General features: G+C 38.9%; 3 protein-coding genes across 16 annotated transcripts; 1 reads left to right on the top strand and 2 right to left on the bottom strand.

The window, feature by feature from the left end:
* Positions 1 to 50,629: 50,629 nt before the first annotated feature.
* HELQ (helicase, POLQ like) lies at positions 50,630 to 91,038 on the bottom strand. Of its 10 annotated transcripts, XM_033410016.2 has the most exons (18): positions 90,840 to 91,038; positions 89,105 to 89,822; positions 85,293 to 85,471; positions 84,532 to 84,732; positions 83,595 to 83,667; positions 81,564 to 81,661; positions 80,330 to 80,428; positions 78,881 to 79,026; positions 75,628 to 75,867; positions 72,284 to 72,425; positions 71,796 to 71,900; positions 63,942 to 64,200; positions 62,910 to 63,067; positions 61,742 to 61,840; positions 58,785 to 58,958; positions 55,808 to 55,921; positions 54,823 to 54,957; positions 50,630 to 50,848 (listed from the first exon to the last, which is right to left on the bottom strand). In XM_033410016.2, exons 1-18 carry the CDS (start codon positions 91,029 to 91,031, stop codon positions 50,750 to 50,752), a joined length of 3,231 nt encoding a protein of 1,076 aa, XP_033265907.1. In that variant the 5' UTR covers positions 91,032 to 91,038; the 3' UTR covers positions 50,630 to 50,749. The 10 variants fall into 10 exon arrangements, 8 of the variants coding, with proteins under 8 accessions (XP_033265907.1, XP_033265911.1, XP_049565319.1 ...); XM_033410020.2 differs by lacking the exon at positions 90,840 to 91,038 and having other exon boundaries at positions 89,151 to 89,253; XM_049709362.1 differs by lacking the exons at positions 89,105 to 89,822; positions 90,840 to 91,038 and adding an exon at positions 87,986 to 88,098.
* Positions 91,039 to 91,420: 382 nt separating this feature from the next.
* MRPS18C (mitochondrial ribosomal protein S18C) lies at positions 91,421 to 96,237 on the top strand. Of its 4 annotated transcripts, none has more exons than XM_033410027.2 (6): positions 91,421 to 91,552; positions 92,314 to 92,345; positions 94,253 to 94,336; positions 95,371 to 95,428; positions 95,970 to 96,029; positions 96,114 to 96,237. In XM_033410027.2, exons 1-6 carry the CDS (start codon positions 91,453 to 91,455, stop codon positions 96,188 to 96,190), a joined length of 411 nt encoding a protein of 136 aa, XP_033265918.1. In that variant the 5' UTR covers positions 91,421 to 91,452; the 3' UTR covers positions 96,191 to 96,237. The 4 variants fall into 4 exon arrangements, with proteins under 4 accessions (XP_033265918.1, XP_004282205.1, XP_033265921.1 ...); XM_004282157.4 differs by having other exon boundaries at positions 92,314 to 92,366; XM_033410030.1 differs by lacking the exon at positions 95,371 to 95,428.
* ABRAXAS1 (abraxas 1, BRCA1 A complex subunit) lies at positions 93,162 to 116,593 on the bottom strand. Of its 2 annotated transcripts, XM_049709398.1 has the most exons (10): positions 116,396 to 116,593; positions 114,226 to 114,316; positions 109,732 to 109,768; positions 105,948 to 106,014; positions 103,807 to 104,000; positions 102,762 to 102,881; positions 101,695 to 101,779; positions 98,952 to 99,066; positions 98,040 to 98,573; positions 93,162 to 93,740 (listed from the first exon to the last, which is right to left on the bottom strand). In XM_049709398.1, the coding sequence occupies exons 1-9, from the start codon at positions 116,480 to 116,482 to the stop codon at positions 98,137 to 98,139; spliced, it is 1,233 nt and encodes a 410-aa protein (XP_049565355.1). In that variant the 5' UTR covers positions 116,483 to 116,593; the 3' UTR covers positions 93,162 to 93,740; positions 98,040 to 98,136. The 2 variants fall into 2 exon arrangements, with proteins under 2 accessions (XP_049565355.1, XP_033265916.1); XM_033410025.2 differs by lacking the exons at positions 93,162 to 93,740; positions 102,762 to 102,881 and having other exon boundaries at positions 95,369 to 98,573; positions 116,396 to 116,551.
* Positions 116,594 to 143,958: the final 27,365 nt, after the last annotated feature.

Here is a 143,958-nt window from a genome sequence, read left to right as displayed (position 1 = left end):
TGCTTTACCTTGTATTCTCTTTCACTCCCACAGCGCTGACAAGTGGGCATTATCCTCATTTTACAGGTGAGGACCCAAGCTCTGAGACATTAACATGTCCAAGGGTCAGAATTGGGATGGGAATGCATTTACACAACCCGGAGCAGATGGCAGTCTGTCTCAGCTGAAACGTAACTTCCTCAAAGACACTTTGCCTGAATCTCCAGACAGCTGAATTCTCCCCATGACACACTCTTACAGCATCCTGAACTTGCTAGAACTTACCACATTTGTTAGTATTGTATTGTTCCACGTTGGCCTCACCTCCTGGATTATAAACTCTGTGAAAGCAGAGATGGGGTTTGTCTTGTCTCGAAGCTCACAGCACCGTGCTTGGCACTTAGTAGGCATCCAGTCAATATTGAGTAAGCAAATGACACCAAAACCCTTAGATTTTTCTGCTTAGATTGTACCACCAATAAAGTAATAAATAAAAATGGATTGTTTTGAGATTTATGTCTAATTTTCATAGATCTGTCTATTCTTAAGCAATTTAAAAGATTTTCCCCCGTGCTGCGTGGCTCGTGTGATCTTAGGTCCCCCAAAGTCCCCCAAAGTCCCTGACTAGAGATCGAACCCGGGTCCCGGCAGTGAAAGTGCTGAGTCCTAACCACTGCAGAATTCCAGAGAATTCCCATTAAAAGTTAAATGTATAGTTAATTGAGAAGGTTACAGTTTGGAGATTTTGTGTGTATGTATCCATTACTTAGCAACTGTGCAATCTGAATCAGGTTTCTAGCCTACAATTACACATAAGAAAAAAATTCATATATAAACACCAAGCTACCAGGGGATCATATGGCCACAGACATGAAGATGGAAAAGCAGATGCCTGGGCTCCTTTTCTGCCTTTGTTCATACAACCTACCCCACTCCACCCATGCCCCTGTTGTCATGGGGCAAATCACACCAATTTCTTTGGAATATTTGGGCGATTTTGAAAACTGATATGGCAAGTTTTCTAAATAGTAAATCCTTGTGACATGGTGAGATGTGGGTCAGTGCGGTCCCCATGTGAGTTACTAATATGGAAACTGAGAAAACATAAATGAGGAAGTGAAGAAAAGCGACTTGCATAAATGATGGCTGAGATCAGATGAGTTCCCAGCTCCTGGATCTAAGCTGGTTTGATTCACTGCGCCAGATAAGAATATACAGGCACATAGAAGGGAGGCTATGTGGTAATATTAAAAGAACTTGTCATTTCAGAGAGACTTTATAATTAGATACCTTATATTTTTATGGCAAGTCCAGCTTACACACATCCTAGCTAGAGCCCTTTTACATGCATCTGAGGCCTGCAGCTTGGAAGGGTGTGGAAGCTTGGGCCAGTTTTTCAACTTCCCAGAGCCTCAGCTTCCTCATTTGGAAACTGGGTGTAATAATACATATTTCACAGTGCTTCTTTTAAGACTCATTTAACCTAATATATGTAACACATCTAGCTCCATATGCAGTATGAAGTACGTGTTCAACAGATGAGTTATTATTATTACTCATTTAATCTTCATAATAATCTTGTAAAGTAGATTTGGACCCAGCTTTCTGATTCTAGGTCCAGAGGTTTTCCACTATTATCTCCCAGATTTAGTGACTCACAAATTATGTGACGATAATGATTTAGAAGTAAAAACCTTTAAATGAACTATGACCAGTGCATGCGAATCATTTAATAGTTATGATGTAGCATCATTTCCATGTGGCCTTGGATTGACTTTCAGTAGTGGCATCGAACTAAAAGCCTAAAAGGGACTCACAGAAAGTTTACCAGGTCAACGACTACAAACACTTGTAAGACAACAGCTGACTGCAGGGCGTCTTCAGAAAATAATAATCTTTTCACTTGTCTGTCTAGAAAATTAAGATTTTCCTAATGTAGAAATCCCTTAGTGATGGCAATCTCTCAGGCATTTGTGGCTCCCTTCAGACTGTGTAAATAGTACACAGATAATATGTTGTTTTCAGTTATTGGGTTAAGACTTACTAAAGTTTTACTTTTAATTTTTCGACGATCAAACTATACTCTAAAACAAGGGGAAACTAAAAGCAAATATATGCTAGAGACTGGAAAGAAGGAAGTTAACATGCACTGAGCATATGTTACTCTTCAAGGTGCTTTCACATATTTGTTTATTCATCTAATCATTCAAAAATGTATTGGGTGCCTATCATGTGTCAAGCAGTGGGCTGGGCAGCAGGAAGTAGCCAGCAGGAGGGGTCCCTGCACTCTGCAGCTCTCAGTCTCCCTGGGGAGGCAGATGGTATTAAAACATAAAAATCACACAGAAGTGAAATTGCAAGTGTGACAGATGTTTCAAAGATGATCATGGTGGTTTACACGGGTATGTTGGAAGATTTGAATTTGTGTGGGTGGGAGAGTTCCAATGGAGATAAAACAAGTCGAGAGCTGAAAGATGAGTAAACAACTTGGCAAAGTTGGGGGCTGGGAAGCATTCAAGGCCAAGGGGATGGCATGTGCAAGGATGAGGGAGCCAGGAAGGAAGAGGTTAAGAGAAGTCTAGGGAAGCTGGACAGAGAGAGCGAGGGGACTGGCATTGCAGGGTCTTGCAATATCCTTGCAGTGATGGGGTTGAAGCTCTGGAAGGGCTTCAAGCTTTCAGCAGGCAGAGAGGGGATGTGATATGATCAGATTTATATTTCATTTTATTTTTTTATTAAAAAATTTTTTTGGCCACGTTGGGTCTTCGTTGCTGTGTGTGGGCTTTCTCTAGTTGCGGCGAGTGGGGGCCACTCTTCGTTGTGGTGTGCGGGCTTATCATTCCGGTAGTTTCTCTTGTTGTGGAGCACGGGCTCTAGGCGCACGGGTTCAGTAGTTGTGGCTCGCGGGCTCTAGAGCGCAGGCTCAGTAGTTGTGGTGCACAGGCTTAGTTGCTCCATAGCATGTGGGATCTTCCCGGACCAGGGCTTGAACCCATGTCCCCTGCATTGGCAGGTGGATTCCCAACCACTGCACCATCAGGGAAGTCCCAGATTTATATTTTAAAAAGTAAACTATAGATGTTCTGTTTCCTCTCTTGTGTGTATGTCTGTTCATAGAACATGGATGTGCATTTCTCTATAGCTCTAGACTGGGTTCCCAGTTTTTTTCTATTAAGTTTATGTCTATGTATACCTTATAAATATGTATTTCACTCTGTGTCTGTAGGAAAGTAGGTACTTGGGGCCAGGAAGTGAGCCTAGGGGTGTCAGAGAAAGCAGGAAGTGTCCCTAGAATAAGGATTTATAAGTCCCAATGGTCACACACAGTAACCAGGTAGGTTACTGTGGTGTAGGCTGAAGGATTATTCAAAGATCCCCAGAGGAAAGCTGACAGCCCAATTTTGGTCACCTGTCTCTGGGATGGTGAAGGCCCTGGAAGACCCTGTTAATTATACTTATGCCAAAAAAAGCACAATGAAGTGAGTGAAGTGGACATTATTTATTATTATCTCCAGGTTCTATAAACAGTATAAACAATACAAATATGGGCGAAGAAGGAAATTTCCAGCAAATGCATTGGAAATAAGTAAATGGTTGGGAGATAGGGAGGAGGTGTCCTACCCCCATACTATATGTAAGACAGACTCTCTACTATGTTCTTGACTTGGGTCCAGGCTTCAGGTAGTTTGGGGCCCTCTCAAGAAATAAGTGCTATGAAGTGGGGTGAAAGTATTTCCTGCTTTGTTGACTCCAGATAAACAGTTAATAAGGAAGGTGGCCTGTGTAGGAAACTGTCCTTGTGATGGAACTGATTTAGTGCTGGTGACTTAGGCATTGTAATGGCTACTGTTTGCGTCCAGATTGTGGCCAAAGTGCATGTTGGAATGCTCCATGAGCTGGGCGGGCAATGGCTTCTACAACTTCCATTGAATAGTTGGTTCGGGCATGATTGTGCAATTATTTGAATATTGCATTAGATTTTGTCATTATTTCATAAAAAGAATAGAAAATGGAAAATACTATTGCTGAGAAGCATGCATCTCATTAACTTACTTCATTTGCAACCAGGTGGGAAATCGTTAGGTGTGCTGATAGAGAAAAATCTTTTTTTTTTTTTGCATTTTTTAAACTGAAGTATAGTTGATTTACAATGTTGTGTTAATTACTGATGTACAACAAAGTGATTCAGTAATGCATATATATTTATATAGTTTCTTTTTTTTAATATATTCTTTTCCATTATGGTTTATCATAGGATATTGGATATAGTTCTCTGTGCTATACAGTAGGACCTTGTTATTTATCCATTCTGTATATAAAAGCTTACATCTGCTAACCCCACCCTCCTACTCCATCCCTCCCCCAACCCCCTCCCCTTTGGCAAGTACCAGTCTGTTCCCTATGTCCACAATTCTGTTTCTGTTTCATATATAGGTTCATTTCTGTCATATTTTAGATTCCACATATGAGTGATATTATATGGTATTTGTCTTTCTCTTTCTGACTTACTTCACTTAGTATGATAATCTCTAGTTGTATCCATGTTGCTACAAATGGTATTACTTTGTTCTTTTTTATGGCTGAGTAGTGTTCCATTGTGTATATGTACCACATCTTCTTTATCCATGCATCTGTTGATGGACATTTAAGTTGTTTCCATGTTTTGGCTATTGTGAATAGTGCTGCTATGAACATAGGGGTGCATGTATCTTTTTGAATTATAGTTTTGTCTGGATATATGCCCAGGAGTGGGATTGCTGGATCATATGGTAATTCTATTTCTAGTTTTCTGAGGAATCCCCACACTGTGTCCCACAGGGGCTGCACCTAGATACAAATTTTTATCCTCAATCTGAAGCTCTTCAGACATACTCAGGCCAAATGTGCATTCAGTTCTGAAGGAAAAATTTATATTAAAGACTCTATTCAAAAAATGCTAGAAATAACCTGATTCCAATCCCAACTCAAACAAACAAACTTTGTTTTAAAAAATTTATGAGGCAACTAGGGAAACACAGACTGAATATTTAATGATACAAGACAAGTTATTGTTAATTTTTTTAAGGTGGGATAATGGCATTGTGGCTGTTTTTCAAGAATCTTTATGTTTTAGAGATATACACTGAAGATGTTTATGGGTACAGTGATATGATGTTTGGGATTTGCTTCAAAATAAACTCAGCAGGAGGAGGGAAGTGGGTTTGGGTATGGATGAAACAAGAGTGATGGGACTTCCCTGGTGGTTCAGTGGGTAAGACTCTGCACTCCCAATGCAGGGGACCCAGGGTCAGGGATCTAGATCCCGCATGCATGCCACAACTAAGAGTTCGCATGTTGCAACTATGAACCTGCGTGCCACAATTAAGACCCAGCACAGGCAAAATAAATAAATAAATATTTTAAAAAATAAGATAAAATCAAGGACAAAGAATAATAAAAAAAAAAGATTGACTGTGAGTGAATGATTATTGATGCTGGGTGATGGGTATGTGATTTTATTTTCTAAATATGGAAGTAACAGTATTTCCCAAACCACATATCCTTCTGTAATTTGACCTATCCAACCTCCCATAGAAAGGTGGGGATCTATGTTTCTTCCCTTTGAAAATTAGGCAGGCTTATAATGACTTTGATCAATATGGCATAAGAGGAATGACACAAGGTGACTTCAAAGACTAGGTCATAAAAGCCACATGGCTCCCACCTGATTCCCTTGGTACACTTGCTCTCCAGACACTCCGTCTCAGGATGTTCCATCTGGAAACCCAGTTGCCATATTATGAGGAGCCCAAGTCAAATGGAGAGGCCATGTACAGATGCTCCAGTCGACAACCTCACCTAAATTCAGCCTCGAAGTCACCCCAGCACCTGGACGGATCTGTGAGTGAAGAAACCTCCAGATGATTCCATCCTTGGTGATTCAAATCACACCAACCATTCTGTTCTTTTCACTTGAGGCACCAGACATTGTGAAGCAGAAATAAGCCATCTCTGCTCTGTGCTGTCCAAATTCCTGACCTTTAGAATCCATGAACATGGTAAAATGGTTCTTGATTTCTATCATAAAATTTGGGGTTATGCAGCAACAGAGAAATGAAATAGAGGGGCATTTAGTTCTTTATCTTTTGTATATATTTGAAATTGTCCATAATAAAAAGCTTTGAAAAGGTTTGTATGGACATTTAAAAAAAGAATGCTAGAAATACACCATCAGGTTGTCTAAAAGGTGAGGTGCAATGAAGGATTTTACAATGGTTTTAGCTCTCTGGGGACAGCATCCCCCTTATGGTACGGTAAACTCTCAGACCCCTTGATCATACACGTGCAGCCTGTGAGAAAGTCAGAGACGGTCTAGATGAGATTTCTTGTATTAAATTGGAGAGGAGAGAGTGTGGGGGAGATAGTGGGAAAGGTAGACTCCTGTATTCAGAGTGAAAGGTCAAATTAGAGTAAATTGCAGGTTCTAGGTAGATTTCTTTTTTTTTTAAGATTTTCTTTTTTTGATGTGGACTATTTTTAAAGTCTTTATTGAATTTGTTACAATATTGTTTTTATGTTTTGGCTTTTTGGCAGCGAGGCATGTGGGATCTTAGTTCCTCGACCAGGGATCAAACCCACACCCCCTGCACTGGAAGGCGAAGTCTTAACCACTGGACCGCCTGGGAAATCCTAAGCTTCTAGGTAGATTTCTATATTTTATGTGTCAAGAAGCTGTCTAAGCCCTTATTTCTTCTTCTTGAATATTGAGATTGTGAAGTAAAGTTCATATTTTATGGAAAGACAAGAAAAATTTAAATATAAAAAATGTTCTCTGCCCTTTGCCCTCTTCTCTCCCCGCACTGTGCACGGTGTATCTGCATTATGCAGTGAGCAAACCTCTCCCGTAGGCAGAAATACCTGCTCAACCATAAAAGAGCAACATCCTCCCAGCACCAATAAGACAACACCTTAAAAGACAACATTCCTTCTTGATCATGTAAGGGGTCACGATGACGCTTAGATCTGGACTGTGTGAACTGTCAATAATATGTCATTTGATGTACAGCCCTTGGTCTCAAAAAATTAATGTAACTCTGCCTTGACTTCTAAAGTTCTCAGAGCTTTCTGAGATGTTTTTCCTGAGTTATAATCCTCAAATTTGACTCAAATAAAATATTCCATTTCTTGCTTAGATCGACTGCTTAATTTTTCATTGACAAGATTATGGACAATCTTTTCTTTTCCTTCATAGTTGACTAAATTCCCAGGAGTCTTGCACAATAGGCTGATCAGCTAAGTTAAAGACCTTTATACCTCCCTTTCCTTCTCTTTGTTACCTGTGCTTTTTGAGGGAGAATGTGTTGTCTTTTTCCAAAATGGATATAGCCTTATTTTATTTCTATTTATAAAGTGAATTCATGTTCTTTAAAAAATTAGTATGTTTAGAAGCAACTCAAATGTCTATTAGTGAATAAATATGTAAACAAATGTGGTATATACATACAATAAAATGTTATTGTCTTAAAAAGGAAGGAAATCCTGTCACATGCTATAACATAGATGAACCTAAGTGATATTATGCTATGTAAAATAAGCCAATCACGGACACAAAAACCAAATATTCTATAATTCCACTTTTATGAGGTTCCTAAATTAGTCAGATTCATAGGAACAGGAAGTAGAATGGTGGTTGCCAGTGTCTGGGGGCTGGGGGGAACAGGGAGTTTTTGTTTATTGAGTATAGAGTTTCAGATTTGCAAGGTGTAAAATATCTAGAGGTCTGGTTCACAGCAATGTGAATATACTTAGCACTACTGGACTGTACACTTGAAGAGGTTGAAATGGTGAATTGTATGTTATGTGTTTTTTACCACAGTAAAATGTTTCAAATTAGTATATAAAGAAAAGGAATAAAGAAAATAAATATCTTCATAATCTTATAACCTAGAAATAATTAGCATTAATAGACATGTATCCTTCCATACATTTTTCCCTATGGGTATACACACACACACACACACACACATTTATTTTAATTAAATATGGGATCACACCATACCCATTTAACAATAAAGAAGATATCTTTTCATTCAATAGATATGTTTCCATGCTCCATTTCAGTGGTTGCAGAGTTTTCTGCCATACTAGATGTGTGGCAGAATGAAACTTTGGAAGTGGTACTCAAAGTTTTTGCTCATAGGAACCCTTTACACAATTATAAATTATTGGGGCCTCCCCGCCACGTCTGCCTCCCTCTCCCTCCTACGTGGGCATTGCTGTATCTCCCGTAGAACAATGAAGGGCTACCAAGTTTGCTAAGACTCCCAGGCACATTCTTTGGACTTCTGTGATAGTCTTCAAAATGTTTTGCCACTGACTTTTACAAGAAGCTGTTTTTTTAAAAGCCCTTCCCTTCATGGATTGCTTTGTCTGAAGATTACTCAGGGTGACCATGGCTCAGCACTTTATCCTCAGAAGGCAGCTAATCAGGAGTGTTTTTGTGTGTGTCTATCTGTTGAGACTTAGGAAACTAGCCACAAATGTTGGTCTCAACAAATTCTCTTTGGGCAAAATTGAAAATCTGACTGAGGCTATTCAGTATCTAGTGCCCAAAATGCAGCATCTGGGAGCAAAGTTTCACACTCGGAACTCTGGTCTGAAGTACCTGGTGGAGGCCTCTGCATGCAGCACCCTATGAGCAAGTGAAACTAGATGAAGCACAAAGGAAAACAAACAAACAAAAAAAAGATCTAAGGAAACCAGAGGCTGGAGATATGGAGTAATTGTCCCAGCTCTTAAGGTGATAGAGTGAACATAAGTGTTTGTATTTCCTGACTCATGCTCTTCTGGGTATTGTCAGAGCCTAAGAGCTGGACTTAGAAGAGGCAGCAGTTCAAACCCTAGTAACACCACTTCCAAGCTGGGAGACTGGTCTTTGTGCTCTGGCCCAGTGGCAGGCCTGAGCCTCTGAGATGGGAGAGCCAAGTTCAGCACATTGGTCCACCAGAGATCTCCCAGCCCCTCATAATATCAATCAGTAAGAGCTCTCCCAGAGACCTCCATCTCAATGCTAACACCCAGCTCACTCAACGACCAGCAAGCACCAGTGGTGGACTCCCCATGCCGAACAACTACCAAGACAGGAACACAAACCCACCCACTAGCAGAGGCTGTCTAAAATCATAATAAGTTCACAGACACCCCAAAACACACCACCAGATGCGGTCCTGCCCACCAGAAAGACAAGATCCAGCCTCATCCACCAGAACACAGGCACCAGTCCCCTCCACCAGGAAGCCTACACAACACATGAACCAAACTTGTGCACTGGGGGCAGACACCAAAAAAAAAAAAGTAAACTATGAACCTGCAGCCTGTGAAAAGGAGACCCCAAACACAGTAAGTTAAGAAAAGTAAGAAGACAGAGAAATACACAGCAGATGAAGGAGCAAGGTAAAAACCCACCAGACCAAACAAATGAAGAGGAAATACGCAGTCTACCTGAAAAAGCATCCAGAGTAATGATAGTAAACATGATCCAAAATCTTGGAAATAGAATGGAGAAAATGCAAGAAATGTTTAACAAGGACCTAGAAGAATTAAAGAGCAAACAATGATGAAAAACGAAATAAATGAAATTAAAAATTCTCTGGAGGGGGGCTTCCCTTGTGGCGCAGTGGTTGAGAGTCTGCCTGCCGATGCAGGGAACATGGGTTCGTGCCCCAGTCTGGGAGGATCCCACATGCCGCGGAGCAGCTAGACCCGTGAGCCATGGCTGCTGAGCCTGCACATCCGGAGCCTGTGCTCTGCAATGGGAGAGGCCACAACAGTGAGAGGCCCGCAAACCACCAAAAAAAAAAAAAAAATTCTCTAGAGGGAATCAATAGTAGAATAACTGAGGCAGAAGAACGGATAAGTGACCTGGAAGACAAAATGGTGGAAATAACTACTGCAGAGCAGAATAAAGAAAACAGAATGAAAAGAATTGAGGACAGTCTCAGAGACCTCTGGGACAACATTAAATGCACCAACATTCAAATTATAGGGGTCCCAGAAGAAGAGAAAAAGAAAGGAACTGAGAAAATATTTGAAGAGATTATAGTTGAAAAATTCCCTAACGTGGAAAAAGAAATAGTCAGTCAAGTCCAGGAAGTGCAGAGAGTCTCATACAGGATAAATCCAAGGAGAAACACACCAAGACATATATTAATCAAACTATCAAAAATTAAATTCAAAGAAAAAATATTAAAAGCAGCAAGGGAAAAGCAACAAATAATATACAACGGAATCCACATAAGGTAAACAGCTGACCTTTCAGCAGAAACTCTGCAAGCCAGAAGGGAGTGGAAGGATATATTTAAAGTGATGAAAGGGAAAAACCTAAAATCAAGATTACTCTACCCAGCAAGGATCTCATTCAGATTCAACAGAGAAATTAAAACTTTTACAGACAAGCAAAAGCTAAGAGAATTCAGCACCACCAAACCAGTTTTACAACAAATGCTAAAGGAAATTCTCTAGACAGAAAACACAAGAAAAGGAAAAGACCTATAATAACAAACCCTAATGATTAAGAAAATGGTAATAGGAACATACATATTGATAATTACCTTAAATGTAAATGGATTAAATGCTCCAACCAAAAGACATAGACTGGCTGAATAGATACAAAAACAAGACCCATATATATGCTGTCTAAAGAGATCCACTTCAGACCTAGGGACACATACAGATTGAAAGTGGGGGGATGAAAAAAGATATTCCATGCAAATGGAAATCTAAAGAAAGCTGGAGTAGCTATACTCATATCAGATAAAATAGACTTTAAAATAAAGACTATTACAAGAGACAAAGAAGGACACTACATAATGATCAAGGGATCAATCCAAGAAGAAGATATAACAATTATAAATATATATGCACCCAAATTAGGAGCACCTCAATACATAAGGCAAATGCTAACAGCCATAAAAGGGGAAATCAACAGTAACACAATCATAGTAGGGGACTTTTAACACCCCACTTTCACCAATGGACAGATCATCTAAAATGAAAATAAATAAGGAAACACAAGCTTTAAATGACACATTAAACAAGATGGACTTAATTGATATTTATAGGACATTCCACCCAAAAACAACAGAATACACTTTCTTAAGTACTCATGGAACATTTTCCAGGATAGATCATATCTTGGGTCACAAATCAAGCCTTGGTAAATATAAGAAAACTGAAATTGTATCAAGTATCTTTTCTGACCACAACGCTATGAGACTAGATATCAATTACAGGAAAAAAACTGTAATAAATACAAACACATGGAGGCTAAACAATACGCTACTAAACAACCAAGAGATCACTGAAGAAATCAAAGAGAAAACCAAAAAATACCTAGAAACAAATGACAATGAAAACACGACCACCCAAAATCTATGGGATGCAGCAAAAGCAGTTCTAAGAAGAAAGTTTATAGCAATACAATCCTACCTCAAGAAACAAGAAACAGGGCTTCCCTGGTGGTGCAGTGGTTGAGAGTCCACCTGCCAATGCAGGGGACACGGGTTTGTGCCCTGGTCCAGGAGGTTCCCACACACCGCGGAGTGGCTGGGCCCGTGAGCCATGGCCGCTGAACCTGCGTATCAGGAGCCTGTGCTCTGCAACGGGAGAGGCCACAACAGTGAGAGGCCCATGTACCGCAAAAAAAAAAAAAAAAGAAAAAAAGAAACAAGAAACATCTCAAATAAACAACCTAACCTTACACATAGAGCAATTCCAAATAAGAAAAGAAGTAAAACTGTCACTGTTTGCAGATGACATGATACTATACAAAGATAATCCTAAAGATTCTACCAGAAAACTACTAGAGCTAATCAATGAATTTGGTAAAGTAGTGGGATACAAACTTAATGCACAGAAATCTCTTGCATTCTTCTACACTAATGATGAAAAATCTGAAAGAGAAATTAAGGAAACACTCCCATTTACCACTGCAACAAAAAGAATAAAATACCTAGAAATAAACCTACCTTAGGAGACAAAAGTCCTGCATGCAGAAAACTGTAAGACACTGATGAAAGAAATTAAAGATGATAAAAACAGATGGAGAGATATACTATGTTCTTGGATTGGAAGAATAAACATTGTGAAAAGGACTATATTACCCAAAGCAATCTACAGATTTGGTGCAATCTCTATCAAACTACCAATGACATTTTTCACAGAACTAGAACAAAATATTTCATAATTTGTATGGAAACACAAAAGATCCCGAATAGCCAAAGCAATCTTGAGAATGAAAAACAGAGCTGGAGGAATCAGGCTCCCTGACTTCAGACTATACTACAAGTCTACAGTAATCAAAACAGTATGGTATGGGCACAAAAACAGGAATAGAGATCAATAGAACAGAATAGAAAGCCCAGGGATAAACCCACGCACCTATGGTCAACTAATCTATGACAAAGGAGGCAAGAATATATAATGGAGAAAAGACAGCCTCTTCAGTAAGTGGTGCTGGGAAAACTGAACAGCTACATGTAAAAGAATGAACTTAGAACACTCCTTAACACTGTACACAAAAATAAACTCAAAATAGATAAAAGACCTAAATATAAGGCCAGACATTATAAAACTCTTAGAGAAAAAAAAAGACAGAACATTCTATGACATAAATCACAGCAAGATCCTTTTTGACCCACCTCCTAGAGAAATGGAAATAAAAACAAAAATAAACAAATGGGACCTAATTAAACTTCAAAGCTTTTGCACAACAAAGGAAACCATAAACAAGACCAAAAGACAACCATCAGAATGGGAAAAAATATTTGCAAATGAAGCAACTGACAAAGGATTAATCTCCAAAATATACAAGCAGCTCATGCAGCTCAATATCAAAAAACAAACAACCCAATCCAAAAATGGGCAGAAGACCTAAATAGACATTTCTCCAAAGAAGATATACAGATTGCCAGCAAACACATGAAAAGATGCTCAACATCACTAATCATTAGAGAAATGCAAATCAAAACTACAATGAGGTATCACCTCACACTGGTCAGAATGGCCATCATCAAAAAATCTATAGACAATAAATGCTGGAGAGGGTGTGGAGAAAAGGGAACCCTCTTGCACTGTTGGTGGGAATGTAAATTGATACAGCCACTATGGAGAACAGTATGGAGTTTCCTTAAAAAACTAAAAATAGAACTACCATATGACCCAGCAATCCCACTACTGGGCTCATACCCTGAGAAAACCATAATTCAAAAAGAGTCATGTACCACAATGTTCATTGCAGCACTATTTACAACAGCCAGGACATGGAAGCAACCTAAGTTTCCATTGACAGATGAATGGATAAAGAAGATGTGGCACATATATACAATGGAATATTACTCAGCCATAAAAAGAAACAAAATTGAGTTATTTGTAGTGAGGTGGATGGGCATGGAGTCCGTCATACAGAGTGAAATAAGTCAGAAGGAGAAAAACAAATACCGTATGCTAACACATATATATGGAATCTAAAAGAAAAAGAAAAAAATGTTTCTGAAGAACCTAGGGCTAGGACAGGAATAAAGGCGCAGACGTAGAGAATGGGCTTGAGGATATGGGGAGGGGGAAGGGTAAGCTGGGACGAAGTGAGAGAGTGGCATGGACATATATACACTACCAAATGTAAAATAGATAGCTAGTGGGAAGCAGCCACATAGCACAGAGAGATCAGCTCGGTGCTTTGTGTCCACATAGAGGGGTGGGATAGGGAGGGTGGGAGGAAGACACAAGAGGGAGGGGATATGGGGATATATGTATACATATAGGTGATTCACTTTGTTATGCAGCAGAAACTAATGCAACAGTGTAACGCAATTATACTCCAATAAAGATGTCAAAAAAAATTATTAGGATCCCAAATAATTTTTTTGTAGTTATATCTGTGATATATGATGTACTAGATATTAAAACTGAAGAAGTTAAAATATCTATTCATTTAAAAATAACTATAATAAACACATTTTAAATTAATATAAATAACATTATTGTGAAAAATAACTATATTTTCTAAAACAACAATTAGTGAAAAAGGTGGCATTGTTTTACATTTCTGCAAATCCCTTTCATGTCTGGCTTAATAGAAGATGCTGGATTCTCATATCAACTTCTGCAGTCAATCTGTTAGCATATCACATATGTAGCTTCTGGAAAACTGCACTGTTCTCTCATGAGAGAATGAAAATGAAAAGAGCAAATAACATTTTAGTATTGTTATGAAAAGTGCTTTGATCTCACAGACCCTCTGCATGGGTGCCTGAGACCCTTTATGGACTGTGGACTACATTTCAAGAACAGTCTTTTTATACAATAGATATTACCATATGTCCAGTTCAAAAATTTTTTGAAAATTTCAGCTTTATTGAAGTACTATTGCCAAAATTTTAAGACATTTAACGTGTACATGGGGACTTCCCTGGTGGCACAGTGGTAAAGAATCCACCTGCCAATGCAGGGGACACGGGTTCAAGCCCTGGTCTGGGAAGATCCCACATGCCGCGGAGCAACTAAGCCCGTGTGCCACAACTACTGATCCTGTGCTCTAGAGCTCGCGAGCCACAACTACTGAGTCCCTGAGTACCACAGCTATTGAGGCCTGCGTGCCTAGAGCCTGTGCTCTGCAACAAAAACAAGCCTCCACTATGAGAAGCCCGCGCACCGCAATGAAGAGCAACCTCCGGCTCACCGCAACTAGAGAAAGCCCATGCACAACAACAAAGACCCAACACAGCCAAAACAATAAATAAATAAATAAATAAATAAATAATATTAAAAAAAATAAAGTGTATGTCATGGGAATTCCTTGGTTGTCCAGTGGTTAGGATTCCGCGCTTTCACTGCCGAGGGTGTGGGTTCAATCCCTGGTTGGGGAACTAAGATCCCGCAAGCTGCGCAGCGTGGCCAGAAGTAAAGTGTACATCATAGTGATTTGATACATGTTTGCACTGTGAAAGGATTTCCCACTCTAGTTAATTAATACCTCTATCACCTCAGGTATTTATTTTGTGTGTGTGAGAGAGAAAACATTTAATTTCCACTCTCTAAGCAAATTTCAAGTATACCCTACAGTGTTATCAACTATAATCACCACTATAGATCCTCAGACTTTATTCATCTTATAGTTGAAAGTTTGTACCCTTTTACCACCCTCTATATGTTTTGTTTTGTTTTTTCTTTCTAGTCTTCCCTTTAGAACAAGTAACCAGGCAGGCTCTTTGCCCCATGGTAGGGATGTGACAAGGCAAAAAAAAAAAAAAGAAGAAAGAAAAAAAGCTTTCATTTCTAAAAGCATATGCCTAAATCCTCTAAGGAGCTTATATGATGTGCATCAGAGGTAACATGTCACCGTAGTGCAGCTGCCCAACCTCGTACTTGTTTTGACATACACAGGAAACTACAGCATTTGTAGGGCACTCTAGGGAAAGCTAGTGCTTTGGAGGGAGTCTATATATACTTGGTGAAAAATCATTCCATTTTGTATATTATATAATTATGATAAGAAAAGTAAAATACAGAGCATATGCTTCTTAAATATTTGATTTGTACACAACTTCCAAATACTGTCTCTTCCATTTTCTTAACAAAAGACTTGAGCTTGATTCCATGAACAGAAATTTTTAACATCCAATGTTGTGCTTGAAATGGCTGACCACCATCTTGGTCAAAAGCTTTAAATGGTGATCTCTTCAAATTCTTGAGAAAAACTTTACTCACACAGTATATAATAAAAAAAAAATTTTTTTTACTAGTTGTAATTCTATTACGAGAATCTTACAGCAATTCCTTTTCTTTCATGACAAAGATAATGTTGAAATTTCCTGTGATAAAGTGAATAGATTTTTAGATATAATTTAACTTTTCATAGTAAGTATTTCAAAATACTGATGAGCCTGTAATTGTCAGAAAGGGCTTGCTGATGACCAAGAGGCAGATGGGCCAGTAGACGTTCCAGCTGACACCAGAGTGGACGGACGCCCAGAACCTCAGTCCCATCCATCACTTGCCTGCTCCCTCCAAATACCACACCTTGGCACTGTGCAAGCATCCCCAAACTCAGAATAATCCTACAGAAGAGGGAAAATTCTTTTTTTATTTTTCTTTTCCATTATGGTTTATTACAAGATTTTGAATATAGTTCCCTCTGCTATACAATAGGACCTTGCTGTTTATCCATTCTCTATATAATAGTCTGCATCTGCTCACCCCAAACTCCCTCCCCTCACCCCACCCCACCCTACCAACCTCAAGTCTGTTTCCTGTGTCTGTGAGTCTGTTTCTGTTTCATAGATATGTTCATTCATGTCATATTTTAGATTCCATGGATAAGTGATATCATATCATATTTGTCTTCCTCTTTCTGACTTGCTTTGCTTAGTATGATGATCTCTAGGTCCATCCATGTAGCTGCAAATGGCATTATTTCATTCTTTTTATGGCTGAGTAATATTCCACTGTACCACATCTTTTTTAAAAAATGCCATTTATTCTATGAGTATTATTTTTTTGTTTTGTTTTTTGGCCACGTGGCATGTGGGATATTAGTTCCCTACCAGGGATCAAAACTGCACTCCCTGCATTGGAAGCACGAGTCTTAACCACTGGACCACTTGGGATGTCCCACCACATCTTTATCCATTCATCTGTCAGTGGACATTTAGGTTGCTTCCACATCTTGGCTGTTGTAAATAGTGCTGCTATGAACATAGGGGTGCATGTATTTTTTGAATTATAGTTTTGTTTGGATATATGCACAGGAGTGGGATTGCTGGATCATATGGTAACTCTATTTTTAGTTTTTCGAGGAATCTCCATACTGTTCTCCATAGCTGCTGCACCAATTTACATTCCCACCAACAGTGTAGGAGGATTCTCTTTTCTCCACACCTGAAGAGGGAAAGTTCTTAATTGACTGAGATTGTGTCTACCCTTCCTATGGAATGGGCTCAAAACAAAAATTAAGTTGTCATAGAAAATGTGTTTAAAGTTTTTTGTGTTTTTTTTAAGGTGGAACTCTATTCTCCCATGTTCTTTTTTTTAAATCTTTATTGGGGTATAATTGCTTTACAATGTTGTGTTATTTTCTGATGTATAACAAAGTGAATCAACTATATGTATGCATATATCCCCATATCCCTCCCTCTTGAGCCTCCCTCCCACCCTCCCTATCCCACCCCTCTAGGTCATCACAAAGCATCGAGCTGATCTCCCTGTGCTATGCAGCAGCTTCCCACTAGCCATCCATTTTACATTTGGTAGTGTATGTATGTCAGTACTATGTTTAAAGTTTTATACTTAAGGCACACCTCAGTTTGTGCTCTGAGATTCATTTCTGTCACAGTATTTGTTTAGGATATTTCCAAGTGTTTTGCTATGATAAACAACACTTTGGGAAACTTCTTTCCACATACATTTTTTTCAGTTAAGATATGATTATTTCCTTAGATTAAGTTGCTGAACAGACTTGCTGGGTCTAAGGTTTGTGGTATCTATCTATCACCTATCATCTATTTATACTCTGTTTTTTTATTTTTTAAAATGTCCTTGATATATGTTGGTAAAATCATCTTAAAAGTTGAATAAATTGATCATTCGGGGTTTTTTTCATCATTTTGTTATAAAAGCTGCAAATATAAAGAAAAGTTGAAAGAATCATACAGTGAACACTCATAGCCACCACCTAAATTCTACTATTAACATTTTGCTATGTTTGTTCTATCGCGTGTCTATCCATCTAACCATCCCTCTATCCCATCCATCAATCCATTTTATTTTTCTCACTGAGGTACAATTCTCATATTATAAATTCACGCTTTTAAAGTGTACAATTCAGTGGTTTTTAATATATTCACAATGTTGTGCAACCATCATCACTATCTAATTCCAAAACATTTTCATCACCCCTAAAAGAAATCTTATACCCATGAAGCAGTCACTCTATGTTGCTATCTACTTCCTGTCTCTATGGATTTGCCTATTCTGGACATTTCATACAAAAGGAATCACAATCTGTGGCCTTTTGAGACTGGCTCCTTTCACTTAGCACGGTGTTTCCAAGGTTCTTCATTGTTGTTGCATGACTCAGTATGTTGTTCTTTTTATGGCTGAATGATATTCCATTGTATGGATATATACCACCTGTATTTATCCATTTATTGGTTGACAGACATTTATGTTTTTTCCATTTTTTGGCTATTATGTATAGTGCTCCTGTGAACATTCATGTACAAGTTTTTGTATGGACATATGTTTTCAATTTTCTTAAGTATATACCTTAGGAGTGGAATTGCTGAGTCGTATGATAACTCTGTGTTTAATATTTTGAAGAATGTTTTTCCATGGTGACTGTACCACATTACATTTCCAACAGCAATACATGAGGGTTCTAATTTTTCCACATACTTGCAAATACTTGTTATTGTCTGTCTTTTTTTTTTATTATACTTATCCTAGGAGGTGTGAAGTGATATTTTATCGTGGTTTTCATTTGCATTTCCCTATTGAAAAATGATGCTGAACATCTTTTCATGTTCTTATTAGGCACTTGTATATTTTCTTTGAAGAAAAGTCTACTTAAATTCTTTGTCCGTCATCTTATTTTTTTGATATTGCAATGTAAGCTGCAGATAGTATACTTTAAAGACTTCAATATGCATATTATTACCTATAGTTCAATATTTGTTTATGGCTTTTTCATTTTTAGGAAAAATTTACATACAATATGTTAAAAACAACAGTCCTCAAATGGAGTCATTTAGGCTAAAACCCATGTCACTAAACCGAGATAGATATAGTTTCAGCATCTCCCAGAAACGGAATCTTCAACCAGTCAATCAGGAATCACTTGATCAGCACTAGTTAGGTAATCAGCCTGCTAGACCCCTGCCATCCCCTAAAGAAAAGTGATCTTGCAGTAACCAACCTGCTTTTTTGCCTAGTATAACTTCCTTGTTCCCATTCCCTTCTGCCTATGAAAGTCTTTCATTTTGTACAGCTCCTCGGAGCTCCTTTCTGTCTGCTAGATTGGATGCTGCCTGATTCATGAATCATTGAATAAAGCCAATAAGATCTTTAAAATTTACTCAGTTGAATTTTGTTTTTTAACAGGTGAAATGCACTAATTCTAAGTGTAACATTTGATGAGTTTTGACAATGCATGAACCCAAATCTCTATCACTCCAGAAAGTTCCTTCAAACTCTTCCCCCGTAAATCCCTTCTCCCATCCCCAAAGGCAATCACTGCTCTGACTATATTCATCAAATATTAGTTTAGCCTGCTCTAGAACTAAAAAAAGAATCACTAGAATCATACATTATATACTCTTGTGTAATACACCTTTCACTCAGCATAATGTTTTTTAAATTAATTCAGGTTGTTGCATGTATCAGAATTTATTCTTTTTTTTTTTCTAAGCAGTTTCTTTTTTTTTCTTCTTTTCTGTATGCGGGCATCTCAGTGTTGTGGCCTCTCCCATTGCGGAGCACAGGCTCCGGACGCGCAGGCTCAGCGGCCATGGCTCACGGGCCTAGCCGCTCCGCGGCATGTGGGATCCTCCCGGACCGGGGCACGAACCCACGTCCCCTGCATCGGCAGGCGGACTCTCAATTACTGCGCCACCAGGGAAGCCCTAAGCAGTTTCTACTGTGTGAATATACCACAGCTTGTTTATCCATTTTTCTATTGATGGGCATTTTAGGTTGTTGCCTATTTGGGGCTATTATGAGTAAAGCTGCTTAGGACATTATCTTAGTCTTTTTGTGGACATATATTTGCATTTCTCTAGGGTACATAGCCAGGAGTGAAATTGTTGGGTCATAGGGTCATTATGAAACTGCCAAAACTTTTTTCCCAAGAGACTGTACCATTTCACACTCCCTTAAACAATGTTTGGGAGTCCTGGTTGTTCCATGCCCTCACCAACATTTAGTGTTGTCAATTTAAAAAATTGTACCCATTATATGCCCATACAGGGCGTATAATCCCATCTCCCTGTGGTTTCAATTTTCATTTCTCTGATGACTAATTATGTTATTTATGTGCTTATTTGCCATTTGAATAGCTTCCTTTATGAAATGATTGCCCAAAAGTTTGTTAACTGTATAGCGTTTTAATATATGTAAGGGTTGTATGCCCTTCAAGGTAGTAAAATTTTAAAAAGAACACAGAATTCTGAGAATTCAGACACATATATCTGAAGAGCCAAGGAAATGCAAAATGCATTTGGCATGAGGGGCCCATCTAGGTGGGATGTCAGAGTTCTGCAGATTGATTTAAGAATTAGGTCCTGATAGAACTCACACACAGGGAAGTGTGCTAAGTGACTAGAGTGCCATTATGACTTCATAGACTCTGGGCACTTTTGCCTTTATGGAAAAAAGATATTAAAATTTGTATTTTACTACTGCATTGGAATAAAGATGAATATAATCCACGCTTGATTTGATATATATTCATTACTGTTATACTAATATTTTTCTTCTGATTTTAAAAGATATTAAAATTAGAATATATTTGTGGGCACCTAAAATTATTGTAGGTCCTAGACACTGTGCCACTCAGCTTAATGGATAATTCAGCCCTGTTGTTCATCGCCCCTTCCTTAAATTATGGCATAAAACACCACAGTGATTACAGATGGGAACTCAGCCTAGGCTGGGATTGTAAGAAAAGCTGGTCAGGTTGCAACTTCTGGTTGTTCTGCAACCTCTCAAGCATCTGAGAAGATAATTCCCTAAGAGTGTGGAATGACATCTTCTTTTCCTTGGTGGGTAAGCACCTCTCAAGCTCAGAAAGCATTAAGTATAGGAGTTTAGGAAAATCACACCTATACATGAATATCTTTGGGTTAAAGAAATTGTACATATTTGATATTTAAGTGTTTAAGGGAATTTGGCCTCTTTTCTTAGTATTTTAGCTTTGTAACTCCCAGTTAAATGTATAACTGAGCAACTGATTTAGCTCCTGATTTTAAGTTGAGGTGTTATATAAATTTAATTTATTAGATTTTAACTCACCTAAGAACATAGGAAGGTTTTGTTTGTTTAAACAGTACGTGAAAGGTAAATCCAATATGTTAAAAGTATAAATATAGTTGGAAATATTTAAGGGAATCTACTCCCTTTAAAAATCCATCTTTAAGGTGAGTGTTAAAATTGTCTAGAAATATAAAGAGAATTATATGTTTTAAAAAAACTGTGACTTCTTGTGTGGTGAATCGGGAGATTGGGATTGACATATATACGCTAATATGTATAAAATGGATAACTAATAAGAACCTGCTGTATAAATAAATAAATAAAATTCAAAAACAAACTGTGACTTCTTAAAAGCTTAGGAAATAATCAGGTTTTAAATAAATGAGATACTAATTTTTTAAATGAAAATACCTTTCTGTGCACAGAAACTACCCATGAGGACATTAAAAAAAAAAAAACGTGTTGACAATATATATTGCCACAGTGGAGGAAACTTGCTTTAGATGAGTGGTGAGGAGAACAGGTTGTATAAAGTGGGGGATGCCGGGAACACAGTGAGAATAAGAGCCTGCTCCTTTTACCCAGATCTCAGACTTGCCATTCTGGGGGCTTAGTCCTAAGCTCAAACATGTATCTATGAAGGCATATGTGCTAGATAATGACACCCCAATATCAAAGCCTCGTATCAATCAATTTGTATGGTCACCCTCCCACAAAACACACTTTAAATCTTTCCATCATTACCCGATCTCTCAAATATGACTTCCACCTTGGCCCAGACTGTCTGCTTTTGCTTATTTTTCTGCTTATTAATCTAGCTATTTATTCTACCCAGATTCTTCTTTGTACTCCCTGGGTGCAAATTAGAGCTTTTGGAAGCAGCCTCAAATTTTTCAGTCACTAGGGTCCTATTTACCCTCACTTCTCAGAATAATAATTCCTCAAACGGTGCCCTGGTGGCCTGAATAAATGGAGGCCCCTTCCACATGGCCTAATTTGAGTCCTGAGCATGATTTAGCCACCCAGCAACATCTAGGATTCTGTTTCTATTTATCTCATTAGTTAACTTTCTACTTACTTTGATAACTATTCTCAGAGTAGCCATACCACACTGCTTGGATAAGAGAAATATTAAAGCCACAGAGCTAATCTGGGTCATTTTAAGTTGCCGTATGTGAATACACATTCATATGCAAAGAGTATCATTTTTTAAAAGTGAAGCATGATATTCCTATATGCGGGCAGTTTAAGAGTTACATCAATTCCACATTAAAGCTACAAAGTCCTTGTTCCCTGGGACATTGTCATGTACATACGACAGTGTGTTTACCTGCTCTCCATCCTCCAAGAGCTTCTCCTCCCACCCATCCACAGCGTTGATTCTGTGCAGTAAATTTGTCCTGTGTGATGGCCACTGTTTCCCGCCACAGTTGATTGACCAAGGATGGGAATGTAAACTAAACGTGGTCATTCTGGGAAATTAAGACTTAGAGAGCCAGGAAAGTGTCTACTGGTCTGCAGACGAGAGGTCCTAGGAACGAGGTTCTGAAGCTATGGCTGTGGGGCAACCATCCTGCACCACACATCTGTAGAGACCAAGGACTCTGTCTGCAGAGTGAGAGAGAGAGAGAGATGCAGAAGTGCTGAGCAAAGCAAAGGTAGATATGCGCTAGGCAGCATGGGAGAGACACAGAGCAGCTGTCTGATAGCTTTCTAGCCCCTGGTTCCGTCCCTTATGAACCTGAGGGCACATCCCGTCCTTGGAGTCTGTAAAGTGACCCTGCATTTTATAACAAATCCCCCCCCATTCACCCTACATTACTCTGCTTGGGTTTCTCTTACTTGTAACACAAAGAACTTTGACTAAGAAATAAAGGCCAGTTACTGGGACTTCCTTGGTGGCACAGTGGTTAAGAGTCCATCTGCCAATGCAGGGGACACGGGTTCGAGCCCTAGTGCCAGAAGATCACACATGCCGCGGAGCAACTAAACCCGTGCACCACAGCTACTGAGCCTATGCTCTAGAGCCCATGAGCCACAACTACTGAGCCCATGAGCCACAACTACTGAGCCTGCACTCTAGAGCCTGTGCTCCGGAACAAGAGAAGCCACCGCAATGAGAAGCCCGTGCACCGCAATGAAGAGTAGTCCCCGCTTGCCGCAACCAAGACCCAACGCAGCCAAAAATAAATAAATAAATAAATAAATAAATAAAAAAGAAAGAAAGAAAAGTCACTTACTAAATAGTAGTCACAGAATCTGAATATCATTGTAAAATTAACTTATTTGGTTAATTCAATCTTAAATGAAAGAGGTGTCACGGTTTCACCAGTTTAATTAGGTTCTACTGTGTAAGGATTTCCATTCTCAGCTTAAAGTAAATATGTGTGAATTCTGTAATACACCCTGTTCAACAGCTCAGTTCAGACCTTTAACAGACATTTGATGAGCATATAATAGATTGTGCCAATATTAGGGATACAAGATGAATAAGAATGGTCTTTTGCTTCTAGAGGAGTGTCCAACACAGAGGGACTGTCAATAAATATAAGTTCCCTTCCTTCCCCTTCTCTGCTGTAGGCTCCATGGGGAGGTGGGGCGTGATCAGCAACCCACCTTGGATCAGCTCCAACCATCCTTGGAGTCTGATCCAGCAGAAAAGCATTGAGCAGGACACCGGGTTTCAGGCTGGGCTTTACCCAAACTAACACAGCTCTGTGACACCTTCTCCTAAGCCAGTTTTCCTGTTCATTTTCACAACTGTAAATGGGAAAAGGGAGACTGAGAAAGGGGCTCCCGTGGGTAGATCACTCCAGATTCAGTTGTGGGAAACAGATGCCACTCCATGTACACTACGCTGGGCCTCTGCAATGAATCTCAAAAGCATGTTGCAGAATTGGCCCACCAGGGAATCAGAGGCTGAAGCAGGACCCATTGACTTCAAGGACACACTTCCCCTGCCTTGATCCATGACCAACTGCCTCAGGACACCTAGGAAGCTAATGATGGACACCAGACCCAGGCTGTAGAAAACCCAGGGCAGTACTTGGCAGAGAAAGTCAGTTACATAGCAGGAAGGTGGCCTGCACTGCACTTCCACCTTCAAAATAACCACCACAACAAAGATGATAATAGAGCTAACATTTATTGATACTATGTGCCAGACTAAGCAGTTTATAGGATTTAATTCACTAGTTCTCATAACAAACCTAGAGGTAGATGCTGTTATTTCTATTTTACAGACAAGGAAGCTGAGGTAGAGAGAGTAAGCATCTCCTGGTCACGCAGGTAGTAGTAACAGTAGAGGTGCGCATGCATTTTATGGTGTAACCTCTTTCATGTCTAGGACCCTAGTTGCAAAGAAGTCTAGGAAGCAAAGCATGGTTTTTGTTTTCCCACCTCTGGAGCTTTCACGATCACACTACAAGGCAGTCAGGCTATGCTGCGTCGATGTCCACGACATCCATGCCTCTGAGACAGCTGCAGACCCAGGGCTGAACTTGGTAAAAATGCTGCAGCAACAGTAATTCAGTGCAAATTGATTCAATACACCTAATCTCTTTGTCATCTGTTACCCTAAAATTATCTCACCACAAAACCCTAGCAAAGCAATACAGACAGCTTCTAGATTGTATCTGACCTGCATTCCTGTTTGAATAAGGCTTAAATTAGTGTGTTGCTTGTGTTTATTTCACTGATACAAAATTACAGCCTTAAGTTTGGTGCTTCAGATTTACACATTTTTTTGGCAAAATATGAAGTGTTTTTCTTTAAAAACAAGCAGACCAACTCTGAATAATGATTACAAGCTCATTGGGTGTCAACAATTCCCCTTTATTTTTCAGAACCAAAGTCAAAAGTCATCTCTTTTGTGAGGATTTCCATTCTGGCTTTGCATACTTTTATTAATTGTATTATTTTCTGTAAAATACCTGTACGTGTATGCGTTAGTTTGCTAGGGCTGTTGTAAAAAAGTACAACAGACTGGGTGGCTTAAACAACAGAAGTATATTTTCTCACTATTCTGGAGGCTAGAAGCCCAAGATCAAGGTGTTGACAGTGATGGTTTCTATTGAGGCCTCTCTCCTTGGCTTGTAGACCGCTGGCTGTCTTCTCCCTGTGCCTTCAGGTGTCCTTCCCTTTGTATGTCTGTGTCGTAATCTCCTCTTCTTATAAAAACACCACTCATGTTGGATGAAGGTCCATCCTAATGGCCTCATTTTACCTTAATTACCTTTTCAAAGACTCTATCTCCAAATACAGTCATATTCTGAGGAGGAGTTAGGGCTTCAACATTTGAGTTTAGCCGGACACAATTCAGTCCATAACAAATCCTTTGCCAACTAAACTATTTTGCTCTCAGCATTTTTCATACCAAATACATTTTTTTCCAAATCTAATTTTATTCTTCCTTGTAAGGGATAAAACATTTTATGTAGTCAAATATGCCCATCTTTCCTCCAATTCTTCAATTACAGTTTATTTTTTGTTCCGTTTATTTATATAACTTTAAAGTATCTTGAGCTTATTCAAGTGAGAACCTAGTTGTTATTCCTCTAAATTTTTAACTAATTATCCCACCATCACCTTCTGAATATGCCTTCCTTTACTCAGTTGAGTAATAATAACTAAATAAATAATAATAACAAATGAATAGTAAAATAAATAATAAATAAAGTTGTATTTTTATGTAACTCTGTTGTTTTGCACCCAAGACCTGTATATAGGTTCAAACCTTCACCAGAATGAATGGCAGAATGCTTCTTTATGTTTTCAGTCGGCACATCCCTCTGTCTGTCTGGAGGCAGCTGAGGATGGTCATTTGCAAGTGGCCCTACTTCCCTCCTTGCTCTGGTCTCCTCTGCTGCCCCCCTGGGGTCCAGACTCCACCTCACTTCACTGCTAGCTGCTTGGGGTTGGTGGAACCATTTGCTCTTGGCATCTGAGACAGGTAGGATGGATTTTTTTCCCCATTGTCCTGGAGGGCGATGCATCCTTACAACCGTCAGAGATCTGATGGGTACGGAGGCTTGAAATAGCCGTTCTGTTGAGTGCAAGAGGGAGTTGATCAGAGAAATGCAGTGTGATTTCTGGGCAGGGCTGAGACCATTTGAGGTTGGTGATCATGAATTTAGAGTGGAAACCAGCAACTCCATCCTGTGCATCTCTTCAGTGGGGACTGGAGAGCTTTGAATTCTTTTGTGTGGGGATTGAAAACAAGCGGAGTGGAGAGGTTGAAATCAGAGGAGAGATGGAGACAGTGGACAAGAGAGAAAATACTTCACCCTCTTTGAGGAGGGAGGAGAGGAAAGGGAGTGTGCATGTACATGTGTGTACGTTTGTGTGTGTGTGTGTGTGTGTGTGTGTGTGTGTCGGGCAGGGGGCATGTGCAGAAACTGAGGGAGTCCCTGCCTGACATGTCACAGTGCCCTCCTTCTGACAGGGGCAGCTGAAATGGGAGGATACCTCTCTCCCATCCCTTTGCAACCAGGACCAGGTCATATGTTCCAGGCTCCCTCCATCTGATGCTGACCTGGGACTTTGAATCTGGAACAAGCAGCTGTTCTTTGCAACTGCAGTGATGTTCTGCTGAGGTGGCAACAGTGTCTGGTGTCACAGTGTCTCTCCCAATTGTTGCGGCTAAAAGATGACTTTATATACTTTCTTTTTTGTTCCCCAGAGCTGCCTTGGTTCCAGCTAATTTTCCAAGTCTGGTCCTCAGGCCTGATGCCAATATCGTAACCCCCCACTATCCTTCTGTTATAATAGTCAGTGTCAGTTTCTGTTACCTGCAACCAAGAACCCTGACTGTTGCTTGGGGGTGGGCTTTGGAACTAAGCACAAGTTTTCATCTCAGCCCTGGTACTAGCTTTGCAGCCTTGAGCAAGACACTTAAGCATTCTAAGCCCCAATTTCTCTCATTTTGTAAAATAAGAATATGTATCTTACAGAGTTGTTGTTAGATCAAATGAAACAATAAGTGTAAAATAGCCTCAAAAATACCTACATTTCGGTAAGGCCTTGATGAAGAACAGTTGTTTTTTCACAACGTGCTTTTATGTGTGTAATCTCACATGACCTTCATACAAGGCACGGTAGAAATCCCCATTTCACAGATTTGGAAACTGAGTTTCAGAGGGGCAAGGTGACACCCTCGAGCTCACACAAGGAGTGAGTGAATCTGAGGTTTGAGTCCAGGTTTTCTGATTTGTGGACCAGCTGTCTAAGAGCCCTGGCAGCAGGCTTGTAGATGGATAGGAGAGTTTCATTGGGTGTTCATGGAGACCTTTGGGCAAAGGTAATTTGGGGCTAGGAATTTGGAACTTAGGACCAGCAAGAGGCATTGTAATCCTACGATTATAGTGAAGAGGGGGAGAGTGAGTTCTATCTGGTGTGCACCAGCTCAGAGGGTAAAAAGTCACAAATAGAAGGTATGGAGTAGCGCACAGAGAAAAGAATCGGCGTCTTTACAAAGCCTGAGAATAAATAAATAAGACAATGGGACTGCTTGACAGAATCAGGCATTTCAAAGAGGTCAAACAGAATGAGGACTGAGAACAGGCCATTTAACGCAGCTACCGAGACGTCACTGGTGTCCAAAGACTCCTCAATGTTCCCTAGTTTACTCACCAGACTTATCTATACCATCAGATCAACAAACGTTTTTTTAAATTGAAGTATAGGTGATTTACAATGTTTCCAGTGTACAGCAAAGTGATTCAGTCATACATGTATATTTACATATTCTTTTTAAACGGACATTTTAAAACATTTGTTTCATTCACAAAAGTAGACAGAAATAAATAGAATAACATCAGTGACATCTTTCATTAAATATACTGTATTATGGTTTTCATTAATTACCATTAATCTTCTAAATATTAATGTTCCCAGAAATGGAAGAATATAATAATAATAATTTCTAAAATCACTCCATTTGCTGATTTTCAGTACATTTTTCTATTGGTCCCTGGAAAAAAATGAATAGCTTTTCTGATACATGTAAGTGCACAATGAAAACATTTTAAAAAGCCAGCTATACAGGTAATGTAAATCTATCTCCTAGTATCTAGAAATAGGAAGTATGTAATACCAATGAGCAGTTTGGATTTTTTTTGCAAGGTTCAGGAATACAAATGAGCGCCGAGACTGACAGGTTCACTCAGCTCTAAAGTCATAAGTTAAAGACTGAGTGCAGTATTTGCAATTGAGTTTGGAGGTCAATCAACACAGACAAGCAAGAGGATGTTAAAAAAAAAACCCTTCTCTGGTGCTTCGCATTGTCTCCTCTATATCTTCTGGGGGTAATAATGACACTGGTTTCTCTTTATCACTATGAAAAAGACATTATTTGGAGAATATAGTGTTATTCTATTTTCTTTTGCTAGTTTTTGAAAATCTATTTTCAAATATATTTTAATATAAAATATAAATATATTTTTACGAGAATGTATTACTCCCATGTTTGCATCATCAAAATTTACTATCTTTGGGCTTTGTTTAAGGCCAAAAGAGACATTGGCTACTTTGACAGCCTTAGACTCCAGGAAAGCCATCAACATCGCGGCCTTTGAGACCAAACACAGCAACCTAACTTCTTCGTTTTCTTCAATACAGTTCAAGCAGCCATCACTGTTAGGTCTGGTAGAATTTGGCTGTTTGGCTTCAACCCTACTTTTCCCAGCACCTCCAAAGGGCCTGGCTTTCAGGGCTGTGCCAGACGGTTTTCTTGTACTGTTTACCGTGCCACTTCTGCTCCTGTGGGTGGCTCAGAGCTTCCTAGCAGTGGGAAGACTGCAACACTGGCCCATCCTGCCAGCACTGCAGGCCTGAGCAAAAAGGCGAGGTAACGCAGGCTCTTTTGTGAATTTGAGGGTAAATATTATAAACACTCAGAAAGAACAGAGAGGGCTTCCCTAGTGGCGCAGTGGTTAAGAATCCGCCTGCCAATGCAGGGGGCACGGGTTCGAGCCCTGGTCTGGGAAGATCCCACATGCCACAAAGCAACTAAGCCCGTGTGTCATAATTACCGAGGCTGCGCTCTAGAGCCTGTGCACCACAACGAAGAGTAGCCCCCGCTCACCTCAACTAGAGAAAGCCCGCGTGCAGCAACAAAGACGCAATGCAGCCAAAAATAAATACATAAATTTTAAAAGAAAAGGGATGGAGAAAAAGAAGAAAAGCCCAGGAAGGTTTAGTGTCCAAATGTGATCTTAGTGTGTGTGTGAGTTATCAATTTACTGCCCATCAGCTCGAAAGCTACAGTTACCTGTTCTGTGATAATGGGCTCGACCCTTGCATCACTTCTCGTTTGCAGAGTGCGCATTGTTAGGCTTTGTCAAGAAGACACACGGGAGGGACGCGCAGGAGGAAGGGGCTGCTCCTGGTTCTGGTTCTTCCATTTTATTTCCCCCAGTTACACATATTTGCTCACTCAGGCAGAAGCTGCCCGGACTGCAAAAGGCTTCCTGTGGTGGAGATGGCTGTGGGACCCAGATCCGCTTTGCCATCAGGTGCGCCCGCCCCCTGCTTGCTGGCAGTGGTGGCCGATAACACCCCACACTTGCTGCCTTCACCAGAGCATTGCCCTCGGCCACATAGGGCTGCCTCAGCCTGCCCAGGAGGCTCTGCTATCCTCTCACCTGCCCCTGAGCTGTCCAGTGACTGGCTGATGAAGGAGGGTACAAACGGCCTCAAAACGACGAATCCTGTGTTGCCATCTGTGCTCCCGAGCTGCTCTGTGGGATTAGACTGAGCTAGGCTCCAGTGGAGACCACATGCTTGCCTCGCTTTATTCCCCTCTCCTGCCTGGCTCCCCTCACTCTGCCTCTCCTGAGAGCGTTGCCCCCATACAGCAATTGTACGTGAATTCGCAACTGAGGTTCTGCTTCTGGAGAACCCTACAAAAGACCCACCTCCAAAGGGAGGTCAGCCCGATACCATTCACAGCCTGCAAGAGCTGAACAGGATGGAGGCTCCCTGAGGGCAGGATCATGCCAAAGAGGAAACTGAGAGAAGACAGATGTGGGATCCCAGCCCTGTTCCTTATGCCAAACTCAGCAGGGGGAAGAGTGAGTAAGGGGTGGAGAAGGCAGGAGTATTCAGGAATGTTAGAATTTCAGTGCTCCCTCCTTCCACGGGAAGAGGAGACCAGGTGTGAGGAAGAAGCATCAACACCAACGTCATCAAACTATTATTTATTATTATTATTATTATTGGCCTCGCCAGGCGGTTTGCGAGATTTTAATTCCCTGACCAGGGATTGAACCCCAGCGTGGCATTGAAAGCGCCGAGCCCTAACTGCTGGACCGCCAGGGAATCCCCAAACTATTATTTTTTAAATGTTACACTGTTGTATTCGTTTCCTAGGGCTGCTGTAACTGAGTACCCCAGACTGCATGGCTTAAACCACCATAAATTTATTCTCACAATTCTGGAGGCTAGAAGTCAGAACTCAAGGTGTAGCAGGGCAATCCTTGGATTTCAGACGCATCACTCCAACGCCTCTGTCACAGCGTTCTCCCCCTGTGTCGTCACATCATCTTCTTATGAGGACATCAGTGATACTGGACTTAGGGCCCAGCCTTCTCCACTATGACCTCGTCTTAACTAGTTACTTCTGCAATAACCTATTTCCAGATGAGGTCACATTCTGAGGTACTGCAGTTAGGACTTTAGCATATCTTTTTGGAGGACACAGTTCAACCCGTAACAACTGTATAGGTCAAATAAGATGCACATGAAGGCCAGATTCAGCCAGAAGGCTGTCAGCCAGCTGACAGGTACAGGTGTTCCTCCTCCGTGTTACTACAGCACCTGCCTGTGTGTGCAGGGTACCCGTCTCTAGCACAGCACCTGGTACACTGTACAATAATCTTCACTCTGCTTTGATTTCCTCTTACACTGCAATGCCTTGAAGGCAGGAATAATTTATTATTTGCATCCTCAGCACCAGTATGAAACCTGCCACATAGGATTCACTCACCAAATGTTTGTTGAATAGAAGAAGAATGGTTCTAAGACCTCTAATATTACACTTTGGCTCAGATCATTGGGCCCATTACTTAACTTCTCTTAGTCTCTAGTTTGCTATTTTGTAAAATGGGATTAATCAAATCCAACCGGGTAGAACTTCTGTGAGTAAAGAACCCAGCCCAGTGCCATGATTCAGAAAGGGTTGGCGTACATCCTTTTGCTGCTTTTCCATTTCTGAAGGTGTGGGGACCCACTCAGAATGCTCAGAGTCGTTCTAAAGATTATTTTAGGCTGAAGACATTTGAGATTTAACAGATGTAGAAAGAAGCCTTCTCCAAGCTTCCCCTTATCTGACTAAAAGAAGAAACTTCTGAGAAATGAGGCTGCCCTAAAATCTTTCTTTGGCTGCATAAACAAACAGCACAAACTTTCTTATCTCCCATTTGATTTTTCTCCTAAAAATCCATTTGTCTGTCCTAAAGAAATATATTTGTTCTTCCCATAGAATCTGTTAGATATACAAGCCTCTAACTTTAACCACTTAACTAGCCAGCTGCTTCTTTTATTGGCTTCTGTGTGTATACCAATAAACCTTTTTTCTCCTGTTAATTGTCTGTCAGTTTAATTCACAAGCCCCAGGCACTAAACATAAGAGGGTAGTGAAAAAAACTTTTTCTTTCCCTATAAAGGCTTTGGAAAAGAGCTATTTTTTCATTTGTGGCTGTGTGGCTTGACTATGTATAAATGCAAACATCCCAGCATATTATCTTAACAAGGATGGACGATTCTGCCAAAATAAGTGTGATCATTATTACTCTCATCAGCTTCTAGCAACTGCTAGATAATGTCTTTTTTTTAACATCTTTATTGGAGTATAATTGCTTTAAAATGGTGCGTTCGTTTCTACTTTATAACAAAGTGAATCAGCTATACATATATGTATATCCCCATATCTCCTCCCTCTTGCATCTCCCTCCCACCCTCCCTATCCCACCCCTCTAGGTGGTCGCAAAGCACGGAACTGATCTCCCTGTGCTATGCGGCTGCTTCCCACTAGCTATCTATTTTACATTTGGTAGTGTATATATGTCCATGCCACTCTCTCACTTCGTCCCAGCTTACCCTTCCCCCTCACCATGTCCTCAAGTCCATTCTCTACGTCTGCGTCTTTATTCCTGTCCTGCCCCTAGGTTCTTCAGAACCATTTTTTTTTCTTTTTCTTTTAGATTCCATATATATGTGTTAGCATACGGCATTTGTTTTTCCCTTTCTGACTTACTTCAGTCTGTATGACAGACACTAGGTCCATCCACCTCACTACAAATAACTCAATTTTGTTTCTTTTTATGGCTGAGTAATATTGCATTGTATATATGTGCCACATCTTCTTTATCCATTCATCTGTCGATGGACACTTAGGTTGCTTCCATGTCCTGGCCATTGTAAATAGAGCTGCAATGAACATTGTGGTACATGACTCTTTTTGCATTATGGTTTTTCTCAGGGTATATGCCCAGTAGTGGGACTGCTGGGTCGTATGGTAGTTCTATTTTTAGTTTTTTAAGGAAACTCCATACTGTTCTCCATAGTGGCTGTATCAATTTACATTCCCACCAACAGTGCAAGAGGGTTCCCTTTTCTCTACACCCTCTCCAGCATTTATTGTTTCTAGATTTTTTGATGATGGGCTGGACCATGTCTGAACCACAGATGTCCACAGTGACACCTCTCTCCTTTACACAGGACTAATAGGCAGCACATTCACTAACAGTGTTAAAATGTAGATGCTTGCAAGGGAAAAAGAAAAGAATACATACCAGCATGAGTTATTTCTGGATGAGACCATTTTTAAATTTCCTTTTTTGGGCTTTATTTTCTAAATTTTCAGCAATGAATATTAGTATTATAATTTTGAAAAGCTATTTTCTCCACAATAAATATTTAAAAAACAAAAGTAAGTGATCGGGACTTCCCTGGTGGGCCAGTGGTTAAGACTCTGTGATTCCACTGTAGGGGGCATGGGTTCGATCCCTGGTCAGGGAAATAAGATCCCACATGCTTCGTGATGCAGCCAAAAAAAAAAAAAAAATGATAGTAAAATTTATAAATAAATAAAAACAAAAATAAATGATTAAACATGTAAGATAGGCAATGTCCTCTAGATCACTCTTGTTTGCTGGTTTTTTGTTGTTGTTTTGTTTTGTTTTTGTTTTACCTTCTACCCAGATTTGACATTGTTTTTTAAGCATTTACTGCATATTCAGCACTCCTCACTCTTTGGATAGTTACATTAGTAGTAGAAGGTAAAGTCATTTCCTCTGGGATTTTGCAGTCTATGCAGAGGTTCAACATTTACCTCCCAAATCTGAAACTAGAGCTCATTTAACTTTATTTTATTTTTTTTTTGCAAAAAAATACGCCAGCTAATCACTACTTCTTTCTAGAGCTCAGCTATGGGAATTATTTTTATTAAGTATAGTTCCTATTAATAAAGAAAAGGCGAAATTTTAAAAAGAAATGAATAGAATGATTTCTTGGAAAGGAATATGAAACAGTAAAACTTCCTTTTGAAACAAAGGTGATTGTAAGACCACATATAAGTTATTTGAAAATAATACTAACATTATAATTCGGTTAAGGACAGCTTATAAGAACATTTAAACAACAGAGAACTTAATCTTGAATTGAATCAAGATGAAAAGAAAATCACAATGAATTGGTGTGAAATATCCTTATTAGAAAACCACGGAGAAATGTGTACGTCCACATGTCTGAGTTTTAAATAGTTTGCCCTTTAATCTCACTAATCAATTGGCATTTATTGGGGAAATATAATTAAAAACAAAATATCTTCACAGCCCAGAAAATCCGTCTACAAAGAAAAGGAAGAAAACAATTGTTATTATTGAATAAGCATCAACCAGAATGCGATTCACATGTCGGGCCATCCGCTAAGAGATGGAGACCGAAAGTCACCTCACATTCACAGCAGAGAGGGTGCAGCCCAGGGTGTTAGGTTGGGTTTGCAATTTGCAGTTGGGGACAGCTGACGTTAGGCCCACCTCCTCCTGGGAAAGTGGGAGATGGGGTGATATCTTCCTTGATGCAACTTTCTTAGATATGGCTCCCAGGTTCTTGGGAAATACTCCCGAGTTGTGAGACCAAGAAGAGGTTTATCTTAGCCATTAAAAGGATTTACATACAAAGTGTAGTGGAAAAACTGAGGACATGGAAAGGAGACGTGACCAATAGACCAGAACCCCTCTGCAAGGCAAGGGGCTGGCACCCCTTGGCAAACCGAGGGCGGGCGAATAAGCCAGGACTGCAGGCAGTCCTGGATACTTTGGGCACTGATCCATGAAATGACCTCAGTATAATCAGAATACAAGGAAACGTCCGTGTGCTACTTTAGTATAATCAGAATGATGGGAACACAAGGAGATGTCCTTGTGCTGCTTATGAGCTCAAGGACGAAGCACCGGCATGTCTTCAAGAAAGCCCATTGTTGCTTGTATAATAAATAAAAGCATATGTTGCTGCTTTGGCATTTCTGGAATGTTAAGAAAACTAAGTCTTAAGATGTAAACATAGATAATGCTTAAATAAAAGCTACCACTGCAGGACAGACGGCGCTGTTTTGCCTGAGCGAGCGGCAGCCCTCTACTGCTGTGCTTCGGCACAGTTCATCTCGAGTGATGAGCTTGCTTTCGGAAACCCTGTCATAAGATAAACTGCAACAACAAAGCAAGAAATTTTTAAAGAAAAGGGAAAAGTAGGGGGGTCTTTCCAGCAAGAATTAAGCCTCTTATTTGCCTTCACACATACTATGGGGTAATTTACCAACTCAATTTACATCCAGTAATGAGCAAAATTAAATAAATAAATAATTCAGTAATTCTGGTTTATAGTTTTTCCTTTCTTGGCAAAACAGAAGAAATACACTCTTTTCTGATTGCCCGGACCAGGGTTTTTAAAGTGTGGCACTATTAACATTTGGGGGGCCAGATAATTTTTTGTGGTAGGAACTGTCCTGTGCACTCTAGAATGTTTAGCAGCATCCATCCGTGGCCTCTACCCACTAGATGCCAGTAGGACATCCCCTCCCCCCAACCTATGACAACTAAAAATGTCTCCAGACAGTGGCAAATGTCCCAGGTGGCGTGGGGATGAAAACCATCCTCCATTGAAAAGTCCTGGCCTAGACAAATTATCAAGACACACAGCCCAGATAGTTGAGCCCAGACTGGGCTGGGATGCCAATTGAAGCCTTCTGCTCTCACTCCATGAGCCACACCTGTCTGATTCATGTTTCAGTAATGTTTGCTGTGGGCTGAGCACTGCAATTCTTAGAGGAACTTAGAGTCAGTCCTCTTAGTGGAAGACATCTCTGACCAGCCCAGAGTCAACCTCTTTTTTTTTTTTTAATTAAAGTAAAAACAACACCTTAATTGTCTTTCTCAGTTAGTCCAGGGAGGGGGGTTATGACCCAAACCATTGTAGCTTTAGGGGTTGTCTCGTATCCAAGGCCTAGTCAATTGCTTATCCTTCTAGCCACCATGAAAAAGTGTGAAAGAGGAATTCTTTTTCTTAGCTGTGAGGATGAGCCTGACTGAGAATGGAAGCAATTCAGGGGAAAGCAGAATTAAGATAAAAGGAGACAGTATCCTGGGGAGAAATTTTGAGTCCTGGATCTAGCCATGCCTGAAGGCATCTTCTGAATTGTTTGTTTATATGAGCCATCAAAGACATGGATTCAGTAAGCAGGTGGCACACAGCACTCACAGACTCTCCATGCTTTCCTCTTTTCCCAAATGAATCAGGGAGGTGGAGGTGGAAGAGCTTGGGTTCTTAACATCCTCTTCTAATCTAGCTCAGAAGTGTGCTTCTATCTCTGCTCTGAAGTTCCTCTCCTAATCACTTTTGTAATAGTTATTTACACGGATGGCTTCTCTCTGCTACTGAGCTACATGTTTCTTAAGGACAAGATCCTATCAGATTCACCTTTACATCCCCTGCAGCACACAGCTGCCCCTCAGTAGAAAGTACAGATTGTGTAAAGCAACTTCAGCAGGTACCAAACTCTGTGATCGACATGTCTCTTAAATTGATGGCCTTCTGGTTTCCACAGTAAGATTAGAGGGAAATTTTCAGCAGTGTTCAGATTCCGGAAGCTGGGCCTGTTTATTCCCCCTTAGCCCTCTGGACTCCATCTTTCCTTTCTGTCTGTCTTCCTTACTCATAGTTATGGACAGACACAATGGCCAAACAGCTCAGTTGTCACTTTCTTTGCCAGCCAGTCCATGTTTCTTTGCATTTGAGAGACCTCCGCCATGCATGAAAACTATCAATATAATTTTATGTTGGTTTATAAGTAACATCAAATTGACGTGCTTAAATAAAATACCCAAATAACACTTGGAAGCCTCTTAACTCACAGTATGGATGTGACAAGTGGCCCCAGAAAAAAGGAATAGAGCTCATTCTTTTCCAAACAATTTGAGTTACCTATGGAACTGTTACCAACCAGGGTTCTTGGCCTTCCCCAATCAATAGAAATTGATAAGAGGCTGGACAAGACATTCAGGCGAGGCTTTAGTGGGGCCCCTGCTGCAGCAGTGGGGAGCGAGAACAAACAACAGTTTCCCTTGCTTGCTAGCTCCCTGGGGGAGGGGTGAGGCAAGCTTGTTTCTTATATGGGGTGTGAGTAGGGGTGTGTCCAGGGGTCAGGCCAGAGGGGTGGCTTAGGTGTTTTACCCACCCCTTAGGTGGTGTGTGCAGGGGGCATGAGAAGTACCTTGCTTTTGCTCCCAACACCCTGTTTTTGCTCCAGGCTCTTCAAAAGCGGCAGTTGGGTTTTTTGGTCTCTTTGCATTTTTTGGGTCCAAAATTTGGCATGCATGCAGTTGCTTTTAGTCCCATAGAGTTTCTTTGTATTTTGTTGCTCAAGGAGAGGTGTGTCCAGGTCCAAGCACTGCAGCACTGCAGCAAAGGGCCCAGGTCCCAGGCTGTCTCAGAACAATTTCCCTACAGTTCCAGCAGAGGCCAGTCAGGGCACCTGTTTCCAGGAGTAGAATTCAAGCTTCTCATTCAACAGAGATCACTGAAGTTCACTGTGGAGGAGCAGAAATCTGGGATGGGATGCCTTGATCTTAGCCTGCTTGGTGGCCTGCCTCAGACACAGGAACCCAATTGACCACTGTGTATGAATGAAACCACTAGCCATTATGAATCAGGAACATGCCAAGTATGCATTTGGAATAAATAATGGGAAAGATGCTTTCTCTCTGCTGAATTGACAAGAAAGAGGTTTCAGCAGCATCTGCTAGAATCTGCTCATTTCGCAGGAAAAGATAACAAAAAGGTCACCACAAGTCAGCCTCCACCGGAAGTACGCAGTGCCCTTGGTAACAGAAGGGCAGACGCAGCCACAGCCGAGCTTGTTCTTCTGCATGTGGGACCATTTGGTGAGGCAGCACATCATGCTCACCTTTTTCTATGTGTGGATTCATGTCCTCCTTATGTGCTTCTCTCAAGAACTTTCAGCTTCTCCTGCAAGAACACGTGTTCCTCCAGTGAACATCTTGGCAAAGGTGAGTCTTTTTGGCAGCGGGGCCATTAACGATAGTAGGTGCCGGCGTAAATCTAGGAAGCCAGGGCACAGGGGAAGGCTATGACCCAATTACTGACAGCTGTTAGAGCCTCGTTTCTCTGCATTTTAGTTTCCCCAGCAGAGTGGCACAGACACCACCATCATTAACATTTAATTTTGATTTAGTACATCTGCACAGGCTGGAACAACTAAAGTGCAGCCTGTTGCCTATAAAAGTTCAAGCCCCCTTGAGGTCATTCTGGACCACAACTGCTCAAACCCAAGTGGTTGGCAGACAAAGCTTTTCAAGGTCGCTCCAGTTTCTGAAGGCTTCCTTCTGCTGCAGGAGTTCTGAAAGGTGAACTTAAGAGCTATGTGAAGAGCTGGAATAACTCATGCAAAACCCCCTTCCTACTCCTCTGTGATCACGCTGAGAAAAAGAACCAAGAACTAATATTAAAGACCAAGGTCTAGGTTTCATAACGTAGATTGAAGGAAACCAAATATCAATCTTAGTGATGGCATGTTTTAAAGTGAGCTAAGTGGTGCATGTGGAACAAACCTTGGAAAGTGACAAAGATTCTCTTCTTGACCAAACTTTAAACAGGCTCATCTGAGCCCTCTTTTCGACCAGGCCTTAACTCTGGCCTAGAAAAACTGAAGCCTCTCAGCACAAATGATTCCGTCCCCCCACTCCCCGCCCAGTCCCAAGCCCCCACTAAAAGATTTGAACAAACACTAACATAGCTCCTAACAGCTCAAGGCTGCACCCCTAGGATGACTCTACTCCCCCCTTAAACTGTCTGCCTGAGAAAACTGCCAGGAGGATTACTGTTTGTTCCAGCCCAAACCTGGTAATAGACAGGCCTCTGCACAGCCCCCATTCCCGTTTAGTAGGCTCTGGGGGGCTTGCTCTGACTTACACCACTACCTCCTGTCATACAGATACTAGAAGCTTGCTTCTCCTCTGGATAAGCACCAATCAATAAACCCAGTCTCTGCTGGAGGGCCCGCTCTTTCCCCTCCTGTCCCCCATTCTTCCTTGAAAACGCCCATCACCTCTGCACTTAGTACTGAATAAAGTCTATCCTTAACGCTTTACCTAGTGTCCAGCTTATGTTTGACAAAGCTCAGATCTACATTTTCTATCTGTCCTCGGCAGCGAGGACTAGACAGACAGATCACAGTGCTAACAAGGCCAAGCTTATGAACTTGATCTCCATATGGCTCTGTCCATATTGTGGTCACACGTGTCCACCCGTCAGGTGTTTCACCAGGGCCTTTCATTGATCACAAGGTGAACCAGATGAGCACATAGAGATGGCTCAGCACAAATCATTTGCTGCTGCTTTTTTGGTTCCTCATTACTGCTTTAAGAGTGCAAATATACAGATGGTGCTTGCAGCCTTCACTCTGTATAGCTCAGCTAGAAGAGAACCTTCCTGTTGTCGATCATGTTCTCCCCTCTCCCACCCACCCTTCTCCCTCTGTCTCAGACATTCCCATCACCTCCCACTTCTGTCTCTAGTGCCTATAAGCATTTATCTTTTGTACACTGTGCTTCACGATGTAACCATCAGTGGCTCATGGTTCATGTATTTATGCTTTACTGCTCCTAAAAGCAACAAGAACCAAATATTCCCTCTTGTTTTCCACCAGCGTCTAGCATCAGGCTAAGCACATCAAAACTATTCACTAAAATGCATGTAAATATTTTCATTGAGCTTTCAGATGACTTTGACAAATTTCAGCAAAATGATATTGAATTCCTTCATCATTTCTAGGATGGGCAGTAGACTCTCAAAGTGCTTACACATTTATAAAGTAAACTAGTGTTATTGTACTTCATGTAGAGTGAGTAGTCTTGTCTGTAGATTTTTTTCCAATTTTCTGTGTGATCATACAGTAATACTATATTTAACTACAAAGAAGGATCGTTTAGCATGCAGCATTACAATAGCTAGTTCTTTATACTTACATTGCAGTTAGCCTACATTTTCCTAGTTTTATACATATCTCTTTATCATGATAACATACTTTTATGCCCCTTTGAAGACAGAAAACAAGGTCTGGGGAAATATCATAGACTAGATGGCTCATAAAACTCCTCAGAAGTTAGGGATTCAAACTTCCAATCTCTGTGGTAATTGGATCTTTTTTGTTGTCATTTTGTTTTAGTCAACTAGGGATAGGACTTTTTTACTTAAGTTGTTGAAGGGAAAAATAAAAAGAAATCTTTTTACTGGAGAAAATGCAATTAATAAAAATGGTAGGGGTACTTCCCTGGTGGTGTAGTAGTTAAGAATCCACCTGCCAATGCAGGGGACACAGGTTCGAGCCCTGGTCCGGGAAGATCCCACATGCTGCGGAGCAGCTAAGCCCGTGTGCCACAACTACTGAGCCTGCACTCTAGAGCCCACGAGCCACAACTACTGAGCCTGAGCTCTAGAGCCTTCGTGCCACAACTACTGAAGCCTGCACACCTAGAGCCCGTGCTCTGCAACAAGAGAAGTCACCACAATGAGAAGCCCGTGCACCGCAACAAAGAGTAGCCCCTGCTCGCCGCAGCTAGAGAAAGCCTGCACACAGCACGGAAGACCCAACACAGCCAAAAATATACAACAAATATATTTATTAAAAAAAAATGTAGGCATTCACCACAGTTAATTTCTATAGTTTTCAGGAACACAAAATAATCCTGTCAATGGGCCTAACACATTTAACTGAGATTGCTCATATGCTAAGATCCAGAAGGGGTCCTGCAGAATGGTAGCTCCCCAATTGTGTTCCAGGCTATTTTCAGATGTGTTCGTTTCCTATTGCTGCTGTGACAAAGTACCACACATTTAGTGGTTAAAAGCAACACAAATTTATGTTACAGTTCTGGAGATCAGAAGTCTCAAAGGGTCTCAACGCGCTAACAGCTGGTGTCAGCAGAGCTGAGTTCCTTTCTGGAGGCTCTAGGAGAGAATCTGTTCCCTTGCCTTTCTCAGGTTCTAGAGGCTGCCTGCATGCCTTGGCTTGAGGCCCCTTCCATCAGTGTATTAACTTGTGCCGCCAGGTTCACATGTTTTAGCGCAGCCCTTAGACTAAAGCTTCTACTGCCCTCTCTGTGCATATGGATCATTTTGGGGAGGTTTAATCATCTAATACGTTTGGTTCAGCTGGAGCAAAATCACTCATTTCCTCTAAAGTGGTAGTTTTAATTCTAATAGCAAATTTTTTATACATTACAAAAATCCTGAAAGAGATGTATGTAATTCTCCTGAAAGAGAATTATCACATCTTAAGTTTTACTCCAAGTGACCACATATCACTTGGGAAACCACTTACTGAAGAAAAGGATCAAAAGACTATTTTAAAAATGAAAAATGAAGCATGCTAATTCATCACAGCAAATTTGTATTTTTAATCACTTCACAGGATTTTAGGCAGGACGAGGGGCTATTATATTGATACATGCTGTCTGCCATCTTGATCAACTCCTTTCCAAACACACATAGGGTAGCTTATAATGCAAATAAACACAATCAGAGAAAGAATTATCAGCATGACCTAGGTGTGACCTAGGCTCTGTCTCTTATTAATGGAGTGATCCTGGGCAAGCCACACTTTCTTCATTTGTAACATAGGGTAAAAAACATGTATCTCAGATGGCTGTAAGGAAAACAGTGTGGAATTAAAAAGCTGTAGTGATTCTTGTGTGGGAAGGTTCTTACAAATGGAAGCAGAAAGCCCAGGAGAGTCTTACATTAGTCCTTCCTGAAAGGACTGAAGAAATATCAGTTTTGATATTTGTTGAGAGGATAGCTGGGTTTGAAACACTTAAACTTGACCCAAAATTTGATGTACCCAATAGAAAAAAAAAAATCCTTTTTTCTTTTTTGGTGGTGGTTATTTAAGCTTATAATGCAAATCCAAAGAAGCCAGGACATTATAAAGATGTTGGTGAAATTAAACATTCTAGAAATGGGCAAGCTTGAAAAAAATACAAAAAGGAAAATTTTTTCCTTTTTCCTGGACTTGCTGAAATTTTAATGTCTTGAAGCTTGATACAAAGGAACTGTGGGTACACTCCTTGATGCTTCATGCAGTCAGATGATACCATCAAAAAGTCCACATTCAAATCTTTTCATTTACCTAGAATTTAACTTGGTTTAGGAACATAGGTAGAGATTCAGCTTAATATTTTCCTAAAACATGAGATAGCCACTGTTTGAATTCCATTCACTGAGTTATCCATCTTCTCCACTGTGACTCAAGTGTCACCTGTAGTAGCTACTGATTTCTCTGCCTATCATCCCTCCCCTCCAGCTTCTGAAAAAACTAACACAAAACAAAAACTCTACACCCTGGCCACAGAGGTGGGCAAAGGACCAATTAGACCAATGAGAATCCCTCCCAGCAGCTTCTCTACCTGGAATGGCAGCAGAGAGCTCATTTTGCTTTGATCTTGAAGCTCTTGAGTCAGTCTAGAGTTGCCTGACAAAGAAGAGGTGGCAAGTCCTGAGGTGCTGAGTCTCTGGCTCCAGTTGCTCCAAGGCCAGTTCTATGACTGCTATGGTTTGAGAATGTGGCTACTAAATTTTCTTTTTTGTTTAAGCTAGATATACCTGAGTTTCTATCAATCAAAACTGAAAAACCATGTTTATTATATATAAGTTCTTAAATGTTTTTGAATCTATTTTTACTCTCCACTCTGTTCCCACTAATCTACTTTTCTCTTCTTCTCTACAGCTGAACTGTTTCAATTTCTTTACGTTTTAATATCTTTCAGGGCTAATCGCCCATCATTACCCTTGGTTACAGCCTTTCAGTTGGATTGACCTAGAGAGACACTGATTGGGGGAGGGGGAGATGGTCCCAGACTGCAGGTACAGGTTTTCTAGTTTCCGTAAAGGTACCCCTCCAACTTGCCATCTCGAATCTTAAACTAATAAGTTGGGATTATTAATCAGTCTCTTACAAACTGGTTAGCAAGAATCAGGGCTCACTTAGAGACTTGCTCACTTGAGCAAACTAACCATACTGGGGTTTCTAGATTTTAAAACACCGAAGGCTTAACTATGGACCTCTGGGGCACACCTCAGTGGCTGTACCCAAGCAGCCAGTAGGTGGGCCAGCTGCTCTTTTACAATCTTTTTAGTTGCAATAAATGGAATATGTGCAGTACAGCCCAGGATTCTACCAGGACATTAGGATGCCATACTGTGCCTCATATGGAGGGGTGAGGTGTGACAATGTGATGTAATGCTAGGGACAAAATCAAGCAAGGTGAAAGGGACATTCAGGAAGGACAAAATGGGAAAAATTATACGAAAACAATACTGTATATTGGTTAAGTAAAGAGACTTTAGATTGGGATTGGCTGGGTCTGAATCCCTGCTCTGCCACTAACAGTACGTGACCTTGGGCAAGTTACTCTAATTTTATCGGCACCACTTTTCCAACAGCATTTGCTCACTTTGTGTCTTTATGTCACATTTTGGTAATTCTAACAATATTTCAAACTTTTTCATTATTATTATATTTGTTATGATGATCTGTGATCAGTGATCTTTGATGTTACTACTGCAAAAAGATTACAACTCACTAAAGGCTCAGATGACGGTTAGCACTTTTTAGCAATAAAGTATTTTTTATTAAGATATATACACTGTTTTATTTTAGACATAATGCTACTGCAGACCTAACAGACTACAGTAGAGTGTAAACATAACTTTATATGCATGGGAAAACCAAAAAATTCATGTGACTTGCTTTACTGCAATAATTGCTTTTTTGTGGTGGTCTGGAACCGAACCCACAGTATTTCTGAGGTGTGCCCATATCATAATGGTCTATAATGGTAAGGCACAAAGAACTTAGACTGTGGATCTATTTGCAAAGTTTCCAATGGATGTCTCTCAGATAGGTGAGGAAAACTTTAAACCAGTCCAGTACTTATAAATATTGCTAGTTATTACTTTTTTTCTAGTTTAACCAGTCATCTACATTTGAACTATTAATCTGAAAAGGGAGGGGGGAGAGCCAATATTTAAGTTGTGTTTAAAGAGAATCTTTAAATTATTAATTTGAGTAGAATTCCGTTTTCACAGAGGTTCTTACTTTGTGCGATAAACTGGGGTAGGTGCTGTGTGGATACAAAGATGGTAACAAAGGTCTTGGCCCTCCAGGAGATTTCAAACTAGTCACATTAAAAAAGACATGGGGAAGGAGGAACCAAGACGGTGGAGAAGGACGTGCTCTCACTCCCTCTTGCGAGAACACCAGAATCACAACTAGCTGCTGAACAATCATTGACAGGAAGACACTGGAACTCACCAGAAAAGATACCCCACATCCAAAGACAAAAGAGAAGCCACAATGAGACGGTAGGAGGGGTGCAATCACAGTAAAATCAAATCCCATAACTGGTGGGTGGGTGACCACAGACTGGAGAACACTTATACCACAGAAGTCCACACGCTGGAGTGAAGGTTCTGAGCCCCACGTCAGGCTTCCCAACCTGGGGGTCTGGCAATAGGAGGAGGAATTCCTAGAGAATCAGACTTTGAAGCCTAGTGGGAATTGATTGCAGGACTTCGACAGGACTGGGGGAAACAGAGACTCCACTCTTGGAGGGCACACACAAAGTAGTGTGCACATCAGGACCCGGGGGGAGGAGCAGTGACCCCAGGCGAGACTGAACCAGACCTACCTGCTAGTGTTGGAGGGTCTCTTGCAGAGGCAGGGGGTGGCTCTGTTTCACCGTGGGGACAAGGACACTGGCAGCAGAAGTTCTGGGAAGTACTCCTTGGTGTGAGCCCTCCCAGGGTCTGTCATTAGCCCCACCAAAGAGCCTAGGTAGGCTCCAGTGTTGGGTTGCCTCAGGCCAAACAACCAACAGGGAGAGAACCCAGCCCCACCCATCAACAGTAAAGTGGATTAAAGTTTTACTGAGTTCTGCCCACCAGAGCAACAGTCAGCTCCACCCACCACCAGTCCCTCCCATCAGGAAACTTGCACAAGCCTCACAGATAGCCTCATCCACCAGAGGGCACACAGCAGAAGCAAGAAGAACTACAATCCTGCAGCCTGTGGAACAAAAACCACATTCACAGAAAGACAGACAAGATGAAAAGGCAGAGCTATGTACCAGATGAAGGAACAAGATAAAACCCCAGAGAAACAACTAAATGAAGTGGAGATAGGCAACCTTCCAGAAAAAGAATTCAGAATAATGAGGGTGAAGATGATCCAGGACCTTGGAAAAAGAATGGAGGCAAAGATCGAGAAGATGCAAGAAATGTTTAACAAAGACCTAGAAGAATTAAAGAATAAACAAACAGAGATGAGCAATACAATAACTGAAATAAAAACTACACTAGAAGGAATCAATAGCAGAATAACTGAGGCAGAAGAAAGGATAAGTGACCGGGAAGACAGAATGGTGGAATTCACTGCTGCAGAACAGACTAAAGAAAAAAGAATGAAAAGAAATGAAGACAGCCTAAGAGACCTCTGGGAAAACATTAAGCACAACAACATTCGCATTATAGGGGTCCCAGAGTTGAAGAGAGAGAGAAAGGACCAGAGAAAATATTTGAAGAGATTATAGTTGAAAACTTAACTTAATGAAAACATGGGAAAGGAAATAGCCACCTAAGTCCAGGAAGAACAGCGAGTCCCATACAGGATAAACCCAAGGAGAAACATGCCGAGACACACAGTAATCAAATTGTCAAAAATTAAAGACAAAGAAAAATTATTGAAAGCAGCAAGGGAAAAATGACAAATAACATACAAGGGAACTCCCATAAGGTTAACAGCTGATTTCTCAGCAGAAACTCTACAAGACAGAAGGGAGTGGCATGATATACTTAAAGTGATGAAATGGCAGAAACTACCACCAAGATTACTCTACCCAGCAAAGATCTCATTCAGATTTGATGGAGAAATCAAAAGCTTTACAGACAAGCAAAAGCTAAGAGAATTCAGCACCACCAAACCAGCTCTACAACAAATGCTAAAGGAACTTCTCTAAGTGGGAAACATAAGAGAGGAAAACCCCCAAAAATTAAAGAAAATGGTCACAGGAACATACATATCGATAATTACCTTAAATGTGAATGGATTAAATGCTCCAACCAAAAGATACAGGCTTGCTGAATGGACACAAAAACAAGACCCATGTATATGCTGTCTACAAGAGACCCACTTCAGCCTTGGGGACACATACAGACTGAAAGTGAGGGGATGCAAAACGATATTCCATGCAAATGGAAATCAAAAGAAAGCTGGAGTAGCTATACTCATATCAGATAAAATAGACTTTTAAAAAAAAGAATGTTACAAGAAAAAAGGAAGGACACTACATAATGATCAAGGGATCATTCCAAGAAGATATAACAATTATAAATATATATGCACCCAACATAGGAGCACCTCAATACATAAGGCAACTGTTAACAGCTATAAAAGAGGAAATCTATAGTAACACAATAATAGTGGGGGACTTTAACACCTCACTTACACCAATGGACAGATCATCCAAAATGAAAATAAATAAGGAAACAGAAGCTTTAAATGACACAACAGACCAGATGGATTTAACTGATATTTATAGGACATTCCATCCCCAAACAGCAGATTACACTCCCTTCTCAAGTGCACACGGAACATTCTCCAGGATAGATTACATCTTGGGTCACAAATCAAGCCTCAGTAAATTTAAGAAAATTGAAATCATATCAAGCATCTTTTGTGACCACAACACTATGAGATTAGAAATGAATTACAGGGGAAAAAAACATAAAAAACACAAACATATTGCGGCTAAACCATATGTTACTAAATAACCAAGAGATCACTGAAGAAATCAAAGAGGAAATCAGAAAATACCTAGAGACAAATGAAAATGAAAACATGACAACACAAAACCTATGGGATGCAGCAAAAGCAGTTCTAAGAAGGAAGTTTATAGCTATACAAGCCTACCTCAAGAAACAAGAAGAATGTCAAATAAACCACCTAATCTTACACCTAAAGGAACTAGAGAAAGAAGAACAAACAAAACCCAAAGTTAGCAGAAGGAAAGAAATCATCAAGATCAGAGCAGAAATAAATGAAATAGAAACAAAGAAAACAATAGCAAAGAGCAATAAAACTAAAAGCTGGTTCTTTGAGAAGATAAACAAAATTGATAAACCATTAGCCAGACTCATCAAGAAAAAGAGAGGACTCAAATCAATAAAATTAGAAATGAAAAAGAAGTTACAACAGACACAGAATACAAAATAGAAATACAAAGAAATACAAAGAAATACACAGAAATACAAAGCATCCTAAGAGACTACTACAAGCAGCTCTATGCCAATAAAATGGACAACCTGGAAGAAACGGACACATTCTTAGAAAGGTATAACCTTCTAAGACTGAACCAGGAAGAAATAGAAAATATGAACAGACCAATCACAAGTCATGAAATTGAAACTGTGATTAAAAATCTTCCAAGAAACAAGAGTCCAGGACCAGATGACTTCACAGGTGAATTCTAGCAAACATTTAGAGAAGAGCTAACACCCATCCTTCTCAAACTCTTCCAAAAAATTGTAGAGGAAGGAACACTCCCAAACTCATTCTATGAGGCCACCATCACCCTGATACCAAAAGCAGACAAAGATACTACAAAAAAAGAAAATTACAGACCAATATCACTGATGAATATAAATGCAAAAATCCTCTACAAAATACTAGCAAACAGAATCCAATAACACATTAAAAGGATCATACACCACGATCAAGTGGGATTTACCCCAGGGATGCAAGAATTCTTCAATATATGCAAATCAATCAATGTGATACACCATATTAACAAACTGAAGAATAAAAACCATATGATGTTCTCAATAGATGCAGAAAAAGCTTTTGACAAAATTAAACACCCATTTATGATAAAAACTCTCCAGAAAGTTGGCAGAGAGGGAACCTACCTCAACAAAACAAAGGCCATATATGACAAACCCACAGCAAACATCATTCTCAATGCTGAAAAACTGAAAGCATTTCCTCTAAGATCAGGAACGAGACAAGGCTGTCCACTCTCACCACTATTATTCAACATAGTTTTGGAAGTCCTAGCCATGGCAATCAGAGAAGAAAAAGAAATACAAATTGGAAAAGAAGAAGTAAAACTGTCACTGTTTGCAGATGACATGATACTGTACACAGAGAATCCTGAAAATGCCACCAGAAAACTACTAGAGCTGATCAATGAATCTGGTAAAGTTGCAGGATACAAAATTAATGCACAGAAATCTCTTGCATTCCTATACATTAATGATGAAAAATATGAAAGAGAAATTATGGAAACACTCCCATTTACCATTACAACACAAGGAATAAAATACCTAGGAATAAATCTACCTAGGGAGACAAAAGACCTATATGCAGAAAACTATAAGATACTGATGAAAGAAATTAAAGATGATACCAACAGATGGAGAGATATACCATATTCTTGGATTGGAAGAATCAATACTGTGAAAATGACTATACTACCCAAAGCAATCTACAGATTCAATGCAATCCATATCAAATTATCAATGGCATTTTTTACGGAACTAGAACAAAAAATCTTAAAATCTGTATGGAGACACAAAAGACCCCGATTAGCCAAAGCAGTCTTGAGGGAAAAAAAATGGAGCTGGAGGAATCAGACTCCCTGACTTCAGACTATAGTACAAAGGTACAATAATCAAGACAATATGGTACTGGCACAAAAACAGAAACATAGATCAGTGGAACAAGATAGAAAGCCCAGAGATAAACCCACGCACCTATGGTCAACTAATCTATGACAAAGGAGGCAAAGATATACAATGGAGAAAAGACAGTCTCTTCAATAAGTGGTGCTGGGAAAACTGTACAGCTACATGTAAAAGAATGAAATTAGAACACTCCCTGTCACCATACACAAAAATAAACTCAGAATGGATTCGAGACCTAAATGTAAGACCAGACACCATAAAACTCTTAGAGGAAAACATAGGAAGAACACTCTTTGACATAAATCACAGCAAGATCTTTTTTGATCCACCTCCTAGAGTAATGGAAATAAAAACAAAAATAAACAAATGGGACCTAATGAAACTTCAAAGCTTTTGCACAGCAAAGGAAACCATAAACAAGACAAAAAGACAACCCTCAGAATGGGAGAAAATATTTGCAAATGAATCAACGGACAAAGAATTAATCTTCAAAATATATAAACAGCTCATGCAGCTCAATATTAAAGATACAAACAACCCAATCCAAAAATGGGCAGAAGACCTAAATAGACATTTCTCCAAAGAAGATATACAGATGGCCAAGAAGCACATGAAAAGCTGCTCAACGTCACTAATTATTAGAGAAATGCAAATTAAAACTACAATAAGGTATCACCTCACACCAGTTAGAATGGGCATCATCAGAAAATCTACAAACAACAAATGCTGGAGAGGGTGCGGAGAAAAGGGAACCCTCTGGTACTGTTGGTGGGAATGTAAATGGATACAGCCACTATGGAGAACAGTATGGAGTTCCTTAAAAATCTAAAAATAGAATTACCATATGATCCAGCAATCCCACTACTGGGCATATACCCAGGGAAAACCATAATTCAAAAAGACACATGCACCCCAATATTCACTGCAGCACTATTTACAATAGCCAGGTCATGGAAGCAACCTAAATGCCCATCGACAGATGAATGGATAAAGAAGTTGTGGTACATATATACAATGGAGTATTACTCAGCCATAAAAAGGAATGAAATTGAGTCATTTGTTGAGATGTGGATGGATCTAGAGACTGTCATACCTAGTGAAGTAAGTCAGAAAGAGAAAAATATCGTATATTAACGCATGTATGTGGAACCTAAAAAATGGTACAGATGAACTGATTTGCAGGGCAGAAGTTGATACACAGATGTAGAGAACAAACGTATGGACGCCAAGGGGGGAAAACCGTGGTGGGGTGGGGATGGTGGTGTGCTGAATTGGGCGATTGGGATTGACATGTATACACTGATGTGTATAAAACTGATGACTAATAAGAACCTGCACTATAAACAAACAAACAAAAAAACAACTAATACTAAACTTTTTTTGGGTTATTTGTATGGAAATATGTTAATATAAATGTTTCAGACAGTACATGAAATTTCTAAAAATCTTATATGTTCTGGTATAATAAGTCATAATTCTAGTTATTACTTTAAAACGTACATCTCAGAAATAACTAAATTTCCTTGTCAATTGCATTATCATGAACTTTCATCAAATCTTTAACCGTGGTCATTTTTAAGTCTTTTGTCATTTGCAGACAGTTCTGGGTGTACTCTGATGCTTTTGCAAATATATTCCTATAAAAGGGTTTCATGTTCAAGGAATTCATGGAAAAGACTCTAACAAGTACAGGTTTCTGGTAACTGACTATACTGCTGAGCTGAATGAATAAGCATTTTCAGAACTCTAATGGAAAGCTGATGAATTCATAAAAGTGCTAACAAAATATCAAGATGAAAAAAAATTAATTACATGGGACTGAGTGAACTGATGAGGATGATTATAATTTTTGTGACTTTCTGTTTGAATAAAAAAAATGGGGATTAAAAGAAAATAAAAATAAAAAAGACATGGGCATAAATGAGGGACTCACAATACTTATAGGAGGGTAAGAACCCATGATGTATGGGGTGGGGAGGAGGTTGAACTTGGACAATTTCTTAGAGGAGATAGTATTCTAGCATTCTTAGTTGAAACTTGAAGTATTTAGTACATTTTAAAGATAATTTCCCATGCATGGGGAATAGCATAAAGCAGTTAGGAAAGAGAGAGTTTGGAAATCCCAGGGAAAATTCTGGGATTTTAAATAGTCCAGTTTGATGAAAGAAATGGGTAAGAGGATAATGAAAGATCTGGCTACAAGGGTAGGCTGGGGATATGTTGAGAAAGTTGGATTTCATTTTGTGGTAAACCCCAGATTTTTGAGCAAAGAAATAATGCATAATTATGTATGCAATTATGGGTGACAGGAATATTCAAACATCATCCACAGTTCTTAATATATAATTAAAATATATTTTTTCACTCATAAATTACAGGGAATCTTTAATAAAACATATGTACAATAAATAATTCACACTTAAAAATGTTCATGTGACAGTTTCATGCCTTTTCAAACAGAAGAGGCCACAATACCAGGGAAATCAGAAGGCAGTCTCAATAACTCTTCTACTTCTTCTTGCAAAGCCTCTGCTTTTTCATGCAACAGCAACTACAATAAAAAATCAAGACATGAGGCAAAAACACCGATTTCTAGAGAACTGCTAACATTTTACCACCATCTGTTTGACACCTGAATCCTTACATACCACCAAACTAGACATTAAAACTAATAATGAGATTGAAAAATGGCCACTTAAGAACAAGTGATTACAATTAATGAAGCTAAGACATTTAGTTAAAGCCATTTTAGCTGATCACTGCATTTGGTATACCAAAAATAAGGGAGCTTTAATACTCTCAAAGATTTGTTTTATTGAAGACTCAGCCACTTAAAAATTAACTTTTAATCTATAAAATTTAAGACAATTTTGCAAAAATTTAATTAGTTCTTGAAAATGTTATCCTTTATATATGGATTTTACTATTCCTCAAAGTTTAGTATGCTATCTTTTAAAAGCTTATCAGTGTTTCAAAGAAAAGTTTTATTCAAGCTCCTAAAATTAATATGGCTAATTTCAAAAGAAGCATAATGAGCAAAGAAAGTATTTCTAAACCCAGCGCATAGTGGATGTCAATGAATATTTGCTGAATAACGATTTCTCCCCTTTCTTTAAAAAAGCCAGAAATAAAATATTCGTATTTGTTGCATCTGGGTTTTGAGTATATTGGTGTGAAATATTTGCACTATTTCTCTTATAACATTTTTATGATAAAAAGGTCAGCAAAATCACACAGAGGAAGAAAACCACTCTCTACCAATTTGATATAAAGCATAGCATTATTTAGCACTATATAAAGGAGTCTAAAATGTAATTAGGATGTATATGTATAACTGACACTTTGCTGTACAGCAGAAATGAATACATTGTAAATCAACTATACTCCAATAAAAATTAATTAAAAAAAGGAAATTTCAAATATAAAAAAAAATAAAGCAATGAAGTCAAGGAAAAAAAAATGTAATTAGGTAAGCTTTCCAGTAACTGAGGTAATGGTGACCCTGCAAAATGAATCTGCCAACATATCCTGTAAGCACTCTACAGATCACAAAGGACAATAAGTAAACCATACAAAACTCACATGTCAACATTACTAGAATACAGAGAACACCACCAACATCAAATGACTTGAAGTGTTCTGTTTACCCCTCAGAGGCCAACTAGTAACCTCTGTTACTAATTCTTTTTTTTTTTAATTTATTTTATTTTTATTTTTGGCTGTGTTGAGTCTTCATTGCTGACTAATTCTTTATATTAAGCTTTCCTGTTCAAATTACTGTGTGGTTTCTGTTCCTAATGATTAGACCCTGACAGATACAACCAGAAAGTAAGAAAGTACACCAATAATGATGGGGACACGCCAAAAAGACACAGGAGCCAGTCTGCAGGGGCTCTTCCTGGCCAACTCTGAGACCATTTGAGTATCAAAATAAGTATGAACCCATCATTCACTCTGATATAAATAAATGAATTAAAAGATAAATGAGGAAGGAATAGCTTTTCCTCATAGTAAAATGCCAATAAAAAATATAGAGGGAACAATGGAGCTAGAAAATCACCACTTGACAAACATCATAGAAATAACTGAGGCAAAAATCATCAATGAATGCTAAAACAAGTGTGTGAAAGTTTAATGAAGAATAGGATATCTACATAGTCTCAAAGTATCCACTCCAAAAATACTAATAAAAAGGGAAAAATAATAATTTTACAGTGGAAAAGCTTGCCAGATGACACCTCCTTAACCAAATGATCAAAGTCATTATCAGTAATGTGATAAAGTGACATCCTGTGGCTCCTGATCTGATGTACTAAGGACACACAACTTTTTTGTGGCATTCCTGCAAAAACCTGTTTAACCTCAGTATAATCCTAACTGTTTTCCTTACTTCCATCCCCTATTTGCAACCTCTAACCCACTCTTCTACTCAAAATCCTGCAAGGAATATCCATTTTACTCTTTCAAGCTTACTGGAAAAGCAGAAGGGATGGTGGGAAGGAGAGCGTGTACCTCAGTCCATAAGATGGAAGCTATATATTAAGACTGGCTGAGCAATGAGACAGGGGCAGTATGGGTCCTTGGACACACAACTGATTCCTCATATCAGCTGTGAACACTAATAAACCTTTAACATTTAAAGTCACTTATTTTGGCCATCGTTACCGCAGCTCCATTTGTATCCTTAATAACATATAGTGTAACTCTATAGTCCTGCTCTACTACTTACTGACTAGCTGTGTTTCCTTGGGTAAATCAATTTCTTTAAATCTTATTTATTTATTAATAGATTTAATTTATTTATTTTTTTATTTATTTATTTATTTTTGGTTGCGCTGGGTCTTCGTTGCTATGCACGGGCTTTCTCTAGTTGCTGAGAGCGGGCGCTACTCTTTGATGTGGTGCGAAGCCTTCTCATTGCGGTGGTTTCTCTTGTTGCCAAGCATGGGCACTAGGTATGCAGGCTTCAGTAGCTGTGGCTTGCGGGCTCAGTAGCTGTGGCTCGTGGGCTCTAGAGTGTAGGCTCAGTAGTTGTGGCGCACAGGCTTAGATGCTCTGCGGCATGCGGGATCTTCCCGGACCAGGGCTCAAACCCGTGTCCCCTGCATTGGCAGGCAGATTCTTAATGACTGCGCCACCAGGGAAGCCCCAATTTTATTTATTTATTTATTCAAATATTTGCTAAATATCTACTATAGGCTGAATACTGTGCTAGGTGCTACAGAAATGGAAATAACTATAACTTCATCCCTATCAACCCAAAGAACTCCTAATCTAATGGAACAAGTTTTAGTGTCTTCATTTGTAAATTGAATGTAACACCAACTCTGCCCACCTCAGAGGACTGTTGTAAAGATCAATCAAAGCAATACAAACAATGTGAGCACTATTCACAAAGTAAGATGGAAATTTACTTTTCAGCCATTTCTGATCTATATATGACAATAGTATAACGATGAAGTTAAAAAAACAAAAACAAAAAACTATGAGATTTCAGACCACAAGGACAGAATTATAGTTGAGATCAAGAAGGAAATAATCCCAAACTGTTGTGTAATGGATTTACCCACATGGAGCAGGAGGGTAATGACAAACTGGATTGCATCTAGCAAAGGGTAACCAGTATAGTGAATAGCCTAAAACTAGGTTATTTACTACAGGTGAAAGAAACAGAAAAGAGAAGCCCTTGGAGGCAAGAAGAGCCATTTTCAAGTATGTGAAAAGCTACCAAATGAACAAAGCAACAGTCTAGTTCCACAGGGTAGTACTCTATGATGCCATGGTAGACATTTTAACACAGCCTCATTATATTGGGATGCTCTTTGTAACACTAGGGGTCCAAAAATAGAACTACTTAATTTTTGAGGTTGTAGGCTCCTTGTCAGTGAAGGTGTTGGGGATGCTGAGGAAAGGACTTCTGTGTCAAGAGTAGCGGGAGGCAGAGTTCAGCGAGTTCCAGAGTTCCTCGTACTTCAATGAACTCTTGAAAGCGTCTTTATTTTTTAGGAGATCCTTTTCCTCCTTTTAGCAAACCTTGTATCATAACACGTGTATTATTTTTATCCAAATATTGTGAGTATAAACTTTTGCATATATAGTTAAACGTTTTTGCTTTTATATCTAAAGTATAAGGAGATTACACTACAAAATATCATAAAGATTGGGCTTCCCTGATGGCACAGTCGTTAAGAATCCGCCTGCCAATGCAGGCGACGCGGGTTTGAGCCCTGGTCCGTGAAGATCCCACATGCTGTGGGGCAACTAAGCCTGTGCGCCACAACTACTGAGCCTGCGCTCTAGAGCCCGCGAGCCACAACTACTGAAGCCCAGCGCCTAGACCCCGTGCTCCACAACAAGAGAAGCCACCGCAATGAGAAGCCCGCGCACCGCAAAGAAGAGTAGCTCCCACTCGCCGCAACTAGAGAAAGCCTGCGCACAGCAACAAAGACCCAACACAGCCAAAAATTAATTAATTACTTTAAAAAATATATATATATCATAAAGATTATAAAATAGTTTGCTTACCTTGGCTGATGAAACAATTTGCTTGGCCTGGCGTCTTGATAAATGATCAATTGTTTTTATCAGCACTTCAGGATTTGCATTAGCTAAGTGCATTAGACTTTTATAACCTGCATTGTATAACTGTCTTGCTCGACCCTGAAAAGTATTACAAAAATCATTAGGATCAGAATTTGGGATTAGGAAAAAGTAATTAAGTGTCTTACTGAAGGGAAAAAATTCACTTGCAGAGACAGTAATAAACTAAGATAATAAATATGAAGAGATAACACATCAGAATCCCGAGGAATTTTAAAAGACGCATTTGGGTGGTTCCAATCTGACTGCAAGATAGCTAGTTTTCTGTGTAGCTTAAGTGAGCTGATGTGTGCTGCAATCAGAAATAAGAAACCCATTAGGGCACTTAGGCTAGGGGCATCCCCAATCAAATGTTTTAGTCCAGTACCCCTAAAATGTTCTTACCATCTACTCAGGGGACCTGAGGTAGGGGTGTGTGTCTGCATTCCCAAACAGAACTCCTCTGATTTAAGAACTGAATAACAGAGGATAAACTGAAATCAAGGGTTGGTGAAAAATAGAAAGCTAAGAAACCAGCTGAGGATACTTTCTCCTCACTCCCTTAGAAAACGTAAATGACCCTCACTGCCACCAAGTCACCACCACCTTCAACAAGCACTGTTTAAACTGACAGAAGGTGATTCTTCACTGGAGTAGAGGAAGGAAGGGATGTTAAGAATGACACATATACTTGGGAAGAGTCACCCCATCCCTACTGTTATTTTTTCCCATGAACGTGATTTTTCATCAGAACTTTTTCCAGATTAACAGGGATTTCTGGGAGACCATGGCAGCAATTAATTAAAAAAAAAAAGATTCCCATGATAAATGAACAATAAGGCTATTGTCATTTACCCTGTGACATGACAGTAAAACCTGATTTTTCTGTTAGTTGAAATCATCTCAGGTGGGAAACTGGGAGGCTACTAACCTCTAAAACTCCAGTCACTTCCATGAGAGGGATTAGCTCTGCCTTTACACAGTAAGTCAACTTCTTGGTAAGTTCTACCAAAAGGGCTCTATAAACCCAGAACTCCTCAAGTTCCTGCAGAACACAAAGAAATATGCAGAATTTAAATCTGGTAAGTTATTTCAAAATCTAGTTTGCATGGTAGAGGGCTCAGAGAGGACGCTCCCTTCTGTAAATTCTGGAAGTTGGGTTAAGCCAGAGATGAACAATGACTCCAAGCAAAATTGTTACAAGGAAACATGGCAGAGACTGAGGAATTTGATGGAATGGTTTTAGGATGAGGAAAAAGATTGAAAATTGAAAAATAAACAACTATACCCCAATTAAAAAAGAAAAAGAAGTCAATAAGAAGAGTTCTATTCATTTTTATCAAAACATCAGCAAGTGATTGCATAGTTTTTCTTTCCCAAATGATTGAAAACAATTCCTACCTCTGGAAATTTATCCTGAAGACAAAATACTGAATATGGAAGGATTCAAATACAAGATGATGCTCAGTGCAGCAATATTTAAAATAGTATTAGAAACCATGAGTTGGTAATTCTTAAAGCTGGGTGGATAAATGGGTATTCATTACATTACCTTGTCTTTTTAAATATAGGGTTGAAATTTTCTGTAATAGTAGTTTGGTTTTTTCTTTTTTTTTTTTTTTTAAGTTTCCTTTCTAACCTTTGGGTATCACTGTGAGCATTTGTGATGCATGGAACAACATTAGCTAGCTACTTTGTGACCTACTACTTTCCTACTAGTAGGAAAGTAGTCAATGCACTAGTATGGCAGCAAAAAAAGAAGAAAAGAAAACCTTGAATAGAACTACTGAATCAATCAATCCTAAACCGCCTTAGCTCTGGCTTTCCTGCTACATAAGATATTCATTTTTCCTTATTGTTTAAATTTCTATGGAATTTTTCTGTTACTTGCAGTTAAAAGTATCTTAACTAATATGATCGGTGTACTATTTTATTCCACTTACATAACTTTTTTTGTTTTTATTTATTTATTTAATTTATTTATTTTTGGCTATGTTGGGTCTTTGTTGCTACACGTGGGTTTTCTCTAGTTGCAGCGAGCAGGGGCTACTCTTCACTACAGTGCATGGGCTTCTCAGTGTGGTGGCTTCTACTGTTGCAGAGCACAGGCTCTAGGCGCACGGGCTTCAGTATTTGCAGCACGCAGGCTCAGGAGTTGTGGCTTGTGGGCTCTAGAGCACAGGCTCAGTAGTTGTGGTACACAGGCTTAGTTGCTCCATGGCATGTGGGATCTTCCCAGACCAGGGATTGAACCCATGTCCCCTGCATTGGCAGGCAGATTCTCAACCACTGAGCCACCAGGGAAGTCCTACATAACTTTTTATAAAGAAAAAAATGCTTTAAAATATTGAAAATACATTCATGAGAGTTGTCGGGTAGACTGACCCTAGGATCAACCATCAAATTATAGTTGCTTTTGAAGTTCAACCTATAGATTCTTTCACTTGAACAATTCTGTAAGGCTCACATCCTTATAGTTCTAAGTAAAACAAAGGGATAGAATTATCATGGAACACCTTTTTAAATATGAAGAACAAACACAGTAAACTTAAGAAAATACATTTTAAAGGCCAGCTTCTCCTTATTATCCATAATGTTTGTGTACTGATTAGCTACCATGTAATTAGGGAATATACGCTAAAATTTAAAAATCAGCATAAATAAAAGGTATTTAAAAGGTAAATTTGCTAAAATAATTATCATTCAATCCAAAGCCAAGTAGTTTTGGATTATTTACTCCATTAGCATATATGATAGAACTAATTGCCCTATACACACACAGAATATGGAGGCTTAAGATAGGGCAAATGAAGTAGATTTTAAGTTTAAAAGTAGAATTCATTGTGGAAAAAATTAAAAAAAAATAAGTACAGAAAAAAAAAGTACAGAAACAAATATTACTATGCCACCCCAAAACAATAAATTTCAATGCAACAAAAATGGCTTATCTTATAAACTCATCAAAAACTGGGTAGAAAACTCTGGTAAGCTTTGTTGTGTTATTTAAGGAAATTCTGAAAGCTTCTTTTAGTAAAGTCTTAAATAAATCGATCTCAAATGCATATGGCCAAAATTAAGTTTTCTTCTTTATTTTATAAAACACACATTTGATGTAGAAACTGACGTAGCTGCTTGACACTGGAAGCAAAAATGGGAAATTACTGTGGTAATCAAAAGAACATGGTACTGAGTAGTCAGGTATCTGCTGGATATTGGTAACATACCAATCAAACACTTTACATAGTTACCACTCAGGAGAAAGACACTCACACAGAATCTACATCAATGGAGAAAAGTTATTTTAAGAGTTGATTCCAGGGACTTCCCTGGTGGTCCAGTGGTTGGGAATCCACCTTTCAATGCAGGCAACGCGGGTTTGATCCCTGATTGAAGAACTAAGATCTCACATGCCACAGGGCAACTAAGCCCTCATGCCGCAACTACTGAGCCCTCATGCCACAACTAGAGAGAAGCCTGTGTGCCACAACAAAGAGCCCACGTACTGAAATGAAAGATCCCTCATGGTGCAACTAAGACCCAATGCAACCAAAAATAAAGAAAGAAAGAAAAGAAAAAACAACAACAACAAAAAGAAAGAGTAGAAAAAAAAAGAGTTGATTCCAAATACTTGAAACTATTAATGATAGCTCTAAAAGTAGGGATAACTAAGGACTTCCTACTTGTTCATTATGTTTTAGTTGATTCTGTCATTCTGTAATACCTTTATTACATGCATGTGTATAGTATTTTTGTAAGTGGATAAAAACAAAGACATATTTTAAACAAATTTTGAGTGCTTTGTAATAACAGAAGAAACAAGAGAACATATTGACTAACTGGCTTTTGAGTTCAGTAACGGTTAAAACAGAAGATGCACACAGCATATATCATCTATTTAATGGAATTACCTCACAGAAGTGTAACACACAAGAGGAGAATGCGGCAGCTCCAGAGAGAAGGTTTTGTATATATCCTCGAGGCATATTGAATTTTTCAGACACACTCCAAATGTTGGTCTCTTTGAGCAAGGTATAAAGAACGAAAGACAGGTATAGTCTGTTGACAATATTCTTGTCCACTTTCTAGAAAGACACAAATAAGTTTATGTACTGGACCTGCTAAAAAATGTACATTACATTCAAAATGGACAAAAGGTAAAGAGCATGAAGTTGTACCACAGGAGAGCAAGGATAGAATGGTTCCACAGAAATAAATCTAAGTTCTAACAAACGTACTTTAGATGAGTTCAAATTACTGTTTTTCTGAGTGTAAAAAAAGAGATATGCCAAATTGTTCCCAATTTAAAGTTCCTTCTATAGGGAGTGTAGTGAGTTGAATTGTTCCCCAAAAAAGATATGCTCAAGTCTTAACCCCTGGTACCTTTGAATGTGACCTTGTTTGGAAATAGGATCTCTGCAGATGTAATTAGTTAAGGATCTTGAGATGAAATCATCCTGGATATACAGGGGGCCCTTAAGGGCCCATTATTCAATGACTGTCATCCCTTACAAGAGAGACGACACAGAATGACACAGAGTAGGCAATGTGAAAATGGAGGCAGACTTTGGAGGGATACATCTACAAGGATTGCCTGCAACCACCAAAAGCTAGGAGAGAGGCAAGATGGTTTCTTCCTCAGAGCCTCCAGGAGGAACAGCCCTGCCAGCATCTTGATTTCAGATCTCTGGCCTCCTGAACTGTGCCAGAATACACTTCTGTTGTTTTAAGACACCTGGTTTGTGCTAATTTGTTATGGTAGCCTTAGGAAAGAATACAGGAAGGAAAGGTATTGGGGAAACCTTTACATTTACTGTAATATTTATAGGTGGTATATATATGTGTGACTGTGATTATAAATTAGACAAACGCATTTGTTTAGATAAATATGTTAATAAATCTAAAAAGTAAACACTAGATTCTATGATTTCCACATGGTCATGGTAAATAATTAATGTTTCCAAAATTAAAACACTGAAAGAAAAATGCTTCCTGTAGTTGACTATTTCTATTCTGTTATGTGCTTTTGCCTGTGCTGCCTAGTGATTATTTTTTGGGTAAAGCATTTCATAGCTAATATTAAGCTAACTCAGAAACTGAGTAACTCATGCTTAAAATCAGAGGAAAAAAAAGATGAATTTTAAAGAGAAAAAGTAGGTTTAAAATATAAAATTATATCCTTTACTACAGTAAAAGAATGTTTAAGATGAGAACTTAGGGTGGCACATTGAAGGATATAAGAATTACAGATTCTGCATGTTGTACTGGATCACCCTTTTAAAAAGCATTAAGCTGAAAAGCATGATAGCTGAAAAACAAGTAGGAAAAGTTTACCTTTTAATTTCCCAATTTTAGTGCATCTTCATTATTAACTATAAATTGAGTCAATGTAGATTTTGCTTAGAATGTATTTTCTAAGCCAAGAAAAACGATGTGATTATATTACATGGCAAGATAAGCCACATCATGCCAATTTCAAGATTTTTACAAAAAATGTTTAAAGGTCTTTTTCAATGTGAAGACATCAATTAGATTCTAAGTAAACATCATGTTCTGCAGAAGTTTTTTAAAAAGATACTTCTAAAGCACTGAACTAGTAACTAACCCATTTGTAATTAAGACAAATCCATGCCCATACTATTTTAAATATTTAATTATCAATTGAACAAACATTTATTGACTATATTTCATAAAGTGTAACAAAAATAAATTTTGATTCAAGTTTTAAAAGATACATTATTCTAATAAGGTTTTATAAATGTTTATTATTTGGTAATGAGTTGCAAACTAATATGATTTTGTTTTTATTTTATATTTTAGAGTTTGATACAAAAGGCTTGTTTTAAGAAATATCTTTAGTCAACATTTTGAAGGCCTAAACAACATAGCCATTTCTGAGGTAAAAGACCCAATTTAAATATTGACAACATGAATACTGAAGTGATATATATTTATAATTTTATGATACATCAATACAGGGGACAGCTGCACAATTCAATTCAAATATAAGTAGACACCACCTTCCATTTTTCAAAATGAAATCAGTAAAATCTATAAAAATTTTAAAGATATAGGGGAAATGGTAGGTAAGATAATTACGTTTCAAGGAAGATTAGATTACCAAAGAAAATGAAAAATGAAAAAAAGTGTATTATGAGGTGGAAGATTATATGAACTTAAGGATTCTGAATGCATGTTTGCCACAGAATTATTTCCACTTCTCTTAAGGTTAGTGTGTACATTCAACACTTGCTTCATGTTTGTTGACTAAACTTTAAAACACAAAAATATAAGATCACACAAGAGTATTGGCTTTTCCACTTCAACCTTCTAAAATGCTTTATGTACTTCAAGTACATTGGGAGTTCTTTGGGACAACAGCAACAACAAAAACAAAAATCCCAAACTCGTCCTATCTTAGAATCCCTGATACCAAGTAGAATGCTTAATAAAAGGTTTCTAGAAGATTTTTTTCTCCCTTTAACTGCACTTATTTCAGGATTCCATAATACTGTGAAAACATTTTACAAATATTTTACAATTTATATAATTTAAGCCATAATAAGTAGCCTAAGAAAAATAGATAAAATAAGGTTTACCTTTTCCTATGATACTTACATGTGCATGACTATTTTAGAAATACAAAGGTACACAAAAAAAGGGCCATCACACCACCCAGAAATAAATACTGTTTAAAAAAAATACCTAAATTTCTGGTCCTCAGATGTTTTAAATAGTAAAATGGGAATTATATTAAAGAGAAAAAAAGTGAACCAAAAGGATCAAGTCAACAAAGGAGATGATACAACAGCATTAATTTTGTTTTATGAACTTAAGTTATTTAGGAAGGAAAAAAAGACTATGGTACCTTCCTGATAGCTTGACCTGATGCTTTCTTCCCAATAAAGTTCTCAGAGACTCCAACCAGAACAGCCACATTTTGTTCTGCTGGGCTGAGCTGGCTGAACTACAGAGAAAAAGAGCATAAATATATTGAAAAATTAAATTGTAACTTTAAAAAGTCTGCCATTAATCAAATCCAGTATTTAGTCATATCACACTTTCATTATTATAAAAGATATGAAAAAACCCACATATTTTGTTTACAAATATTGCAAGCTTAAAAGATACAGTATTAAAATATTTGGGTTGGCCAAAAAGTTCGTTCGGGTTTTCCCGTAAGCTGTTATAGAAAAACCCGAACGAACTTTTGGGCCAACCCAATATAACAAACTTTAGTAGAATGACTTAAAGACATGGCCACAAATACTGTGACCATGGACTATGATTTCCATGGACTATGGGCTCATGTTTAATATGGGAGATGTCTGTGGGAAGAGAGAAGAGGGAAAGCTTTTGAAAGTAACTGCATTGTATAATACCACTTAGAAAAACTTAGAGTAACAATTTTAAAAAACGACATTAAAAAGACAGTTAATTTCCTGCAATTAAAAGCTGCATATTGCTTCTGCCTAATATGTGTTCATGCATCTAGCCTGTTCACAGTAAAATCATAATAGACTGTACTCTACCACTTGGTTTTGTAACAAGTATGGCTAGTTCCACCTTGCTACTGTTGATAAAGATGATATTCCTTCTCAGGTATTAACATCACCGGGTTTGGTGTGACATGATGTGACATCACGTGTGACTGTAATAGAGCTTTCATGTAATTAAACTATCAATCATCAGGGATGGCTTTCATGGTTTTCTTTATATTCCAGGCATTATAAAATGTAGTGGTCACCAAATCATACGAGTAAACTACCTTTGGGGAAATGGGACCAGGGATGACCATTTTTTCTTTTCTGCACCTTTCTTTATTTTTTTGATAATGAACATGTTTATATTTAACAGAAAATATTTAAGTGAAACAAACAAAAAATGTTATTGCCATATTACTACTTTAAAAACTCAAAAACAAAGGGCCCAATTTCAAATATATTTTAATAAAGAAAAAATGTGAATAATCACTTGACAAAAATCAAATCCTGATCCATTATTGTAGCCTGTATTGCAGAATCTTATTGTCTCACCTGCCTGAAGTATATCATCCAATCAGGGTGACACTGAGAAGCCATATCATAGGGAGTTGTTAGGTAAATTAGATGAAGAAGGCTTTCAAGCACAAGTCCTTCAAGACCTTTCTTCAAGTCTCTGTAGAGACTGTCACAATAAGCCAAATCTATAGCTCCTAAAAGAAAGACACAAATAGTTCATCTTTCATAATCACCAAAGGGGGAAAGAGGTGACTTTAAAGTAAGTCTAGTTTAGGAGTTAACTACAAAAGTCTTTAAAATCTCTTACTATGTAACTTAACACAACTATTTTGGAGGTCATTTTGATAGTATCCATCAGCATTTAATAAGTACATACCTTCTGACCCAACCCCTCTAATCTTGGGAATCTAACCCAGAGAAACATTTCCACACAATTCCAAAAATACATGAGCAGAGATGCCCAAGCAGCCTTGTTTATAATGGAGAAAAATCAGGAACACAGTAAATGTCCATCAATAGGGGAGTGGTGAAATAAATTATGGTATCCATACTATGGATGACTATTGTAGTAAAAGAAAAATGAGGTAGATTTAAAGGGATGTGAAGATGCTCATGATATTTTATAAGTGAGAAAAGCAAGCTCTGTGTGTGTGTGTGTGTATATATACATATATATGTATATGTATATATATATACACATATACACGTACACATAAAAATGTTTGGAAGGATATATGTATCAAATTGTTATGAAATTTACAGATAATGTCTGCAAAAATATATACCAAATTGTTATTCTTGGTAAGATATTATGATTTTATGACTGCTGAGGGAGGGGAGCATGAAGGAGGGATGACCACCCTTTTCTCCATATACCTCTACAGTACTCTAAATTACTTGTTTCAAAACACTTTTCAACTTTTTAAAGTTGAAGTAGTCCAACAGTTTGTAAGATAAGATTAATATTATTAATATGAAATTACAAATCCAACTTAACATTACATAATAATTTCTATTTTTTCCAATGCATTTTCTCAGATTAGTAATGAGATTTAGGTAAACTCTTACCCTTAAAAGAAGCTCGTCCCAACTTTGTAATGTGAAAACTATATTGGAACTCTTCTTCCGACCCATGAATAGTGTCTTTTTGTAGAAGTCCTTTTTCTGTCAAAATAGTATCGTTTTGTAGGAGTCCTTTTTCTGTCAAGTATCTAAGTGATTCGACAGTTATTTCCCAGAGACTTCTTTCTTTCAACAAAATCTTCTGCTGAACACCAAAAAATGTACCACTCATAAAGTGATATATGTCACCGAGATTTGTTGCAATCTGAAACAATTCAGGACATCATTAGAGCATCTTCCCTAATTCAAGGTAACATTTTGAATGAATAATTAATCAAGATGATGACTCATTTCCATACCGCAAAGCTATTTAAATAAAAAACTATTATAAAATCTACATAGTTGCATAAAGGTAATTTTATAACAACATTTTAAAATCAAAAGAAGAAAACAATTTAAGGGAAAAGATAGTTATCATATTCCTACTTTTTTTTTTTTTTTTTTTAATTTGCGGTACGCGGGCCTCTCACTGCTGTGGCCTCTCCCGTTGCGGAGCACAGGCTCCGGACGCGCAGGCGCAGCGGCCATGGCTCACGGGCCCAGCCGCTCCGCGGCATGTGGGATCTTCCCGGACCGGGGCACAAACCCGTGTCCCCTGCATCGGCAGGTGGACTCTCAACCACTGCGCCACCAGGGAAGCCCCATATTCATACTTTTAATGAAAACATCTACACATTTCTCATTCAAAAACCCCTTAGGTTTTTGAATAATTTTTCACAATACCTCCAAAGCTGTGCTCTCTGTTTACTCCTCAATTATCACTAATTCCCACTTAGCCTCCTTCAGAAATCCTTCCTCCACCCCTTTCCAGCCACATGTGAAAACATTCTTTAGCTTTAAAAATTGTATTAAAAAAACAAACAAACATGGAAAACACAACTGAAAGCCTCCACTAAAACAGGATCAGGCAATACTTTCCCTGACATATTACCTAAAAATAGACAGCAGTTTTTTTACTGCTTTTTGTCTCTCTCATTCCCATCTCCTTTTCCTGTTCTTTTGCTGCCTTTTTTTCTCCCCACTTACTCACTATTTAAAACTTATAATGGCAATCATAAGTAATACTTAACTCACCACTTGGTATTCAGATGTAGAGCTGTCTCTGAATTAGAATAATTTATATTAGCCAATTTCAATGAAATCAACAAGTTATACTAAAATATCGTCAATCAATAAGCATATTTTTCTCTCTCACAACTCTGACGATATTTCAACTGGAAAACTTAACTAGTAATTTCATATTAAACCATTATAAGCGATAACAGAAAATAAAATGGAGCACAGACATTTCCTATTGTTTCTCCTTTTAATAAAAATCATTCTTAATATAGTATTCATTCAGGCCAAATTGTACTTTTAAGATACTCAGTTTGTAGATTATCAGCATACTTAGTTTCTATATTGTTTTTTGGTTGGCCGATTACAGTTAACCGTGGGAGTAAACAAACAAAATCCTTTACTTGATCCTTCTGGCGACCAACAGGTTACCTTTCTAGCCCTCTGAAAACTTATAGACATAGTGGTTTAAACCCACTGGTAGAGACTCTGCTTCTGGCTTCTCAAAGCTGGGTTCTTCACTGTTGCCCCAACCTGCAAGTTCAGCCATGACCAACTCCAAAGTCAACCCATTCATTAATTCAAGTGTTTACCAAGTGCCAACCACATGCCAGGCACTGTGCTAGTCACTGGGATTCAGTGATAAATGACAATACATGTGGATCCTGCTGTCACAGGGCTTACATTCCACTGGGGTAAAGTTATTAGCCAAATAATGGCACTAACAAGAATACGACTACAAACTGATAGGTGCTATTAAAGGAAAGAATGTGTTTCTACAAAGCATACAATAGACTGACTGGACTCAGTGGCAAAGAAAGGCTTCCCTGAGGAAGTGGTGGTGAAGTGAAAGTCTGACCGTTAAGTGGGAGTGGGTGAGGGTGAAACTGGAGACGGGGAGGTAAGAAGGGCGAGGCTTACAGAACACTGCAGTAGGAGCAAGTATAGAATGTTTGAGAAATGTAATAGAAGGCCAGTATGTCTGGAGTACAGAGTATACGAAGGCTGGTGAGAGATGAGGATGAAAAGACAGGCAGAGGCCAAATCTACCACAGTAGACCATGATAAGGAATTTGGGCTCAATCCTAACAGCAACGGGAAACAACCAGTGACAAATTTTAAGCAGAAGGGGGTGATACATTCGGATTTTATATTTTGTGAAGATCAGTCTATTGAAGAATTACTTGGAGGGGATGTGGGAAGGCAGGGCAGACAGAGTGAATGCAAAGAGACCAACTGGGAGACCATTACAGTGATCCAGGCAAGACCGCAGTAGTATGCACCAGCGTGTGCAAGCAGCCTACGTAACCTACCTTTTTGCCTTGGATTCTTTTTTTGTGAAAGCACAGTTATATTACTTTATTCAAAGGTATGCAAAGATCAGAGATAAAACATATAAAGTGTCTAGCAGAGCATCTGAAACATAGTTGTGAGAAACAATAATTGGAGGCTCCCTGTATCCCATGGCCCAACAACTGTTATGATCTCTTATTAATTCCTGGAGTTTCCATCTCTTCCACCAAACCCTGGACCTAGTCTCTCCAGGGATGCCCACCTCTACCTTCTGCCTCCTGACCTCACACTGCCCTTCTTGCCTCTCACCCCTATCCCACCTGGTTGTTCCTGTCCAGAGGACTTGACTTCTGCTTCAGTTCTAACTCTAAAGATTTTCCCACTTCTCCACCCGGTCTGTAATTCCGGCCTCTTTCCACAACTAGAGCCCTGTTGTGAAGCCTTACCCCAAGGAGTAGGAGGAACCCTGATGGCCTGTCCTCCTCAGGACGGGGCCCCGTAGTCTCCTATGGGCAGGCTTGAAACAACAGCTGCCTATAGGCTAATCTCCTGAGCTGACTCTGCCTGGACTTCTTGCTGCTGTACTTCAATTGTTAAAACAGAAAACAACGGTTGCATTGCCAGGCCCATAAAACCAGACTTTTGTGGCCAAGTCAGTTCCCCCAGGAGTCCTGTACCTGAGAGCACTGGTCTCAGTGCACAGGGAGTGCACTGAAGTCCCAATTCCCTCCTAATTCCACTGCCTTTTGTGGAGTCCTCACTCATGACATACTCATATTTGTCAGATGTATAAACATTTTCCTCCGCCTTTTCATTTGTTAAGCAGGGTCTTTTGAAGAGAATTTTAAAATAATGATGAAGCCTATTAAATTGATTTTTTTCTTTCATGGTTTACGGTTTTTGTTTCCCACGTAAGAACTCTTTGCCTACCCCAAGGTAACAAAATTTTTTTCCTAGATTTTCTTCTAGAAGTTTTATTTTAGCTTTTAGGTCTAGGTCTATGATCCATTTTGAGTTAATTTTTTTGGACAGTGGGAGGTAAGAGTTGGGGTTAATTTGTCTGTGGTTGTTCCATATTGGTATCTACTTGTTTCAGCACCATTTATTGAAAAAAAAATCCTTTCTCCATTTAAATACCTTGGCACCTTTGTTGAAAATGAATTGATCATATATGGGCCTAATTCTGGACTTACTGATCTATTGGTCTATATGTCAATCTTTGCACCAATATCACACTGTTTTTAATTATTGAAGCTTTACAGTAAGTCTTGAAGTCAAGTTCTTTTACAAAACTATTTTTGGCTATTCTATTCCTTTGCATTACCAAATAAATTCTAGTATCAGTGTGAAATTTCTACAAAAAAACCTGTTGAGATTTTGATTGGGATTGCACTGAATTTATAGGCCAATTTGGGAAGAAGTAACATCTGAACAAAAGTGAGTGTCCCAATTCATGAACATGCTATCTCTCTCCATTTATGTAGGCCTTCTTTAATTTCTCTAAGCAGTGTTTCATAGTTTTCAGTGTATAGGTCTGACACATATTAGTTAAATTTACCCCTAAGTATTTCATGTTTTTTTTGAATTTACTGTAAATGGAATTGTTTTTCCAATTATTTGCAGTAAGTATATAAAAATATAATTGAGTTTTGTACATTGACCTTGTATCCTGTGACACCACTAATTACACTCTGGTTTTTTGGACATTCCTTTGGATTTTTCTTGAATTCAATGCCATCAGCAAATAAGACAGTTTTACTCTTCCTTTCTAAACTGTTTGCTTTATTTTTTCTTCCTGTCTTATTGTATTGGGTACAAGTTCTGATATATGTTGATTAGTAGAGTGAGAGCAGATTTCTTTTCCTGATCTTAGGGGAAAAAACATTTAGTTTTTCACCATTAAGTGTGATGTTACCTGTAGTTTCTTTTTTTTTTTAAATAAACAACCTTTATCAGATTGAAGAAGTTCTTTTCTACTCCTAGTATGTTGAGCTTTTATCATGAATGTTGAGTTCTGTCAAATGGATAATTATCAATATACTGATGAACTTTGAATGTTAAACCAACTTTGCATTATTGGAATAAATTCTGATTGATCATGGTATATTGTTCTAATAATGTATTGTTGTATTACTAGTACTTTGATATGGTTTTTTTTTTTTTTTTTTTGCAGCACGTGGGCCTCTCACTGCTGTGGCCTCTCCTGCCGTGGAGCACAGGCTCCGGATGCGCAGGCCCAGCGGCCACGGCCCACGGGCCCAGCCACTCCGCGGCATGTGGGATCCTCCCGGACCGAGCCACGAACCCGCGCCCCCTGCATCGGCAGGCGGACTCTCAACCACTGCGCCACTAGGTAAGCCCTGATATGGGTTTTTATAGGTATGTTTACCAGAGACATTGGCTTGTAGTTTTCTCTTCTTGTAATATCTTCGTCTGGTTTTGGTATCAGCATAATGCTGGTCTCATAAGATAAGATGAGCAGTGTTCCATCTTCCTCTACTTTCTGAAAGAATGTGTGTATGACTGATATTATTTCTCCTTTAAATGTTTGTTAGAACTCACCAGTGAAGTCAGTTGGGCCTAGAGTTTTCTTTGTGGGAAAGTTCTAAATTATAAATTCAATTTCTTTAATAAATATAGGACTATTCAGATTTTTTATTTCTTCAGTCAATTTCGGGAATTGTGTCTTTCAAGAATTTTCCCCATTGGACTTCCCTGGTGTTGCAGTGGTTAAGAATCTGCCTGCCAATGCAGGTGACGTGGGTTCAAGCCCTGGTTCTGGGAAGATCCCACATGCTGTAGAGCAACTAAGCCCGTGCACCACAACTACTGAGCCTGTGCTCTAGAGCCCGCAAGCCACAACTACTGAACCCACATGCCACAAATACTGAAGCACGCATGCCTAGAGCCCGTGCTCCACAAGAGAAGCCACAGCAATTAGAAGCCTGAGCACCTCAATGAAGAGTAGCCTCTGCTCGCCGCAACTAGAGAAAGCCCACGCACAGCAACGAAGACCCAACACAGCCAAAATTAAATAAATAAAATAAGTAAATTAAAAAAAAAAAAGAATTTCCCCCATTTCATCCAAGTTGTTGAATTCATTTTTCAGTATTCAAGGATACAGCTATTCAAGGGTAATTCCTTACTACCTTTACTATCTCTGGGATATCCAGTGATGACCTTCCTTTCATTCCTGATATTGGTAATTTATGCGACTCTCTTTTCCTTCTGATCAATTCAATCAATAATCTTACTGATCTTTTCAAAGAACTAGCTTATGGTTTCATTAATATTTTCTCTTGTCTATTTTTTGTCATTGATTTCTGCTTTTATCTGTTATCATTTCCTTCCTTCTACTTACTTTGGGGCTTTTTGTTTTGTTTTGTTTTAGCTTCCTAAGGTGAAACTTAGATCACTGACTTTGGATCTTCCTTGAATTTTAATAAGCATTTAAAGCTATAAATGTCCCCTTAAGCACTTCTTTAGCTGCCTGCCACTAATTCTGATATATGTTTTCATCTTCATTCCATTCAAGATATTTTCTAATTTCCCTTGTGATTTCTACTTTGACCATAAAAGTATGCTGTTTAATTTCCAAATATTTGGGTATTTTCCTGATACCTTTCTATTATTTATTCATTTTTAAATACTTATTTATTTATTTGGCTGCATTGGGTCTCAGTTGCAGCGTGAGGGCTTAGCTGCCCCGAGGCATGTGGGATCTTAGTTTCCCGACCAGGGATCGAACCTGTGTCCCTTGCACTGGAAGGTGGATTCTTAACCACTGGACCACCAGAGAAATCCCTACCTTTCTATTATTGATGTATGCTATAATTTTGTTGTCATTAGATACCATTCTTTATATGATTTCAATCCTTTAACTTTACTGATACTTATTTTATGGCCCAGAATATGGCCTATTTTGGTGAGTTTTCAAGTGCACTTAGTGAATGTTCCACATTCACAATGGCATACTGGAAAGAGTACAGGCCAGCAAGGCAGGAACCTGAATTATAATCTCATCTAAACAGAACACACTGAATGACCTTAAACCAATCACGAATTCTCTGTTACCTTATTCAATATATAAATGTAATAAGACTCAATGATCTTCATGATCTCTTTCCCTTCTTTATTAATTCCTTGGCAACCCTCCAATTGCAGGTCTTTATTACATTATACATGGATTACTACAGTTGCTTCCAAACTAGCCTTGCAATACTTCTGCATACTATTATTCCCATTTTACAGATAAGACAACTGAGTGAGGTTTAAGAGAGCGTTAGTAATTTACACAGGATAACAAGAGACAGAGCTGTGACCCAGACACAGATATGTGTGATATCAGAGCCCCTGCTCGAAACGACCACAGAACACTTTGACTATTACTCCACTGATAAGTGACTGTGTCACAACTCTTGAGTCTATATTTAAGCACTCTCTCCTGTCTTCCCCAATCTACAGCACACACTCTGCCCCAACTTTTTCCACCCAACCTTCTACTCTTTGGTATCTTCAGCCCTACTCTACAGCTATAATATCTATTGACTGTTACCCCACATCATCTTAAAGTTTCTCATCTTTGATTCTATTTTAAGTACCTGGAATGGCTCATTCCTTCCCTCTGCTTATCTAAAACCTCTATCTCCTTCAATACCCAGCATTAATTCCTTTTCTTTCTTGTAGCCTTTCACTCTTGTAAATGGCCAGGGGATACTGCAACGTTACACCATTCATCCGCAAGGTAATCAAAACCTGTCTCATATCTTTTATTTATCAATTAAATTTTGGATTTTCCCTTAAACCATTCAGGTTGATGAAGAGAGACTACATGATAGGTTAAGAACATTGGTTTTATCATTAAAGAAAGCTGAATTCAAACCCTGGCTTTGCCACTTTCGGGCTGAGTGATTTGGGCACAAAGTTAAAATTTACTTAAGGATAACCCTAAAAAAAAGGTTTAGCTCAAGAGATATCCTAAAAAAGAGCGCCAATTTCTAATCTTAGGAAAAAAAGAGTGTTTTCCCATTATGCCCCACCCAACTATTTTTTTTATTTTAATTTTCTGCCTGATAAAGGCTATACTGATCTGACAAATGTTTATGGTCACAGGACTACAATGAACCTTATTCTTAACAGTGGCAGAGATGCAGGATTATCCCACATCAGGACCCATGTCTTTAGAGCTCCTTCTATCCCCCATAGTATACACCAAAGTTTCTTACTTGTAATGGATGCCCAGTTATGATTTGTTGATTTTTCACATTCTTTATAATTCAAAGGATTAAAAATGCACATATAAATCCAGACTCAGATTTATCATGTCACAGACTGTTCTTTTCCACATTAGATTAGAAGTTAACATTTTTTTCATACCTTGTAGTTTTCAAAACTTTTTAACTTCCATTATCTCAGGTAACAGCAATAAGATATAAAAATATTAAAAAATACCTTCAAACCAATCAAAGAGAGAAACAAAGTATGGATTCCCTTGGTGAATTCTTGAACAAGTTGGCTATAACAGTTTTCCAATGGTCTGCTTATTAACTCCAATACCTACAAGAGTTAAAGCATTATTATAAAAAATAAATTTATGTTTTGCATTACTATAAAAAATAAATGGTGTTCCATATAAATTTTATATTTTGCATAGATTGTGTGAAGGCTGGGGGAGATAAAAAACATAAAGACAAAAAAATAAGAATTTAGCAGGTGTTCTCATGAAAATGGAAGAAGATAAATAAGGAAAATACTTTTCATTGTTTGCCTGAAATAGAAAAGTATTTGAACTACTCTTTCTAATTCTTAATCATGGGAGAGAAGGAAACATTAGTTAAAGGAATATTAATAATTAATTTTTAAAAGACAATCTCATAAAAAGGCTAGACCAAAGTCCAAGAAAAGACAACAAAATGACCAACCATCCACCAGATTATTACCTGTTGCTTGTCTTTTTCTTGCAATATAAGAATACTCTCCCCAGTAGAATCTATTCCAGCACGGCCAGCCCTGCCAATCATCTGTTTATATTGATTCTTCTTTAAAAATTCTTTAGCAACATAGGGGGCTCTTAAAATAACTCTATGGAATTGATAAAATTAATTAAAAGTGGTATTCCATCTATAGCAATAGCTTCTATTTTTTAAAGTTTTCATTATATTTATGTGATATTAAATTTAGTAACATATTAACTCAAAATAATAGGCAACTACTGTTTACCAAGAATCTATGATGTCCTAGGCTCTTTATGTACATTATTTATAATCTTACAAAACTCTTGGTGATAACATTCTTTCTTACTTATTTATAAAGGAGTTAACTAAAGCATATATATACGTTAAGTCATTTAGCAAAACTCACAAAATTAGTAATTACCAGAACCATAACTTGAACTTAAGTCTGCTTAGCTGTAAAACATATGGTCAATCCACTAGAGCAATAATCTCAAAATAGTTTTGATTTGATACTCCATAAATGAAAAATCTGACCATGGACCACCAACATATGCATATTCATTTATGAGCTTACAATACTGTCAACATAAAATTGTAGATTTCATCTGATTTTGACCTACAAATATGGTGATTTCAATCCTGTTCACATATACAGAAGTTTGTAGCCAGCTTTCCTATTCAAAGGTGAGAGAAAACCTGTCATTTACCTAAAACAATCAGCCTACCTCTTTATTTATAAATCTCAATGGACAGCCAAGATTACCAAATACATGAAGAAAACCAATGACATAAAAGAAAAACAATGAGAGCATACAGAAAAAATGTCTGACAGAAGCAGATAATATGCAGAACAGAACAGAAAAGAACTTTAAAAAATTCTAATTAGTATCCACAGAAAATTCTAAAGGGTACTGTATTCACACTATGAGAGCAGACTCTTATAAAGAAAGGACAATAAAAGAGAGTTCTTAGAAATTAAAAAGAATTAATTAATTTAAACAATTTAATAGAACAACTGAATATGAATGAAACACAGTTAACGGAATACAATTAAAAACTGATTATGTTATATAGAAAGTAAAGATGGGCTTCCCTGGTGACGCAGTGGTTGGGAGTCCACCTGCCGATGCAGGGGACGCGGGTTTGTGTCCCGGTCCAGGAGGATCCCACATGCCGCGGAGCGGCTGGGCCCGTGGGCCATGGCCACTGGGCCTGTGCGTCCAGAGCCTGTGCTCTGCAGCGGGAGGGGCCGCAGCGGTGAGGGGCCCGCATACCGCAAAAAAAAAAAAAAAAAAGAAAGTAAAGGTGAAGAAATCACATAGCTCATATAGATTGAAAAATGTGTAAGAACAATTAAGAGATGCAAGCTCAATTTAAGAGGTTTCAACTGTCTAACTGAAGTTACAAAAGCAGACAACAGAGAAAACAGAAGAAAAGAAATAATAAAATAACTGAAAAAAATTACTCTAAGATGAATAAAGGCATAAAACTTTAGACTGAAAGCATGTACCAAAGGGCTAAGCCCTATGAATAAGAAGTAGCTAAACTGGGAGAGTTAGGATTGCAGAATTAGATTTCTCAGTTTCTTCAGTTTCAAACCTTGGCTTTGAAACTCATTTGTTGGCCGTGAAGTTGGGTAAGTTACTTCATTATTCAGTGCCTCAGTTTTCCCTTCTATAAAATGTGGATAATAAAATACGACCTTTCTCACAGAGCTGTTGTAAGGATCTATTAAGTCAACGCATGTAAAGCTGTTATGACATGAGTGAGGGCATGTAATAACTGTAATTATTATTATACACTATGACAAAATGTTAAGGTTAAAGAGAAAAGTCTAAAAGCTTCTGGAAAGGGAAAAACAGCACGCCTATGCAAAAACAAAAATGACCAACACTAGCGCCTAAAAGACATGGAAGAATACTACAAGGGCCCCAAAGAAAAAAAACTGAACCTAGAATTCTGCTCCTAGCAAGGTGTTCAAGTGTGAGGCTAAAATAAAGACATCTTCAGCTACGCAAAGATTCAAAAATTTTTACTCCCAATGCAGCATTTAAAAAATAATTACCCAAGGATGGCAAAATAAAAAATGGATCATAGAAGGAAGATGTGAGACACAAGAGGCAGTGGTAGGCACACACACACACACACAAAAAGTATAATTTACAGGTAAGTTTAAAGAACTATTGATTATAAGATGAAAGAAAATTTAAAATCTAGAACTAAAATTCCAGGTAAATGCAACAATACATGAGGCAGTGTAGAAAAACACACAAATGCTAAGACTCTTGTTATGTTCAAGCAGAGGATATAGTTATTGATTAATTCTAAAATGACAGAAAAACACAGTTGCGTTTTTTAACAGTTTTACAACTGTTAAAAAATTTAAGAGTAACCATTGAAACAAGAGAAATAGGATACATAACTTCCTTTTTTATTTCAACAATTGTCTGAAAAAATAGAAAACTTAACCAGTGACAGAGTTTGAAAATAAAAGAATAGAAAAAAATATACTTGGCAAAAAATGTAGTCCCAGCATTCAAAATAAAATCACTAAATGAGGAAAACAAGGATGTATTCTATTCATAAAAGGTATAATTCAGCAATAAGATATTTGCAGTAAACCTTTATATACCTAGTTTTGAAATACAAAGCAAGAACTTTTAAAAATGTAAAAAGGAGAAGTTGACAACTCCATCATTACAGTGGGAGACTCTGAAACTGACAAATCAAAGAATCACAAAGAAAAGGGAGGAGCTGATGACTAATAACTGTTATACATTGAGCTATATGAAACTACATACTCAACAGAAAATACATATTTTTTTAAATCTCATGGATGATTTATAAAAACTGACCATTTATTTGAAAAAATGTCACAAATGACAAAGAGTAGAAATCAATTATACTGGTAATAACCAAAAAGATCATCAAGGATCTACTCTTTAAAAAAAGATACTAGACTCAAAAGTCTTTCTGGATGAGTTCTCTAAAGTTTCAAGGAAATCTGTTAAATAAACTCTTTCAGATCATAAAACATGGTCAAAAGCTTGCCAACTGTTTCTACACAACCAGGATAATAAACCATAACATCAAAACCAGATAGGGAGAGTAACAAAGAAAGAAGGAATTCTAACAGCAAGAAATCTACTAGTGTTATTTTTCATTAAAATATTAAAGTAAATAAACCGAACAATCAACTAAGCAAATGCTGAAAAAAACATTTGATAAATTCTCACCCACTACTGAGAAAGAATAAAACAACAAAAAAACTGTTGGCAAGCTAGGAACTGGAAAGTTTTGAGACCGGCCAACAATGACTTATATCTTACCTTCGAGCTGGTAGGTTAACACCTGCTGCTAGGGTGGATGTGCAGGTAAAAAGGCAGAGAACTCCTGCGGAGTAGGCCTCTTCCAAGAGCTTCCTTTCATCACTCGTTAAACCACCATGGTGATAAGCAACTCCAAATGGGATGGTGTGCTTTAAAACAGGACACAGGTTGCCATTGCTGATATTCTTCAAGTTCTTAATCACCTCATGTTTTTCTTTCTCTTTGTGTTTCAGATATTCCCTGGGAAAAAGACGTTAGACGTGAACCCTTGATCTTATAGTGACAAAGTACCTAAAATTTTAATTTCAGTAGGTGCATGTAAACATTCTTTTTTTAAAAGAACTTATTACTTTTATTGATATAAATACATAGAATGTTCTTAGAATTTTGATTTGACTTCATTAGCTATTAGGCAGTTTCTCTGAACCTTTTTGTGGATCACAGAGCCCTGTGAAAATCTGCTTAAAACTAAGGAAAAAAATATTCACATAAACACAACACTTTGCATATAATTTCAAGGATTCATGGACTTCCTGAAGTTCAATCCTGTACCTCCTATGAATACATGAACTCCAGGTGTAGACCCCTGCTCTAGATGTTACAATTATTTTTTCACAAGAACATATATCTTTAGTGAAGATGATTTGTTTTAAGTCATAAATTTTCTTCTCTGAAGATGAAAACATATATTATTAAATCATATGAATTATATGTAAAACTGTCTAAACTCTAGCATTTTAGAAGCCTCAGTAATATCCTACAATGTCTTCTTACCTAGAAGCACCTATTATTTTCAATTCCCTTCTAGAAAAGAAAAAAAGGAAAGAAAGACTAAGTACAACTAACTACTAACTGACTACAAAGCAACAACTTCTGAATACCAGTAGCAAACAGATATAGTCCAAAATATAAATATAATACACACAGCCCTATGTTGTTTTAGCATGCTTCATGGAAAGCATAGAGAACTCTGGCTGGTGCTAACTGCACAAGGACAGTCATTTCACACGAAGTTGAGAAATGGGAGGCCAGGAGACAGTGAAGAATTGGGAAGAAAGTGGTCAAGATTCATCAGTGCAAGAACTAGAAGTGGCCGCTGAGTAGGGAGCAGCAGACTTTATGTTACTACTTTCCGGCCAGTGTTTGAGGTCCTGAAAGGGACAAATCCTTCTCAAGGAATTAAGACTTATGGATAATCACCTTATAATTTTAGAGAAGGGAGACATTATTTGTAACTGACCAGATAAGGCATAATTATATGGAGAAGGGTTTTGTGGGAGAAGTTGAGATGTGAGCTGGGCCTTGAAGACCAGGTGTTAGAGAGGCAGCAATGAGGGGGCAGGAAAGTGCAGTGTTGGCAGAGGGTAAAGCAGGATTGTAGGCATGGAAATGGGAAGTTCAAGAATAAACAAAGAAGACAAGTAGTTCAGTCTGGATGAAGTGCAGGGTGGATAAAGAAAGGAAGAAATAAGGATGGAAAAGTAAGTTGAGTCATTATCTTAGCATGAATTCTAGGCTAAGAAGCACTGTGGTATCATTTTCAGGGACATTTTCAGGGAAAGTGATATGACCAGAGCTCTGGCAGTTGTCAGCAAATAGTGTTTAAAAGACATCCTTAACTTAGAAGTCAAAGGTGGTAATAGCTATAAAAAAGATAATTTTCCTTGAGATTGAGACAATCACTTGGGAAAAAATCTGCTTCAGTCTTTGCACTTAGACATACAAGCATATTCTAGGTGATTTTACTATACCTGCTTCACATGAAATGTCTGATTAGGAGGCAAATCATTAAGACATAGGCTGATATTCCAGGACTCTCATGAAATTACGTTCTAAGGACAATACTGAGATCAGAAACCATTTAGCCCCAGATTTTACTTCATCTACATGTAAACTATAGAATAATATGAAAAAGTATGCTCTAAACATCACATTTTAGCCAACAGCCACCAAAAAAGGGGGCTAAGCTATACTCAGAACATTCACCTTATGAAAGCAGCAAGTAATATGGAAAATGTATTTTAGAGGAAGTTTTCCTTCAGAAAGAGTTTAAGAAAGTATCAAGTGTCCATAATAATTCATTAACTAAGGGTTCTGGAGAACCAAATTTTTAAGTAATTCAATATTAAACATCAACATTTATGACCCAAATAAACTGTTATCACCAAAAAGCAAAATAAGTCAAGGATATAACTTGACTAATAATAAACCTCACATCTCCCAGTCAAAAGTTTGTCTCTAAATTTCCCCATCACTTAGTGCTACACTACCTTATTCTAAGAAAACAACTGATTTACTGAGAATATCTCAATGATAATTTAATTTCCTTAGGTTTTTATAGTCTACATCACCACTGTAAAGGCAGACTCTGTTACTGAAATCGGAAACTCCTGAGCTTTATCCCGAACATCTGCATCTCTGTACTAGTCAATGAATTTAACTCTATATTAGATCAATCCATGATGACAGCAGGATTGGGAGGGAAGGCGGAGGATGGCTAGATTAGAATCCATAGTACTGGTCTGTGAACAGTGAGATAGCACTGGCTCAGGGGCCAAAAAGAAGTCTGAAAAATATGATAAAAGTACACATGGGACAAAAAGGTACAGAAAAAACTAAACTGTTCATACTTAAGTTCATTTTATACTTATCTCTATGACATAACAGAACCAACATTAACATTTTATAGTATAAAATTACAAACTAATACATTTCTTAATTATTTAGGAAATTCAATTCAAATGTCCACACAACCTAAGTGTGAAGTTTACTAAGAAAACAAAGGCAACAGTACTTAATTAAAAAGAAAGTTAAGCTGAAGATATGATTCATCCACACAGTGATTAGTGATCAGTCCTCTGATCATGTAGGCCAGCAGCTGACCTTGGCTGCATGCTGGACTCTGCCTAGGAGCTTTACAAAATAATGGTGCCTGGGTCCCACTCCCATATATTCTGATTTGTCTTGGATGTAGCTTGGGCACTGAAATTTTAAAAAGGCTCCAAGATGATTCACTGTGCAGCCAAGCCATTATATTAGTCAGCGTTCTCTTACAGGTAGAATTTTTCTCTGGCCATTTCACATATGTGAATTTCACAGTTCAACTTTCTTCAAGGTCAGGGCCTTTAGAATCTATTATAACAACTTAGTATAATGTTCTGCAAGAAGTAATTAGTGCTTGCTGAATAAACAGAACATACAGCATGTAAATCATAATAAAAATGAAACAATATTTTTTAAAAGAGTAACATACTTGCTTAAAATTTTGCATATCATTTCTGCTACATTTTCACAGTTCTTCTTAGTGGGACAAAAAACTAAGCAGGAATAATTGGGAATAACTTCTGTCACCAATGCTACCAAGTGATCAGGATCCATCTTTTTCAGAGTATCAGAATACTGCACAACAAGATTTAGGAACAAAGTAGTTAGCAACCATGAAAGCCTTTCATTTTACCAGTGTAAAAGGTAAGTAAAAAGGTAAGCTTTGAAAGGTAAGTAAACCAACCATAATTTTGAACTTCTCATTTAAAATATGATCATTTAAAAGAAAAGATACAACCTATATTAAACAGCAAAATGTTAAGTCCCACTTTTCTCTTGGGTTATTAGGGTTTCGTTAGGTGTATTTAGTTTTAAATAAAGGAAGTGAAAATAGTTAATGTTATTAATAACCCCACTGCACACCCGTCTCCACTGAAGCAGAAAAAGTCCACAGAGAGAAACACAGATTGATCCTAATAATAGTCAAAGAACTGCATAAATAAGCTAAACCTCCTGCTTTACTAACAGTTTTCAAAAACATAGATTCAATCATACTACAGGACATATTTTCAGAAATAAAAAATATATTTATCAAGCAGATGCAAAGAACTCAAAGAACATGAAGAAAAATGTAAAGTTATTTAAAATCTCCTCACTTCCTTCGACTTTACTGAAAACTAATTAAGATACAAATTTAGAATAATATACCTTTATAGAATTCTAAAACTGTTGTAAAATCCCTTTCTTCCTTTTAATGTCCTTCACATAAATCACAGAACATTAACATAGTATACATTAACATTTTCATACACCAGTATCTGAGCTATACAGCCCACAAATATTTCTTCTTGTTTTGCTGTTGTTGCTGAATGAATAAACATTTATGGGAGAGGTCTCCAAACGTTCTTGGTTCCTGGAGCCCCAAGGTCAAAAGAAATAACTAACAGTTCTGATTCTTAGGTAGTTAGGTCCAAACAACTTAATAAGTATGTATTTCCTCACAAATTAGTAGCCATCTAAATAAATAATACACATCAACTGAATAAAATTTTTTTTATTTCATTCTTAAATAACCATCAGAGCCCACTAACAGGATGTGCACACAACTGGGCCCTGCAGTCTTTCAAATCTTAGAAATCCTCATTTCCTGTCCCACATTGATTTTCACATGGTATTTGCTTACAGTAAGTGCAAAAACAACCCCCAACTTCACAAAGATACACTATCGTAGAAAGTAATGTAGTGTGATCTAATGTTGACATAGGAAACTGCCTATCTTGAACCAGTAGTTTGTGTGGTGTCCAAGAGTTGTCAAGCATCAGCTGTTTCTCTTAAACAACTAAACTACCCCATGGTACCCATGCAACTCTTTTGTGGTGCCCCAGGGAAGCCGGGCACAAAGTCTGGGAACCTCACCTTTAGGGATTATCAAGGTTACCTTATAGTTAAGGAGATGTGAAAAAGTCATGCCATTCTCAGCTTTGCTGTCAACCTCATATATTGTGTCCTTTATTTTCAGATATTCTTTTAATTCAACCTCGAATTAAAAGGACATTTGCAATTATATCACATGTAAATTCCTTTTTCCAGAGTATCAAATTTTGTAAAATATGTTGTAAAAAGGAAAGATATACAAAAATTTTAGCTTTTCTAAGGTATGTAGAATGCTTCAACTTAGAAGTTACTTCTTTCCCATTTAAGTTTATTTTTCCCTTTAAATCAAAACAGGGATTAATATCCTTGAAGAAATACTTATGAATTGAATAGCCACATACCTAAAAGAAAATCAGATACTTGTATGTGTCACAAGAGGAAGTATAAATGAGTCAAGTGTTCAGACTCTATCTTTTGTTAAGGAGTTATTTATGGTATTCCTCAAGATTTATAGCTTCATTAGTCATCAGTTTTAATCTAAAACTGACCAAATTATTAATTTAACTATTTGTAGAGAAAAAAAGCTTGTAAATACAGCTCATTGAATTTTTAAAAGAACAGCATCTAATTTGACAATTAAGGTCAGAAAATGTCTCTTGAAAATTCTCATATTTGGTGCAAATGTAAAAACACTAAATTTCAAATTAAAATTTGGTGATTCTAAAAAAATTATTTTCTGAAAACCTATTTAGACACAGAAACTTCAAACAGAGTATATGTACATTATAAGTTACTTTCGAATAACTATGAACTACATTTATTTACTTTCTTTCTTTTAGGAATACTATTATTGGGGAGTTTAAATTTAAATCCATGTGAAGTCTTAACTTATTTTAAAAAAGCATTAAAACTACCAAAGCATAAATATTTGAAAATATTTTAACTTTTAAGATAATTTTTTTTATGTGCCAATAACTTGAAACATGAGTCACTAAATTCTCACTGAATGAAAAAATTTACCTTACAGAATATAAAGTAGAAAAGCAGAATGGGTCTGAAAAATTCCATTCAATAAATATTCATTGAAGGCCCATGGGTCTCGCACTGTTCCAGGTGTTCCCCATACAGTACTGACCCAAGCCAAGATCCCTGACCTCTACACACAAACTTGCTACCATTTAGCCATGGTGAGTGGCATTATGTTCCTTCACTACTCTTAGAATTTTTATACAGTACATTTGCTACTTTTCTTTCTAAATAGAAGATGATACATAACAAACCAAACCTTAGGTACATACTGGTCTAAACTGACTCGTGTAATATTCTGCTTGCAGGAACTCTTGTAGGTCTTCAACATTGTTTAATGTTGCACTCATACCGATAATTTGAGTTGTTTCTAAAAAAAAAAAACCCAAAGTATTGATGAAAATGTGTTACTTAGTATATCATAACAATAATTTTAGCAACCTTTTAGTGTTCTTATTCTTCCTGAGTGATTTGAGAAAGAGGGGACAGGTAAGAAAAATACCAACACAGTTGACCCTTGAACAACACGAGGGTTAGGGGTACCAACCTGCTTCGCAGTCGAAAATCCGTGTAAAACTTATAGTCGGTCCTCCATATCCTCAGTTCTGCATCCCTGGATTCAACCAACCACAGATCATGTGGTACTGTAGTACTTACTATTGAAAAAAATCCACATATAAGTGGACCCATGCAGTTCAAACCTGTGTTGTTCAACGGTCAACTGTATAATACCAGAGTATTAATCTGGCAGATGATATTACTCAGAAGAGAGGTATAAGCTGGTAACACAGATTGGGAGCCATCAAACACAAGGAGCCCTTGAAGTCATGAGTATGGATGAGAATTAGCAGAAATTGTATGAAGTAAGAAACAAGAGAAGAGTCTAAGATGAATCTATGGTAACACCAATGTACATGATGAATACGCTTAGAAAGCAGTGTCACAAAGGAGAACAAAAGGAGAAACTAAAGAGATTCCTTTCATTCAAATATCTATTAAGTGTAAGGCACTGGTGACAAAAGGACAAATAAGTATACAGCAGTAGCAAACACATGTCCATTATGTGCAGGTACTATGCTAGATGCTGTACAAAGACTGACTCGTGCTATCTTCACAGCAATTCAGTGAGGAAGGTTCTATTACTATCATCCATTTTTGATGCATAAGGAAAAAGAGGCACAGTTACTATAACTTGCCCAAGGTCACAGACAAAGTTAAAAGTGAGCCAGGATTTGAATCCAGCTCCAGAGTCTGCCCTTAGCCATTATGCTATGCTATCTCTCAATGCTAACACATGATCAGTCTTACAGACAGATAGTAGGGAAACCAAGACAGAATGATGTTTAAGCATCCAAAGGAAAAATGAATGATAAATAATCAAATGCTGAAGAGAAATTAAGACAAGGACAGTCAGTGTACACTGGATTTGACAAGTAGATGATCATTTTCCCCTCTTCCTCTGCTTTATATTTTTCCATAGAATTTGTCACCATCTGACACACTGTATGTTTTCTTGTTTATCTGCTTATTATCTGTTCACTTTCACTAAAATATAGGTTTGATAAAGGCAGGGCCTGATGCACAGGGGGTACTAAATAAATTTTTTTTAATAAATGATTATAAAGTGCTACAACCTGCCTAAATACCACTGTTATCAAAATTTTAAAAATAATTCTTAAGATCTGATCTTTATGATTAATAATTTTCCGTATATAAACTATTAACAATATACAACTAATAAGCTATTGCAATAGTATATCAAAAAATAATAGAGAAGATATTTAGAATATTTCATATACATTTAAAGACTATCTGATGTTGTAAAATAGCTCCTTAAAGTGACTATTTATATACAATGTTTTCTTGGTATGATGATCATACTGATGGTGGCAACAACAGCAAACCCTTATTGTGCTACGTGCTAGGCATGGCTGAATGCGTCCGTTACATGTGTTAACTCATATAATCCTCACAATAATCCCATCTGGTTGGTACCATTATTATCCCCATTTTACAGATGAAGAAAGAAAGGTTGAGTCACATGCCTAAGCACACATAGCTAGTAAGTGGAGGATACTGATAGGGGACATCCTCAAATGTTAACTTCATTTATCTTCACAATTCTACTCACTCATCCATTCTTCCAACAAAAATTTATAAGCTTACTTTAGACATAAAAAACTAAGGCAGAAAGCTTAAGTACCTTACTCTAGGTTACATAATCTAGCTAGTGACAGAATTAAGTCTTTTATAGGTCTCTTGATTATAAATCAATTAGTGACCACATTTGAAAGAATACTTACTGCTAGTGTAGAGGATTTTTGCTAGAGTCATTTCCAGTATAGCCCCACGGCTTCCTTCACCAATCATGTGCAACTTCGAGATTTAAAAAAAAAAAGGGAGAAAAGTAAATCTGCATAAAATACCTAAATAAAACAAGCATACATTGGATGAAATGAAGAAGCCATCTTTGCTTTATAACTCAAACATTTTCGTTATGGCAACTAGAGTACATATACATTATTTCACTGGTATTTTAAGTTAATGAGGTTGTCCCGAGTACAACATTCTGGCATCTGGAATTCATAAATACTATTATAAAACTGAACATATATACATATATTCACTCTTCAAGAAACACTTGACACAAAACTGAATTTAAGACTACCATGCATGGGGGCTTCCCCGGTGGCGCAGTGGTTAAGAATCCGCCTGCCAATGCAGGGGACACAGGTTCGAGCCCTGGTCCAGGAAGATCCTACATGCCGCGGAGCAACCATGCCTGTGCACCACAACTACTGAGCCTGCGCTCTAGAGCCCACGAGCCACAACTACTGAGCCCGTGAGCCACAACTACTGAGTCCACGAGCCACAACTACTGAGCCCACATGCCACAACTACTGAAACCCATGCACCTAGAGCCCGTGCTCCACAACAAGCGAAACCACAGCAATGAGAAGCCCGTGCACCACAATGAAGAGTAGCCCCTACTCGCCGCAAATAGAGAAAGTCCGCGCGCAGCAACGAAGACCCAATGCAGCCAAAAATAAATAAAACAGATACAACATTAAAGAAATAAAAAATGTTTTAAAAAGAAGATTACCATGCATGAAATGTCTTTATCTGTGTTATCTATATATTAAAATAAATTACTTATTTTCATAAAGGTATTAAGCAGATCCACATAATAAATGTTAGTATAATAAAAATGTTGATAAATTAATAAATGGAGTAACCAACCTCATCTACAACAACCAGACCCAGACTGTTAATCCTTTCGGTTTCAATCAAAGAGTTCACCAGACTATGTCCTTTTTCAATAGTGGCAATATATAGTGATTTCTTTTCCCTTCTTTTAATTGGAGGAAATTTTCCTTTGCTTCCAGCATATTCTTCAACAAAGAAACCCAGTTCTACACCAAAACTTGACAAACCTGAAATCTAGAATATTAGTTAAAATAAACAAAAAATATCAGATAAGAACCCTAATTGTTAAGTGTTCACAGGGATTTAAAAAATCTAAAATAGTGTTTAATACTGACAATGGGAACAAGGTCACAGATAATACATACCTACATATATATAAGAAATGTCATAATTACTGTATTAATCTTTGCAAATAAATGCCACTTTTAAACTAGATAATATAAATATAAATTTTAAGTGTCTCCTCTGATGTTAAAAAAATCAGAATAACTCATTTATTTTGATAAAATAATTGGTTAGTTTCTGCTTGAAAAAGCAGGCTAAATATCAATACAACATGTAAAATGGAGTTTAATCCACAGGTTTAGAAAAAAATAAAACCCCTTCTGAAACAGAAGAGATTTTTGATTAAGTACTCCACACTGTATTTGCACATCCTAAAAATAATAATTCTCCATCATTAATAGAGATACCTTTTCTCAGTCAATAAAAAGTTGTTACATTTATGCTAGTTTTTATATCTGAATGTCGAAATTACATTAGCAAATACCACTTGTTAAAAAAAAAAATCACACCTTTTCTTGAACAATTGCCACATATGGTAGGATCATTAAAACATCTTTTCGCCGGCAAAGCAGTTCTTGCAGCATTAAAATCTCAGCCACGAGGGTTTTTCCACCACTTGTTGGCAAGGAATATATTAAATTTTTTCTTTCTTGCACAGAATTCAATGTTAAGCAAGCATGTTGCCATTCTGTGGAATTGAAAAAAAAAAGCCTTATTTTCCCCTTCTACAATCTCAAAAGTTTTCTAAGAAGATAGAATCAAATCTTACCCTGTGTAGCATCTTCTCATAGTGATAAATGTAACTATATATCAATGTTAATTGTCAAAATCCCCAACGCATGGTGTGCATTCTAGTTCAGGCCTGGTCAGTGAGGTGGGCAACTAGCCCACCTATTTGCCCGCTGCAGGCTGAGGTCTAAGATTCCACAGGGCAGACAGCACCTGCTGGACAAGAGATGTCACCTGGGACATGGAGGGGCTAACGGGCACTTCAAGGATCTGTGTGAATTCTAAGGCCTTCCTCTTATGTTCTGCAAGGATACTGTGTGAGCTTCCCTTGCTCATTCACCCAAATACCATCTTAGAGAGAAACAGGGCGAGGAGGAATAAAATTTATGAGGTTTTACACAAAGTAAGAAAGACTATTCAACCAGCTCTCACAGGGAGCTGAAGTTTGAATGGCCTGAATACCACCTTAAACTGATTGATGAGACTGTTTAAACCATAAAAGACTAGGATCATTAACTAGGACATCCAGGATTTCTACAACTTAGCAAGGTGGAATGTATGAAAAGGATCACATCAGATCCGAAACAATGTGAAAACTAGTATAACTACTCTGTAGGAAAATCTGACAATGTGGATCATCAAAAGTCTTCAAACTATGCATCATTTTTATCCCTAGAAAAATGGGCAAAAGATATGACAAGACATTCACACCAGGGAGAAATGCAAATGGCTAATAAATACACGAAAAGATGCTCTATTGTTACCTATTAGGTTGGCAAAATAAAAAATGTTAAACAGCTACCAAAAAAAAAGCCCCCACACATAAAATCCAGAGTTTACTAGACTGGACATGAACAGGCATTTCTGTGTGTGGCTGACGAAAGCATAAACTGCTACAATTTTTTGGAAAGCAATCTAGCAGCATCAAAAATAAAACTGCACACTGCCTTTGATCTAGCAGTATTGCTTGTAGAACTCTACACCTACAGAAATAAAAGCAAGGGTATATGTGCAAGATGTTCACCATAACATTGTTTATATATAACAAAGAGCCATCAAGGGGTAAAGACTGAATTATTGCACAATCATATGATGTAATTCTTTGCAGCCTGAAATATTTGCAGATGACTATGTATTTTTACTTTAAAAGTATCTCAATATTTTACAGGCCAAGAAAATACAGCCATTATATTGTAATAACTTTATTTACTTATTTTTTTATCTTTTGGTTGTGCTGTGCTGCATGTGGGATCTTAGTTCCCTGACCAGGGATCGAACCTGTGCCCCCTACAGTGGAAGCATGGAGTCTTAACTACTGGACTGCCAGGGAAGTCCCCTGTAATAACTTTAAATGGAGTATAATCTATAAAAATACTGAATCACTATGTTGTACACCTGAAACTAATATTGTAAATCAACTATGCTTAAATAAAAAAATTTCAAAACTATTTAAATAAATTGAATGTTTAATACTTAAATATTAAAAATACTTCAGACTAGTATCACCCACTAGTTATCAAACTGCAGATGTTTGTGTGAAAACACAACTTGACCATATCCACATTTTATCCAACTCAGACTTTTAAAGTATAAAATGACCAAAATAATGAATATTTAGGAATAACATCTATCTTCACACACTAAAAAAAAAAAAAAAAATTACATTAACTTAGTTCCCAACATTTCTATAAAACAAATTAAGCATAATTCTACACTTAAGAGGCAAAAATAAGTTTAAGGTTGAAGTTCTCTAGCTCAGTAGCTCTCAAACGTCCCACACATCAGAATAACCTGGAGGACTTACTAAAGCAGATTGTTAGGTCCCACCCCAAGGTTCTGATTCAGGAGGGCTAGGGTGGAGCCTGGGAATGTGCATTTCAACAAATTTCCAGGTGATGCTGCAGTAGGAACTGCACTTTGAGAAGCATTGTTTTAGCTCAATGAAAAGTAGCACATATATTTATGCTTTAACTTGGTCATCCTTAAGCCAGATTTACAAATAAAAAGAGATTTTAAAAAGTTATTTACTGGGACTTCCCTGGTGGTCCAGTGGTTAAGAATCCGCCTTCCAATGCAGGGGATGTGGGTTCGATCCCCGGTCCGGAACTAAGATTCCACATGCCACAGGGCAAACTAGGCCAGCGTGCTGCAACTAGAGAGAAGCCCACATGCCACAACGAAAGATCCCGCATGCTGCAACGAAGATCCTGAGTGCCGCAGATTAAGACCCAACGCAGCCAAAAAAAAATAGTTATTTACTGAAGTTCTTACTTAGAAGCAATCAATATAACTACTGACAGTCATTACCAACGTCTAACTTGGCATGTCCTTGACACAGAACTGGAAAAACAACTATTATTATTATCCCTTTTTAACAGAGCAGGAACTAAGGCTCAGAGTGCAAAACCTGTGTTTAAGTGACATGGCCAGAATTCATAACTAGGCTGACAAACCCCAGCAGTTGAGAACCTACCAGAGTGTACCAGGCACAGTGCCAGTCACATAAGAAAAAGATGAGTTAGATAGAGCCCTGTCCTCAGGGTACTCATTCTGGCAGGAGATGCAGATTAGACAAAAAACAAGGTGCTAGGAGAAAAGCAGAGGGAAAAAAGTTAACATCTACTTCAAGGGCAATATACACCTGTAGCTCTTAAACTGCAAACCTTGCAATTTAGAATTTGTTAGACTCTTGTAGAGCCTTATATTAGACTTTGTTTCCTGTAGTCCTATTTCTCCAACCCGATTGTCTTCTCCCGAGATGCGAACTCATGTTTTCATGTGGTTCATAAGATACTAACTTAGGAGTTTCAGAAATAATTTTGAAGTAATTGGATGATAGGCTGCTCTTCAGGGATGGAAGCAAGTGTCCTTTCTGTCTAAAATGACACATATTTGAAATATATGCAAGGACCCAGGATTTTTGAAAAACGTTACAAGACAAATGAATTATTATCACTATTTCTTTGCACTTAAATCCTAACGTTAGTTGTCCTTAAAAATGTTTAGTTTTCATCAAACTAAACAGTTCAGTCAGTTTTACAAATACTGACTTCTTTCACTCAAGACATATTAGTAGTCAATGGAATTTCAGCAACTAAGTTTTGGTAGTAAAGTAAGAGCCAGCTAAGGAAGCATTAGCTAAGAAAACTGAGCAGCAGCTAGACAACCAGAGGAAAAAAACCAAGAGTGGAATGCCAAGAAGTCAATAAATGGGTGTTTCAAGAAGAGTTTGGTCAATTTTGTCAGGTAAGCAACTGTCAAAGAAGGTAAGAACTAAAAGTATCACTGAGTTGCGACACCCTAGTCATTATATCTTAAGTGACAGCACAGAACCCAGAGTTGGAGTGGACTGGGAATTATCTGAAGTGAGGAAAGGGAGGCAGCAAGGATAACACGTTGGAGAAGTGTGACCACGAAGGGAAGGAAAGAAGTTCAATAGTAGCAGGATAGGAATGGAAGGCTCAGAGAGGACTGATGTTTTGATTTGTTTTAAGGGGAGAAATATGACGATGGAAGCATCGGTTTTCTTTTGATTTGCATCAATATTACAGTGATGATGGTAAATTTTTTTCATTCCAGCAAAAAGCATTACCATATAATTTTTCAATTCCCTTGAACTGAACATAAAGGTCTCTCACTTTGCTGGGTAATGAATAAAAAGGACCAAGGTCATCTAATGATGACTCAATTGTTTTCTTAGCAACATTAATTTCTTCAGATAGAAGAGTCTCTTTGAGCTGTTTAGTCCTAGAAAATACTGGTGTTTGAGCCTTGGCATTTCCAGTCATGGTATTTTTTAGAAGATCTTTAAGACTTTTTCTCCTATTCGCATCTGAACTAGTTCTGACTTTGGAAGAGGATTCATCAGTTTGCTGTGGTTGCTCTACGTTATTAATGGGCAATTCCTCGTTCACAGTCTTGTGAGAGGATGAGTTCCAATCCCTCTCTTCAGTAGATGGATCACCCAAATCATTTGAAGAGTTATATAAATTTTCAAAGAATAAAACCTGTGAAGAAGGTATATCATACAAAACATCAGCTTCAGGATCAATAGGGACATCTTCATGCCCACTCTGGTTCTTCGTGTGCTCATCTATTTTTAATTCAGTACAGTCGCCTACAGTAGTAATGCTGAGTGTGTTGTGTTTAATGCTTTCTGAACAAAGATCTTCAGTGGCATGGTCTGTAGCATGTTTCCTATGTTCAGGAAGTTGCAAATATTTTTGTTCCAGGTCATCAACTTGAGCTAAAAAAGAGTTTTCAGCAAAGCTATCATAGTCACCAAACATGTCCTCTTCACTGTCAATATTCTGGAAAGAAGACAAAAAGATTTATGGTCAATTCTAGCTTCATTAAGAATAAAAGTTCCAGCTGAGGGCTCTATCAAGCATATAATTATATGGTCACTTATGGATCACAGACCTAAATGTAAATCAGCCTATAAAATAGATACTATCATCCCATTTTACAGATCAAGAAATGGAGGCCCAGAGAGGTTAAGTGACTGGCATAAACTGTCCTCCTAGTGATGCTGGGATCCTAATTCTTAAGCTAGTGCTAAATCCTTTAAAATGGCAGCAAGACCGATAACCATCTACTGGAAGGGGAGAAGTTTCTGATAACCGCAGTGCTGTTTCACCTCCGATACTCCATTCTGCAGAGACTGGCCTGTAATAAAATCATGCTTGTACCACTGGACACTCCAAGGAGATTGTTCTTAGAAATCTGGAATTGAAAGGGAGTGTCTGACTTGGTATGGTCTATAAACAGAAGAGATGGAATTTGGAGGTAGCAATATAGGGGAGTGATTAAGAACCCAAGATTTGGAGTAGGAAATGTAGTTTCTTAACTTCTCAGGGCCAGATTTCTGTTGTAAAATCTAGATAACGTAAATAGTTTAACAAAGTACCCAGCACATAATAGGTCTGCAATAAATGGTAGATTTTTAGTACAAGGAGCAGCAGAAACTTGGAAGTCTAGGTTTGCGTCTGGTCATGCCACTTACTTGCTGCATGTGCAACTTCTGTCTCGGGGTTTCATATCTATATAATAATGGGGCTAACAGTGCAACACCTCACAGGTGAGGATTAACAGCGATAACAAAGACGAGGTAAGCCCACGAAGGCTAGTAGATAATTGGTCAATTGTTTGCACCTGGGAAGTGAACTGCCAAACTTCTTGGCGTTCCAACCACGCCTTCTTCAGCTGGTCTCCCGCGCCTCTTTCAGTGAGCATGCGCAGTGGGAGACCTGGCTTTGTATCATCAACCCACAGGTAGGAAATGGAACGTGGAACTCAGGGGAATTTGAGAGGTGACGGGGCTGTACCTCGACCGGCTGCACGTCCATGGTTTTTCGCCGCCGGCTCCCAGCCACCGTCTCCTCGTCCTCGTCCTCCTTCTCCTCATCGCCGGGCTTAAGCTCGGCCGCGGTGAGGGCGGCAAAAACGCTCTCCAAGCTACGACGGTTCCTTTTGCGGACCGACACCCGCCGGCGGATGCGGGAACAACCTTCATCCATGGCAGGGGCTGGGGGCCCTGCCCGGATGTCGTTCTGCGTGACCCAGCTGCCAAACCCCAGTGAAGCGGTGCGCGCAGCAACAGGGGGAGGGTAGCAACAGGCGGAAACTGCGCTCGCCTTTCCATCCACCTTTGGGAAGGATCACAAACCAATTGTCAGGGCTTTGGGACCGGAAGCGGAAGCACAGACGTAGGAGCCCGCCCTCTCTTCGTCCAATCTTGCGGCGCGGCAAGAGGGAGAGGAGGCGAACGGGAAGGTACTGCGCAGGTGTATAGAAATCCCCACCTGCTCTTCCCTTGGATTCCCAGCGCTCGCCTTCGGAACCTTTGAACCGAGTGCTTGGGCTAACAGGGGAAGCATACCGGAAGTGGCTTGTCCAGACCATTTGGAAAAAGGAAAGGAAGAGGAGGAGCAACGAACCATGGCAGCTATGGTAGCCCTTTGCAGTGGGCTAGGAAGGAGAGCGTTAAAGCACTTCGTAACGGCTGCTGTCTGCCTCACAGATTCTGGGGCTCATGCAGGTAAAGTCTCCATATCCTAGGTTCCTTTATAGCATTGCAGCCGTTTGGCTTAGCCCTAATTAGGTCGGTGGAGTCGTCACTGTTAGCTAAAGGACTCCGGTGTCTAGGCAGTTTTCTCCAAGGTAAATGGGAATCTGTAGTGGCCCGTGACTAGTATTTTAAAGCTGAAGAGGGCGTGAAATATAGCCCAGTACTTTTTTTTTTTTAAACGTACGAGGAGAGTGATGGGGTGATTCTTAAAAAGAGGCAGGGACTTGCCCAAGATCTTCGGGTAGACTTGGTAAGGAAGGAGCATTTTCAGTCACCTAGCAGCAAATTCCAGATGTCTGAGGGCCCAGATCTGGGCGAAATTGTGACATGGGCCCTGGAATCTATCATTTCTGCACTTTTATCTACTTTGTGCTTGTCTGTAAAAATCTTTTCACTTTCCTTTGGTATGACAATGCCTTTCAGTTTGTATTAAAATCTGTCTCTTCCCATGGAGAGAAGGGAATATACATTTCCGGAACAGGGAGGTTATATGGGTGGAGATATATATGCCCTTTTCCCAAAGCCCCAGAAAGCACATTTATCCTAAGTCTAACTCTGCCTCAAATCTGAAGACTTTTAACCTTCATTTAACCTTGTTAGTGTAATGAACATAAAACCTTTCTTTTCTGTTAGGTCCCTTAATTCATCTCGCCTCCACAGAAGCAAAATCTTTCCTTAGCTGCTCAGCTAACATAAATAATTAGTTCGTTGCTGTTTCTGTTTAATTGCAGTGCTGTGGAGAAGTTGTTCACAATATAAACAGGTAACCAGCAATGAGGACCTGGTAAGAATTTTTTTCTTACTTGTAATAAAGCATTTGCAAATACGACCAAGTTCTTATGTGTTTGCTATTTGAATAGAGTTCAGCTGAAGGACAAAAACAATTAAGATGATAATCATTAGTCTGTGTTGGAAAATTATAATTTATTGAGTAGTTACTTAAGTGAATTTTGAAGTAAGACAATCCCTAGATTCCTAGCAAGAAGCATGGCTTCTGTAACACCATATTTTGCTTCCTAGATGTGTGCTTTGGGAATTTAAAAAGGTAGTTTTGGTGCATGCAGTAATTGCAGAAAACCTAACAAAGGGATTGTACAAAGTTTACATATACCTTGGCTCTCTTCCTCATTTCAAATTCAATTCTGTCTTCCTCCTATTCATCACTTTGGCTGGGTGGCGGCTGCTTTAATCAATGCGGGATCAAAATTAAAGTTTTATACCAGGACATTAAGTACAGTCTCTTCTAAACTGTAGATGTATTTTTATGGGTTTCAAGTACTATCATTGGGCTTGGGCAGTATAGGTTTTCTTGCTACATGCAAAGATAATTTGACACTAATCAGACCATATAAAGCACTTTGCACAGTGTAGAGAAGGAACACAGTCATTACAGGTAAGCTGAATGTAAATTGGATTAAGAACATTTGAGGAGTTGGAAAAAAACAGAAGAACCCCTCTAGTCCCTCTGAGCGTCCATCTCGGTCATCTAATTCACACCATAGTCAAGAGAGTAAAGGAAATTACTAGAGCTCCTCTTTAGGTCATTAAACCCACTAAGACTAATGAAAGCTATGGGCTCTCCCAGAAAAAGGCACACAGTCCCATTTATTTGAAAATTTGCATACAACTACAGCGGTTCAGGGACTTCCATAGCCATTTCTACATTAAGAATCTATACTGGAGACACCTAAACTGATTTTAGGAGGGAGGCCTTTGTGATAGAAGCATTAGAGGCAGTAGTGAACAAAGAAAAACGAAAAATGCTGACAGAAACTTACAAAACAGTCTGGGGCCATAAAATTGTAGTCAAAGAACCTGATAGTATTACGCTAAGCCTTGTCTTTTTTTATCTTAATTTATTTATTATTTTTGGCTGCGTTGGCTTTTTTTGTTGTTGCACGCAGGCTTTCTGTAGTTGCTGCAAGCGGGGTCTACTCTTTGTTGCGGTGTGCGGGCTTCTCATTGCGGTGGCTTCTCTTGTTGCGGAGCACGGGCACGCGGGCTCAGTACTTGTGGCTCGCAGGCTCAGTAGTTGTGGCGCACGGGGTAGTTGCTCCACGGCATGTGGGCTCTTTCCTGGACCAGGGCTCTAATCCGTGTCCCCTGCATTGGCAGGCGGATTCTTAACCACTGTGCCACCAGGGAAGTCCTGCATTGTCTTTTTACAAGAGAAATAGTGATAAAACATCTGAAGAAATATGGGGATGGATTTAGGGATTATAATTTAAGAATTGCATATGGTATCTGTTGTGCTTAAGTTTTTCTTGATTTAAATCTGAGAGTTTTTAGTCACCTACAGTCTGGACAAAGCAGTTGAGGAGAGAATCATTTATCGAAGATTTGAATTTTTTTCCCCCTCCCATAAGCCCTTTTTTCTCCAAAGATTGTATTTTATCCCAGAATCCTCCTCCATGACTTAATTCCTCCTTAGCCAAACTTAAACAAGACACTTGCACAAAATATGTTTGAGTACACTGAAACCTTTAAAATAGTGAATCTTTTTCTGAAATACTCGATTTTTCCTTTACAAGCCTAGCTGTTGTATTCTCTTTCACAGTAAAAAGGTACAACTAATCCCTTGGAGAGATTTAAATGTGGTAACCTAAGATTTTAAGTTTTTTCGATTCAAAGTTAATACAAACTATATTATCATATATTTTTTTCCTTTAGCCTGTTCCAATGGAAAATCCTTATAAGGAGCCTCTGAAAAAATGTATCTTGTGTGGAAAACGTGTAGATTATAAGAATGTACAGGTGAGATCTGGTTTTACTTCACTATGATACTTGATTTTGGGATTTTGGCTCCTTTATTAATACAATAGAGAAGCAAGTCAGTTTGTGTAGGGTGACTGTTTTAGCGACTTCATAATTTCAGATCTCGTTATACTTCTACGTATTGATACAAGGCATCTCTTTTATTCAAATAAGAGCCCCTTGGCTGTCCCTCATTTACTGTTAATTCAGCTTAGCATTCCTCTTTTTTCTTTGCCCAAAATGTCTTTACAGTAGCTCGCTGTGGCAGTGATTCTCAGTTGGTGGAGTTCAGTAGTTTGGGAAAAGCTCCTCTGGTGAAGTTGATCTCTGTACCTCACCACCAATATCGCTATTTCAAATGTAATTTTATCTGTTGTCGAGCACTCAGCAAATTAAAAGTGGCAAATTTAGGGGAGAGAATGGTGCTGGAGCTAAGTATACTGACAGTAGTATAAAGTGATAGCTGCCTTGGTGGGAGAAAAGCCAAGGAATTTTAAAATGCAACGTATTAGGATTATGCATAGTGCCTAGAATGATGCCTGGTACATAGAAAGTGCTAAAGAATTTAAATTAATAAAACCTAAATAACAGCAAACGGCCTGATGTACCTGTGCATCTTGAAGACCTCATTGTAGTCTGATATTATGTGATAGCCTATCATGATAGATGAAGTGTTTTGTACCTTGTTATAAAAGCAACAGTATTTGAGAAAAGTTATCTGTGGAAAAGTCAAGAGAACAGCTTTAGCACTGAAAGAATACGCTCATTAATCCGTTGTATAGACTTTTTGACACACTGGATAAGAGATGTCAACTTTAGTGATTACTTTAGTTATTTAAAAAGATGACCTATTAATAGAATGAACATAATTCAGTGTTTTTATTCATATTTTTGAAGTTTGTCTGAAATGTATTAATAAACCTTTACATAACTTGAAGGTGTGGCATAAGGTTTTTTTTTAATTTACCATTCAAGATTGAATAACAAGTGTATTAATGTAAATTTTTTTCCTTTTCAAATATAACTCAAAACAGCTTTTATCCCAGTTTATTTCTCCATTTACTGGATGCATTTATGGAAGGCACATAACAGGTATTTTGTTTTCTATATATTATAGCAACTTAAATGTAGGTAAGAACTTATATAAAGCTACTTCTGTTATTTAAGGAAACTGGCAGATTTTCAAATAGTGCTACAAATTACTATGACACCAGTTACTATGGCTAGTTTGAGAAAGCCTCTTCTTAGGCCAAAGGATAATTATTTTGCATGTTTTCTTATACTCAGTTAACTATAGGCTGACAATATGTAGAAAACTTGGGCTTAAAAAAAATTGCTTTGCTGTTTGGGAGTATACTATAATCATCCCCAGGCTATTATTTAAACCAGGGGCCTGTTGCCTATAGGCCAAATCGGATCTGCCACTTGTTTTTGTAGATAGCTTAGTTTCCATAGTGTCTGAGCTACAACAGCAGAATTGAGTAATGATGATAGAGACTGTATGGCCCACAAAGCCTAAGATAGTTACTATCTGGCTGTTTACAGGTTTTCCAATCCTTCCATGACATAGACATTTGTTATGCATTTTGATTACTGGCATTTTTTACGAATAAGAAAGCAATTTCTTTTATAGGTCTTTGTGGGAAGAAACAAAAAGAAATCACAAAAGCAATTAAGAGAGCTCAAATAATGGGTAAGAGCATATGAAAAACTGAATTATGCTAACCAAAATTTTGCTCATTATCTTTTGTGAAGAACTTTCATTATCTCTTTACAGGGTTTATGCCAGTTACATACAAGGATCCTGCATATCTCAAAGACCCTAAAGTTTGTAACATCAAATACAGGGAATAAATTCTATAAAGTTATCATCTATAAATTTATTTTATAGTTGTGTGGTATTAATACTGGCTCAAACTGTAAGATTTAATAACCTTTGAGTAGAGAACTGATAGGCTAAATCTTATCAAACTATAAAGTATTATGTTTTTAATTCTTAATAATTTGAAATTATATGAGGAAAAAGTGTTTCAAGTGTGAAGTTTCCTCTCCATATCAGAATGTTCATTAAGTAAATCAGATTATTTAAAATGTTAATACTTGTTATATTTTACATACATATGAATTAAAAAAAGGTACTATGGGATTTTCACTTATATCTGGCCCCCAAATAGCTCATACAGCATACCACTGATAATGAGATGTTAAACATGGAAGGGATGACGTGTGTTGGGATTTTACTTTAGGCCCAGATTCTGTGCTGTAAATAGTATTGTAGGGATATGGGTGCGGGAAAGTGGAATGCTTATATAATGTACAAATCCCACATGATAGGGTGTGGATTTGAAATTGCTAAGGAAGATTTTCTAACACGTAAATAATTATGCCTGGCTAGGACTATGGGTCTTCCCTCTGTAGAGATGTTATGTGGGGATGAACAGTGGTGCTGTCTGTCACAGGACCTAACACTTACTCCTGGACTAGTCTATCATGAACTGGTAGTGTCCTGTAAATAAACCGATCCATAGGCAATCTGTTGTATCATCTTCTCTTACTCCAGTGATACAAACTGATCGCCAAAAGATGGAGAATAACTGAGAAAAAATGTCCTACAAGGATTCTTTTCCTCCTTTTCATTTAGTACCCTGAAAGTTGGGACATCAAACTTAATTATTTTAACATTAGGGTTCAGAATGAACCCCATTTCCTCTCCTGCCCTGTGCTTCTTATGTAACTAGTAAAGCAATTCCAACAGCAACTCATTTGCACAAATCATCCCTGGTATTATGTGGGCTTCATAAACACCCCATGGTAACTAATGCATGTTAACACATAGATAAAAGATGATAGTTTTTGATACTAGCTATCAATTTGCTCTATCATTTAGGAAATAAGTGATGGAAGAGCAGTGGTCAACATGTGGGTTCAGCATTTCACCCAGTGAGTAAAGCATGAAGGCGTCATGTGATGTGTATGCTTTATGGGAAATTCTGTTATGGAAAGGATAAATAGAAAAAACAAACAGTAAAAGCTCTCTTAACCAACCTCCACTTAACCAACTCACTGGATTAAACAGGGGCTTTACATCCTCCTTAAAAATCACATGGAAGCCCATGACTCTTAACCTGTTGAGTTCTACATTACCAAGAGTCATCTATTTTGTTCCCAGACCTTATCAGTTGTATTTTTGTAGTGATGAATATGAGCATTAAAAATAAAGTTTCAGTTGCAGTGAAAACCAAGTAAAGGCTCTGAGAAGACTTGATAAAGATAACTAGCTTTTAAAAAAAAATAGTTGTCAAATTAGGTGTGGTTAGGACAAATAAGATTGGGAATGGAAAATGAAAAAACCTAGTAGCATTTTGTACTTAGGTTGCTTTGCAAATTTCTTTAAAGAAACTAAAATTGGGGATTATATAGGGTAAGTAATGGGTTTGATTTACATAGGAACTCCAACACATTCGTAAAAAAGTTCCTGGCCCTGCAACAAAAGTTTGACGAATGTACACTTCTGCTTTATGTTAAAGTGAAATCTCTGATAGACACCTTATTTATGTATCATTTGAGTCCCACTTAACTGGCCTTTTCACCTAACTAACCAACTGCTGATCCCAAACATTGCATTACCAGGCTTTGTTCTGTACTCAAATTCTGAACTGACTCAATTTAAAGTACTTTATAAAATAAATGAACTAGAACTTACCTATGTGTTATTGCAAAGAGCTGAACATAGTAAAAACAATAGGCATGTTTGGCTTTACCCTTCTTCTGATGAAAAATCTCCTTTCGGCCTAAAAGAATCAAAAGGTAGGAGACTGTGGGTATTCACCAGAACCGTTCATTTTCTCAATCTCTTCATCTGTTTCTGGGCTGCTCACTGTGGATGCCTTTTCTTGGTTACTACTATCAGTATCTGTTTTAGATGGTTGGTTCTGTATCTCTAACAGCCGTGACTTCTTGAATTGCCATCCACCATCTGTACCTGAAGCTTTACGCTTAATCATTTGCAGCGCACTACCAGCTGGACTAGCTTCAGGAATGTCAGTATATTCCACCATTAGGGTCAGGTTGTCTACCACATTGAGATGGTGGTTGGTATTACAGCTACTTTTAGAAATATGTCTATTTTTCAAGGAGATAACACATGAATGAAGAAATTCACAATCGGGAAAAAAGGTCTGTAAAGCTTGACAAAGAAAAATGTTCTCCTGAGGGTCTTTCTGGACATTCTTCTCTCCTAAAGAAACAAACAAATATTTCAACATACAGTATTTATACTACAAAGGTTTTATAGTTATCTATTTGTTAGTAAAGTCAGAGACTTTAAAGAATCATATTGAATTATCTAAATTAAGAGAAATGATAATCCCAAATTTATATGCCACAATATCCTCAGAGAAAATTAAAGTTGTTATATTTTTTAAAATCAAGGTAGTATATCTATAGTAGTACCATGTTCTCTGTTCAGTGGGATTTAAGAGTATTAATGAAAGTTATTTTTAATCCTAAAGTGAACAAATTGATCAGTTAGTGCAAGCAGGTCATCCATAATTCCAATCAGTGAGAATTTTTCTTCAAAGCACAGAAAGTAGTGATATGTGAACTTTTTACTTACGTGTTGCCTGAATCTGTGCTTGCTTTCTTTTTTTAATTTCTCGTTTTAATCTGTTTATATCCTTTAGTAGTTTCTCTACTGCTCTCTCACTGTGTTCTACTTTACTGCATGTACTCTGGAAAATAAAGTAATTTAACAGCATAGATAAAGTCCCAAATTGTAATACTACAATCTACGTTCACAAATAATATAAAATCCTTCATGGTGTATAACATCAAATATTTTCCTTTATAAAAATTTTATTTTATTTTGCTATTTTCTGGAGGAACTCACCAACAAGCATTTGTATGGTGCTTCATAGGTTACAAAATGCTTTCCAGATGTATTAACTTCCTATTTATACAAAGTTTTATCATTCAAGTTATTTCCTAGATAATACACAGAAATAAAAAACAAAAATATTTAACTGCTTCAAAACAAAAAATACTGTACTATTTTGAGATGCATACTTATTGCAAACATTTAAGAAACTGCCAATAACAAAGTGACTTTCACTATTACAAAAGAAAACTACTGAAGATTTTAATTCCCGTAAAACTACTTTTGAAAAGCAGAATGGCCTTATGTGTCATCAGTTTTTAAGTACTAATACCCTTTGACTCAGTGATTTCATTTTGGGAATATATCTTGGATCAGTAACAAAAATTTATATAACATGATGTTTCTTAGAATAGTGTCAAATCAGAAGTAACTAATTTCCAATTACAGTGTAATGGGTTGTTAGAGCCAGTTTTAGTGGATACTTCATGGAACATCTGCCCAGCCTATTTCTCATGAACTTGTTCATCCTGCCGTAAGAGTTCACCAGTAACCCTTTCACCAACTTTCACCCTAGCTGACCCAAGCAGAGATAATTACAATAGCCAATTGGCAAATCCTAATCTCTTGAATAGAAGAGATTAAATGCAGAAGCTATAGGTTAGCTCTTTGGTCAGCCAGTGGGTGAATAAACAGTAAGATCTGTAAATACTATGAAGGAAACAAACAGGCAGACACAAAGGGAGAGAGTTAGTTTTTTTGTTTGTTTGTTTTTTGGCCACTCAGTGCGGCTTGTGGGATCTCAGTTCCCTGACCAGGGATTGAACCCTGGCCATGGCAGTGAAAGCGCCAAATCCTAACCACCACCAGGGAACTCCCAGGAGTTAAAGTTCTGATGGCATTCAAGCTCCTGGTTCCAGTTCCTTCCTAGAGCTCAGTGGCCTTCTGCCCACAGTTCCTCTCACATACCTCTACATTCCCTAATTTAGCCCAAGTTGGTACTTTTTTTTTTAAGTTAATTTATTTATTTTTGGCTGCGTTGGGTCTTCATTACTGCGTGCAGGCTTTCTCTAGTTGCAGCGAGCAGGGGCTACTCTTTGTTGCAGAGCACGGGCTCTAGGTGCGCAGGCTTCAGTAGTTGTGACACGCAGGCGAACTAGTTTTGGCTCGCGGGCTCTAGAGCGCAGGCTCAGTAGTTGTGGTTCACAGGCTTATCTGCTCTGCGGCATGTGGGATCTTCCTGGACCAGGACTCGAACCCATGTCCCCTGCACTGGCAGTCAGATTCTTAACCACTGTGCCACCAGGAAAGTCCCCAAGTTGGTACTTTTCACATTAGAGTTCTAATATACTGCTCTAAGAAATATACTGCTATTAAAAAGAACTAAAATGTGGAAAGTGTTTAATTGTACATCAAATAAAAATCATGACACAAATTTCTATGTCCCCATCACTGTCAACAATGTAAAAGCATGTATACATTAGGGGGAAACTGGAGAAAATTGGAAAGTGCAAAGAGTTAAGTTACAATGGTAGGATTCTGGATGTTTTCCTATTTTCTAAAATTCCTGTATTATATTAAAAAACAATGTGCAATATTATCAGTGTGTAAAATGCATTAACCCCATTTCTCTTAGTGTGCTCTATTGGTGAGTATGGTGGCCATGGAATATACTACTCAGATCTCCATTTGCAGGAAGCAGAGTTGACTGACAGTTCCAGGTGCCATCTTTTTGGGTCCACTACTGTGCTTGTGCTTAGGTCATGCTTCCCCTAGGTTGCTCTTAGCCACCGACTGAGCACAGTGAGGATATCAGTATAATTCTATTCCTGTAGGATGCCTTTGCTCAAAGACTCTCCATCAGCCTGGCTGAAATTTTTCAGGCCTTGCAGTCTAAAGCTCTTCCTACCCAATCATTCTCCTTTCCCTGTCTCCTTCCTCAGGTGTCAAACTTACATTGCAAGTCTCCCTGCCACTCCTGCTCCCTCCCCTCAAGGGACCTGAATGGACACAATGAGGTAGAACTTAGTACTGTTGTAGACTTTTTTGTTCCCAAATATTTGCTCCCTTTTTTATCCTGTAAAAGGGTTATATCTCCCTGCCTATTGCCATGACATCCTCTGGCCAATGAAATGTGAGTGGAAGTGACAGGCCAGCTCTGAGCAGAAATTCTAAGAGCTGTTGTGAATTTACACCAGCTTTCCTGCTCTTTTCCCTTTGTCATGAGAAGAGCATGTCCCACAGATGGGCTGGATCCTAGAATGAACATGACATTTAGAACAGGAGCAGAGCTGCAGCCAAGATATAATGTGAGTGAGACAAAACTTTTGTTTTCGTAGCCCACCAAGATGGAGGCCTTTGTTACTGAAGCTAAACTAATAAAAAATTTATGTCTAATCAACTGTCAGGTTATCCATAAACATATATTCAGTGAGCAATGTGATATGAACTCTATAGGTGATCTTTAAATGTTTTTTTAACTTACCTTTAATTCCTCTTGTAAAGATGCATACAGTTCATTTATCTTATGTACCTCCTTTAAAGATCCATCTTCTTTAAAAAATTTAGAGCTGTAAAATATTATCATTTCCTCAGGCAAATGTACAGAACTCATTTAATGATACAATGAAAAATTTATTTGTAGTTGAGGAACAATAGATGATTCTTTTTACTGGCTTTGTAGGGACCATGATTTTGTCAACCTACTTATTTACAGAATAAGTAAAACCAACCAGAAAACCTAGTTATCTATCTTCACCTCAGCAAACTTTTTAGCCTCCTAAGTACTATTTCCAGGACTCAGAAAAGAGGTTCAATGAAAACAGATAAAGACTGAAGGGGGGGTGGTTCTTTCTTGGCAATAGGATCAGTCAATTATTTTACTGAGTTTAAGTCATCATTGATTGAAAGAGGCAACATTATTTTATATACCACGAAGAAAAAAGAAAATTCTAAGGCATGTTTTGTAAAAATCCCAATTTGAGATAAATGTAAAACTGTGTCTTAGTATCAATGAAATGTGGTATTCAATTTCTATAAGACACTGTTAAGCACTGTGGGAACACAAAAATAAATGAAATCTAGTCCATTATTCTCATAAAGTTTACACTTAGTAAGTATCCTGTAGTACCAGTGTTGTTATTTCTGACATTAATTATTCCCTTATTGCCCACAAAAAAGTTATAGCTCAGCAGTCTACAGTGTGAGTAAGTCTTGGCTAAAGCCTCATTTTTTGTCTTTATTTCATATCCAATCTAATTTCTTGCCTTTAATCTGAACTGCTGCCTTAGAAAATTACTATTTTGAGGCTAGCTCCTTATTTTTAGAATAAATATGTTAAAATATGTAGGCTATACAACAATGCCCCTCTCTTTTGTATTTTATAAATGGACAGGTGCTAGAAGGAAATACTGAGAAATTAAAAGTCTGGTTTACTTGAGTAATGTCATTAGTCAGTTTTCCTTTCATTTTTATTCTTGTGTAATAAAAAAAATTAACTTCAGAAAATGAATAGGAGTTAAGTTTAGTGGGGAAGCAGTTGAGGAATCTCACCTGTGTGTTTTTACTGCTCGACTAAAACCAGTGGACATACAGGAATCAGATACAGTTTTATAACCCAGTTGTTCAGACATGCCCAAATTGGCCACCACTAAAGGTATCCTATGAAAAAGCCTGAAGAAATAAAATTTTTAAAAATAAATTTAAAATAAAGTGAAAGATTAGCATCTACTTATTAGTATATAGACTACCTTTCCCCTACAAGATTAAAAAACAAAACCCCATTCCTTACTACTTATCCATGACAGAATTTACTGACTTGAGGCAAATAGCTTTTAAAAACTGTGAAATGTGCATAGTGTAAGATAACTGTGAAAAAATACTTTAATGGTTATTTTAACTGATCACCACATGTAAAAATAAAGGCAGTATTGTTGCGATTCATCCTATCTTTCGTGAATGATAAAACTACTCTTCCTTGGTACTCTTTTTTTTTTTTTTTTTTTGCTGTACGTGGGCCTCTCACTGTTGTGGCCCAGCCGCTCCACGGCATGTGGGATCTTCCTGGACCGGGGCACGAACCCGTGTCCCCTGCATCGGCAGGCAGACTCTCAACCACTGTGCCACCAGGGAAGCCCCCTTGGTACTCTTTTAACTTCATTCTCATACTCCATGAAAATGTTGTCTATATAACCTGTGGGGAGTCCTATTAACTCATTTTGGTGGATCCTCAAGAACCACCCTGCTTCCTGGCAGAGGTTAGAGAAAAGCTGCTCAGGTATGCAGGCTTCAGTTCTACATTATATTCCTTAGCAACCAATACCTAAAGCATGCATATTTTTTCCACCTTATGGTAAATAAGAGCAAATCCTCAGTGCCAGAAACACAAGTCATCATTCCATACTGGGCTTCTAATTTCCTTATCTGACCTTCATTCTCCCATATAAAGAACCGATGGTAAGAAAGGCTAAAAAGGGTTATTGTGACAATCTAATGCAACAATATACGAAAATAGTTGGTAAGCCATAAAAAGTACAATAAAAATATTGAGTACATTTTTCTGTTAGCTGAAAACAGCCAGTGACTGGCCAACATTTACCCTTTCTGAGGTTTGTATAAGGCATGCTCCAGCCGATGAGTAGAGCAGCTTTCTGTTATTATACTCGGTGTTAATAACAGAAAAACAAGTTCCTGGCTTGAAAGATGCTGCTGTAAGTTTTTGTGAAGCAGTCTCTCTCTGAATGTCATGATCTGGTCTGAATGACGTCGGAATTTATACCAACCAACCACATCCTGAAAGAAAATATAGAAAAACATCAGGCGAATACCTTAATGGTTACAGTTATTATGTATCTTACTGTCATAATCAAGCAGTAAAACTGGAAACCTTAAAAGTGACTTTCTTGGGCTTCCCTAGTGGCGCAGTGGTTGAGAGTCCGCCTGCAAAGCAGGGGACACGGGTTTGTGCCCCGGTCCGGGAAGATCCCACATGCCACGGAGCGGCTGGGCCCGTGAGCCATGGCCGCTGAGCCTGCACGTCCAGAGCCTGTGCTCCGCAATGGGAGAGGCCACAACAGTGAGAGGCCCGCGTACCGCAAAAAAAATAATAATAATAAAATAAATAAATAAACTTTTTAAAAAATGGCTTTCTTGGGACTTCCCTGGTGGTGCAGTGGTTGGGAATCTGCCTGCCAGTGCAAATGCAGGGGACGGGTTCGAGCCCTGGTCCGGGAAGATCCCACATGCCGCGGAGCAGCTAAGCCCGTGTGCCACAACTACTGAGCCTGTGCTCTAGAGCCCGGGAGCCACAACTACTGAGCCCACGTGCCACAAACACTGAAGCCTACGCACCTAGAGCCCACGCTCCTCAACAAGAGAAGCCACCGCAATGAGAAGCCTGCGCACTGCAATGAAGGGTAGCCTCTGCTCGCATCAACTAGAGAAAGCCCCCGCGCAGCGATGAAGACCCAAACAGCCAAAAATAAATAAATAATAAAATTTTTTAAAAAATTAAAAAAAATGGCTTTCTTAATATTTACCAAGATTTGGGGCCTATATTAAACAAAACGTACACTTAAGAATACACTTTACCTTTTATAAAGCATGCAAACTGACTTGCAGTTAAATTACTTTCCATTTACTTACCAGGCTACAATTTTATTCAATACAGATTAAAGAAAATAAATTCTTAACTTCCTCTAGTTTCTCTTAATGGCATTTACTGTCTTAACATTTTTAACCCTTAGTCAAAATTTAAATGAAGAAAACACCAATGAAAACTAGTTAACTTCCTGTATGGATACTTGGTTTGCTAAGTAAGTAAACTGAACCCAATAGCTTTTAATTGAAATTTATATGGGAATGTTATCACCTACCCCACAGAGCTGGTTCCAAGATTAAGATCATATTAAAGGGTTTTGTAAACTATAACACGCTAAACAAATGTGTTGTTAGTATTTTTTATTTATCTTTGGCTGCATTGGGTTTTTGTTGCTGCGCGTGGGCTTTCTCTAGTTGCAGCAAGCGGGGGCTACTCTTCGTTAGGGTGCGCGGGCTTCTCATTGCAGTGGCTTCTCGTTGCAGAGCACGGGCTCTAGGCACGTGGGCTTTAGTAGTTGCAGCACACGGGCTCAGTAGTTGTGGCTCACGGGCTCTACAGCGCAGGCTCAGTAGTTGTGGCGCATGGGCTTAGTTGCCCTGCGGCATGTGGGATCTTCCCGGGCCAGGGCTCGAACCCGTGTCCCCTGCATTGGCAGGCAGATTCTTAACCACTGCGCCACCAGGGAAGTCCCTCAAAAAGTTTTAAGAGGAAAAAAGTACCAAGAAAAAATGTATTTGGAAAAAAAAAACTATTTTGATCATTCAGCAAGTTTTAACTGAACACCAAGTGGGCTACAGAGGATCCAGATTAGGTGCTGTATAGGAAATCATCCCTGCACTAGGAAAAATAGTAACTTGTAGCTAAGTAAAAGAACAGCAATGGATTAAGTCCTAGAGTACGTGAGATCAATGTAAATCAGAGTAGTCAAGAGGATGAGAACAAGATGAAGATTTTTAATGACTAGCTTTGCTTTCAGGGAAACCCCTTTGAGTTTCTGGAAAGAACAAGCCTTTCCTCACCTGCTTTACATAGGACATTGTGAAGACAAATGCTGCTTTAAAGTTCTGTCAAAGTATTACATGTTTTTACAAGCTGAAAATAATACATATAATACGAAAAAAAGGTAAATCAGGGAATACCTTTTTGACACTTGATAATATTTTCTTCAGCGCTCGCTCATTTACTTCACCAGAAGAATTATAAAAGCTGTAAAAGCCAAAATTAAAGGCATTTCAAATAAGCTAAAAATATGAATGATTTTATTAGCACTTTTAATTGTAGTTACTCCTAGCCTAACTACCCAACCAAAATCCATATACTTATTGCCTGTTAGATGAAGTTCTAAATTAAATAGGAGAGAAAGTTCTCAAATTAACAGACTTAAAGTGCTAGAAATATGCGGTCCATAAGCAATGAAAAAGGAAAAGGAGTGGAGGAACTTTAAAGGATAAGTTTGTGTAACACTTTTTTTTTAACGTAAAACAAAACAAACTCTCCATTAAATACAGGTATTTGTTAAGTTCACATAGCTAGTTCACAATTTATTCATTAAAACTTTTTTTACAATAATGATACATACAAAAGAATGTAATGTGAGTAATGAAGCAGCACAATACCATAAAGACAATTTATTCATTGCTAATTCCAAAAGCTATCCTTTTCTTTTATAAATTTATTCTATGATTTTATTTATTGTTTCTGGCTGCATTGAGTCTTCATTGCTGCAGGCGGTCTTTCTCTAGTTGCGGCGAGTGGGGGCTACTCTTCGTTGCAGTGCACAGGCTTCTCATTGCGGTGGCTTCTCTTGTTGTGGAGCATGGGCTCTAGGCGCGTGGGCTTCAGTAGCTGTGGCATTTTGTGGGCTCAGTACTTGTGGTTCGTGGGCTCTAGAGCGCAGGCTCAGTAGTTGTGGCTCATGGGCTTAGCTGCTCCGTGGCATGTGGGATCTTCCCGGACCAGGGCTCGAACCCGTGTCCCCTGCATTGGCAGGCGGATTCTCAACCACTGCGCCACCAGGGAAGCCCTCCAAAAGCTATTCTTAAATTAAGAGAAGTGCTTTAGGAGTTGGGTTTTTTTTGTTTTGGGGGGCTGGGGGGGTGGAGGATAGGTATTGGTTTAGTTTAGTGACTTCTGTTCTGTAGTTGGAATGTCAAAGATTTAGGGAGAATTGAAAAATAATTCTAAAAGATTCTAAAGCATTTACTTTCAGCTTTCTTTCCCCTCCAGGGATTACAAATAATACTCTCTTTTTTAACATTCATCAAGATCAACAATATTCTTTTCTATGATGTAATATCTATTATGCAAAATCTCTGACAAATACTATTCATTATAATAGGTTTTTACTGGTAATTCTAATCTACACACTGAAAAAATTTAGTTACATAAAACTGGAAAAAACATATCCTAATAGGCAATATATTTTTTCTTTTTAACTTACAAAGTGTTCCACCTACCAAAGGGGGATAATTCAGCTCATCGAACAGATCCTTCCATCTTACCTATTTATTCCAACATGAAAAATCTAAATACAAGAGTTTATTCCTGTGTTTCTCTAGGATGGTCCACTCCTGAGCTCCTCAAACTGGGACATAATGCAATACACCAGGGTATATAAAACAACAGGATAAAAGTATACGTCTTCTGTGCAAGCACTGATTTTTATTTGAAGCTTCTGGGAAGGGGGGCAGTTTTTTTTTTTGTAGAAATAGATATACTGTACAGTAGAATTCATGTTAAACTGCGCAATTTTTTTAAAGTGACTTTAAGTTTTAGGCTTCAATGGGCTGTTTTCCAAATTCCCCCTAGATTTCTGAGATAAGGGAAACAGTGTATTTCAGTGGCAAACTTTGCAACCAATGTATCAGAGCAGGATTGACAAACTTTTTCTATAAAGGGCCAGATAGTAAATACCTTAGGCTTTGCTGGACAGTCTCTGTTACATATTCCTCCATTGTTCTTTTTTTTTTTTTAACTCTTAAAAAATATATTAACTATTCATAGAGGTCCATATAAAAACAGGCCATGGGGCTGTACTCTGCCACCCTCTGTATCAGAAACATAAACCTGGTTATTAAAGCTTATCCAGCTCGGATTCCATGAAGTATGGTATCAGAAGACTTTGTTTTTAACATGTTCCATCTACATCATTTAAAAGAGTTGCCCCCAACCTTTTTGGCACCAGGGACGGGTTTCGTGGAAGATGGTTTTTCCATGGATGGGGGTGGGGGGTGATGGTTCAGGTGGTAATGCGAGCGATGGGGAGCGGCAGATGAAGCTCTGTTCACTCACCCACCGCACACCGGTACCAGTCCAGGGCCCAGGGGTTGGGGACCCCTGATTTAAAACAAGAAAGAAACAGCATAGTATGCTGTTGGATTAGAGCTCAAGAAATCCGGATTCTACTAATTTTACCCTACCACTAACCAGTTCTTCCCCCCATCCCCTAATTTTGTAAAGCTAAAAGGCTGAGGGACTTCCCTCAGCAGTGCAGTAGTTAAGAATCCACCTGCCAGTGCAGGGGACACAGGTTCGATCCCTGGTCCGGGAAGATCCCACATGCCGTGGAGCAACTAAGCCCGTGCGCCACACTACTGAGCCTGCGTTCTAGAGCCCGCGAGCCACAACTGCTGAAGCCTGCGTGCCACAACTACTGAGCCTGTGTGCCCTAGAGGCCGCTCACCACAACTACTGAGCCCATGTGCCACAACTACTGAAGCCCGTGTGCCTAGAGCCCATGCTCTGCAACAAGAGAAGCTGCTGCAGTGAGAAGCTCACGCACTACAATGAAGAGTAGCCCCCACTCACCGCAACTAGAGAAAGCCCATGTGCAGCAACGAAGACCCAACGCAGCCAATAAATAAATAAATAAAAGGCCTAGGTATGGGTTTCTCATCACTGGATCAGATGGCTTCCTCGGCTCTAAGACTCATATTAAGTTGGTCTAATTATTTAAGGTAGTTGCCAGAAGGTATTGAATCACCTTTTTTTTTTTTACTTTCCCTCCTTAATCCATTGCTGGCCCAGAGTCCCTCAAGAAAGTACTATTTATGAGTCTCCACCAAGAGTCCCTCATTCAAAAGATATTTTTTATACGCATTGTCTATTAGGCAATATAGGAGCTGTGCCCCTTTCTGGTACAGCAGTTTAAGACCACACTAAGCCTTCTGTCACACCTACCAATGGTGTTTCTCACCTTAACACTATGTTCCATGGCAACTCTTACACAACCTTAGAAATGGTACATACAGTGTGACTGTAAGACAGTAATGCTGATTTTTCATGTATGGTTTATATAAATCATAAAGCTATTTCACCAAAACTACACCGTGTTGTTTATGGTTACAGTTGTTTGCTTTATGAAACATCATTGATTTATATACTTTTCTATGTAAATACCTCAATTAAAAGTTTTTAACAATATCATAGCCTATCAGGGCTAAGAGTACTACTACTATCTGTAGGACTATGAGTACAAGTTTCCACCCTGGAAAAGTAATAGGAAGCGGGTTAGATAAAGAACCTAACCAGTTAATAGACAAAAGATAACATTAAAAAATATAAGTGAAGAAACAGATGATAAAATAAACTGGAATAAAAAGAAAAAAGGGCTGCTGTTAATGTATGAGAACGTGTTGCTGAGTTTATAATATGCGATGAAGTGACTGGGTGGGAGAAGGAAAAGCAATCCTCAAGGTAAACTGGTACCTGGGAGAGGCAGTGAAGACCAGCTAAAGGAAGCAGATAAATACAGAGAAAGAACTATTAGGGTTGAAATGAACAGGTGAATTTCAGGTACTTAAAAAGAGTCTTTACATTTTAATCTGTACCACCAGGTATAACTAAGATACTTTGTTAGTTTCAAAAATTCATTTGCAGAGAATAATTTTCACAATGGATCATTTACTTGCTCTTACTACTCACCTAAAAAGCTGATAGCATGAAACGTACTTCTGAATGTCTGGAAAAAAAGAATTTTTAGTTATGATTACATTAAGTATCATTTGAATAACATATATTGAGCACTTCATGCCAGGATGTACTTTACCATTATCTCGTTTATTCCTCACAACAAACCTATGAGACAGATGTTATCACTCCTTCCACTTTAAAGATGAGGTAACAGGCAGAGAGATTAAGTTGGTGGAGGCAAAATTCAAACCCTGAACCTCACTCATAACTACTGATAGAATGCTATACTCCTTCTAAATAGGTTTAGTAATGGCCACACAAAAGATTAAGTCACACTTGCTATAGTCATTGAGTTCTGAAATTGTGATGCTGTAATTTTACCCAACTGATAAAAAACAGCTGCTAAAGGAATTCTTTTGTTATTCCAACTGGTTCTTTCATAAAGGATATGTCAATGTTAATTGTAGACTAAAGAAAAAAAGTCCAACATCTCTGAAGAGGTGAGTTTTATTCTCCTGTCAATAGAAATAATACATCTAAATACATCTAACTTCTGGTTGCTGCAGGTGCTGTGCAAACAGATTAAATTCTATCACAAGACATCATTACAAATCATGAAAGTATCAAGATGAATATGTTTCCTCTATCATCCCAAACTTTCAGATCCCTCAAGATTCACTAGGGACGGCTTCCCTGGTGGCGCAGTGGTTGAGAGTCCGCCTGCCGATGCAGGGGACACGGCTTCGTGCCCCAGTCCCGGAGGATCCTACATGCCGCGGAGCAGCTGGGCCCGTGAGCCACGGCCGCTGGGCCTGCACGTCTGGAGCCTGTGGTCTGCAACGGGAGAGGCCACAGCAGTGAGAGGCCCGCGTACCGCCAAAAAAAAAAAAAAAAAAAAAAGTCATTTATGGGCTTCCCTGGTGGCGCAGTGGTTGAAAGTCCGCCTGCCAATGCAGGGGACGCAGGTTCGTGCCCCGGTCCGGGAAGATCCCACATGCCGCGGAGCGGCTGGGCCCATGAGCCATGGCCGCTGAGCCTGCACGTCCGGAGCCTGTGCTCTGCAACGGGAGAGGCCACAACAGTGAGAGGCCCGCGTATTGCAAAAAAAAAAGATTCAGTAGGGAACAGTGAAAGGAGTGAGACATTCACACAGAAAGTCATCAAGACAATACATATTCTTCTAGGCAGCCCATCTTTATGTGTCCCTGTGTCAACAATCAAATTTTGTCAGATACCATTTACAGGATCACTCTAGCAGTAATCACCTATTTCAGATAATTCCTGTGACTATGATGTTCTCTTCCTTGGGGAGATCCTACCCAGAGTACTAGCAATTTCATTTGTCACCTAAATCAAAGACATCAGTTTGATTATGGAGAATCTGTGAATCTTCATCTAGGTGAGGAAACCCAATATCAAACTGCTGTTGAAGAATCTTTTCAAGTAAACATCTGAAGAATGCAGACATCTTTGCATCTTTGTACATGCAAAGGCTATCTTTAAGGAGAAAACTACATGAAGTCACCATTTCAATAACTTGATATGTATATAAAGTTATTGGTATTATACTACTATATATATATACTACTATAAAAGTAATTCAGCCTATTAAAAAAAATGGAAAAGTTATCATCCTCTTCAGATATTTTCCTTCCAGCAAACATATGTTACCCTCAGATAAATCTCTCTAAACAGAAACAGTCTGTAACTGATAACCGGCCAAACATAATATGGTGTAGATAAGGCACAGTATAATAAAATGATGAAAATCTCATTAACCAAAGCAATGTAGTAATTTGTAGATCTTGCCACCTGTTTTAAAGTAATCCAACATTTTAAAATAATTTAAGCAAATACTTGAGTGCAACTACAGCACTTGCCAGATACCTTGAAGCTTAGCACTGCTCCTAGCACAGTGGAGTTGCTCGATAAATGGTTGCTTATTTAAACTCCTAAAATATGTCAGATACTTTGGGCAGCACACCAATTACAATTAGGGAAAAAAGACTTCCTAAGGGCTTGCTTTTTACGCTCGTGTGAACAGAAAGAAAAACATTAAGAAAATAAAATTATAAACAATATAAACATGTGTAACACATGACAAAAGGACAATTTCCTTAAGTTATGATATAGCATTACAAATCAATAAGAAAAAGCAAAACAGCCTAGCAGAAATATAGTCAAAGCATGGAACAGGTGTGTTCTTTTCAAATAAAAAGGTCTCCCCAAAAGTCAAACACATAACCTCATTTGTAATTTAAAAATGCAAATTAGAAAGGGGGAGGGGCAAGATGGGGCAGGGGATTAAAAGGTACAAACTACTATACATAAAGGAAATAAGCTACAAGGATATATTGTACAGCACAGGGAATATAGTCAATATTTTATAACTTTAAATGAAGTATAATCTATAAAGATAATGAATCACTATGCTGTATACTTGAAACTAATATAATACTGTAAATCAACTATACTTCAAAAAAAAAGAAATGCAAATTAAAATTTTTTTTTCTTCACTTATCAAGTTGGCAAAGATTAAAAGATTTGATAATACCCAATGGTGATAAGGGTAGGGGGACCCTGGTACTTTCACATATTGTAGAGGAGTCTAAGATGACATGACTCTTCCAAAAGGTAATGGCCTACCTCTAGGAATTTTGCTTTCAGATATACTCAAAGGCACAAAGATATATGCACCATAAAATGTGCATTGTTACATTGTTTTGTATTAATAAAAAAATAAAAAGTCATCCATAGCTGGTTAAGTACGTTGTGGTACATTCATACAACGGGAATACGAAGACATCAGAAAGAATGACAAACTATACACATTCATACTACTCTGCACTAACGATATCTTGGAGATATTTATACATGTATATAGTATGATCCCACTTAGAATATAAAAATATACATTTATATGTGTGTATTATGTGTAGTATTAATGAGTGAAAAAATACTCATGAAACCAAGTCATTGCCACAGAGGTGACTTTAATGGGTGAGTTTAAATTTATAGGTTTACTTTATACATATGTACTAAATTTACATATATACTTCAATTTTTACCTTTTTAAAGTAGCAAACAAAAAGTACAGTATGAGTATAAACTGATATAATCTTTCTGGAAAGCAATTTGCTAATACAGATCAAGAACCTTAAAAATGTTCACACCCTTTGACACTGTAACACCATTTCCAGAAATATACCTATAATAGGTGTAGAATATTTATGTACCAAAATGTTCCCTGTAGTATAATTTATGATAATGAAAAACTGGAAACTCTGATTATAATTTATTTATTTAAAGGACAACTAAAATCACATACAGTCATAAGAGTAAGACCATAGAGAATAGAATGCAGTTATAAGAAATAATATTTAGAGGATTATTTACTATGAGAAATTGATCATGACACCAAATTTTTTATAAAGTATACCACCAATTTTGTTTTAAAAAATATATATATATATATGCTTAGGAAAAAAATGCATATGTTAGAGAATCAGAAAACTCCCTATGTATTTTAAAGCTCCGTTTCCCTTTTTCTCTGAAAGAACAGCTGCCACCAGCTGCAGTTGCTTCACCACCCACTTCTCAAACCCTCTGCAGTCTGGCTTTTTCCCCATTACACTTCTGAAATTATGTAAGGTTTCCAATTATTTAATCACTGAGTTTTTTCAGTTCTCATCTTCCAACTTTTCTGCAGCATTTTACATTTCTGTTGAACCTGTTTTATCTTTTTTCTTGGCCTTGCTTATTATTGGTTCTTTCTTTTGCTGGATCACCTTTCTGCCACTCACATATACACAGGAGCTATTTCATCCTTCTTTCCCCCCGTAATCTTAATCTGCTTCCTATGTCTCATATTGTTTCTTGCTTTAGACTAGGGCATAGCCATAACTTTAACTGAGAAATGAGTGCAATATATTCCTTTAAAATTTGATTTCTGGGACTTCCCTTGTGGCGCAATGGTTAAGAATCCGTCTGCCAATGCAGGGGACATGGGTTCGAGCCCTGGTCCGGGAAGATCCCACGTGCCGCAGAGCAACTAAGCCCACGTGCCACAGCTACTGAAGCCGGCGCGCCTAGAGCCCGTGCTCCACAACAAGAGAAGCCACCGCAATGAGAGGGCCATGCACACCAACGAAGAGTAGCCCCTGCTGGCTGCAACTAGAGAAAGCCCACACGCAGCCACGAAGACCCAATGCAGCCAAAAATAAATAAATAAATAAAATTAAAAATTTGATTTTAAAAATTCATACCTATTTCTGGTGTTTTTGTTTCTTTGTTTGTTTTAGTTTTTGGCCGCACCACGCAGCACGTGGGATCCTTAGTTCCCTGACCAGGGATGGAACCCGCACCCCCTGCAGTGGAAGCGCAGAGTCTTAACGCTGGACCCAGGGAAGTCCTGATATCTATTTCTTAATAATTTAAAAAGTAACTTATACTGACCCCTTTCAGCATAAACTATCAAAATAGAAGACACAGAAATAAGTGACTCACCAATTGTATAAATAACTTCAAAATCATCCATTTGAGAATCAGTTATGTTGTTCTTCGCTTCACCTTTCACTTCCCCAAGGAGAAAACCTTCCTATAAGGATAAAAATAAGCAGTATATGGAATACACGGATAGAATTTCCAAGTTCAGTCACTTAACTAACCAGTATTTCCCAAGAATTTTACAACACGTACAAGCGTGTGTTACCAGCTGGAGCATACACAAAAGAAAGACTAGGTGCATTCCAGTTTACCTGGGCAACATAACCAGGTTAAAAAACACGAGTAGAAGAGATTGTAAATACCACTGTGACTTTAGCACTCTTGGAAGTATAAAAGGCTTAAAGGCAGAAATGAGAACACAATGTTCAAGGAACAAGGAGTAGAGCAGTTAGCCTGAGAATAGAAGCCTCCCATCTGTAACGAAATCTTAGGTTGCTATGAACAGCACCAATAATGGACCATCCTGAATGACTGGCCAAGGAGTCTGGATTAATGGCACATGCTTCTGGGAGTCAGTGGAGGCTTCTGAGCTATGAAATGACACAGGATGGGCTTTTAGATTAAGCATGTGCACAATATCAAAGACCTGTAATTCAATATTAGAGTCTGCTGTATAAAAGAGGAGCTGTGAGCCCCGGTTCTTTTTAAAATGCAGGCATTTTGCCACCATAGCAGTGATCTCTTTGAGTTTCAGAGAATTCACTTATTTCTCTTGGCACATTTAGAAACCCAATGAGCTTGACAATGAATTTTTTACAGTCTTTATAACTTCTTTAGTTAAAAATGCTTTAAGAAATGTTTTTTTTTTCATTAAAAGAAAAACACAAAAGTAATGTTTCCACAATGTGAGTCTTTGCTGGAATCAAAGGGGAACAATACAGAACTCTACTCTCTAGCGTTCTATACAAACCCCTGGAAAAGAGACAATGCAAGTACAGCTCTCCATCAAACCACCTTTTAAGGACTTTAGGAAAAAGATCTAAGGAATAGAGTCCTCTCTAACACTACGGTACTTTGCAAGTGCTAATCCTTTAAGCTACAGAGGACTTACAGTCCCACTCTGGTTATGTTTACACTAAGGTATTCCACAGTAATTTCTACAGCCACACACATTTTAAATCATCATATATTTGCTCTTTGCTACGTGTTAATCTACAAGCGTATTTAAAATTGCATACATGAAAGATAGCAATTCCAGCCTTATTAGGACTACGCCAAAAAACTATTTTGCATAAGGCAAGCCTTTATTATAAAGTGAAGGGCACAAAATTTAGCAGAAATCACTAGGTTTTATTCAGTATGATATTCTCTAAACCGTATTAGCAAGTTACTACACACTTACTCTAGGACACTACTTCTCAGACTCAAAGTTTTACAGTGTTTTTTAATTTCATAAAAATGAAAGTTTTAAAAAATAGGTACTGTATTTTTTTAAAAAAAAACTACTTCACCTAGAGGTTTTGAACCTAGGCGAAAGTGTGAAATAAGCATTTAAATATCTAATATTTCAGGATAAACTTAAATGTTTAAATTACAACCGAAAGTATCCGACAAGGAACTAGCTCAGGCCTTACAAGCTAATAAATTTGATACCAATGCAAACAAAAGTCAGCTATCCAATATACGAAATTAATCTTCTTCATCTACTAAGATTCCCCCCAAAATAGCCACTGGATGCATCATTTCTCATTCCTTTACAAGTCTTCCATTTCAACAAACGTGCACAGTAGCTGCTCTGAAGGGGAAAATTGAGTTCTTTGCGAAAACCGCTGTCGGTAGTTAGGAGAAAGTTAACCGGCAACCTTCCCAGCGAGCGGTAGCGGGAGAGCGCTATGTGAACCTTCTATTTCTTCACAACCAAAATGAACCAGAAAAGGGGGACTACTGAAAAAGAGAAATGAAGGTGTGCGAGACACTCCAAGCAGGGCGCGGAAATAAACACTGGTTGCGAGAGGGAGGGCTAACTCTGGAAAAGGCTCACCACCGGAGGCACCTCCGGGGCCGCCCGGGAGCGGGAGAAGGCAGCCCCGACTGCACAGAGCCGGCGCGGCGGCGGCGTCGGGAGCCCGCGTGCGGGACCCGGGCAGCGGCGGCCGGGACGGCGCCCGCGCGCGCGCGCATGGGTCCTTTTCTGAGGTGACGCCAGAGCCCGCCCCGATCCTCGTCTCACCGTGTCCGAGTCGGTGTTGAGGTGCTGGAAGACGAGCGCGCCCAGCACAAAGCCAGAGAGCACCGCCGACGTGCTCTCACCCTCCATGCTTCCGCCGCCGCCGCCCCCGCGCTGCTCAAGCTGACAGGGCTCGGCGCGGGCCGCACCGGGCGGGGTCCTCGGCAGCGCGTCGGCGAGGCGGCGAGGCGGGGCCGAGCGAGGAGGCGGGATGTGCGCCGGCGCATTGGCCGCGGCTCGCTCCCCCGAGGGGCGGGGTTAGTGGGGAGTCGCTGGGGCTCTCTGGTGCGGAGCTGGCAGCTCTGACGAGGGCTCTGGTTCGTCCCTCTCGGTGTTGGGCACCTCTGCCCAGCGCCAGGCCACGGACAGCGCTTTTGGTGGCTAGCTGCTACTGAGGGACCCTGGCATATGTGCAAAAGTGGAATAAATGAACACTTCTGACAGAATAGAGGCATTGCCTAGTGGCATAATATCACAATGGAAATGCCACGTTTGGAGTTTTCAGAGTGTCAGATGCTGCCCATTACTCATTGAAACTTCTGGAATACTAACGACCGTTTCAGAGAATGTCTTTTCTAGATCTCTCCAGCGATGTCCCGTCCCATGCAGTGGGGAGGAGGGGAACGGGTTTCTTTGAGAGTTTGCTTGCTTTTAGAAAATTGAGGACTCAGTTCAAAGAATATACAGACTTTTTAACATTGTTCTGACAATTTAATGATAGGTGTAAACGTACTGTGATGGATCATTTGATATAAACGTAAGGGGAATAGGAAGACCAGGGCTTGCCAATTTTCCACACACTGTATATAAAGCTATGGTTTTTAAATGAAAGCCAGCGAAATATCAGACTGAATTGAATTGATATTACATATTTCTGGGTTTTGTTGTGTAGCAGCCATATTTCACTAACACACTGAAGACATGTGTAGAATTAAAGATTATGTGTTTATTACCTAAAATTGTTTCGTGCTGTCGTTTCAGCATAATCACTGTTAATATGAAGAGATTTTCACGTAATTTGTGTTTTATGGATAGTAATGATCTAAAGGATTAAAAAATAAAAAACGTTAGTCCAAGAGAGTGGAAGTAAACCCTCACATGTAAGGTCAAAAGTTTTTTGTTTTTTTGTTTTTGCGGTATGTGGGCCTCTCACTGTTGTGTTCTCTCCCTTTGCGGAGCACAGGCTCCGGACGCGCAGGCCCAGCGGCCATGGCTCATCAGACCAGCCGCTCCGCGGCATGTGGGATCTTCCCGGACCGGGGCACGAACCTGTGTCCCATGCATCGGCAGGCGGACCCTCAACCACTGCGCCACCAGGGAAGCCCAGGTCAAAAGATTTTTGACATGGTTGCCAAGACAATTCACTGCGGAAGGACAGGCTTTTCAACAAATGCAAAAGAATGAAGTTAGATCCTTAACTTATGCCATATATAACAATCAGCTCAAAATGGATAAAAGAGCTAAATGTAAGACCTAAAACGATAACATTCTTAGAAGAAAACACTGGGGAAAACTTCATGACACTGGATTTGGCAATGATTTCTTGCATGTGACACCAAAAGCAAAGACAAAGGAAAAAATAGACAAATTCTACTTCATCAAATTAAAAACTTTTGTCCATCACAGGACACTATCAAGAGAGTGAAAAGGCAACCTACAGAATGGGAGAAATATTTGCAAACCATATCCAAAATATATATAAAGAGCTACAACTCAACGACAACAGAAAAAAAAACAGTTAAAAAATGAACAAACATCTTCTTGAATATACATTTCTCTAAAGAAGCTATACAGAAGGCCAATAAGTACATGAAAAGATATCAATACTTAACATCACTAATCATTAGGGAAATGCAAATCAAACCATAATGGCATACCACTTCACACCCATTAGGATAGCAATGGTATAATAAAAAATATATTTGGTCTCTGTCCCTGCATCCAGGAACAGAGTTCCTAAAACCCTTAGAGTCTCCAGAGCGATAATTATGTCTTCTGTATGCTAACGTGACTGTTGGGGAAGGAGGGTGGTGGACTAGATAGCTTAAGGATGGGAGTTAGTTTCCAGAAAGACCAAGTCTTGATCAGAGGATTGAAACTTTTAGCCCCACTCCTGACCTCTTAGGTGAGAGGGGCTGGAGATTGAGTTTAAATTGTTGCCAAAATCTCAGCTTCTCTGTGTACCGATGTGGAACAGAAATACAGAGACAGAGGTTTTGGAGGAAGAGAGAGATGGCTTTATTTTTCTGCCAGGCAGAAGGGAAGACACAGCAGGCTAGAGCCTCAAGAACTGTGCCCCCCACCTTAGGGAACTGGAGAAGATTTGTATATGTGGGGCTCACAGTCCAGGGTATATGATAAGGATCAAAGTAGTGAAGGTCTTACATTCTTCTTCTTCCTGCATTATTTCAGAACAGTTGCAGATGGCTTCAGGCAGCCTGGTAATTGGTAATTGGGTCCGTTTGTCTCTGGGTTATAAAGACCTGCTACCTTTTTTCTGAAATGCAAATGCTACAAGGGGTGATTTGCTACAAGGGAGTGCAGGATGTAATTCACATAGTGTTAAAGAGTAATAGGTTAGTTTTGTGAAGTACAAATCTAGTTACAGACACTACAGATTAGTGACAGTTAAAAAAAAACAAACAGCAAACCTAGGAGTGATTAACTCTTTCAGGCCAGGTTATGTTTCTTCTCTAGCCTGTTCACTGTTCCCTTTATTTTCCTTGTTCTCAGGAGAGGGAAAACTTCATTTCTATATTTGCTGCAACAAAATCACTGATGGCCAGTGATTTAATCAACCATGCCTAAGCAATGAAACCTCCATTAAAACCACTAAAGAATAGGGTTCCAGATTAAAGACTTGAATGTAAGACCTGAAATCATTAAACTCATAGAAGAAAACATAAGCAGTGCACTCTTTGACACCAATCTTAGCAATATTTTTCTAGATGGTCTCCTTTGGCAAGGGAAACAAGAGCAAAAATAAACAAATGGGACTACGTCAAACTAAAAAGTCCTGCACAGCAAAAGAAAGCATCAACAAAATGAAAAGACAGCCTATCAAATGGGAAAAAAATATTTGCAAATGATATATCTAATAAGGGGTTAATATCCAAAATATATAAAGAACTCACACAACTCAACAACAAAAAGACCCAAACCATCCAATTAAAAAATGGGCAAAGGAGCTAAATAGAAAAATTTCCAAAGAAGACATACAGACAGCTAACAGGCACATGAAAAGATGTTCAACATCACTAATTAATAGGGAAATGCAAATCAAAACCACAATGAGATACCACCTCACACCTGTTAGAATGTCTATTATCAAAAACGCAAGAAATGGGGACTTCCCTCGTGGCACAGTGGTTAAGAAACCGCCTGCCAGTGCAGGGGACACGGGTTCGAGCCCTAGTCTGGGAAGATCCCACACGCCGCGGAGCAACTAAGCCTGTGTGCCACAACTACTGAGCCTGTGCTCTAGAGCCCCCAAGCCACAAATACTGAGCCCTAGTACCACAACTACTGAAGCCCACGTACCTAGAGCCCGAGCTCCACAACAAAGAGAAGCCACCGCAATGAGAAGCCTGCACACCGCAATGAAGAGTAGCCCCTGCTCGCCGTAACTAGAGGAAGCCCGCGAACAGCAACAAAGACCCAACGCAGCCAAAAATATAAATAAATAAATAAAATTTAAAAAATAATAAAATAAAATGCACCAAACAAGTCTGCTCTATTTACCCCAGTTTGGAAGAATTTTTTGAAAGCTGGAAAGCAAAGAATACAATGAGAAACCTGAACTGGCATGGCCTGGGGCAAGAGTCAAGCACACAAATCAAGATGAAGATTGACTAAACGGGGCCCCTTGACTGAGGACCCAAAATCTAACGCACAAGAGGAGGTAAAACATGTCTGGGGATGAGGAAGTCTCTGAGATACCTTGACACAGGAGCCTCATGCACTGTGGCACCAACACCACTTGGTGAAGCTCTAACATGGGCTGCAATTAGATTGAGAGAATACTGTATAGAAATGGAAGAGTTGATATCTTCTTGTTTATATCTTACTGACTTAAAAGTACTTATATGTTAAAGATATTGACCTTATGTCTGTCAAATATTGAAAGTGTTTGCTTTTCCCCAGATGGCTTTTAAATTTTACATGCATTTAAGGTAAATTACTTTTAATACAGAAGCTTTAAAATTTTGTATTTAAAGCTTCTATTCATGCCCTTAATCTTTCTAATGTATCGTGTTTAGGAAGACTTCCCTGTCTTATGATTAGTAACAATTATTTTTGAATTAGCAGGGGACATGTGTTTGAGCCCTGGTCCGGGAAGATCCCACATGCTGCGGAGCAACTAAGCCCGTGAGCCACAACTACTGAGCCCACAAGCCACAACTACTGAAGCCCATGCGCCTAGAGCCCGTGCTCCGCAGCAAGAGAAGCCACTGCAATGAGAAGCCCGCGCACCGCAACTAAGAGTAGCCCCCGCTCGCCACAACTAGAGAAAGCCTGCGCGCGGCCACGGAGACCCAAAGCAGCCAAAAATAAATAAATAATTTTTTTTAAAAAAAGAGGCAATTACTAATTAAGACTAATGCCATTTGCGGAATGGAACCTTAACGGAGATCATTTACCAAAAGTCTAAACACCGGATCCATAAAAACAATAGAATTGCTTTAAAACTGTTTTTTTAATGGTGATTTGTTTCTTTCTTCACTAAAAGGAACTAGTACTCCTTAGAGAAAAGGCTGATTTTGAAAGCTGGAGCAAGAGAAAATACAAGATGAGCCTGAAATATTTATTTGGTGTTGGAAAATAAAGATGGACTCAAAAAATGAGGTAAACATGTCAACCTGACATAAGAGTCAGGTGGAAAGGGCTGATACTGATGAAATCTGAGGCAAAATATCAAAATAAATAACAATAGTAATAAATTATGTCCCATTAAATAGAGTAAAAATCTTTGAGTCCATAGAGATACAAATGAGAGGATGAATAAATAAATGGGGTAAAAGAAAGCTCTTCCTTACAGTTGAATACCAACTAATAAATGTAGAAGGAATCACAAAATTAGAAATTCCCTTTTGGCAACTCTCATCATCATCATCATAATTGATACGGGCAACAGGTACTAAAACTAAAGGGGAAAGTTTGAGCAACAGCCTATTTATGTAGTGTCCAAGTATTTCCACCAAAGATATTTATGAATGACAGGAGGAAAGGTAACTTTACAAACCCCACCTTAATGAAATAATGAAAGTTAACATCACCAGTAAAGAGGCAAATCAACATCAGATGGCTCCTGGTATGAAGCTCTGAGAAGACAACATCAGTTCAGCCATATTCTTGCTAAAAGTGAATTTTCTCATGAGGAAACACCAAACTCAAACCGAAGAACATTTTATAAAATAACTGACCTGTACTTTTTATAAATGTCAATGGCATGAAACACAAAGGATGAGAAAATGTTCTAGTTTAAAGAAAACCAGGGGACTTCCGTGGTGGGCAGTTGTTAAGAATCAGCCTGCCAATGCAGGGGACATAGGTTTGATCCCTGGTCTGGGAAGATCCCACATGCCGCGGAGCAACTAAGCCCGTGCGCTACAACTGAGCCTGCGCTCTAGAGCCCACGAGCCACAACTACTGAGCCCACACATCACAACTACTGAAGCCCGCACGCCTAGAGCCCATGCTTTGCAACAAGAGAAGCCACTGCAATGACAAGCCCTCACACCGCAACAAAGAGTAGCCCCCGCTCACAGCAACTAGAGAAAGCCCACACGCAGCAATGAAGACCCAACACAGCCATAAATAAATAAATTTATAAAAAATAAAAAAATAAAGAAAACCAAAGAAACAGGTAACCAAATGCTGCAAGGAATAACCCAAAATGACAGGGACAAATTGGATCAATTGGTGAAAATAATTTTACTAGATTTTATTTTGCCTTCTCTATAATTAACATATGATAACTCAGGAAAACCTGAGTAATAGAGCACCTCTGAAATCTTCACTTCAAGAACTATTTTTAAAAGTTACAAATAGATTTCCTCCAGTTACCCAAATTGCTTAGCTTTGAATACGTTTGAATAAGAGTTTGTAAATTTTCTGGCCAGACTGAAACTTTCCCTGCCATACCCGAAATTTTGCTAAAAAAAAAAAAAAAAAAAAAAAAGCATGGATTTTATTTTTCCAATCTGGGGATTCCTTTAATACATTCTATTAATTTAAAAAAAAACCTCATTTTACAGGTGAAATACTTAAAGAACTATACAAGATACTTTCATGAATCAGTGATGTCATTATCCATGTCATTCTGAGTCCCCAAACTCAGAAGATAAGGTGAGATAATCTATTATAAAATCCGAATAGTTTAAAATTTCTAGAAAGCATAATCTCCCTTCAGCCCAAGTTTTACCCCAACATAATGATAATACAATCTTTACCTCAAAATCCCCATAAAGTCCCACCATACGAAATTCTTATAGGAAGGCTCATAAAGCTTGGCATGACTCCTACTGTGATTGATTCCTCCTACAATATTCCAATCTTACCAAGAATTTTCAAAGTATCATTTCCACAGTAGATGTCCAACAGGTACAAGATATGTTTCCAAAAAGAACATTATCAGACATACCCTTCCTTGATGTACCACCAGGAGATCTAAGAAAACACACCAAGAGAAGTCAGCCTTAGAACATACTAGAAAAGAACATTTTAGATCCTAATTATGTTTCCTAGCACCAATGCATACTCTTGTGGGAATATGCTTCCCAACTGTATTAGTTTGCTAGGGCTACCATAACAAAATACCACAGACTGGGGGCTTAAACAACAGAAATTATTTCCGGTTCTGGAGGCTAACAGTCCAAGATCAAGGTGCCAGCAGGATTATTTTTTTTTTCTGAGGTCTCTCTCCTTAGCTTCCAGATGGAAGCCTTCTTGATGTGTCTTCTCATGGTCCTTCTTCAGTGCACAAACATCTCTCGTGTATCCAAACTTTCTCTTCTTTTCTAAATACATGTTTTTAAATTTATTTATTAATTAATTATTTATTTATTTTTGGCTGTGTTGGGTCTTCATTGCTGCACACGGGCTTTCTCTAGTTGCAGCGAGCGGGGGCTACTCTTCATTACAGCAAGTGGGCTTCTCATTGTGGTGGCTTCTCTTGTTGCGGAGCATGGGCTCTAGGCCCGTGGGTTTCAGTAGTTGTGGCACGTGGGCTCAGCAGTTGTGGCTTGCGGGCTCTAGAGCTCAGGCTCAGTAGTTGTGGCGTACGGGCTTAGTTGCTCCGCTGCATGTGGGATCTTCCCGGACTAGGGCTCGAACCCGTGTCCCTTGTATTGGCAGGCGGATTCTTAATCACTGCGCCACCAGGGAAGTCCAAACTTTCTCTTCTTGTAAGGACATCAGTCATTTAGATTAGGGCTCACTCTAATGAACTCATTTTAACTTAATTATCTCTTTAAAGACCCTACCTCCAAATAAGGTCACAGTTTGAGGTACTGTTCGTTAGGGCTTCAACATAAGCATTTGGGGGGACACAATTCAATCCATACCGCTAGCCTAATGCAGTTAGAGTTCCAGATATCTAGTTCACTGGAGATCTGATCCTGACGTTCATTAAATGGTCTCCATAAACAGATGACTTCCAGAAGTAGAAAGCTTTCTCCTGTAAAAAATTAGTAAACAGAAACCTCAATTAAATAAAATTGGGAGACCAGAAGGGGGCGCTCTCACACCCTGAGCCGGCAGCAGAGCTCAGCAAGAAGAAAGACCATTCTTTGCTGGCAAGGACTCAGCAAATGAAAAGCCATGGATGCTTTGTTTACTATCGTCCTCCCAATTTCCATTTCCTCTCTATAAAAGTGTGCTCCTTCCCTTGTTGTTTTGGAACTTGCATGTGGCTTGCCATGGCTGCAGACCACCAAATTGTATTTCTCTGCCGATCCCGAATAAACCCATCTTTGCTGGAGAAATACCTGGCAGTCTGTTTCAGGTGTACATGCCAAACATTTTATGTATCAAGAAGATGGCATCGGATATTGTCAAAGATAAACAAAGTTGGATATTAGTTAAAGTGGTAAAAAAAAAGATTTTATTTAGTAACTACTACCATAGGAGAATGAGCTGAGCTCCACTCCAATTTGTGCAGAGGTGACTGGGCATTTTCAAGGAAGAATGAGGGAGTAGGAAGGGGGAGTGAGTGGAGGCTTGAGCAGAAGCAGGGAGGTGAAAAATTACCAGAAAAGAGTAAGAGAGTTGGTCAATGTAAATATGATTAAACCTAGACCGTCTGTGCCTGCTAATTGGCATTTCTTCTAGGCTTCTACCCTTCCAAAGAGACTGAGAGACAGAGACACTATCCCTCCCAATGATTACATTTCAAAGGAATAGTTTTCAGGTCCTTGAGAAAGACACTCTTGGAAAAGGGACAAAGGAAGGATTTATAATTGTAAGTACTTTTTAGTAAATGTTCTAAGAAAGGGAAGTCAGGGGCCTATCATCCGGTATTGGCTGGAACAAACAGCAAATTCTTTTGGCAGTCTTCAGCTTTTCAAGACAGAAATTCAACGGGCAGCAGGGTCATCCCAGGGACATGACCTTAATCTGCTAGAAGCCATTTAGTTTGATCAAGTCTCTTAGTGCATGGGTTTGGATGGAGTCTTTTGTGCCAAGAGTTTTTGCAGTTCTCAGTACAAACATCTTTCTCCCACAACCTTTGGATCAAGATCTATGATCTGATGATGGACTTTAAAATCCCTAAATATGATTTTCAAACAATCAAAGTGACTGCAAATCTTTCTAAGGATTGGACTTTCCAACCATTGGACTTTGCAACTATTGGATTAACTGACCCTGGAACCCTCTGGAATATTATCAACTGCAACATATCTACATGGTCAAGTGTGCTCTAGGCCTCCAATAATTAGCTGCTATTACTATTATCTTCCAGAGCCTTAAAGAAACCCAAGAGACATCAAGAATAGAAAGAGACAAGGGAGTAATAATGGAAGCTGTTATCTAATTATTTTCTCACCAAGGCATATAGAAACGATTATGTGACTTATTTAATACAATTCAGGGCATTTTTTCTCCACAATCAGACCAACGAAATTCAGACAGCAACTGATACTTTAAACTGTACATTTTTGTCTCCTGAATGAGAGAATCCCTGGGACAGTTCTTCCTGTGATTACCTCATCAAAATGCAACTTGTAATTTAGACATGATTCTGGTGAACAAGATTTACTGTTTCAGCTGCCAAGGTTTCTCTTAGCTCCAGGAAGCTACCTTGTCCAAGGACCTGCCCTTTCTAGAGTGGCTGACATCTAACTGATCGTGCAGGGGTATAAAGGCCTGGCCATTTTGGCCCAATGAGAGACAACTCTTGTGAGTCATATATGTCCCAGAGCTTCCTATGGATTTGGTTTGGCTGAGGCTTTGCCAGGCTTGCATGACTCTTGGATTTCACCTTCTGCCTAATCCTATTCCCCCACACCACTCCCCAGCCTCCCAGGTGTTGGTGTTACTGAACCAAACTTGAGTCCCCTTACCTGACATGCAGTAAATTTAATCTACTGACACTGGCTTATGGTGAAGGAAGGTGCAGCATTTTTTGCAGGGCACCAAGCAGGGATAATGGAAAGCCAGTGTTCAAAAGACCCAAGCTCCCCGATGGCTTTTAGGAAAGATTGTTTTTTTTTAAATTTATTTGTTTATTTTTGACTGTGTCGGGTCTTAGTTGCGGCACGTGGGATATTTCCTTGTGGAGTTCAGGCTTCTCTCTAGTTGTGGCGTGAGGGCTCAGTAGTTGCGGTGCACGGACTTAGTTGCCCCGTGGCACGTGGGACCTTAGTTCCCCCGACCAGGGATCGAACCCACGTCCCCTGCATTGGAAGGCAGATTCTTAACCACTGGACCACCAGGGAAGTCCCAGGAAAGGATTTTTAAAGGCAACAATGGGTCACAGGGTATCTGATCAGCTTGTGGGCATTCTTCTGATTAATTTGTGGTGAAGTAACAGGGTGATGTTTTGGGAATCTTAACCATTAGTCTTCTGCTTTCCACCGGTCTGTGGTCTACGTGCTTGTGGTCAGCTTGTAGTCACCAACCTTCACAGGGTGGGGGGTCTTATTTTCTGCAGAACAACTCAAAGATATGCCTCAGATTATTATGTCTGTCCCCTCAGGAGGAACTAGGAGTCCTGTGACTCTGCTTTATGACTGAATTGTTGTTTCTTGACTGCTTTTCCTTTGTTTCTGTATTTCCTTGCTTCTCTAATTATTAACTGCTTGAGTCTGCTCTTTGGAACTTGGGGAAGTCCTAGGAGGCTAAAAGTTTTCTACAAACAAGAAGTGGGGCACATGGAGGGGCTTTTGTACCCAAGAAGGCCCCGCAGGGTCCTGCTCGGTTTCATTGGTCCTTAATAAATGCCCTACAGGCAAAATTCCATCTCAGCGGCGGCTTTCAAAGAACACAACATGCACCAGTGGTCAGTTGTACTTTCCAAATATTCAAAATAAACCCATCAGTTGCTCATATTTTATTAAGATGATAAATTACCAGGGGAGGTCTAAGACGCTGCATGTCACTGGTTTGTGCAAGGATTTTTGACCTGACTACAAGTTCTTGAACAAAAATCTGTGATACATAATTTAACCCTGACTATGATCCAAATTGGCTAGTCCTAGGCTGGCTAAAGAATTGGATATAAAAATAGGTTCAGAATATTTCTTATGATATTGGTGATTGTCACTGCACTTTTTGCCTTTCTCCATTGTTTGACATTCAGGCGCTTAATGTTGCTATGAAGTCGTTACCCCAAGGCAATTCCAATTAAAAATACTGTGTCAAAAAAGCAGACCTGGGCTTCGCTGGTGGCGCAGTGGTTGGGAGTCCGCCTGCCGATGCAGGGGACGCGGGTTCGTGCCCCGGTCCGAGGGTCCCACAGGCTGCGGAGCGGCTGGGCCCGTGAGCCATGGCCGCTGAGCCTGCGCGTCCGGAGCCTGTGCTCCGCAACGGGAGAGGCCACAGCAATGAGAGGCCCACGTACCGCAAAAAAAAAAAAAAAAAAAAAAAAAAAAAGCAGCCCTGGGACTTCCCTGGAGGTCCAGTGGTTAAGAATATGCCTTCCAATGCAGGGGATGCAGGTTATATCCCTGGTCGGGGAACTAAGATCCCACATGCCACAGGGCAACTAAGCCAGTGCACTGCAACTACTGAGCACGTGAGCCACAACTAGAGCCTGCGTGCCGCAACTACAGAGCCCACACGCTCTGGAGTCCGCTTGCCACAGCTACTGAGCCCGCGCCACAACGAAGAGCCTGTGCACCGCGAAGAAGATCCCCACGGGCGGCAACTAAGACCGACGCAGCCAAAAATAAAATAAGTAAATAAATATTAAAAAAAAAAAAAAAAGCAGCCCTTATGGACAACTTGGTTCCTTTAGGAGCCGACATTGACCAAAAGGGTTGAACTGAGAATCTCTGGTGAGGAAAGGGGTATAATCCTGGTTTAACAAAGATAGAGGTGCCAACAGAAGAACAAAGGCAGACATTACACACTACAGATAACGCTCTCACGACTTTTCAGAGCAATCATTCTCCTAACATGATTCCTGGAGCAGCAGCATCTGGGAAGCTGTTAGATATGCAAATTCTCCAGCCCCACCCCAAACCTAAGAAATCAGAAATTCAGGTGGTGGAGCACAGCACTCAGTGTCTCAACAACCTCTCCAAGTGCCTGCCCTAACATTTGAGAGCTGCTATTCAAGACAATCTGCAAGTAACTGAAATTGTTTTCCCTCAGGACTCAGTCAGCATGCCCCAGGGTGGACTCCTAGACAGGTCCTCAAGGATGCTTTCCAGTCAATCAGATGACTTAAGTAAAAAAAATAGAGCCCACTATTCCTAGACTATCTTTTTTCCTCCCATCTTGTCTCCTCCTTTATATATTCTCTTTTTACCTTTGTTTAATTGTAACCAAGAGTAAACTCCTAATATGCTACCTAAGTGAAAGGTCTCTGAATTAGTCCCAAGAAAAGCCAATTATTTCTTAATTTTTCTGAAAGTACCATTTTGAGTCTGAGAGAGCTAAACTGGGATTGCCAGGCTGATGATATAATCTGGACCAGCATGCAAACTCCCAATGGTGAGTCTAGTGTAATTGACATCTGGAGCAAGTATGTTGTTTTTTTTTTTTAACATTCCTTCCTCTATACAACAAAATTATTTTCAGTAATAATCACAAAATGAAGTAAATAATGATAAAGTCCAGAAAAGAATTGCAAACGTTGAAACTTTTTAAAAAATTGAACTGTATGTATAATTATTCTAGGAAAAATAAGTAAACATCAAATTAATAATAAAATAAATATTAGAGTACAGAAAAACAAAATAGTAGATTAATACTTTTTAATTCCACTGATGTATTATTATTTTTTTTGCAATGGGAGAAACTCATATCTACACATTGGTCTATGTAATAATCAATAGTAATATTACAGTTTTTCCACCAGGGACATAAGTAATGAGGATAAGTCTCATTCTGTTTGGAATTCCTATGAAACCCAGGGATTTATGTTCACTACAATATAACAATTTTAGGAACAATGTAAGTTATTGACCTAGTAGTCAAATAAAACCAGCACAAAGAATAACAATAAAAATAGGGAGACACTTTAGCTGTGTTATTAGAATCATGTTAGTTATAGGTTTGATGCTTCAGAGGTATGTGCTTGCTTGCTTAAATTGGGATCCAATAGTATTCATCTCTGTTAAATATCTGTGGCATTTTAAATAGATGAGTTAATGAAAACTCAAATCATTTCAAGGAAAGACTGCATTTTTTTACCTTTCTATTTGCATTTTTAGACATCTATTTTTCTCATAAAAAGGATCATAGCAGGAATATGGAAAGCAATGATTGCACTTGTGACATCAAATTTTGAACAAATATGCATAGAGATAAATGAGTATCATAAAGGAAAAAATAAGTTATCTTAACAGCATATCATTATTTATATAGTTTCTTCAAAATGAATGGAGTGTGTGATGGCCATAGACGTGCTCCAGTCAGGTCTTCTTCAAGAGAACCCACTGCGGGAGCACAGTTGGTGGAAAGCCTCCACCTGCAGCCCCTGTGGATTCTGTGGCCATCCTGCCCCCACCCCCATCCTGACTGCTTCGAATCAATCCATGAGATGTTGGAGGAACTAATGTAGGCCCATTCTTAAGAGATACCAGAGTCCTTCAACAGGGGATTGTGGCTCAAGGACTCCCCGTCAGCCTGGTAAAGATTTTCTTAGCTTGCCCTGCAGCCTGAGACTCCTCCTCCACTGTCTTCCTATCTTCCGTTTCTCTTTCCCAGGTGTCAGAGAGCTGGCATTCTGAAGCCTCTGCCCGCTTACTCTCACTCTCTCTCCCCATTTATCTTTCACGGGCATTTTCCCCAATGTGTCTCTTGCACACTTAATCCTATCTTTGTGTCTGCTTCTCAGCAGAAGGACCCACAAGGACAGAGTACCTGTGTTTTCATACACCTATGAAAGTTTTTCTGAGCCATAAAGATCACAGTTTCAAATTTGTGCCAGTTTAAAAAATAATCTCCAATCACTGATCCAACATGAATATTCATGCTGATCATTTTACAGGTCGAAACAAAAACATTCTCGGGTTTTTTTTTTTCCAGCTTTATTGAAGTATAATTTAAAAACAAAATTATATAAATTTAAGGTGTACAATGTGATGATTTCATATATATATATATATATATATATATATAGTGAAATGATTACCACAATAAAGTTAGTTAATATGTCCATCACCTCACATAGTTGTCATTTTGTGTGTGTGGGGTGAGAACATTTAAGGTTTTCTCTCCTACCAATTTCAAGTATACAATACAGTATTATTAACTATAGTTACCATGTTGTACATTAGATCCCCACACTTATTCATCTTGTAACTCAAAATTTGTACCCTTTGACAAACATCTCCCCATTTTCTCTACCCCTCAACCCTTGAAAACCACCATTCTACTCTCTGTTTCTCTGAGTTCAACTTTTTTAGATTCTACATATAAGATTCTATATATAAGATCATATGGTATTTGTCTTTCTCTGGAACAAACAGTAAATCTTTTGGCAGCCTTGAACTTTTTTATATAGTAACTCAGTAGGGGCCTGGATGGCCTCAGGGAGTGGGCTTAGGCTACTAGAAGCCGTGTAAAAGTTTGGTGGAGTTTCCTACTGCAGGGGATTGAATGGCGTATTCAAGCCAAGAGTTTTTTCAGTTCTCAAAAGTTTTAGTCAACCAAGTCCTTATTTCCTAGAGACGCAATGTTGTAAATTGGAATTTCATTCCTGGAACCCATTTCATACTACAAATATATCAGAACTGAGGAAGAAATGAAGTAGGGAGAAAACAAATGTAAATCTTTGCTTTTATCAACATGAATTAACTAAATACAAAATATGATTCATAACCACAGAAAATGTTTTGAAGCACTTATGAGTGAGGTGTACTGCTAATAGGTTCCCACATCAGTGGCTCTCAAATCACTTAAGAATCACCTAAGATTTATATTTATTGTCAAAAGAATGCCATGTAAAGAGACAGATATGCACACAGGGAGTATGCCCTGTGAACATGAAGGCAGGAATGGGGTGATGCAAATACAGGCCAAATAATGTCAGGTTGCAGGCAAACCACTGTTACAGGAATGGGAACCCCTTCCAGGGCCCTAGAGTGGGCTCTTGTCTAACACTCAGAAATAAATTGTCCGAGGAGACACGCGTACTGACAAAGCAAGAGACGTTATTGGGAAGGGGACCCCAGGCGGAGAGCAGCAGGGTAAGGGAACCCAGGAGAACTGCACTGCCACGTGGCTCACAGTCTCGGGTTTTATGGGAATGGGATTAGTTTCTGGGTTGTCTCTGGCCAATCATTCTGAGTCAGGGTCCTTCCTTGTGGTGCACGCATGGCTCAGCCAACATGGATCCCAGCGGGGAGGATTCTGGGAGGTTGGTAGGACATATGGACTGGCGTCTCCTCTCTCCTTTTGGCCTTTTCCGAATTCTTCTGGCTGGTGGTAGCTTGTTAGCTCCGCGTTCCTTACCAGGACCTCCTGTTCTAAGAGAACTCATGTAAGTGGTTACTATTGGGCCTGGCCAGGGCGGGCAGTTTCCGTCAGCGTTTCCCCTGACACCACCAGAAGCCAGGAAAGGGGCACAGGACAGAGTCTCCCTCCTGGCTCTCAGAAGGAACCAGCCCTGCCCTGCTGAGTTTGCACTTTTAGCCTCCAGAACTGTGAGACAGTGAGTTTCTGTTATCTAAGCCAACTGGTTTGAGGTAATTTGTTAAGGCAGTCCTAGCATATTAATTCATTTCCTAAAGCAGAAGATTATCCTGCTGTTTAAAAGCCTCATTGTGTAATACACCTAATCTTCTACCACTCTAAACCACAACCTCTTCTCCACTCTCCACCAAGATCATGCCCTTTCTCTATAACATTATTTTCTTATATCCCTGCTTTAGTCTGTTTAGGCTGCTATAACAAAAATACAATAAACTAGGGAGTTTATTAACAACATTTATTTCTCACAGTTCCAGAGGCTGGGAAGTCCAAGATTATAGCGCCAGCAGATTTGGTGTCTGATGAGAGCTTCTTCTCACTGTACCCTCCCATGGCAGAAGAGATGTGTTGGCTTTCTGGGGTCTCTTTTGTAAGGACACTAATCTCAGTCTTGAGGGCTCTGCTCTCCTGACTCAATCAGCTCCCAAAGACCCCAATTCTAGTACCATCACCTGGGGGTTAGGACTAAAACTATGAGTGGTGGGGGGACACACACACAAACATTCAGGCCACAGCAATCCCTTTCATGTCTTCTCGCTTTTCTATAAATCTACGTTCCACCTATTGGCGTTCTAGTTTTTCCATTGTAGAAAGTTATTTTTGCTCCTATAGATTTTTTTTTATCAATATCAACCATTTTTCTAAAATGTGAATGTCATACAAATAGAGATTATTTATCTCTCCCCAAACTCCCACTTTATTTTCAATCCCTAGAATAGGCCCAGATCAAAGTTGACACTAAATAAATATTTGAGGAATGAGTACAATTTGGTTCTTAATTATTGACTGTTGGGCTAGTTAGGTGTTTCTTGGATTTTTTTCTTCCTTCAGAAAGATTCTAAGTTCTTGGAGGGCAAGAATCTTGCCTTATACTTTCCTTGTATTCATGAATTCACTCCTAATGAATACCTGCTTTAAATCAGGTACCCTGCTAGCTACTGAAGGTACATTGAATAATAAAAACAGATATGGTGTCGGCTCCAATGTAATTTATAATCTAGCTGGAGACAGAAACATTATAGACATAATCTTATATGATGACATAATTACAATTCTGATCAACGCTTTGTAGGAAAAATATAGAAAGCTAGAGGCAAGGATAGCTAAGGTACCTACTCCCCCTAGTGTTGGGATCAGGAAAAGTCTTCTCAAGGACCTAGAAGATTGGAAGGAAAGGGGCCGGGGAAAGAACCAGTGCTCAGGCAAAGGAACGTCAGGGGTGTGGAAGTCCTGACCAAAACTTGGTGAAAGGGCTACCTGAGTTGAGAGAGAAAACTAATATATATTTTGGAATCTTATTTTGACTCAACTGTGAAATGTTTCTTTATTCTGGGATATCACCTGAATGAACCCTTTGATTACACAAATGTAAAGCAAGTACTTACCCTTTGCTTTTAGGAGAGAACTGAAAGAAAAACAAGGATGTAGATGTTTTAGACGGAAGTCTTAGTCAGTGCTTGGACTCTAAATAGTTGTAGATAGTTGAATCATTACTGCATACTGAGACTCATCTGCTTCTGTGGTGAGAAATGTTTCTTGATTTTATTTATACCTAGAGTTGATGGTTACAGCAAAGGGGGCTTACCCTTGAGGAGGTGTGGGCTTATTCAAGAATTGCTTGCAGAAGATCCAGAGCTTTTGTCCCAGGGCCAAAGAGCCAGAACCTTCACCTTATGCTAGAGGAGACAGTAATGGGGAAGAGGCCTGGACTTAGTATAACCTTATCTGTGCTGGAATGTTGATACCATACACACGACTCTAAGACTGCATAACCCCAAATATGCTGATGACTGCTTTCAAAATGACTGCTCCAATAGCAGAGCGGAGAACGGATCGGGAGGGACAAAAGTGGATTCATTCTCGCTTATTCTGTACTTATGGACCTTGATAGTTAATTTCTTCGCATGCACTGGACTATTTTATTCCCCCTCAAACTTCCAAGATTTATCATACTATCTGGCATATACATAGTATGCCCTCCATATTTGCTTATTGAATGAATGGACTTTTTCATTAGGAAATTATTTTAAAGGTCATTATGTAGAGTATGGAGTAAGACATCCTCAGATCACCAGAATTTGGAAATAAGAACATCCTTTGAGAATGAAAATAATGTATATATATATATATATATATATATATATATATATATATGTATTTCTTTGCTCATCATTTTTTTTCTTGATTTCTTATTCTCACTGTTTTCCAAAAATGATTTGAGGGGATGAATGAAACCATGCATAGTGAGCCATTGGTAGCGGGGAAAAAAAAAAGATAAATCAGAAAAAAAGAAAAAAAAAACCAGTCAACGTGTTGCCAAAGAGATGTGGGGAACATCCATGAAGGTGACTAGAGTAAACGTCCTAGAAGAATGACCAGAAAATGACTAATGTGAAAAGAATCTGTGACCTCACTGACTATTGAGAAACAGGTTTAAAGAAGGAAGGCAAGGAGTCCAGGTGAAATCAGGAAAAGAAAAGAAACCAGAGAGGCTGACTTGGGTGTCATCACATAGCTATCATGCAGCTTGACCAGAGGGGGTACTGGATGGTGGTCACTCATCTTTCAGCTCCACAGTAGTGATTCTGCTTCAGGTTTCTCTTGGCCCTGGATGAAAAAATTTTCTACGCTATACTGCTCTCTTGCTCTCATTTCTTTTGATTGTGAGTTTGGCCTTCCATCCCTTTGACACATTGAAACAAGAGGCACTATATTTTGAAAATGTTCTGGTTACTAGAAAAAAATATATAGGATCGTACATGGCACTTGGCATTCAGATTTGTACCTCAGTCTCCTGTGAATCTGATTATTATGAACTGGCCACAAAAGCCCAACCAAATCAAGCTTTTGACTTTAAAACCAAAGGCCATTTTAGCTGTCTCAAAAGGAGATGATCACACTAAGGTCGTGGTGGGTCCCCATTTTTGATATTCTGTCTCATCCTCTCTAACCCCATCGGAGTGCTATGGGAAGAGCCTGCCTCCTCAGGGTAGCTCATTCCCAGACTCTCTTGTTGAATCTCTGCTGTGGAGTCATTGGCGTGGCTTTGGCTTTAGGAAGTCTGGGGAGACTGGGTCATGGTATTTTCCAGGTAGGAGTCATGGAAAAAATCCCCACCAGATGTACTTTTGTAAAGACAGGTCAATAGGAAAATCTAAGAGGCTGAAGCTTCAGTCAAAAGTAAGCAAGATGATGTTCTCTTTAACTCATTCAACACACGTGTGTAGGTGAACCATCTGCTTTTTAAGGTCTTTAGTGACAGACTCATAGGCTGGGCTTTCCCTGGTTCCAAAGAATACTTCCTCTGGTTTTTAGTTCATCAGACTCAGAACCATATCACCATCTTCTTGGGGTACTCAAACCAGAGAATTCTCAGATCTCTAACATGTTTGTTTAGGCTAATTTAAGAAACGTTGAATAAAAGAGTGGATGGAGGGCTTTCCTGGTGGTGCAGTGGTTAAGAATCCACCTGCCAATGCAGAGGACACGGGTTCGATCCCTGGTCCGGGAAGATCCCACATGCCGTGGAGCAACTAAGCCCGTTTGCCACAACTACTGAGCCCACATGCCACAGCTACTGAAACCTGCATGCCTAGGGCCCATGCTCCGCAAGGACAAGCCACCGTAATGAGAAGCCCGCGCACCACAACAAAGAGTAGCCCCCGCTCACCGCAACTAAAGAAAGCCCGCAGCAACGAAGACCAAACGCTGCCAAAAATAAATACATAAATAAATTAATTTAAAAAAAAGTGGATGGCCACTACTTACTCACAGAGGACTTATGGACCCCTGAGAATATGTCTGTGTCCCCTGTGGGTTCCAGGGACTCCATCTGAGAAGCACTGGGGAGACGATGGTTTTCACCTGATTGTTTACTCATGGACAAAGTTGAGTGACCAGTTTTCTTTGCATTTAGGTTGAAGTTCTGCCCAATGTGTTGTTAGTCTTTTAATGAGAGCAATATGTGACAGACTAAAATGTAAATAAAACAAAAACGTTTTGGTTTGTTAAAATAACAATAAGAATTGTGGAGATTATTGAAGCCTAGAAATCAATCAGGAAGTGCTTGGCACCATTATCTCTATCAAGCTTTGCTCAACTAAACTCTGATTTGATAAGGGTCGTGTTTTTCTTCAGGACTCCAGGGAGGGGACAGATAAAGAGTAGTGGGTGAAGCATTATAAATAATCGGACTGTGTTATAACAGTCATCATGGTAGTTGAAAAGATTTTATTTTTAACAGAGGCCAGAGTGCATTGAAGCTATTAGTTAGTCAGCAGGTTGTTTTCTTTTTTATTGTCTTTGTCAGCCAGTTGCTCTCTGCTCAAAATGCAGAGGTGAACTTTAGCACTATATATTACAGGGTGGTGACAGCCATTCATTAATTAAAGGAAACGTTCCTGATTTGAAAAGGTTTTAACTTATGAACATGCAGAATGGAAGACTCCAAGACTAATTCTGGGATAAGATTGACAGTTTAACTACTAACCTACTTATTTTTATTCTGCCTTAGTGAAGGGAAGGTATGTTCCTGAATAATATTTAAAATACTAGTTTCCATTTATTACCACTTGCCCAAATATATAATTCAGAGCTGCCTTTGGTCTTTTAAATTTTTTATTTTTAAAAGTTTTAAAAATTTTCCCTGACATGTGAATACTTTAAGGAAAGAGACAGAAAATCAATCTCTATGACAAGTTTTCCAGTCATGAATGAATTTCAGTGTGGGATTGATTAGACCATTAGAGAATTATACATCATGAAACCATGCCTGGAATCACCAAACAAGCAAGACCTATGTACATGCATATATGTGTGTGCATGTAGATACGGTGCAATACTTTCACCAGAGAGATGAGTACTTTACCCACTCTCTCTAGAGAGTAGCTAGATGATGTATCAGCATCTGAGCAAAATGTTGTTATTATCCAGAAAATTCAAATATAAAGTCAATTTAAAAAATCTGTTAAAGGTTTTAGTGGTTATTATAATAATATAATGATCCTTACAAAACTGGAGCCATATTTTGGGAAGATTGATAAGTTATGGATACTACTGGGGATAAAAGTGATTACAACTGTCTGAGGAAGAAGACCCTCCCTAAGTGAACCATTTCTTAATGGAAAATTTTGCCAACATTCTTATTATCCTCCACTTTTATTTTCCTTTGTTATCATCTCTCTCCCCTTCCCCAGAGGTGCCAAATTCTATGGTGAGATCTTCTGTCTTAATATTGTTTTGGAGACACAGGGCACTTGGCCATCAAACTCCTTCTCTAATCTTTCTAACAAAAAATAAAATAAGAAAGAAAGGAAGAAAGAAGAGAAAAGAAAAAAAATAATGAAATCTAAATAATGATAAATAATGAAATCTAAATAATGATGAATACTGAAATCTAAATAATGGAATCTAAAGCTTTGGTGGTGATGGGGTAATAGAATTCCTGGTGGAAGAAATTCTGACTAATCAGGAATAGCTGAAATTTAACTATATTCAAATTTAAATAACTACTGAAAGAAGCTGGGCAGGTAATGAAAATGAGGAAGTAGGCTGGGATTAAGAAAAATTTTGATAAGTACTTAAGTAAAAAGTACATGTCATTTTCTTCTTAAGTCCACTCTACTATAAGAAATACATCAGTGCCATGGTGATGACAAAAGACCACAAGGGGGATGGACATAGAGTACACAGGAGAGGTTATGTCCTATAGGAATGGCTCAGTGCTGCCTGATTCTAAGAGAATCCAGAAATTCTAATCTTAGTGTGAATATTTTAATATGTGGGCAATCAATTCAAATTTTCTAAAAAACATTGTATGGATCATTGTAAAGGCCCTCTGATTTCTGACTGCTGATTTACATATAACCGGTGAATAAATGGATTGGGAAGAGGAGAGCCTGGGCTTTCTTGTCAGAGACTTTTTTCCGTCAGTGTACATAATCCTTGAAGCCACACTCTTGTCCTTTTGGGGCATCCTGTTCAATTTAGCAAGTGTGCATTGAATATATCACTATATCATAACAGTGTGCCCTGGGATGAAACATTTTTGTCATTGGTTCTTACTTTGGAGACTTGATCTGAACATTTGTAGGTTCAGATATCACGTCCTATCACAGTGGTTCCCAATCAGACTGTAGATTAGAATTCAGAGGGTCACATCCTGGATCCAAGAATTAGGTTCTAAGGCCATCCATAAAGAAAAAGTTGGGTATGTCAAAATTATCCCTGAAAAGTTACCTGGGAATGCTCCATCATGGAGACTGATAGACTCTATCACCGTGTCAGTTTTTCCTTCAGTATTGGAATAGGTTCATTGTTTCCTGGACTGAGCACAGATGAACTAGTTGCTTGACTTTCAGGGCTAAGCTCTTAAAAACATGCACTCTAGCAGAATCACAGTCAGTGGAGGAAATGTTCACACTTTTAGAGACCTCCCAGGAACTGAGAACTTCAGAAGGAAAAGCAGATTTATGTTCCTCATCTGAACATGTTACCTACTATTCAATTTTGGCTCTTCTCATTATTTTAGTCATAAAATTTAATTCAAATAAATTAAATGAGACATAAAGTACGGCATGAGGTATTAGGCAGCTTCACTTTAAGTAATGTGCCTCCATGCACTGTCATGTTTTTGTTGGAGAAATACTTTTATGTAGGTCAGTAATTCTCAAAGGATAGCTCAGGGACTCCAGAAGTCCTTGAATCCCTACAGGGCATGAAGTCACAACTGCTTTTATAGTAATATTTAGAGGTTATTTTACTTTTTTACTCTTATTTTCTCACATGTGTGATTGACGGTCTTTTTGATGTGTACACCTGGTCAGGCTCCTCAGTTACTTAATCAAACACTAATCAAGGTGCTGCTGTGACATTATTTTTTATAAGTGATTAAAGTACATAGTTGACTTTAAGTAGGCGAGATTATTCTAGATAACCTGGGTGGGTCTGGTTAAAGAAGAACAGAATCTCAAGAATGAGTTTTCTGGAGTTCATTTTCTAATTCAACTAGACTTAAAGACACTAATGCCTCTATTTTCAGTGCTAGAAAGGGCACTGGTAGTCCATTTCATAATATGTAAGAGATACCCAAAATATGGCCATTGGAAACTTCTAATCAATAGCAGGAGAAGGCAAAGTTCTGGGTGATCATGTATTAGCTATTTTAGAACATTTTAGTCAAACTGAGGAATATAATGAAATTGGCTAGTTGCTCCTAACTGCCCTCCAGCAGGGAAGAGAAAAAGCCTTCAAATTCTCAGGTTGAACTTCACATAAATGGTCTGAAAGCTTCTTATCTGCCCAGAAGGAAATTCTTATCTCCTATAGACATTGGCCAAGATTTCTGAAAACCAAACCTAGAGTCTCATCCTTCAGTGGCTGAACTACAACACAAAAGTGAGGGCATTGATTGGGAAGAAACAGGATCCTGAAAATTGGCATGGGGACATCTATGGGCAGATCCTGATGAAGCTAGGAACACCGAACTCCTCCCCTAAATTCTGCTGAGTCATCTTTGCCAGTAGAAGCAGCTTTCTACCTCTGTCCAAAGAACCTGTAATGGCCTCCCCTGAAGTACTTGCCCTGCAAGACACTGCTGATCCTCCTCAGGACCTAACTCTGTCACTCTTTGCTTCTAGAACTGTAATTAAACTCAAGTCCCGGCAGGCCCTGAAAGGTGAGGTACAAAGTATGAGGTACCTCCATGAGAAGGTGAGCTATGCTCCAAAAGAACTGAATGATTTTTCCAGTTTATACAGGCAGAAATCTAGGGACTCTGCATGGAAATGGATATTAAGGGTGTGAGAGCATGGTGGGAGGAATAGAAAGTTGGATCAGGTGGAATTTATTGAGATGGACCCACTAAGCAGAAATTCTAGATTTCGCGTTTTAGCTCAAGGGGTTAGAAAGAACTCTAACAGTTTGATTTGTTATTGAAACATGGATCCATAAGTGGTCTACACTGAATAAGTTCAAATGCCAGAATTGTGTTGGTATACTGTAGAGGAAGCATCCAAAGGCTTAGGGAGATGGAATGTTAGAGTGGGTTTATCATGTAAGACCTGATCATTCACCCTGGGAAGGTCCAAAGACATACCTTTTACCTCAGCTTTGAGAAACGTGTTTGTGAGAGGAGCCCCAGAATCTTTGAAGAGCTCGGTGGTTGCTCTTCTCTGTAGGTCAGAATTTACAGTGGGAACTGCTACTATTCAACTAGTGTCCCTAAATGCAATGAGGATAACAGGACTCCAAGAAGCCAGGTACCAAGTGGCTGTATTTGATTACCAAAGACAAAGTGAGTACGATTGTAATGGGCAGCAGAGTCAAAGTATAGAGTAATCAGAATAGTCCGACTCAAAGAAACCTGTGGCGTTGAATAACTGATCAAAAGAAATAGATGGCAATCAACTAAATTCTCAGTTGTATAAGTGGAAAAGTTCTAGGTTAGTCAACAGATGTCTAACTCAAATCCCCAAAGAGTCACAATCTCTTGATTAATTCACAAACTTTAGCCAGTTTACAGACCCAGAACCACTTGAAAGAAGGGGAGGCCGGGTCCCCTTGAAGACTGCCAAAGTTTTATAATGTTATTCTTTTTCCCAGTCTTCTACAAAGGGACCTAAGGCCATTTATCAGGGTGACTGCTCTTTGAAGAAAGGGAAATAATCAGACTTTTCAGGGATTACTGGACACTATTTCTGAAGTGACACTAACTGCTAGAGACCCAAAATGTCACTCTGGTCTATCAGTGAAAATAGGAGCTTGTGGATGTCAGGTGAACAATGGTGTTTTAGCTCAGGTGCATCTAACACTGGGCCCAATGAATTCCCGAATCCATCCTGTGGCTATTTCCCCAGTTCTGGGATGCATAATTGGAATAGACATACTCAGTAACAGGCAGGATCCCCATGTTGGATCCCAAACTTGTGGAGTGAGAGATTTGGATGAGAGGTCAGGAGACTGGTGTGCAAAGGGCAGGGTGTGGGAGGATGAGAGTGGGGCTGGGGCACTGTGATGTGATCAAGCAACCAGATAAGAAGCTCTGCAGAAACCAGGGGAAGGTGAGAAAGGTTTTGCCGGAATGTCAGGGAGTTAAAGTTGGAGTGCTTTAAGATCCAGCCTAAGATATTTGATATATTTGGACTTTAATTTGCGACCATTAGGGAGTCACTGCTGGCTTTGAACAAGAGTGTGGCATGAAGTAAAACTCTGTGCAGGTGGAAGGGGCAGAAGAGTGGGAAGGAGCTACAGATAAATGACACAGTTCCTGGTATTAAGCAGTTTACAGTGGGATGATGAAGCAAATACACAAATCAAGGTGGGGTATGATGAAGGCCCAAGAAAGGTGTGAAATGAGAGAAAAGAGCGGTCTCACACAGAGACTGCAGACAAGAAATGCAAGACTTGTCTGTTCAAAAAATGCTTCAGCAATCTGCTACACCCCCAGATTTCTCCTTTGCCAGTGTGGATTCCTCCTTCTTAAATTAAATCAATATCTGCCATTTGGCTCCAACTATGACATCTTATTTGCCATAGGCATCTATTCATGAGAGTATTGACATTCGCTCAAAGCTTTGTAGCCTAAACTCCTCTGTTCACAATTGCTGTCAAAGCAGGGGTATGGAAAAAGATGCAGATAATACAACAAGTCCTCAGGTAGGGAGGAGCTCTTCAGAATCAATTCTTCTTGCGTTGGCTCCTGGAGAATTACCTGGACTCCCACGGTCTTTTCCTGTTTATTTATTTATTTAGTTTTATTCATGAAGTAACTAACAATGTTGTGTTAGTTTCAGGTGTAGAGCAAAGTGTTTCAGTAATATATATATATTTTTTCATATTCTATTTTCATATTCTTTTGCATTATAGGTTATTACAAGACATTGAATATAGTTCCCTGTGGTATACAGTAGGTCCTTGTTGTTTATCTATTTTATATATAGTAGTGTGTATCTGTTAATCCCAAACTCCTAATATATCCCTCCTCCCACCTTTCTCCTTTGGTAACCGTAGGTTTGTTTTTCCCATGGCCTTTTGTCATTAAATATAAAACTCCCCTCTTGTCTGAACTCTAAGGGCTTGCTACTCAAGGTGTGTCTGTACATCAACGACATCAGCATCACCTGGGAGCTCTTAGAAAGGCAGAATCTCAGGCCCCATCCCAGGCCTAGGAAGAATCTTCAATCCCAGGAGCCCCAGGGATTCCTACCCACTTTAAAGTTTGAGAAGCTCTGGACTACCTGCTAATCCCTCTTCTTCATTCTCCTATACAACTTCATTTGGCCTCAGATGTTGACAAGGGGTCATGCATGGACTTGACGGTTTTATCAAAAGTCTAATATTTTAAGACTGGAAGGGATCTTAGAAATTATGTAAGAATAAGGGAACCATGTGATTTTTCACTCAAACCAGGACATTTTTGAGAGTGAAAGGAAGCGTCATTAAAAATATATGCCAGGGACTTCTCTGGTGGCTCAGTGATTAAGAATCCGCCTGCTAATGCAGGAGACATGGGTTCGATCCCTGGTCCTGGAAGATCCCACATGCCGTGGAGCACCTAAGCCCGGGCACCACAACTACTGAGCCTGTGTAGAGCCCACGAGCCACAACTGCTGAGTCTGCGAGCCACAACTACTGAGCCTGTGTGCCACAATTACTGAAGCCCGTGCACCTAGAGCCCGTGCTCTGCAACAAGAGAAGCCACTGCAATGAGAAGCCCGCACACCACAACGAAGAGTAGCCCCTGCTCGCTGCAACTAGAGAAAGCCTGCACACAGCAACAAAGACCCAATGCGGCCAAAAAACAAAACAAAACATATATATATATATATATATATATATATATATATATATATATATATACACACATATGCCAGGACAACAGGTGAAAAACAGGATTGTCTTGAACAACCTCATTACTGAGTATATACTATCAGCTAAAGTTTAAATGTATAATCTCAAGTCCCAATAACAACCTCTCCAGGTAGGTGTTATTATCCCCAGTTTACAGATATGGTAAGAGTAGGGGGGTTGAACTGTAGCCTCCTAAAAGATATGCCCAACTCCTAACCTGCGAATGTGACCTCATTTGGAAAAAAAAAATTCTTTGCAGATTAAGTATAATTAAGTGAAAAATCTCAAGATGAAATCATCCTGCATTAGAATGGGCCCTAAATCCAGGGTGATAAGTGTCTTCATAAGATAAAAGAAGAAAAGGCCATGTGAAGACTGAGGCAGTGAGTATGCTGCCACAAGCCAAGCAACACTGGTAGCTACCCAAGAAGCTGTAAGAAGCAAGGACAGATTCACCCCTAGAAACTTCGGAGGGAGCTTGGCCCTGTAGGCACCTCCATTTCAGACTTCTGGCTCCTAGAACTGAGAGAATCAATTTGTGTTGCTTAAAGTCACTAAGTTTGTGGTAATTTGTTATGGCAGCCCTAGGAAACTAATAAAATGAAGGGAGTTGTAAGTGCAGGAAGGGAGGGAGGATCCTTCCTAGGTTTAAATGAAAGAGCCTTAAGGTGTGCAAAAAAGGGCAGGTGAGGTGAGTGAAAGGGAGCCTGGGGACCACCACCATTACTTCTTCCCTCTCCCTCCCTCATCACTGCAGAGATGAACCTATCTTGGCTATCCTGTGTTTTAGGTGAGATAAAGATGGAGAGCTTGGGCTTCTCTGGTGGCGCAGTGGTTCAGGGTCTGCCCGCCAATGCGGGGGACATGGGTTCGAGCCCTGGTCCGGGAAGATCCCACATGCCAAGGAGCAACTAGGCCCGTGTGCCACAGCTGTTGAGCCTGTGATCTAGAGTCTGAAAGCTGCAACTATTGAAGCCCATACACTGCAACTACTGAGGCCCCAGTGGCTGGAGCCTGTGATCTGTGGCGGGGGAGGCCACCGCAGTGAGAGGCCCGCACACGGCAATGAGGAGTGGCCCCTGCTCGCCGTAGAGAAAGCCCACGTGCAACAATGAAGACTCAACGCAGCCAAAAAAAAAAAAAAAAAAAGGTGGAGAGCTTTTACACTTGCACCAAGCTGCCTTCGATGTTTGCACAGAGCTTTGTCCTTAACAGAGCAATTTCAAACTCATAATCACATTTGACACTAAAAAGAATCCATTTTACTGATGAGAAAGCTGAAGCACAGAAGACTAAACGAATTGTTCAAACTTACAAGTGTCTGTGTCAGTCTGGAGTCAGTCTAAGACTTCAGA

This window comes from Orcinus orca, chromosome 4, assembly GCF_937001465.1.
Source record: "Orcinus orca chromosome 4, mOrcOrc1.1, whole genome shotgun sequence".
Taxonomy (NCBI): Eukaryota; Metazoa; Chordata; class Mammalia; order Artiodactyla; family Delphinidae; genus Orcinus; species Orcinus orca.
Note: the sequence above shows the minus strand (reverse complement) of the source record. Positions and strands in the feature narration are given on the sequence as shown.

What these genes read in the sequence shown, in the direction of transcription:
- MRPS18C (XM_004282157.4), top strand. Translation starts at nt 91,453, where the DNA reads ATGGCAGCTATGGTAGCCCTTTGCAGTGGGCTAGGAAGGAGAGCGTTA. An exon ending in TAACCAGCAATGAGGACCTG is followed by an intron (nt 92,367 to 94,252) that starts GTAAGAATTTTT and finishes TTTTTCCTTTAG; the next exon opens with CCTGTTCCAATGGAAAATCC. An exon ending in TAAGAGAGCTCAAATAATGG is followed by an intron (nt 96,030 to 96,113) that starts GTAAGAGCATAT and finishes ATCTCTTTACAG; the next exon opens with GGTTTATGCCAGTTACATAC.
- ABRAXAS1 (XM_049709398.1), bottom strand. Translation starts at nt 116,482, where the DNA reads ATGGAGGGTGAGAGCACGTCGGCGGTGCTCTCTGGCTTTGTGCTGGGC. An exon ending in TGAAGTTATTTATACAATTG is followed by an intron (nt 109,769 to 114,225) that starts GTGAGTCACTTA and finishes CTTTTTTTCCAG; the next exon opens with ACATTCAGAAGTACGTTTCA. An exon ending in TCATGCTATCAGCTTTTTAG is followed by an intron (nt 106,015 to 109,731) that starts GTGAGTAGTAAG and finishes TGGCTTTTACAG; the next exon opens with CTTTTATAATTCTTCTGGTG.
- HELQ (XM_033410016.2), bottom strand. Translation starts at nt 91,031, where the DNA reads ATGGATGAAGGTTGTTCCCGCATCCGCCGGCGGGTGTCGGTCCGCAAA. An exon ending in ATATGCAAAATTTTAAGCAA is followed by an intron (nt 75,868 to 78,880) that starts GTATGTTACTCT and finishes TCTTTTTCCCAG; the next exon opens with GGAATATCTGAAACACAAAG. An exon ending in GGGACGAGCTTCTTTTAAGG is followed by an intron (nt 63,068 to 63,941) that starts GTAAGAGTTTAC and finishes TCTTTCTTTTAG; the next exon opens with GAGCTATAGATTTGGCTTAT.